General features: G+C 43.9%; 1 protein-coding gene across 8 annotated transcripts; it reads left to right on the top strand.

Annotated features, from left to right (window-relative positions):
• Positions 1-23,311: 23,311 nt before the first annotated feature.
• Positions 23,312-80,546, top strand: PLEKHA1 (pleckstrin homology domain containing A1). Of its 8 annotated transcripts, none has more exons than XM_030334645.1 (13): positions 23,312-23,383; positions 39,978-40,138; positions 45,279-45,335; positions 47,767-47,812; positions 54,432-54,529; positions 60,275-60,400; positions 64,440-64,583; positions 66,370-66,438; positions 72,997-73,061; positions 73,677-73,740; positions 75,363-75,452; positions 76,705-76,775; positions 78,063-78,361. In XM_030334645.1, the coding sequence occupies exons 2-13, from the start codon at positions 39,998-40,000 to the stop codon at positions 78,271-78,273; spliced, it is 1,182 nt and encodes a 393-aa protein (XP_030190505.1). In that variant the 5' UTR covers positions 23,312-23,383; positions 39,978-39,997; the 3' UTR covers positions 78,274-78,361. The 8 variants fall into 8 exon arrangements, with proteins under 8 accessions (XP_030190505.1, XP_030190503.1, XP_030190507.1 ...); XM_030334646.2 differs by having other exon boundaries at positions 23,342-23,383; positions 76,705-76,745; positions 78,063-80,546; XM_030334643.1 differs by lacking the exon at positions 76,705-76,775 and having other exon boundaries at positions 78,063-80,546.
• Positions 80,547-103,440: the final 22,894 nt, after the last annotated feature.

Raw genomic sequence — 103,440 nt, 5'->3', positions numbered from 1 at the left:
TGATGCCCAGTGACAAGGCAGGACACAGCGGGAGCAGGGATCATTTGCCCCATTTCTACATTCAGTAGCATCTCTACACTGCCTGGCCTGTTCTGGCCCCCAATGCCGCATCTCAAGACCATTGGCCCACATCAGCCTTGACCCGGGACAGTAGGGAAACACCACTCTTGGGACTTTGCAGGTAGCAAGTGGCACCAAGAGATTCGAGCCAAAGACCGAAAGTTTCCCCTGAAATTCCCCCAAAGAAATATGCAATAAGTCATTGTGGGGGATAAACACAAGCCACTGGTATGGGGACTAACGTGCGATGGTGCCCACCTGCCGAAGAGGCCTTGGGACCCTCAGGCCATCGCAAGGACCACCTGTGGGCATCCATCACCGTTCCTCTCGAGGACAGCTGCTCCCTACATGACCCGCTGAGCTGTTTCACAGCGGCCCCTGCACTCTGTGCAGGGTGTGACCACACCTCACCTATGGGAATGTGACCTGTTCACTGGAACTCAGGTGTGGTTCTCTCGAATTCCTCCTCCCCTGTGTCACATGTATTCTGAGTCCACCGGCCATGCTGGATGTCACAGTGCCTCTCACGCTGCAGGTGGCTCTGAGAGTTTAGTTAACCCAGCGGCACTACAGCTCGTGGCAAAGGCGCCTGTGACCTGGGAGCTGGACCAACGGGTGGGATTCCCTCTGCCTGAGGATGCGGTGGCCAGATCCCGAGCAGATGGGCCTTGGGCCTCATCCATCGCGAGTGAACACTCACCCGCTTGGCTGGACCCCTCAGCGACCAGCCCGGGCACGCGCCTTTTCTCCCTTCTGATCTGCTGCAATCCCAACTCTCCTGCCACGCCACCGCCCACGATCTACGCGGCAGGCCGATCCACCCAAACAGGGAACAAATCACACCAGGTCACCCCTCCATCGCTTTACAACCCTCCACTGCATCCCAAGTAGGACTCGGAAATAGACTCAGCAACAAAAACACTAGGTGCCCGGTTAAATTTGAATTCTGGATAAACCGGGCATAATTCTGTTAGTGTAATGTGTCCCAAAACGATCTGAAATTCAGATTGAACTGGACATCCTGTATTTTACGCAGCAACCCCTAACTGAATACAATGATTGCAATCTCAACACCTCGCCTTGATGGACAGGAGCCTGGGGAGCCCCACTTTTGCCTGCCTTGTAGACCTCAGATTACACCCTCATTTGCTCCACAGGCTTCACTACATTAGGTTTGTGGTTGCTGCTTGACTGCATTAAAGCCTTTCCCCACTCTGAGCCTTTATACGTTGTCTTGAGGCGCCTGGGTGGCTCAGTCGGTTAAGCGTCTGACTTCGCAGTTTGTGAGTTCGAGCCCTGCATCCAGCTCACTGCTGTCGGCGCAGAACCTGCTTTGGATCTTCTGTCCCCTCCCCCCACACCCCATTCTCTGCCCCTTCCCCACTTGCGCTCTAAATAAATCTTTGTACACTCTCTTCCTCTGCAGAGTCCTCCCCAGATGCTCATGCAGAAGGCCTCTGCGTATCACTCAGGTCTCAGCTCCCGGTCACCCGCTCGGGGTGGCTTCCCCGACCCCGTCCAGGGGCTCTCTTGCCTCCTACTTTCTTCCTGTCGTACACCTAAGTTCACTGCTCACTGGACTGGAAAATCTCAGAAGCTAGCCAAGTGGAAAAGGCATGGGAAGCCCATGAAGTGATTTTCCATCGGGATGGACTGAGGTCCGTGGAAAGCTTGGGAAGTCCACCTGGTTCCCCTGCTACATTCCCATCTACTCCCCTCTGAGGGTGCTGGAGAGACCGGGGTGGGAGAGGGAGGAAGGAGCCAAAGCTGCTTCACCTCTGGGGCCTGTCTCCCCCCCCCCCCCCCCCCCCCCCCCCCGCTACTTTCTCCTCCCTGGCCTTGTGTTGTAGCGTCATTAACAGACTGCGTTTTTCTGTCTTCCCCTCTGCCCTGACCGTGTTCTCTTCGTGAGCTTGGTTCCTCCGGCCAAGTGTCAAGGATACTTAGGAAAGTTCCTCCTGGTCACCTGGTGTTCAAGAAAAACCTCACAAAAGGGTCTTAGCATTGCTGTAAGCCTACCCCTGGACATCTTTCTCAGAGCAGGATGTCTCTGGGTCATTCTAGAATTTCAAAATCCGTAGCACCGTGACAGGGGAGGGGAGCCAGAGAAACTCTTTTTTTCAGCAGGGTCCTCTCCTTCTGGAAGTCAACAGACCGTCCTCAAAATCCCAAATGCCCTTGATGTCTGAGTCTCTCCAAAGCCTTCAGAGGCAATGCGTGCCTGTAGTAGAATCCGTTTTCTTTTTATGCCCCAATCCACCTTAGACTGACACTCCTATAAAATACACTAAAAAATGAAGCCCTAGAAAAACAGGCTTACAAAATACAACCTTCCTGACTCCCTGACTTTGTGTATTGCAATGTCAAAATGCTACACGCACTTCTAAACGCTGACTCTTGCTTCGGCACGTAACCCACTGAGGGCAGACAATAAACGTTGGCGCGTTGTACCGGTCCACGGAGCGCGCTCAGAGTTCGCAGTTCTGAGACGGTAAGGATGGGCCCTGTCTACCTCCCTGTCCTGGCAGGGAAGGGAAGCTGGCTGGAAGAAAGGAGTCTCCAAGCGACGTTTGCTCTGAGGCTCAGTGGGGATGATTGCTGTCACCATGACTTCGAAGTCATGACCTCCCTTATAAGAAAAGCCAGTGGGCGTAAACGTTAATTTACAAAATGGTTATTGGTAGTTAGGATGGCTCCTGTGTTTACTCTGTGGCAGGCACCTTGCAGAGAGCTCTCAAGGGCTTAGCCCCGTGACCCTATCAGGTTCTTTCCATTGGCATAACGGCCACTTTACAGAAAAGGATCTGGCTTCAAGGAGCCAGAGTGCCGTGCCCAGGAGGTGCAGCTGGTGAATGGCCCAGCTGGGATTTGAACACAGACCTTCTGGTTTCAAAGCGCCCTTACCCGCCACATCATGACACCTTCCAGATCTGTTAAAAGGGCTATTTACGACATTTTGGGAAAGGATTTCCTGGCACAGGGCTCCCCAGAGTCAAAGGCAACTTCTGTGCCTGACACTGGGATGCTAGAAGAACAGAGTTCCACAGATGACCTCATTTTGAGCAGCGGTTCTCAAACTTGAGTGTGCCCGCCTCACCACATTCACCCAGAGGCCCGCCTCTGCCACAGACTGCTGGGGCGGGACTCAGGCAGTGAGTGCCCGGGGAGAATGAGAGAATTTCCGTTTCTAACAAGCGTCAGGTGATGCTGAGGCTGCCGGTTCAGACCGCACTCTGAGAACCACTGGCTGGCGGAGAGGCAGGTAGGACTGAGTGCTGCTGAGATGGTCTCTGAACTGGGGAGTTGCTTCCTGGGTGAGGCAGACCCGAGAGCTGGGAGACTGGTGATATCTCTTGTGTCCACTCCAGGGGGCTCCTCCTCTCTTCTTGAGGACTTGCGGTTTGTTCTAAAGCAAGCACCAGGCGTTCTAATTCAGCACAGTCGTAACAGTGAACTTGGAGGCACCGTGGCTCAAGAACAGGTGGTCCCCTACCTCCTCCGACTATGGTGCCCAGCCCAGGTGTTTGCTAAAGGCCCAAGTAGATTCTCCCCAGTTAACTAATCCTGCGAATTCCAGCTTATTGCCTTGGCGGGGAGGAAGAACCCGTGATACTTTTCCCTGCTCCCCATGACCTTGCTTAAGGATCTTCAGGATTGGAGATGTACTGACCCGGCCCAGAAATGACAAGGGAAGGAAATCAGAAAATGGGATTCCAGGGGCGCCTGGGTGGCTCAGTCAGTTAAGCCTCCAACTTCAGCTCAGGTCATGATCTCACGGTGGTTCCGGTTCGTGAGTTTGAGCCCCACGTGGGGCTCTGTGCTGACCGTGGGGAGCCTGCTTTGGATTCTCTGTTCCCCTCTTCTCTCTTCCCCTCCCCCGCTCGCTCATGCACACACACACACACCCTCTCTCAAAAACAAATAAAAAAAGAAAAAGAAAATGAGATTCTAAATGGAAATGAAAATTTTGTGCAAGGAAATCGGGAAGCCGACTCGACACCCCTTCAGCTCCAAGAGGCAGTCGCTGTGCTGGAATCAGTTCTGCACAGAGTGGGTGAACACTGTGTTTTGTCCGCAGCTAACTGGGGCTAGCCCAAGATGTGACCTGCTTCTGTGGGATGATGTCAACACGCGAGGTGGGTGGGCAGGACTATTTTAAGACCGTCTTGGGCCCAGTCTCATTTTCAGAGGCTCTGCTCCCAGTCACGTCAAACATAGGAAAACTCAGCCCATTCCTCGTTCAAGAGAATCCATTTTGCTATAAATTTCGAAGGGGCCTTTGTAAGTTCTCCCGGGAAATTACTTGGCTGTACGAAATATTTAATGTCTGATAGTTGTCTATAATTTCTTAGCCATCACGTATATCTGGAGACTTTCCGTGAAATTTCAATGTCATGAAATTCGAACTGTCCATTTCACAGATAAGGGAGTTGACAAAATGTTACATTTCAGGTGGACATTTGATTAAAACGTTACTAACAATACGGTCATTTTCTTATTTTAGAGATAATAGTTTTGGGTTTTTTTTTTTTTTTTTTTTTTTGCCTGGGTTTAATCATTTTCAAAGACCCTTGGGTCCAGGTGCAGTCTTTTTAGCACCTAAAGGTTCAAAGAGGACATCACGCAGGCGCCTGGGAGGCCCTTCCCCCCAGCAACCCTGCCTGGGCGTCTCTTCCCTACAGCTCATTCATTGACCTGCTCCAAGTGCATGCACTCACACGTGACCTCCGTGAGACCAGCCCTGACCACACCCTCCCCTCCTTGGCATCACTAATCCCCTTTACTTGGTGTGACTTTGTCATCTCCAAATGTACCGTATAATTTACTCACTTATTACGTCTACTGTTCATTATCTGTCCCTCCCACCCCACCTCGACCTACCCCACCTAGATGGGACATAAACTTTAGGAGAACTAGAACTGGATCTTCGGGGGTTTTCTCGCTGATGTATCCCAGGTATCTAGAAGAGTGCCTGGCACTCAGTAAATACTTGTTGAATAAAAGTATGCCACAAATGTAGCTGGAGGTCAGGATAACGAGTTGGGGCTCTTTGTTTTAGGACTGGAAGCCTGGAAGGGGACAAGACCTCCTTTTGCATTATAATACCTCGGAGATCGGCTCGCCTAAGCTTCGCCTCCAGGGGCCGGAAAGGTCTGAATGGTAAGTTTGCCACCCTGAGTGCAGGTCTTTGTGAGGGCTCCTCCCCCTCATGCCCTGCCCCCCAGAATCCAACAAAACAGAGAGTGACCCAAGCCTGATCCGGAGGCAGGACCCGGGAGAGGGAGGGAGGGTGAGAAGGAGTCCAAGAGACTCCAGAGAGGAGACAGGAAGAGAACGCAGGAGGGAGGAGAGGGCCTCTGCCACTCAGAAGCGGCGACCTGGGCCCAAACCAAGGCCCTGTGCCCAGGACAGAGGCTAAGAGGAGTTGCGGATGCTAGAGAACCCCTCGCAAACCTGGCACCTGCGAATCCTCTGGAACGTGTCCTAGAGCCAGAGGTCAAGGGCAGAGCGGACACCTGCCAGGACTCCCAGGAGTTTGTTTGCCACGGTGACGCTCAGATCCCACGGCTGTGGACTGACCTACCTGCCTCCTCCACCATGAGAAGCTGCCAGAGCTGTGGACACCAGATTGTGACAGGAGCTCTGCCGGGCCCCAGATACTGCCGGGGGTGGCCGGTGGGGGCTGCTTGGACCTACAGGAAGGGAGGGATGGATGGACCTCCCCGACAGGAGAAGGAAGGGTAGTAGCCTCAGCCTCCTCCTTTCTGGGCATGCTCCTCGGTCGACTATTATTTGCCCACCAACATCTACAAAAACGTCCACGAATATGTGCAGCATCTCATTTGCGCAAGGTGGGACCTTGAGGCTCCAACACGCGCCAGTCAGACAAGAGGCCTGCGTCACTTCCCCGGAGTCCCTTGAGGATTACAGAGCAGGGCTTCCCGTTATGCCCTGGCTTCCTGGGCTCGAGGGTTCCAAGGAGAAGGGCAAGGGGGATTGGAAACTCAATCCTGTGCGTCAAAGTTAAAGGGGCAAGGGATTGTCAGTTTTGGGGAAGTGGGCTGAGGGGGCCGGTGCCTGTCAATACTGGATGGTTTTGTTTTGTTTTGTTTTGTTTTGTTTTGTTTAGCATGTGAAAGGTGTTAGTTTGGGGAATCAATTATCTTCCATTTCAACTCAGGACCCAGCAGACTTCCTGGAATTTAAAGACCAGTGAAAAGACTCTGAATTCGAGGCAGGAATACACTTCTTTCTGTTGTTGATCAGCAGAGCTTGCTGCTGGAAGTCAGAGCAAAAAGAAAAATTCAAAAACAACTATAGTTGACTCCGTCCCCAAAGGTGCATAGAAAGTCCTTTTCACATGATACATAGCTCACATTTTTAAAACTAGGTTGTCCTTATCAGTAAGGCCCTACAAGCACGTGAGTGTTGGAAGTTGGATCCCATGGGGGTGGGGGATGTTCCCGTTTGGTATTCAGGTACTAAGGCAAAGTATGTGGAGAACCCTCTCATTCTACTTTTTGAGAAGGCCCAGAAGTGGGCACTTTCCACATATAGGAAGCCTCTGCACCTGCAGTATTATCTGAAGCCTGCTTGCTTTTTCCTCTGAATGTCTCCATCTCAAGCAATGCAGCTGTGGAGGCCAGCCACCCCTGTGCATTTGGGGTTCAAGGTCGTCCCAGGTGATTCACCACCCCACCCAGCAGGTGTGGACACCTGAACCAGGTTGCCATGAGGAGCAAGGGGGCCTGGAAGAGGAGAAGGGGGCTTTGAAGGGGGAAAGAGGTAACTGCAGGGTTAGTGTAATCTTCAAAGGCAGTGGGAGAAGAAGACCCAGAGCTGGTCCAGGTGGGGGATATGGACCCTTTGGGCCTCGTGTCAATTCAAAATCTTTCTAAAAAAAATCGAAAGCCTTCAGAATTTGCTCACCTTTTGGTTGGTATTCCACCATGTACAATTTATTAATAGGATAAAGCACACACAAAGATATATAAATATGATTTGTCAGCAGAGCATTATTTCTTAGGAAAAGCTGGGAAATAATCAAATTGCCCATTCATGGGGGATCGCACAAGCAAATTACAGGACATCCAGTCAACAGACCCTGATGGGTTGGGTCTGCTCTTGCCATCACGGGAAAAGAGGAACAGGTGCTGTTGCTGAGTTGTAAAAGAAAACAAGGGGCGCCTGGGTGGCTCAGTCGATTGAGCTTCTGACTTCGGCTCGAGTCATGATCTCGCAGTCTGTGAGTTCGAGCCCCGCGTCGGGTTCTGTGCTGCCAGCTCAGAGCCTGGAGCCTGTTCTGGATTCTGTGTCTCCCTCTCTGACGCTCCCCATTCATGCTCTGTCTCTCTCTGTCTCAAAAATAAATAAACATTAAAAGAAAAAAATTTAAAAAAAACCAAAAGGATACAGACATGCTTCTCTGTTTCCCTCTCACTAAGCACAGAAAAGAACCCTGAATATTATATACAAAATGAACATGAGAAGACTTTGTATAGTGGAGAGAAGACAAATGGGCTAGAGTAGATCTAGCCCGACACGGGGCTAGATCTCACGAAACATAAGATCGTGACCTGAGCTGAAATGAAGAGTCAGACACTTAACTGGCTGAGAGACCCAGGAGCCCCTATTATTTTTTTTTACGTTTATTTATTTATTTATTTTGAGAGAGAGCGAGTGAGTGAAGGAAGGGCAGAGAGACAGAATCCCAAGCAGGCTCCACACTGTCAGCACAGAGCCTGATGTGAGGTTTGAACCCATGAACCATGAGACCGTGACCTGAGCTGTAGTTGCTTAACCAACTGAGCCACCCAGCGCCCCATTATTATTAGTAGTAGTAGTATTACATTATATTTTATTTTTAAATAATCTTTATACCCAACATGGGGCTCAAACTTATAACCCGGAGACAGAGAGTCACATGCTCTACCGACTGAGCCATCCAGGCACCCGGTTTTATTTGTTTGTTTTTGTTTTTTTGCCTCCCATATTCCAGTCGGCATACTGGAAAGGCTGGCAACTCAGAAACACGGATGGGCGCGGACAGAACAAGGCCTATGAGAAGCCTGTGCTGTCCACCCAAAGAACCAGGAGAGGGGGCGCAGCCCGGCAAAACAGAAACCTCGTGGACAATGGCCGCTCCCACGGCCAGGGTGGCGTCAGCTGAGACCCAGCGGACAGCTAGAGTGTCCAGCCCTGGCAATTACAAGGATGCCTCCCACTCTGGTGTCTGTGAGACTAAGTGGAGAGCCTGGAATTTCATCCCTACCCAGAAGTGACAAGGTGGCATCTTGCCACGTGCCAGAGGGTGTCACAGGAGACCTCCTAAAACACCAGAGTCAAATATACTCCAGAATCTCATCTCGTACCCGCACGTCCAGGTTTTAAATATCACTCATCCTACGGAGAACTAGGACGTCTCACTTGGAAGGAGAGAGGACAACCAACAGACAGCAACACTGCGATGACACACGTCTAGAATGATCTGACAAAGATCTGAGAGCAGCCATCATAAAAGTGCTTCAGTAGGCAATTGTGAACTTGCTCAAAGCAAGTGAAAAATGCAAATTCTCAGTAAAAACGGGTCTCAGCAAATACATTGAAGATTAAAGAAGAGGCCTGTGGAAATTTTATTATTTGTATTTTGTTAATGTTTATTTTTTGAGAGAGAGAGAGGGAGGGAGGGAGCAGGGGAGGGGCAGAAAGAGAGAGAGAGAGAATCCCAAGCAGGCTCTGTACTATCATCGACGAGCCTGACCAGGGGCTTGAACTCATGAATCCTGAGATCACAACCTGAGCCGAACTGAGTCGGACGCTTAAGCGACCATGCCACCGGGGTACCCTGAGTCCAGTGGAAATTTTAGACCTGAAAAATACAATAACCAAAATTAAAGCTCTGTGGTTGTTGGGGCTAGACACATATTGTGCCAATGTCAATGTCCTCGGTTTGATATTATACCTAATTGTGTGAATGTACCCATTGGGGAAAACCGGATAAAGGTTATAGGGGACCTCCTTGAACTATCCTTGCAACTCCCTAAGAACCTATAAGTATGTCAAAATAAAAGTTTGAAAAAAAGGTATGTTGAGCATGATGTCATCTTATAAAATTGTTTAGCTTTATCTATAGGGAAAGTATCTGTGTAGAAAGGTATCTGGAAGTATGTTCACCAAATTTGTGAGTAGTCGACTGCTTCTTGAAAGATGGCATCTGGGAGTGATTTTCACTTTGTTGTTTCTATTCTAAATATTGTGTGACTTTATTTTATTTTTAAAAATTTTTTAACATTTATTTATCTTTGAGAGACAGAGCATGAGTAGGGGAGGGGCAGAGAGAGAGGGAGAGACACAGAATCTGGAGCAGGCTCCATCCAGGCTCCCAGCTGTCAGCACAGAGTCCGACGCGGGGGCTCGAACTCACAAACCATGAGATCATGACCCGATCCGAAGTCGGACGCTCAACCGACCAAACCACCCAGGCGCCCCTGTGTGACTTATTTTTAATTTAAAGTCTAAAGTAAATTAAAGGGCACTGATGGTTGCTGGAAAGAGAAAGGGAAAGTAGAAAGGTCACATCCATTTGGCCTTGGCAATGGGTGGTTGTGGTAGAATGTCCTGTGGCTACGGGACCGATCCGTGGCCCAGGTCTTTAGCATCAGGAGGGTACTTGCCACCTTCCCTGTCATGGCAGTCCCTCTGAGGAGCTCAATACGCAGCAGTTGCCTCTCTGATCGCAAATTAGAGGCCTGGCCAATCACTCTACCTCGCTCTCCACACTTCTTTTCACCATGCCCTTGAGAATGCTTGTAACTCAGTTCATTTCAAAGTCTCACTTCAACTGGACATTTCTAACTTTCATTTTAACTCCAGGTAGAAAACAAACCATAGAGATCTTGCTGTTTCTATGAACTGATGCATATTAAATATTGAAACCAATGACAACAACGGGAATACGGTAGTCATTTTTTGAGCCCCAGTGTGCTAAAGAGTATCACTGACTCTTTTTTTTAATTATTTGTTTTTAGAGACGGGGGGTGGGAGAAGAGCAGAGAGAGAGAGAGAGAGAGAGAGAGAGAGAGAGAGAATCTCAAGTAGGCTCCATGCTCAGTGTTGAGCCTGATGCAGGGCTTGATCCAACAACCCTGAGATCATGACCTGAGCCAAAAATCAAGAGTCAGATGCTCAGCCGGTGAGCCACCCAGGTGCCCTGTCAACCCTTAATATACCCTAGAAGGTCCCGTTTCATGCAGGTAATATAGATAAGTACGTGCAGATTCCATGACATTTTTCTTGGTTCTGATGAGCAAAGCTTTTTTTTTTTTAATTTTTTTTTTTAACGTTTATTTATTTTTGAGACAGAGAGAGACAGAGCATCAACAGGGGTCAGAGAGGGAGGGAGACACAGAATCTGAAACAGGCTCCAGGCTGTGAGCTGTCAACACAGAGCCCAACGCAGGGCTCAAACTCACGGACCTCGAGATCATGACCTGAGCCGAAGTCAGACGCTTAACCGACTGAGCCTTCCCAGGCTCCCCTGATGAGCAAAGCTTTGTTTGGGTCTTTCCACTGAGGAGTTTGTGCATGCAGGGTGATGATAGGAAAATGCACTGGAGTGTGTATTTCCACGGAGCTCAGCACTCTTGTGTGTCTATTAACACAGACGTTGTTGGTGTGGCTAGAAGCACAAGGCCTTGGGTCCTGGTTCTTCTACCTCCTACGTGCATGAGCTCCAGTGCCCTCACCTGAAAAATGGGGGAAATACACGACAGGGCTGTTGCAAGCCCTAAACGCGAACATAAAACATGGGTAAAAAGGATAACGTCATAAAACAGGGTCTGGCCCACAAGGTTGTTCACTTTGATCCGCTCACCGATGTGTCCATTAGCAAAAGAGGGGTTGAAAAGTCTATGGCTTTTTCATTGCCTTAAAGAAGTGGTAAGAGGCTCCAGCCCGAAAGGTCTTGAGGGGGGAAGCGGGCAATAGGTAGACGGCCAGCTGGCAGACCTGACTGATTTTTGCAAGATATTAAATGAGATTGTTATTTTAACCGAAAGTGGGTCTCAGCTTTATACTGAAAGGCCTATAGAGAAGGGTGGGGAGTATCCAGAGACTTTGGGCTTTTTCATGCTCTGCTTTCTGCTCTTCCCACCATACCCTGGGCAAGACTCTTTCCCTATCCGGGCCTCTTTATCTGTAATGGGCTGACAGAGTCAAGCACTGCCTGGCTGCCTCCGAGCCTGGTTGCAAGAACGAGGCCAGCACTGTGAATGGTTCCTCAGTCAGGGGGCCTTTGCAGATGGGTCTTTGTTCCTCGCCCCAAGGGTGATGCTGTGACTGACGGAGCCGTCTCCTGACCCACGGGCTCACAATCCACAGGGTAGGGGCCGCGCCCCACCTCTCTCCAGATCCCCTCTTTCTGGGATTCTAACCCCCTCCCCTGGCTTGCTTATGCCAGTTGCATCATCTCTAGGGAGGCAAACCGTGTCGCCCTTTGGAGGCAGGAGGTTCGTGACGGCTGAGGACACAGCCCCACACCAGGAGAGCACCTGGCCTGAGCGTGCCCACCGGCTGCTCAGGGCGGGTACTTTCTCGAGTCCCGGATGCATTCATCCTTTCCATCCATCCCTCCATCCCTCCACCCACCTCCCCATCCACCCCTTTATTTGGTGGGTCAGTAATGAAATTAGCCAGGCAATCCGTAGACTCCCATGTCCAAACTACTATTGTGCTTTGGCAGAGCGTTAACATCCGGTGCCAGGCTACTATGCCCTAGGCACGGTGCCAACCTTTTAACATGCTTGATCTTCACATTAATCCCAGAGGCAAGTACGAAGCTCCCCACATACGGAAGAAGAGAGTAAGCCCAGGGAGATGGGGTGATCTGTCTAGAGACAATCAGTGAATAGGAGACAGACCTCACAAGTCCCATCCTGGGTCTTTCAGTCTCGGCAGCCCACACTTTTTTCCAAGTTTTTGTTTCACATTGCTGTTTAGAGTGTCTCTACATTCCCCGGATACTCACCATAATCCGGGGAGACGCATCAGACTGCCCCGTTGTGCAAATGGCAAAGTGTGGCTCAGAGGAGTTGAGTGAGAGGCCAAAGACCACAAGTTGCTAAGGACGGACTCTGAACTTGAACTCGGGCTTTCTGACCGCAAAGTTCTGTTGTTGCTACAAGATGTGTCCTCCAACAATTAGCCCCATGGGGCAGCAAGTTCTGAGTGCCTCCGGACACTGGGTATTGAGGAAAGAACCCTGGCTTCTGGGAAGGGAACAGTGAACATGTGTCCAGGGCAGAGAAGGATCTCTGCACGGGTAATAATGAAGCCAGGCCTTGAGGGATGGGGGAAATGTCACCCGGTGGAGAGCACTCCAATGTGACAAAGGTGCAGACAGTCTGTTTCAGAGTTTGGCTAGAGCAGAAAATTTGTGACAGGCCAAGGAAAGAGATGAGGCTGGAACACAGGGGTTGGGGCCTTCTCTTCCACCAAGACCCCTCAAAGAGTCCAGAGGGACTTCTCTAGCCCACAAATCTGATCACGCCCGCTCTCATTTGAAAGCCTTCAATGCTCGCTCTCCATTTCCCCCACGATCAAGCCTACACCTTGTGCCTGGCTTACAAGCCCTCTGTCCCCCATCACTCTGCCTGTGCACCCACCCTACCCCCAGCAGTCCTGCTCCCAGGGCATCCTACCTCTGACATGCCCGTCCGTGTGGGTGCTTGGATTTGCTAGCTTCTCCCAGCAATGACTCAGGGAGCAACTTTTGTTTCAAGGAACCGCATGGGCAGGCCTGCCACGCCCTGGCTGGCCTCTTGCATCCAAAACAAACAGTCTGGCGGGCAGCGTGTGGGCACCAGAATGAAGTGGGGGAGGGCATTTCAGGATAACCAGGAGAGCTTCCAGAGACAAGCCTGTTTGTTGTTAGAAAATAAAGATGATGAATCCTGGAATGGGGCTGGACGTGGGGGGAGCGTGTACCTTCTCCAATGGCCCAGCAGACGCTGTCATGAGCACCCACTCTGCACTAAGGCCCATCCTCACAATCTCTATGCAGCAGAGGGATCACTTAGCCAATGAGGAAACTGAAGCTCAGAACACTAGAGTGAGTGGTTCAAAGTTGCCCAGCCAGCAAGCAGTAGACTTGAACTCAGACCCGTCTGGCACCAACAGCATCCCCTTGCTACGGCATCATGGGTCAAAGAGCTTGAATCACAGAGATGTGATCTTTTGGGTGTTTGTGAAAGCAGCTTTTGTAAACAGTGCCGATCATCTTTCTACAACAAAGAGCCTGAACTGATAAAGGGCTGTTGATGCAGAGACTGAGCTGAGTAGGCTGTTGGTCTGCCATACTGGGTACAGAACTATATCGATTGGCATTTGATTGAGTTTCGTGAAAGAGGAGAAAGAAAGCAGAGAAAAGGAATCCTGCCACAGGAAATACAATGAATACTGCTGGCCTCCTCGGACCAGCTTCCTGGACCGATCCAAGTGCCCCAATGGAAAGGGGGTGACAACCATGAGGGATTAGGGCCATGTGGCAGTGGTCAAGATGGTAGTCTAGGCCGTGCCATAGACTCTCATAGCTGGGCCCCTTGACACCCGCCCTAATGGCTCCATTCTCCCAGGTGCCTGACCCCATTTCTACAGGTGCTATGTTGGGCTTAGCATCCGGAGCTAAGCCTGGGGGCTTGGAATCGAGTCAGTAGGAGCTGCTACCAGGAGCGAGTCCTGGACAGTTGCACACCATGCTCATGCCCCGTCTGTCCCCACTGGACTTCCCGATGCTCTCAAGGCCCTTTCCAGGCCTGGAACCTACCCTCCCTTCCCAAAGCCCCCAGGCATACCTGCCCTCCCTGGCAGGGTGCTTGCCTCCCAGAAACACTGCACTGTTTCTTGACCCTCCTTTCTCCAGGGGCTGAGACTACAGGGGTAATTAAGACATGGTCCTTGCCCTGAGGAAATCATGGTCTCCTGGTACAGACATAGCTATAATTTATTTTATTTTTTTAAAGATTTTTTTAATGTTTATTTTTGAGAGACAGAACATGAGTGGGGGAGGAGCAGAGAGAGAGGGAGACACAGAATGCAAAGCAGGCTCCATCCGGGCTCTGAGCCGTCAGCACAGAGCCCGATGTGGGGCTCGAACTCATGAACCGCGAGATCAGGACCTGAGCCAAGTCAGACACTTAACCGACTAAGCCACCCAGGCGCCCCCAGACACCCCTATAATTTAAACATGGGAATAATAGGGTCACAGAAGAGAGAGGCTCACTCCTCTCTGGAAGCCCAGGAAGATTCCAAGAGGTGATGAGTTTTTATTGGGGTATTAATGCTTGCCTCTCAGGGTAGGTAGGTTTTACCTGTGGGAGATCAGGGAGGGTGGGATGGGGCCCGAGGGAAAAGCCATTCTGGGCAGAGGAAACAACATGAGCTAAGAAACAGAAGGGGAACAAATCCAAAATGTCTATCAACAGAATAGATAAATTGTGTTTCATTCATAAAATGAAATATTACACAGCGATAAAAAGAACAAACCTATTACCGCACTCACAGACGTAGGTAAATCCCACAGATGCAATGTTGAACAAAAGAAGTTAGATGTCAAAGGGTACATGACATACTGTATAATTACAATTACATCAAGTTCAAGAATAGGGCAAACTAATCTATGGTGATAGAAATCAGACTACTGGTGATCTCCGGCTGCCATAAGAAGCCTTTTGGGGGGCGCCTGGGTGGCTCAGTCCGTTAAGCGGCCGACTTCGGCTCAGGTCATGATCTCGCGGTCCGTGAGTTCGAGCCCCGCGTCGGGCTCTGTGCTGACCGCTCAGAGCCTGGAGCCTGTTTCAGATTCTGTGTCTCCCTCTTTCTGACCCTCCCCCATTCATGCTCTGTCTCTCTCTGTCTCAAAAATAAAATAAACGTTAAAAAAAAATTAAAAAAAAAAAAGGAAAAAAAAAAAGAAGCCTTTTGGGGTGTTAGAAATGGATCTTGATCTGAGTGGTGGTTACACCATTTATTGGGCTTTAAACTTAAGAGTTGTAGATTGGGGGGCACCTGGGTGGCTCAGTCAGTTGACTGTCCAAATCTTTTTTTTTTTTTTTTTAATGTTTATTGAGAGACAGAGAGAGACCGAGCATGAGCATGGGAGGGACAGAGAGAGGAAGAGACACAGAATCAGAAGCAGGCTCCAGGCTCTGGGCTGTCAGCTCAGAGCCCGACTCGGGGCTCGAACTCACAAACCGGGAGATCCTGACCTGAGCTGAAGTTGGATGCTTAACTGGGTGAGCCACCCAGGCGCCCCTCTTTGTTCAGTGTCCAACTCTTGATTTTGGCTTGGGTCATGATCTCGAGGTTCGTGGGTTTAAGCCCCACATTGGGCTCTGCACTGACAGTGTGGAGCTTGCCCGGGATTCTCTCTCTCTCCCTCTCTCTCTGCCCCCTCCCCTGCTCGAGTGCTTGCGTTCTTTCTCTCTCTCTCTCTCAAAATAAACACTAAAATAAATTTCCCTAAAAAAAAAAAAGAGTTGTAGATTTTGCTATATGTATTAGTCAGTTTGAGCTGCTATAACAAAATACCACAGACTGGCTTAAATGGAAGTGTATTCCTCACAGTTCTGGAGGCTGGAAAGTCCAATTTTTCCGACAAGGAAATGTGATTCAGTCCCTGGTGAAGGTTCTCTTCCTGGCTGGCAGATGGCTGCCTTCTCCCCAGGTCTTCACATTGCTGGCAGGAGTGGGAACAGTGAGCTCTCTGGTGTCTCTCCTTACAGGGACACTAATCCCCTTGGGTCAGGCCCCCCCCCCCCTTAAGACCTCATTTAATTGCAATAACTTCCATAAAGGCCTATCTCCAAATACAGTCACACTGGGGGTAGGGCTTCAATATATTAATTCAGGAAGGGACGCAATTCAGCCGTAACTCCATCTTTAAGTTATACTTCAAAACAAAGCCAAAACAGAGAAGGGAAATAGTAATACCAATGGCAACTCCTCATTGGCAGAGATTCTAATCTCAGTTGGCCTGGCGTGGGGTCTCGTCCTAAGAATTTTTTTTAAAGCACTCCCAATGATCCTGCCATGGCAGCGGGGCTTGGGACTCACTGTAGGCCCCCTGAAAGACCTGTCTCCCTCGTTCCAGGACCTGAACCTGGCAGGAGAAGTCAGCCGCTGGGCTTATCCTGGAACGCACAGACTGCCGTGCCGGCTAAGGAAATCAGTGCAAAGCCCTCTTTTATCTGCAGGAAGTCGTGCATGAAGTGCGGGTGTAGAGGTGGCTGTTGAGGTCTCCAGCCTCGGGGCGGTCTGCCTCGTCGCGAGCCACTGCGCAGGCTTCTCCGCGCCGCCCCCCCCCCCACCCCCCAGCGCACACCTGCACCGGCTGCTCTTGGCGTTGGGGGGGTGGGGTGGGGGTGGGGGCGGGCTTAGCCTCCCTTTTCAGCCTCTCCGCAGCCCCGCTGGGGAGGCAGGAAAGCCGTGATTGGAATAAGCCGCGGAGGGAACTAGGTGAATAATTGTGAATGGAATTCGTGCTGGAGACTTCTGGTTCTCACAGCTGCGGGTGGGGGGGGGGGGGGTGGACCACCATGGGAATTCGGAGTATTGTTCAGCGCTGGCTGCACCTTCCATTGTTCGGCTCTAATTACAGCTTTTGTTTCAGCATAAAGTACAGTTATTAAATGCTGGCCGGAACAAAGATGTATTTACGCGCGGGGGGGGGGGGGGGGGGGGGGGGGGGAAGGCTCACTATTTTTAGAGCTACCCCTGCTGTTAGTCTGCGATGGGGGAGGGGCTGGAGAGGGGGGTAGCCTCCAGCTTTTAGGTGAAAGCGACAAGTTTCTGAGGGAGGCGGGCGGGATTGAAAATGAACAAGGAGCCATCGCCGTCCTGCTCTAGTCCGCCTAAGTCTGTTTATTTACTTTTGTAGCCAGAAGGGGTGTAGGGTACACTTGGGAAAGCAAACTCAAGTCCCCCTGTGTTATTAGTCAAGGTTTTCCAGAGAAACAGACTACTTAGGACTTACAGAGATAGATATAGAAAGATATAGGGGCGTCTGGGTGGCTCAAGCTGTTAGGCGTCCGACTTCAGCCCAGGTCATGATCTCGCAGTCCGTGAGTTCGAGCCCCGCGTAGGGTTCTGTGCCGCCAGCTCAGAGCCTGGAGCCTGCTTCCAACTCTGTCTCCCTCTCTCTCTCTCTGACCCTCCTCCATTCATGCTCTGTCTCTCTCTGTCTCAAAAATAAACATTAAAAAAAAAAAAACTTAAAACTTAAAAAAAAAGAAAGATATAGATAGACAGATGGACATAAAGATATATAGATCTATGAGAAAGGAGACTTCTGTAGTTTCCTCGGCTATGGAGGCTGAGAAGTCCCACAATCTGCTGCCTGGGCTGGTGGTGTCATCGGGTTTGGGTCCAGGAGCGCGGACGTCTGAAGGGCAGGAGAAGAGGTCTGCCTCCTCAGCTCAGGCAGCCATGAATTCACCTACCTCTGCCTTTTTGTTCTGTTCAGGCCCTAAATGGATCGGACGATGCCCATCACATTGGGGAGGGAGATCTTCACTCAGTCCACCATCTCTTCCAGAGACAGCTTCACAGACACATGCAGAAATCACGTTTTACCAGCTATCTGAGCCTCAGTCAAGCTGACACATATAGTTGGCCATCACATCCTCCTTAGGCTGGCGTCCTGGGTCCTTATGCAGGACCCCTCCCCCTCCTCTCCCCCCCCAGCACCATATCCACGCAGCCCTGCTTTCCAGCAGCACCAAACTCCCCAAGATCCTAGACCACAATTGCTTCCATCGCAGGCACCCCAGATAGGCGTGAGGTTCACAGCCATCAGAGTCGTTCTAGAACCTACCCACCGTCATCCATCTTGGTCAGGCGAGCTCGGAAATTGGGCTAAACTGAAAAATATAATCGTGGATGTTGGTGGAGCCATTAATATGTGCCAGACGCTTTGCTAAGTGTACGTATTCGCTAATATGCGTTATTTCATTTAAGACTCATCATGAGCTGTAAAGTGGGAATTACTATTGACTCCATCTTACAGATGAGGAAATGTTGAGGCTCAGAGAAGTAATGAGCCCAAGGTCATAGTAGTCAGGGCAGATGGACTTCAGAGCCCTAGCTCCTTGCTATCCTATCCTTTCCTGGGGTGGGACCTATGATGTCCACAGGGCTCCTGGTGGAAGCTGTGACTTCTTGTCTTCCTCTGGGGGTCGGAGCATGGCAGCTCTCCCAAACACCTGACACATTGGTTCTTGTTATTGAATGCACGTACACTCTTCCGACAAATGACAAGAAAGACGAGAGAAACCAGCGGCCTTTAACTCAAGGAGGAGCTTGGCCAGAGTGGGGCAGGTGAATTGCAGGGTCTGAGGAGGAATTCCCACAGGCCGAGGGATGTGTGAAGCCCAAAATGGATTCATTCCCAGATCTTCTCCCATCTCTGTCTGGGAGAAAGAGCTCTTTACTTTCTAGAATGTTCCTCCACTTAGCTCCCCAGCCGTGGTCCTGGACACACACTTTGGCTTCAGAAAATCTTCCTTTTCACATTTTCATGCTACCCTGGAGCAAGATTCCACGTTTGGATGAGAGCAGGCATTCTGTGCTCCACGACTTTAGGGCTTACCAGCATCCCAGACCTGCCACATGCGGTCAAGAGAATTAAAGTATGACCTAACTGGGGTGTGTGATGGGGCTGGAGCCTCACCAGAACCCCAGAGATCACAGTGGGTGCTGAGGACTTTTAGGGGTCCTGTGGAATTAGGCAATAAATACTCTGCATCAGGTTCCATTCCTTATTGCCTGATGATTCCAAGGCAGAACATACCTGGTTCTGCTCCCTAAAAATCCCGGAGGCAATTATCTCCCCTGATCCCCCTTTTTTTTCTTGTTGAGCCTGGAGTTTGGGTTGGTTGCTGCCCTGTTCCGAAATCCTGTTCTCGCATCTCTGCGAGCACGACTTGGTGAGCAGTCCTTCATAGTTCCTTCCTGATTGCCCTCCAGCCTTGGGACACAAGAGTGAGCTCCAGAAGGAGCATCCAGTCACCTGATCTGTATTCTGGGTAGGTCACTTAATCCGCCCCACCCTGGGTAATTACTGAGACTCATCCTTCATATCGCTTGGCTGAGGCTCAGTACGTGGGAAGGCTGGGAGGGCCGGCCTTCCGCCTCCTCAACCAGAACAGCAACCCCACTGACGGCTACAGGTCTCATTTTTATTTTTTATTTTATTTTTTTTAACTTAAAAAAATATTTATTTTTGACAGAGAGAGAGAGAGAGAGAGACTGAGCACAAGTGAGCAGGGGAAGGGCAGAGTGAGGGGGACAGAGGATCCAAAGGTGCCTCCACGATGACAGCAGAGAGTCTGATGTGGGGCTTAAACTCATGGAACTGTGAGATCATGACCTGAGCCGAAGTTGGACGCTTAATCGACTGAGCCACCCAGGCGCCACACGGGTTTCATTTTTAAACTGAAAATTAGGGAGGAGCTGTTTTTCACTCTCTGCTACTCAGTTTCTGGAGGAGACACGACAGGAACAAAGCTGGGTTCCCAGAGTGTTTGGTTCATGTTTAATTCTTGTACCACATTGGTTCTGATTTGTAGCGAGAATAAGGGTTTACTTCTGGAGTTGCCTCTTCCGTTAACTTCTGATTCTGACTGTGAAGTTGGCTGGTGGCCTTCACCATGGAACAAATATTTCTGTTCTAGGCACTGAAGATACAGTGATGAACAAAACAGCTAAAATCCTGATGAACAAAACAGATAAAAACTACAGGTCACACTCTAGTGCAAGATGCAGAAAATAAACAAGATAAGTAAAATATATAATGCATAGGAAAGGGATCATTGCTAAGGAGAAAAATATAAAGCAAGGAAGGGAGGGGCGCCTGGGTGGCTCAATGGGTTAAGTGTCCGACTTCGGCTCAGGTCATGATCTCACGGTTTGTGAGTTTGAGCCCTACATCAGGCTCTGTGCTGCTGACAGCTTAGAGCCTGGAGCCTACCTGAGGTTCTGTGTCTCCCTCTCTCTCTGCCCCTCCCCAGCTCACTCTCTGTCTCCTCTCTCTCTCAAAAATAAACATTAAAAAAAATAAAAAATAAAAATAAAGCAAGGAAGGGAGATGTGAGGTGTCTGTGAGGGGAGAGGAGGTCCAATGTTTCAGAGGCAACAAGTGCTCAGTAACTTTCTGTGTGATTTTGGATCAGCCATGTGATTTGTCTACACTGATCTTTGTGTTGTCCAAGGAGTTAATTCTATGTGGAGGATCCTGCACATAAGCGTATGGAAGGGACTCAATGGATATTTTTGAATGGAATATCAAATGCTTTACACTCTCAAGGCATAAAGAGGAGGAGAGTGATGTTTTAAAGGTAAATTGCAGATTCTTGAATTCAGACTCCTCCTCTCCCTTTTCTTCAGATGACAAGTAGCCATGGAATATTCCAGCATTCCTCACTGCTGTCTGTGGGTCCTGAATGTTCTTGGTTTGTTCTCAGACTGTAATTTCAACAGGGGAATATTCCACATACTTCTTCTTCTTTTTTTTAAATAACACTGAGAGCACTGTTATGTAATAAACCTCTCTATCCCAAAAAAAAAGGCTGGAGGAAAAGGAGAGGGAAGAATATTATTATGGTTATTATTATTACGGCCACTGCATTTACTCGCTGATCCTGAGCCTTCCATACAGAAGGGTGTTAACAGGTGTGCTAGTTACACCCCAAACTCACAGTACCCCTGGCATTACTTGGTTGTGCGTCCTTAGGTAATTGAGTCGCTTTTCCGGCTTTCCTCATTGCCTAATACACGTGGCTGTCAATATCAAACTTTGGGACTTGTTAGGCAAAAAGAACAAGGGAATAATTTAAAATCACGCAGTCAATAATGTCAAATGGTACTAACAATAAAGAGAAAGTTTCCCTCTGGGTCCTGTCCAGAGGGGGTGAGAAGCTCTCTGCTTCAGTGGTCTGATCTCTGGGCTAGGGTTTCCAGATCAAATACATGTTAAATTTGAATCTGAATTTCAAATAAACATGATTTTGTTTTATTTTGTTTTGTTTAAGGATGTCCCAAATATCCCCACTTAGAATCTTCTAAGATTCCAGAGCTATAGACCCCCTCCAGACCATCTGGCCAGGGAAGGCAATCTCAAATATCCAGAGGAATCAGAAAGGTGACATCTGGACTTTTATGTGAAATCTATTTTTATGTATTTTTTATTAAAAAAATTTTTAATGTTTATTTAAGAGAGACGAGAGAGAGCGAGAGCGAGAGCGAGAGAGAGAGAGAGAGAGAGAGAACACGAGTGGGGGAGGGGCAGAAAGAGAGGAAGATACAGAATCCGAAGCAGGCTCCAGGCTCTGAGCGGTGGTCAGCACAGAGCCCGATGTGGGGCTCGAACTCACGAACTGTGAGATCATGACCTGAGCTGAAGTTGGATGCTTAACTGGGTGAGCCACCCAGGCGCCCTGAAATCTTCTTATTTTTAAATGTTTGCCACACATTCAGTTAAAAAAACAAAAACAAAAACCCACTGCATGAACCAAAGGAAATAGTGCTCTGGCCAGTTTATAAACTATGATGATGCCAAACCCTTTCAACCATTATACAGATGAGGAAGTAAAGCCTCAAGAAGACAGGGGTCAGTGAAGCTACACAGCTAAGGTTTCTCAAAAAATAACAGAACAATCATCTTGGGACTGTTGAAGAAAGAGCCAGGACTGGAGCTTTCCATGGAAGGTGAAGTCACCTCCATCAGCTTATGGGACTCTGAGAACATTCTTCAAGTTTAGCAGTTGAAATCGCTGAGACTCAAGAAAGACCAAAGTGTCACCCTCTGCCTAAAGTCACACAGGTAGGTCTCCACAGGTGAGCTGAGGGCTGTTTTTCACTTCTCCTTTGATTTAGATGACATAATACCCAAACTCCCTTTAGGATCCTAGTAAAGATAAACTCCAAATCCAATTTTCTGCCTCATAAACAGAACGGAGTCAGGAGGCCAGGCTGAGTGCCCAGACTTTTAACCCGGCTCACAAATACAGAAGGGATGTACATCTTCACATGGGAAAGATGTTCTTAAAGGCCTGGACAAAGATTTTGAAGGGATAAGGATGTGATCTAAAGCTGTGCAGGAAGGAAAGGAAGGACACAGACATAAATATTTACGAGAGCCTAGTGTGTGCCATGCACAGCAAGAGTGTGGCACAGAACTTTTTCCCTGATCTTTGCACGTCTGAGTAATTCTCATTTTTCAGGTTTCAGCTCAAGCATCACTTCCTCAGAGAGTACCCCTCCATCTCTTTAACTTACTCCGTTTCTCCACGTAAGTAAAATCTAAAATGATGTTGCTTAAGGAGATCTCCCTTCCCAGATTGCAGGCTCCGTGAGGACAGGACGGTGTCTGTCTCGCTCTCAGACGTACGCTTAGCGTCTATCATGGGACTTGGCACATAGTAGGTGCGCAACAAATATGTTAAACATTTATGAATAGTCATGAGAATAATATTTATGCTCCATCTTTCCCGAAAGAATTTCAGTTAATCCTTCAAGTTTCTCTAAGCCTCCTGTCCTATACAGTAGGAGGTGGAACCAATAGTTCCAGGGAGAAACGGTTACGAGCAAAGAATTGGCGCGCAGAGCTGTAAAGCGTTTTTCTCCAGGTCACACAGCGGCCTGTCAATTTATGCTTCCTGGACCGATTATGGAACAGCTTGCAAACAAATTATTCGCAAACGAGCGAAGCCTATTTTTAAAGATCCCCATGCCGCGAAGCTCTAGCCGATGACATCAGAGAACCCCGAGTTTCCGCCCCGCCCACTCCGAGCCAAGCCCCTGCTCCTCGAAAACTACCAATCCCAGGAGGCACCGCGGCGCAGTGGACCAGGGCTCCACGCGCGGCCCGGCCCGACGCGCCGAGGCCGCCTCCTCTGGAATTAGGAAGACGCCCGATGCCCGGCCCGCCACGCCGCCGGGACCCGCGCGGGGCCTGCCGGGACTTGTAGTCTCCGCGGGCTGGGAGTGCCGGCTTCGGAATCTCGGCCGCCGTCTGGGGGCTGAGGCGGCGCGGGCACGCGTGCGCAGTGTGCGGACTGGCCGTCGTGGGCGCCGCTCCGGCAGCTCGGTGGCTGTGGGAGCCGGGGCCGCGGCGGCGTGGGTGCTGCGGGCGGAGGGCCGACGTGAAGTTGGGCGTGAGGAGCGCGGCCGCACCGGGGCGGGGTGGGCGGGGCCGGGCTCTGGGAGCGCCGCGCCAGCTGAGGCGATCGGGGAGGCGGCCGAGCGTCCGCCGAGGAGCCGGCGGGCGCTGGTGAGTGCGGGGCGGCGGGCGGCGGGCGGTGCAGGGTCCCGGGCTGCCCCGCGGCCCCTGTCGCCGTGTGTCCGCCCCGCGCGGCTGCACCTGGGCGAGGCCGCGGCGCAGGCTCACCTGCGCGCGGGCTCCGGGGCGGCGGGAGGGGGCGGCGTCCTCTTCCCGCGACTCCTTTATTGTTTTCCTGACCTCAGCCCTCGGCGGCGTCCGGCGGAGGAGGGCGGGGAGGCCGGCGGCGGTCGCGGTCGCCGACGAGCTAGCTAGTCGGGGGGCTGTGCTGGCGAAGGACGGTCGCGCGCTGCTCCTGGACGCCCTGCGCCGGCCAGCTGTCCGGGGATTCCCGGCGGGCGACGCCTGTCGGGGTGGCCCGACTCCAGGACTGTGCCCACGGGGGCTCAACTGCCCGGGGCATCGTTTTCTACGGTCTTAACGCGCTTTCACTTTAGGACTCTCCGAGTCTGCAGCCGACTCCGCCCTGTGCTGTGCATAGAATCACGCTTTCCCTTCGCACCTTAATGGTGCAGACGACCGGTGCGAGGGTTGAAAGTGACTTGTCCAAGGTCACGCGGGTAGGACCAGGGAGGCGACCCGAACCCAGGTCCTTAAGCCTCGATGCCAGCCGGCAGCCGCAGCGCTTTGGGGGAGGTCCTGAGTGGTTTGTGGTTTATTTCAGATGCTTTCTAATGACCCTCCTTGGATAGATCATCAGAGGGGAAAGTGTTGTCATAGTGAAAACGGTCTTGTTATTTATAGTGTTTACTGCCTTTGTTGACTTCTAGTTATGCTGAGTCCCATAGCAGAGCACCTGCCCTCGGCTGGGCACCCGATCGCTCTGGCGGGGGCGGGGGGCGGGGGGCAGATCCAAGACGAGGTTTAAGGAAGAAATGTGCACGCGATTTGTGCCCTTTTCCTCTTGTTTCACCTTCCAGTCCTGCGATCCTTCTTAATTTTACGATGGATCGTTGTCTGTTGCAGCAAGACTTTCTTTGCTTTAGTGAAGTCATTGCCCTTTGTGAATTAGTTTTCTAACTAGAAAATCTTATTTCCTGTGTGTTTAATGACTGGAACAAGTAGCGCGGTATGAGTTTTGTGACTATTGTCTCTTATCTTAGAACTGCTGATCAAGTCCGCTTTATTACCCCCCCGTCCCCCGAGCGCTCAGCTTACATACTTTCTGTTGGTTTAATGCCATTGAGACACTTTTGACAGCGAAATTTGGCCAAGCTTTAATATGATTCAGAGAAAAACTGAAAAGAGTCGTTTTGTGAAACTCCATTTTTCTTCACAATGTGAAGAACTTGAAGAACTGTTATTTCAAAAATAGTAAGACCCATTCTTACTAAAACTCCTATCGCTTTTCGTACTCGCAATTTTCATATTAATACACTTGTGGCAAAAAAATATTTCCCCAAACATAGTAGGTTTAAATACTCCTTATCTTGGCCGAATCTTCCCAAGGAAAATTACATATTAGAATAATTATGTATTTAAACATGCATGTTTAAGCTTAGCAGAATTTGGGTTAATGGTTAATTTATTTTATAGTGCCATAAACCCTAGAATGTTTCCACTGATGAATTTCGCTTGAATAGAGAGCCCTATCAAAGGATAGCAAGGGACATGGCTGTGTATTTGCTCTTTGCGGTAAGTAGTGGGTAACTTTTGTGACATTGAGAAGATGTGATTCATATGTGTTGAAACTGCTTCATATGGCACTTTATCTTGCTAATTAGTAGTTTTATGGTTGCTTTGGGGAGGAGGGAAGTAGCAGGTTTGTATCTTTTTTATTCTCCGGTTTTAGCAATGTAGCCAAATAGGAAAGAGAGGTGATGCGTAAATTTGAGTTTGTCATAGACTAGGAGAGACAGTAAAACAGGATAAGTATACAATTGTTAGGAAACTGCCATGAGTTCATAAGCCGGAAGGACCTTTTTAGAAGTGTTTAAGGGCATTAAGAATAGCATTGGGGTATTTTCTTTAGAAAGTCTCTGTGGGCAGTCCTCGCATGTTTGTTGTTAACCTATAGGATATGAGGATGTTGAAGACGCCTGAGAAAATATCTGGAAAAGATGGCAACATTTTATATGTTTATAGAGGCTTTTTCTCTAAAAATGTCTAATGCAGCTTAAAAAACAAAAAAACAAGACTTAAGCCCGAAAGTTCTTATGGTCATACTGCAAAACTTGCTGTTATTTTGACGGTATGATACTTTGTAACCCAGAATGAAATCTGTGAAATAATTTATTAGCATAATTTAAGTCAGACTTTGATTTTGAAATATTGCTTGCTGTTAAGTAGTTGTTCTTGTTTAAGTATTTCTGGTGTTTAAGAATGGGAGAGATAAATCATTTTCTGAGTAGAATATAGTAATTATTCAGATGTGACAACAGTTAACTCTGCTTTTATGAGACCCCAGACTTCAAGTACCATAGCAGTAACTGCCTCAGCCTTCAGCTTGAGCTGAAGTACTATGCAAGTGTTACTTCTCTCCATGCTTGAGCATTTTACTGTTATTAATATTAAATTTTGATTTTCAATTTCAAGATTCTCTCGTTTCTGATCTGCAGCGATATAATAAAATGGCTTCAGTAGGAAATAAATATGAAAATTGAGTTTTAATGGTTTTGACCATCGTGAGTACACAGCATTTAAAAAGGTACTGACATGATACCAGAAAAGAGTTCTTAGGGCAGAAACTTGGTGGTTTTCGATGCTTCTCTGTTATTTTTAGCAACACAGAAATATGGGATGTTTTTATTTAAAAATAAAAATTCCTGTTGCTGCTTGTTTAGCAGTAGGACTCTGTTATGCCTAATGAGTAACATGAAACCACTGAACTCTAATATTTTTCCTAATAGCGGCTGTGTAATAAAGAATATGTGAGTTTATAATGCCTAGAAGATATTTAAGCAAACGTATTTGCTGTTTATTTTGATAAGCCTTTTGATTAGTTGCATTGCTTTGATTCAGGGAAATAGTGTTCTGGGGATGTTATAGCGTAAGTTTTCTTTGAATTGGAATGTCTGTTGACCGTGAAAGAAAATGAGTGTCATTTAGGATATTTTTTAGCATTTAAAGAAATCTGAAGGTCTTAAATATTTTTTCCTACATAGAAACCTTATAATTGTCAGTCTGATAGTTTTATTTTCCAAAAAGTTGTGGTTTTATCCTTCCACGCAGCCTAGCCTTTTATAGTTTAACCATTGAACTCTGGATTCTGTATTCAGTTTACCCTCTTCCCGAAGAAAGGACAATCACAGGCACTTAGAACTGGAAGCAGTCTCAAAGGACTTCTAATGTAGCGTCTTACCCAGTACAGTAAATCCCCCATGGGAATTTTCATGTCAGGTGTTTCCTCTCATTGCTAAGGGCAGTGATGCTGTTCTGTATGTCATCAGGTTATTGAGCAGTCTGAGCTTGGTGAAGACAAACAGAAGACAGTTTTATTTTTCACGGTTTACTGCTTTCAGATATGATTTGTAGGCTCTTCCTTTTCCCCCTCTCTCTCCACCTCATAATATGGACAAATGATAGCTTTTCCATCATTGACAGCTATTAAAAGCTCATCTGTCTGTTTCAGTTTAAACCTTCAATCTCCTATTCAATTTCAAGTTCCTTACCTCTCTTACCCCAGTGTCAGGCCACTTACTGCTTGAAGTACTTGGAGTGGAGAGGGATTGTGGTATGCTCCCAGAATTCCTTTCTCTTTCCTCTTCTGGGATCTACTTGGTCAGGGACTTGTAAGAAGAAAAATGGAAAAAGACAAGTCTTACGGGGGGCTGTTAAAGCCCTCTTCTGATGAACAGTGGCAAGCCATTCATATCCACTGATAGTCACCCACACTGGAACTTTTGGTGAGATCGCACTGAGAGACTCCCCGCCGCACGTAGTTCCTGGATATGGAATTTGCTGTGGGTTAACCTTTTCCAGCCTACATGCCCACCTCCTTGTCCCTGTCGTGGTGTTAGTGTTAGTGCCACCCCTGGGTTCCTAGGAGTGTGTGGGGTGAGGCGGTTTGGGGATCTTCTCTCTACAGCCAGATGTTTTGATAGCAGCAAGACAGCTCAAGTCTAGCTAACCTTCTGCAGTTTTCGTTTAATCCACTGGAAACTCACTTCCTTGTGACGCCAAATGGTGCTATGCCAGCTGCAAAAATCTGCCCCCTTTTTTGTGCCCTTACATTTCTTTTTTTTTTTTTTTTTTTGTCCCCTGCTCAAATAGGTGCACGATCAGTCACGCGATCTACTTCGTAAGTAGGCATTGAACTGGAGAATGGGATGCCAGTCTCTCCTCATGGGCACTTCTTGGTGAATGATTGATTCTCTTGGAGGGCCCTGCCACTGTTTTTGGGTGAATACCCTCATCTTTTCCCTGTGTTCTCCCTGAAGACTCGAAAGACTTCTAATTTTTTCCCTCTGTTGTATCCCAGCCGCTCGTATTGTGTGATGCTAAAGGTTAAGGTGTTGATTAGGGTGCCAGAGCTGCCCCTGTGTGGGGGGGAAGGGGTGTCTGCGTTGGGCTCCCCAGGTGTTGATGTCCTTGTATCTTCAGCTTTGTATTTGTTAGCAAATTCGGGACGACAAGGCTAGTCTCACCCAACACTAGGTAACAAATGATAGTGAAGCCCTGTGGGCCTAACGAGGTCTCACTGTGCAGAATTAAAAAAAAATTTTTTTTGACATTTATTTATTTTTGAGAGACAGAGAGAGACCGAGCACAAGGGGGGGAGGGGCAGAGATAGAAGGAGACACAGAATCCGAAGCGAGCTCCAGGTTCCGAGCTCCGAGCTGTCAGCACAGAGCCCGATGCGGGGCTCGAACTCACGAACCGTGAGATCATGACCTGAGCCGAAGTCGGACGCTTAACCGACTGAGCCACCCAGGCGCCCCTCACTGTGCAGAATTTAATTTTTCTTTTTTTTTCCCTCTGTCTCTCACTGATTTTTGTTTTCTTTTTACTTTTTGGCTTACTTCCTGGTTCTTGACTGATGAAGTATTAACTGTGAATATGTTAAGTTATGACTGATTATATGGTCTAACTATACCTTAGACTGAAGGATACATTTGGGGGGAGGTTTTAATAATGCAGTTTTATCTGTTCTTGCCTCATTCTAGCTTTACTAAAAATATAAATACAAATAGAAATCCAGTATTTGAACCTTTTTCCTTCCATCGTCTAAGCAAACCAGTCATTTAAATCTGCTAGATGATTTCTTGTCTAATGAGGAAAAAGCAGCTTTCTATCTAGAAACTTAAACGTTAATACTCGTTGCAACAACATGGATCTAAGAGTATTATGCTAAGTGAAATAAGTCAGAGAACGACAAATACCGTATGAGTTCACTCATTTGTGGAATTTAAGATACAAATAAGTGAACAAAGAAAAAAAGAGACACCCCCCCCCCCCCTTAACCATAGAGAACAAACTGGTGGTTACTAGATGGGAGGTTGGGGAGGGGTGAAATAGGTGAAGGGGACTAAAAGTACACTTACGGAGATGAGCACTGGGTAATGTATGGAACTGTGCAATCACTATACTGTGCACCTGAAACTAATATAACACTATGTTAGTTGTATGTGAATAAAACAATTGTGGAGGGAAAAAATATTGGTTGAAGTAATTATGGGCTCCTTACTGCTTCCTTCAACAAATAGTTACTGAGTGCCTTCCATGTGTCAGCACTGTTTTAGGCATTGGAGAAACAATAGTAAATACAAAAAAAAAAAAAAAAATCACTGCTCTTCCAGTGTGGGGAAGCCTTTCCAGTGTGGGGAAACAGACAACAAACAGGTAAATAAATAAGTGATATTGTTTGTTAGCAGCAAATGCTAAGGAGCAGAGTAAAGCAGGAAAGGGAGCTGGGAAGTGGCAGTCCGGCTCACAGCATTTGCAATTTTAGATAGTGTCGAGATGGGGTGTCACTTTTTCTCTGGGAAAGTGACATTTGAGTTCAAAGGCCAAGTGGGGAGCTTGTCTGATGTAGTAGGTGCCCTCGCTGAACACTGACATCGTCTGGGGAGATTTTAAAACGTACTGATGTTGGGGTGCCTGGGTGGCTCACTTGGCTGAGGGTCTGACTCTTGATTTCGGCTCAAGTCATGATCCCAGGGTCACGGGATCAAGCCCTGCGTCGGGCCCCGCACTGAGCATGGAGCCTGCTTGGGATTCTGTCTCTCTCCCTCTGCTCTTCCCAGCTTGTGCTGTCTGTCTGTCTGTCTCTCTGTCAAAAATTTTTAAAAAGTAATGATATTCCATCTCTAGAGTTTCAGTTTTGTTATGTTTTAAAAAAATTTTTTTTTAATGTTTTATTTATTTTTGAGAGAGAGACAGAGTGTGAACAGGGGAGGGACAGAGAGAGGGAGACACAGAATCCGAAACAGGCTCCAGGCTCTGAGCTGTCAGCCCAGAGCCCGACACGGGGCCCGAACTCACAAGCCATGAGATCGTGACCTGAGCCGAAGTTGGACGCTCAACCAACTGAGCCACCCAGGCACCCCTTGTTATGTTTTTTTAAGTTTTATTTATTTAAGTAATCCCACACCCAACGTGGGGCTCGAACTTAACAACTTTCGAGATCGGGAGTCACATGCTCTTCTGACTGAGCCAGCCAGGTGGCCCCGTCTCCAGAGTTTTCTGATTTAGTTGGTTAGGGGTGTGGGGCCAGCCTTGGCCTCAGGACTTTTAACAGCTCTTAGGTAATTCTAATAAGCAGCCAAAGTTGAAGACTTTTGAGCAGGGTGACTTTACATAATATTGTACGGAAGAGCCTGGGCTCCAGGGCTAGACTCCCCTGGTTTGAATCCTAGCTGTGCCACTTCCCAAACCTAGGACAGTGGACAAGTTATTTAAAAAATTTCTCCATGCCTTTGTTTTTTCATCTGTAAAGTTGTTGTTATAAGGATTAAATGAACTCATATTTAAGTATTTGGAACAGTGCTTGGCAAGTAGTAATACGTGTTTATTGAATAAACACTTTTGAGTATATGTTTTAATGGAGAATAAAGTGAATGGGGCAAGAGCAGAAGCAAGGAAGCCCCTGCAGTAATCCAGTGGAGAGGCAGTGGTGACTTGCACCACGGAGGCAGCAGAGCAGGTGATGAGAAGTAGTGGGATTCTGGGTATGTTTACAAGAGCCAACAGGCTTTGCTGCTACGTTGGACGTGTAATGATAGAGAGAGAGAAGATTCATTCAAGTCCGACATCAGGATATTTTGCCCGAACAGCTGGAAGAAGGGAGTGGTTGGTTTTTGAGATGAGGAAGGCAGAGAGGAACAGGTTTCTAAGGGGAATATCTGGAGCAGTTTGTTAAGTTTGAGATGTCTGTTAGATAAGTAGGTAGATCTGTAGAGTGGACATTTGTACACGTGAGTCCGGAGTTCAGCTGAATGTCCAGGGCTGGAGGTAGGTATTGGAAGTCATCTGTAAGTGGACCTATGTGAGTAAGTGAGCTCACCAAGGGACTGCATATATACAGAGAAGAGGTCCGTGGGCCACCTCCTGGGTCACTCTTACGTTTAGAGGTCTGGGAGATAAGATGTTTCTTAGAGTTTCTGGTGTGCTGTAGAATAAAAGACAGTTGTAACTATTTCCTGTTTAAAAAAAATTTTTTTTTAAATGTTTACTTATTTTTGAGAGAGACACACAGAGCGTTAGCAGGGGAGGAACAGACAGAGGAGGAGACATAGAATCTGAAATAGGCTCCAGACTGATAGCTCAGAGCCCGACGTGGGGCTCAAATTCATGAGCCGCAAGATCATGACCTGAGCCTAAGTCGGATGCTTACAGGCGCCCCATCCTGTTTTTAAAAAACGGCTTTATTAGAATATAATTCACCCATTTAAAGTGTACAATTCAGTAGTTTTTAGTATATTCACAGTATATTGTGCAACTGTTACCACAGTCAATTTTAGAATATTTTTATTACTCTGGAAAGAAACTCTGTACCTTCCCATCCCTAGGTAACTCCTCAATTCCCCTCCTCCCTTCTATCCCTAGGCAAGTGCTAATCTACTTCTGCGTTTTGGGTTTGCCCACATGGAATGCCTATCAGTGGAATCCTATAATATGTGGTCTATTTAGAGAGATGTGGTATTCATTAGGAGCTAGCATCTAGATTCATTAGATAATCATTTGGTAAAGATGGGGGCTATAAGATATCTCTTGTAGAGATACATTTTTCTCTTTGTAATTAATTAGTAAGAAAACTGTGGGGTAGGTATTTTGAGGCTATATGAATATTCTGTTCTCTAACAACATATTATATAATGGTTTTAGTTTATTGAAGATCCTCGCTCCAATCCATGATTATAGTGGGAGTGCAAAGTGATGATTTTTTATTACTATCATATTTTCAAAGACCATATGTTTATAATATGTGTAGTTCAGATGTATTGTGTAGAGTTTTGCCTTTTTTATACATCTTTTAACATGAAAATCATGGTTCCTAATAACAAGTAAATAAATGTTTTATTACTTTATATTATATTGTATACATTAGTAAATGTTATCTAAGATAAATCTTAGCATCAATATGTTTATGTTATTCTATAATACACATAAAATACTACCATATAAAATAGTTTCAGAATTATAATACTGAGTAGAATTACTGGGTTATAGGATAAATGTATATGTGATTTTGTTAAATAGTGCCGTATTCTCTTCACTAGGGTTGCACCATTTTGCATTTTTATGAGTGATGTAAGAGAGTCCCTGTCTTCTTACAGCCTCATCAATATAGTGTATTGTCAAGCTTTTGACTTTTTGCCAGTCTGATAGGTGAGAAATGGTATTTCTCTGTAGAACAGAGTTTTTCCATTTTGAAGAGTTGTGAACATCCACAAAGGTAGACTGAATTGTATAACCACAGTACCCATCACTTAGCTCCAACAGCTGTCAATCCAGCCCTTGCCTCCGTCAGTCCCTTCCCCTTGGATTTGTAGGTAATATTTTATTTCTGTATCAGTAAATACCTCTACCTGGTAAGGATTCATTTTCATTCATTCATTCATTCATTCATTCATTTCATTCATTCATTTCACACTGAAAATAAAGATCTATTTTCTTAATACCATTAGGCAATATTCAAATATCTAATTTTCTTAAATGTATCAGTGTTTTGTTTTGTTTTTACTTTTTTTTTTTGTTTAATGTTTATTCATTTTTGATGGGGGTGGGGTGGGGCGCCGAGGGGCAGAGAGAGAGGGAGACACAGAATCCAAAGCAGCTCCAGGCTCTGATCTGTCAGCACAGAGCCCCATGTGGAGCTTGAACTCATGAACCCCTAGATCGTGACCTGAGCCAAAGTCAGATGCTTAACCAACTGAGCTACCCAGGCTCCCCAGTGTTTTGTTTTTTTTAAAACAGGATTTATATAAGGTCCCTATGTTGTGATTATGTCTTTTTTTTTTTTTTTTTTAATGTTTATTTACTTTTAAGGGAGAGACAGAGTACAAGCCAGAGAGGACAGAGAGAGGGAGACACAGAATCTGAAGCAGGCTCCAGGCTCTGAGTTGTCAGCACAGAGCCCGACACAGGGGCTCGAACTCACGAACCATGAGATCATGAGCTGAAGTCGGACGTCTAACCGACTGAGCCCCTTCTAGGTTCTTCCTCCTGTTCCTTTCCCTCTGCTCCCCGGAATTTGTTTTTGAAGGAACCATGTTATTTGTCCTGAGAAATTTCTTACAGTTTGGATTTTGCTATTTGAATCCCTGTGGTATGGTTTAACATGTTCTTCCTCTGTTTTCTGTATTTCCTACCCGTTGGTAGTTGGATCTAGAGGCTTGGTGAGATTCAGCCATTTGTATTATTTTTTTCAGAAGTGCTTCATAGACGTAACGTAGTGTATCACGCTCTTAGGTAGGCACGTGAAGTCTGGCTGCATTTTCTGTGGTGTCACTGGCAGTGCCTACTTTATCTTTGTATGTTATTTTGGGATTTTTCTTATTATGATTAATGTTGAGCATCTCTTCATATGTTTAAGGGCCATTTTTATATCTTTTTCTATAGAATGTCGGTTCATGCCTTTTGCCCATTTTTCTATTGAACTTTTGATATATTTCCCTTGACATTTTTTTGCAAGCTCTTTAAGTGTTAGGGAGATTAGCCGTCTGTGATGATAGAAGTTGTAAATATTTTCCACTGGTTTTTGACTTTGCTTATCAGGTTTTTGCCATGCAAAAATTAAAAAAAAGCCCTTTTTTTAATGTTTATTTTTGGGAGAGAAAAAGAGTGTGAGTGGGGGAGGGGGAGGCAGAGAGGGAGACACAGAATCGGAAGCAGGCTCCAGGATCCGAGCTGTCGGCACAGAGCCCGACACGGGGCTCGAACTCACGAACTGTGAGATCATGACCTGAGCTGAAATTAAAAGTCAAATGCTCAACCAACTGAGCCACCAGGTAGGATGGAAAAGTTTTTATAAAAAGTTATGGGTGGTCAGTTTTATCAGTGAATTTTTTGTTGCTGCTGGATATTTTTTGTTAATTTTTTAGAGTTTTAAGCTACATACAATAAACTGTATCCACTTAAAGTTTATAGTTCGATGAGTTTTGACTGTATTGTAGCATGTTCCCCTGTGAAGTGGTATTCCATTGTATAGACAAATTACATTTTATTTATCTCTTCATGTGTTGACGGACATTTGGGTTGTTTCTAGTTTGGGGCTGTTAGGAATAAAGCTGCTATAAATCTTAGTGAATGAGTCTTTACATGCATATGTGTTTTCATTTTCTTGAGTAAATACCTAGGAATGGAATGACTGGGTCATAGATTAGGTGCATGTTTGGTTTTATTGCCAGAACTTTCCCTAGAGTGGTTGTATCAATTTACATTCCCATCAGCAGTACAGAAATTCTGGACGCACCACATCTTCGACGACGTTTTGTGTTGTCAGTCTGCTTACTTTTAGTCATCTGGTGGGTGTGTATGATGTCTTTTCAGTTTCACGATTATTGCTGTATTATTTACAGTCACTTTTACTCATTTTAGGGTTCGGTTCTGTAAGTTTTGACTTGTGCATATAATTGTGTAAGTTCCACCACAGTCAAGATAAACAGCAGTTACATGATCAGAAACATTTGACTTCTGCTTCTTGGTAGTTACTCCTTTTCCTTATTTCAGGCCCTAGCAATTCTAATCTGTTTTTCTGTCATGGTTTTGTTTTGTTTTGTTTGTTTCGTTTTTAACTTGCACGCAGTAAAGTTTACTCTGGTGTGTGGGCCTGAGTTGTGGGAAGTGTGTACAAGTGTGCCCACCACAATCAAGAATGAGAACATTTCCATCGCTGCGAAGATTACCCTTTGAAACCAGCCCCTCCCTTCACACACTGATTTGTCTTCTGTCCCTGTAGCCTTTTTGATCTGGCTTCTTTCACTTGGCAAAATAGATCTGAGATTTATCTATGCTGTACGTTCATTGGTTTGTTCGTTTATACTGTCAAGTAATATTCCATTGCATTAGATGCATCCGTTCATTTATTGGTCAAAGGTTGTTTTTGCTTTTATGCCTGCTATAAATAATGTTGCTATAAATATTTGTATACAGATTTTTCGTAAGCACAGCTTTCACTTCACTTAGCTAAATACTGCCGGGTCGTAGTACATGGGTATGTTTCACTTTGTAAGAAGTTGCCAAACTGTTCTTCCAAGTTGCTGTATGATTTTGCATTCCCACCAGCAGTGTATGAGAGGGGGTTCATTTGTTCCACATGCTTGTCAGCATTCGGCATCGCCAGGGTTTTGTTGTTGTTTTTTGGGTTGTTTTTGTTTTAGCCATTCTAGTAGGTATGCTGTGGTATCTCTTGGTTTTTATTTGCAGCACCTTTCTGACTAATGATGGTGAGCATCTTTTTATGTGCTCATTTACTATTCTATATCTTCTTTGTTGACTTGTCCAGATTTTTTGGCCATTTTCCTAATTGGTTTGTCTTACTAAATTGTAATAATTTCTTGCCTGTTCTTGGATATCATGTATTTGATAGACATATATGTACTGAATATTTCTCCCATTCTGTGGCTTATCTTTTGATTTCTTAACAGTGTCTTTCAAAGAGCAGTTTTTAATTTTGATGAAGTCCAATCTAACAACTACTATATGGTGCGTGCTCTTTGTGTCTTAATTAAGAATTCTTTGTGTACCCACAGAGTCATGAACACTTTCTCCTATGGATTTTTTAAGAAGCTTTCTTGTTGTGGCTTTCAAATTAGGTCTGTGATTAATTTTGTTACATTGTTTTCCCACATGGATAGCTAATTGTCCTAGCACCATTTGTTGAGAAGACTGTCCTTTCCCGATGGAATTGCCTTGGGAACATCTTTGTTGAAAATCAATTGACAGTGTGTCTAAGAGTCTGCTTCTGGATGTACTCTGTTCCATTGATTTATTATATTAGTCTTTTTTTTTTTTAATCAACCCTACATTGTCTTTATTGCTGTAGCTTTATTGTAAGTCTTAAAATCAAATAGTGTAAATCATCCTACTCTATTCCGTGGGAAATATATTTGGCTTTTCCAGATCATTTGTATTTCAATGTATATCATAGAATATGTGTCATAGTCTCAATTTTTATAAAATACTCTGCTGGAATTTTGATTGGATTAACTGTATCAATACTTCAGGTTTTTTTTTTAATGTTTATACATTCTGAGAGAGAAAAAGCGCGTGTCCATGTGTGAATGGGGGAGGGGCAGTGAGAGAGAGAGAATCCCAAACGGGCTCCATGCTGTCAGTGCAGAGCCCAGCATGGGGCTCCACCCCACGAATGGTGAGATCATGACCTGAGCCGAAATCAAGAGTTGGATGCTTAATTGACTGAGCCAGCCAGGCGCCCCTCAGTATTTCATTCTTTTCTGTGTCTGCATAATATGCCGTTGTGTGGGATACATCTATGTTGTTTAACCATTCACCTGTTGGATGAACGAATAGGTTTATACTCTTTCGCTATTGTGAATAGTGCTGCTACGACTATTCGTGTATACGTGAGTAACTGTTTTCACTTCTTTTGGGTATATATCTAGGAGTAGAAATGCTGAGTCATATGGTAATTCTGTGTTTAACTTTAGAAGAATTACTGAACTGTTTTACACAGCTGTTACACTGTCTTACAATGTTGGAGGGTTCCAGTTTTTCCACATCTTTGCCAACACTTGTTATTTTCCTTTCTTTTAATTATCGCCATCCTAGGGGGTGTGAAGCGGTGTCTCACTGTGATTTTGATTTCCATTCTCGTGGTTACTAACGATATTGAGCATCTTTTTGTGCTCTGTTGGCCAGAACATCTTTTGGGTTCTGTTGTATATCTTCTTTGGGAGAAATGTCTTTTCATGTCCTTGCCTGTTTTTTATTTGGATTGCTTGCTATTGCGTTGTAAGAGCTGTTTATATATTCTGGGTATTAGACCCTTGTTAGGTATGTAATTTGCAAATATTTCCTTTCATTCTGTAGCTTCTCTTTTCATTTTCTTGATGTTCTTTGATGCAAAAAAGCATCTAGTTTTTATGAAGTCCAATTTAGCTTATTTTTTCTTTTGATGTTCATGCTTTTGGTGTCATATCTAAGAATTCACTGCCAAATCCAAGGTCATGAATATCAGCCTCTATGTTTTTTTTTTTTAAGTTTTATACTTTTAGCTATCCTATATTTAGATTGTTAATCCATTTTGAGTTAATTTTCATATATAGTGTGAAGAGAGGTCCAGTTTCATTCTTTAGCATGCGGATATCCACTTGTCCCAGCACCGTATTTTGAAGAGACTAGATCTTTCTTCATTTGCATGATGTTGGCATCTTTGTTGAAAATTAGTTGACCATAGATGTGTGGGTTTATCTGGGCTTTCGGTTTTATTCCTTTATGGGCACCTGGGTGGAGCAGGTGGTTAAGTGTCCGACTCTTGAGCGTGGCTCAGGTCATGACCTCACAGTTTGTGAGTTCGAGCCCCACGTTGGGTTCTACGCTGCTGGTGCGGAGCCTGCTTGGAAGTCTGTCTCTTCCTCTCTCTGCCCTTCCCTAGCTTGTGCGTGCGTTCTTTGCTCTCTCTCTCTCAAAATAAATAAAAACTTAAACATTTTTATTCCTTTGGTGTATGTCTGTCCTCATGGCAGTACCACACAAGCGGATAGTTTTTATCTATGGGATACGGGCACACCTAGGAGATGCTGTGGGTTAGGCCCCAGACTACCACGATAAGGCAACTATCGCAATAAAGCAAGTCCAGTGAAAAATTTGGTTTTCCAGTGCATATGAAAGTTATGTTCACACTATACTGTAGTCAGTATATTGTATCAGTGGGCAATAATATTACATCTAAGGAAAACAACATATATACCCTAATTTAAAACTACTTTATTAGGGCGCCTGGGTGGCGCAGTCGGTTGAGCATGCGACTTCAGCCAGGTCACGATCTCGCGGTCTGTGAGTTCGAGCCCTGCGTCGGGCTCTGGGCTGATGGCTCAGAGCCTGGAGCCTGTTTCTGATTCTGTGTCTCCCTCTCTCTCTGCCCCTCCCCCGTTCATGCTCTGTCTCTCTCTGTCCCAAAAAAAAAATAAGTAAACGTTGAAAAAAAATTAAAAAAAAAAATAAAACTACTTTATTGCTAAGAAAATGCTAACCATCACCTGAGCTTTTAGTGCGTCGTAATCACTCATCGCCATGACAAATATAATAATAATGAGAAAGTTTGCAATAGTGTGAGAATCACCCAGATGTGACACAGAGACACAAAGTGAGTGAACAGATGCTGTTGGAAAAAATGGTGCCAGTAGACTTTCCTGATGTAAGGGTTGCCACAAAACTTCAGTTTGTCAAGAACACAGTAACTGTTCGTGCAGTAAAGGGAAGGGAAGCACAATAAAATGAGGTAGGTATGCCTGTACATTAGTGTATTAATATTTCAAGTTTTGATTATATTTTAGAAATTTTTTAAAGGTTGGATAAGTTCATTAAAGAAATTATCTCCTCGGGGCGCCTGGGTGGCTCAGTCGGTTGAGCGTCCGACTTCAGCTCAGGTCATGATCTCGCGGTCCGTGAGTTCGAGCCCCGCGTCAGGCTCTGTGCTGACCGCATAGAGCCTGGAGCCTGTTTCAGATTCTGTGTCTCCCTCTCTCTCTGACCCTCCCCCGTTCATGCTCTCTCTCTGTCTCAAAAATAAATAAACGTTAAAAAAAAAAAATTAAAAAAAAAAAAGAAATTATCTCCTCTAAGTGCCAGATTTATAACAACACACATATGCAAACTTAGTGGATACTTTTGTTTAAAAAGTTGTGGTGTGTCTTAACCATTTCTCTGGCTGCATACAGAATAATGATTTAGATATGCAGTCTATTATTAGGATGTGTTCTAATTGAATTTTGACTATGGGTTAAACTTACCTTGAGCCTTTAAATGAGGAGCTAGTTACATAAATAAATTCAACCCGCCAGAAGGTGTTGGCGCTGGCTGTAGAAGAATTAGAACAGGAGCAGTTCAGTTGTGCATCCATTAGGAAAAGGAGTCACATCTATAGTTTCTAGAGGAAAAAAATGGCTGGGAACTCTGCTTTTTACTTGAGTCATGGTTTTTAAGTTTAATCCCTACAACCAAAATTTTAGTACCTGAAGAATCAGAATATGATATGCCTCTGAAGTCTCTTTTAATGTATAACTTCTCTCTTCCCGTCTTTTTTCCCCAGGGTAATTTATTTACTAAAGAAACTGGGTTGTTCTGTTGTTTCCCACAGTCTGGCTTTTGCTGATTGAATCCCTATGGGCAGGCAGTGTAATATATTCCTCTGCAGTCTTTATTTCCTGTAAATTGGTAGTTTGAGACGATAGAAACTTTTTTGTTACATGTTCACTTCATAGGTGATGTTTGTGGCTTTCATCAGGAAGTACATAAATACCTGCTTATCTCTCTTTTTATGATATTAACTAATTTTACTTTGATTCATTTTAGTTTTAGCAGTTTGAAGGGTTTGAGAGAGACAGGGTGGTGTAAGATGTTAAGATTTAAGCTCTAGAGCCCAAGAATCTGGGTTCGTGTTTTGATTTCTTATCTACTGGCTCTCTAATCTTGGAAAGTCACTTTCCCTTATGAGCATCAAGTTTCTTATCTGTGAAATGGGGATGATGATGCCTGTTCATGAGGTCGTTTTGAGCGTTCAGTGAGAAAATGCGTGAAAAAGAACCTTGCACAGAGCCTAGCATATAGTCAGTGGCCAATAAATGTTACCTATTCTGTGACTTTAAAAATATTCTAAACTAATCTGAAAGGTTATAAGTGAAATTTATAAGTGAGGAGATTAAGTTTGGATTGCTGTTTTGTGGGGAGTTTTTTGTTTTTGCTTCCCCTGTGTTTATTAAGGGAAAAAAGGAAGTCAGTTATTCAGCTGAGGTGACTCGCTCTCCTTTGCTCCCATCAATGTGTATAGTTGCATTTAGTAACCATTCATAATAAGCTTAATTTCAAAAATGATTTTTGGCCATGCTTCCTAAGGCTTCACATTATCTGGCCCTCACTTAGTTTTGGAAAACAGGCTCTTTCTTGAACAGACTGTACCATAGCACATTTTATGCATGAAGTCCACCAAGAAATACTCACTTTTAATGTTTTTATTTTGCAGTGTAATGTTCAGGCTCAGAAATGCCTTATGTGGATCGTCAGAATCGCATTTGTGGTTTTCTAGACATTGAGGAAAATGAAAACAGTGGGAAATTCCTTCGAAGGTACTTCATACTGGATACCAGAGAAGATAGTTTTGTATGGTACATGGATAATCCACAGGTTTGTAAAATCCAAACGGTCACCTTTTTTCCAAAACACACAAGAGCTTTAATTATTCAAGTATTTAACATACCATCTGGTGTGAGGATTTGTCCTACTAAATAAACAATATATGTTTAGATTTATTTCTACTGGCTGCGTTCTTTCTGTCTGCACCCTCAACTCCTGCTATCGTATTTGAATTTCAGAAGATGAAACTAAGTTTATTTAATAAAAATTTATGCATGCATATCTGGGTTTTTTTCCCTCCCTTGGGAGAGAAATGCTGTCTCTGGTAGAAAATACATAAGTCGTTTAAATTTAAGAGACTTTCTCTAGAGACTACTGTCTTTTGTTTCTTTGGTAAAGAAACTACATCACCTAGTTGACACTTCCCGTGGGTAGTCCTTTCATCCTGCAGGGTCAGATTTGAGTGTCAGTAAGTGTCATGCCATTCAGGAACTGAAATGCACTTTGATTTTATTGTTGCCTTTCAGATCATTGGGGAAATGTCATAAATTAAAACTTAGAATCCCCCTTTTAAGATCTGTGAAAGACCTTGGACTGGAGAGTATCTGTCGAGTAGTTTGTAAATTTTCTCTACCTGTGAAACTCTTCATTCAAATTGGGGTGGATGTTGCAAGGAGTCCCTAGCAGACGTCTAAGCTGGTTTGGTCTGGTGGGTGAGGGACTCTTAGAGTCGAGGGAGGAGCGGGGACTGGTGGGAGGTTCCATTCTGTTCCACAGAGAAGGAACTAGATCTCCTGACAACCAAGCTAGTATTCTTTACTGGTGCGTACTTGTTTTAGGTTAGACAAAATACTTATTTATTTGTACTTGTTTATATAGAAGTCAAGTTGTAAGAGACCTGAGTATAAATTTAACCTCCTCTTTAATGTAGGAAAACTGTCTATCCCTAATCTTCACTTTAGCTGTTGTTCGTATTACACATTATCAAAAAGTACTTACTGTATTTGAGACACTTCAATTATTATTTGCTCTGTGAGCCAAAATCTGTCTCCTTGTATTTGCTACCCATTAAACCTACTCTGTCCTCTGATTCTCTATAAACTTTAGTCCTTTTATTCAGACACAGGCCTTGAAATTTTGGAGGGTAATTTGTATTTTAATTCAGTGTAGATTATTTGAGTGCTGACTTTCAGACTTTTTTCCCTAGGAGTGGTCTACGCTCTATCCTTATTCTTAATAGAGTTTATTGATTCTGTTTTACTCTCTTATCTCTGGGTATAACCACCTTTCTTGGGTGATAGTAACCTGGCTATACAACTGTATGATTAATACCTTTATTTACTTGTCCAGAGTCAGTGGGAGAAGGAACAGGTCAGCAGAAATCAGAAGTTCATGTTTGCCTTTTTTTTTTAACATCAGATTTCTCCCCTTTATGACCCCATCTTTTTATCTGTGGCATAATCCCCTCCCAAACTCTCTTTCGCAAAGAGGAAAGTAACTTCGTTCCCCTTGACTCCCTCTAATTACTAGTTTCCAGGGAACGGTTCTCCTCTCCCTTATGAGCCGTTGCACAGTCTGCCTGTGCTCTTCCTGGTTTGTCTCTCTGCGAGATCTGATGGACCGATATGTATGGTTTCTCCTGAATTGTATTTAAAGCTCCTTGATTATTTTTCTTCCTTCATATATAATGGATTCTCTTCCTCAGAATTCCTCCTTTCATCAGCACTTCCCACTTCAAGCTAGAAGAAGGTGGGCACAAAATGGACTATGTTTATTACGCCGAAGGAAACATGAACTTGGAATTCAGAGTTAAGGTCTTCACAGAAGTAGTAGCATTCGGAATTGACCCAGAAGGGTGGGTACGATTTTGGCCAAGAGATGGAGAAGTGGGTCTTCCCACTCTTAGTGCTCTAAGAATAGCATGGACAAAGAAATCCAAACAAGGAAGCCTGTGGTGTACGTGGAGAATAGGTCACTTTGGCTATAGCAGGCAGGGTGTATGTTGAAGTCTGCACCCAGCTAGGTCTTTTGTTGTTGTTGTTGTTGTTGTTAAGTTTGTTTGTTTGTTTAAGTAGTATCTGCACCCGGCATGGGCTCGAGCTCACAACCCTGAGATCAAGAGCTGCATGCTCTTCTGACTGAGCCAGCCTGGCGCCCACATGAACTCTCTTAAAGCCAAATTTCCATGATGTAATTAACACATTTTTTTAAATTGAACGTAGTGCAGAGTTTTAAATCTGTTTTTATATTCAGTTCTTAATAATTTTAACTCTTCACTCTGATGAGAATCTTTTACCATCTTGACTCTGCAACCAGTGGATTAGCCATCAATATAATAGCTTGGTGTCACTTTATTTAAAAAAAAATTTTTTTTTAATGTTTATTTATTTTAGAGACAGAGAAACAGAGCACAAGCGGGGTCAGGGCAGAGAGAGGGAGACACAGAATCTGAAACAGGCTCCAGGCTCTGAGCTGTCAGCGTAGAGCCCAAAGCGGGGCTTGAACTCACAAACCATGAGATCATGACCTGAGCCAAATTTGGACACTCAGCCGACTGAGCCACCCAGGCGCCCATCTTGGTGTCATTTTTAAATGTAATAAGGCTTGTATCTCCTCATGAAAACTTTAGTAAAATGTCTTGCTAAGGTTATTATGTTAGGTTGAGAGCCATGTGAAATGGCCAATATACCACCGTTTTAATCTATTAAAAAATGACAGTTTCATAGGATTCAATCTAGTTGCCTATGTTATGGTGCTGTAGATTATAACGATCATAAGCCCTGATAATGAAAGAAAATCCGTTTTAGTCACCTGTCCTTAGGGAACCATTCCTCCTCCATTTTCCTTTCTTTACCACTAACCATTGGTTTAAAAATCCATTCTAGTGTATCACTAGGGATCAGTTTGGAGCTTTCTGTGTTTTGTCGAGGGTGTGGGTATGGTGGAGAATTAAATAATTGAGTAGCTGTCTCAGGAAGTGACTTTGAAGAAACTTGAAAAAGATATTTTGGCAAAAGGAGTGCAGAAACTCATAAGGACGAATGGCTTATTTTCCTTTTTATCTTAGATGTCATGAGTTGATTATTTCTTGTTCACTGTCAAGTAACAGATTTTGAAACCTACTTTTATGTAGTTGAACTTGGCAGTAATCGTACCAATCCATAGAAACTAGGTATTTTGAATATCCGTTATCTCTCAGCTACTTATATTTCTCTATACTGTGCCACTGTTCAGTCTGTGATCCTTTATGTCATGTGGCCATGACATAGTGCTCATTTCTCTTCTTCCTACAGAGGCTTAGAACTGTATTCAGTTAGTTAAAATATTATGTTTTTGGAGGACTTAACAGAAAAATAACAATTTTGAATGAAGGGTAGCAGTGTTTGAAAAAATCACGTTGACAGGAGTTAGGAGGTCTTGAAGACATTTTAACATTTCATTTCCTTATCCAAAATTAAAAAACACACACACACAAAGCAACCGCTAAACTTAATAAAACATTTTGTATAAGAACAACCATTTAAAATTCTACCTTAACAATTATAATTTTATATACATATTTATTTATGGTTTATACTTAGAAGCTTGAACATAGTATACGGTTTAAAGCAAAACATAATGCAGTTTACGTAGGAGTGAGTGTCTGAGAAGACCTGTCCCTGTCAACAGTAACCAGTTTATATTTGGGAGTCTTGAGGCTTTCGTGTGATTGTCTCCAGGAAGCTCATAGAGAGGTTCAAGAGAAGTACCTCCTAATCGTTCATGAGAACAAAGCCAAAGGTTTTCTTTTCTTTTTTTTTTTTTAATGTTTATTTATTTTTGAGAGAGAGAGAGAGACCGAGCATGAGCAGGGGAGGGGCAGAGAGAAAGGGAGACACAGAAGCCAAAGCCGGCTCCAGGCTCTGAGCTGTCAGCAAGGAGCCTGACATGGGGCTTGAACCCACAAGCCGTGAGATCGTGACCTGAGCTGAAGTCGGACGCTTAGCCGACAGAGCCACCCAGGCGCCCCAAAAGTTTTCTTTTTAATGTACATTCTTATAAAGTCAGTAAAGAAGTTGATCTTGGTTAATCTGCAGTGGAGGAAACTTTCAAAATGAAGACTGTTTTACTTTTAAAGTCTATCAGAGTTTTCCTTTATTTTATTAATTTTTTCCAGGTTCTTTACCTGGTGTTCCTGCCTCCTTCTTCCCCCTCTTTCACCCGTCCCCTTTATTATATTACAGGATATGTTAAAGCACAATTTCGACTACAGAACTGCTCACAAGCCTTCTTTAACGGTTTCAAATTCTTTAACGGTATAAATTCTTTGCCACTTTTTTATTTAGGTCTTTTTTACTTAGGTTAGATTCTTGGTTCAAGTTCCCAAACTGGTGTTTTCTACTACAACCCTGTACGATTCCATATTATGTGTAGCTTCTGGCCGCCCTCATCTGCCTGCTGTAGCTCCTCTGCTTTCTCTGCCTGGAATATTCTCTCTTCTGTTTGCATTTCACATATTTCCTTTAAAGACCAACCTAAATGCTGTTCATGTCACCACAGAGTCCTTCCTGCCAGTCTTTCCCAGACATGGTTCTCTCTTCTTAATTCTTTACCCCTAGCTCTTCCAGGACCCAAACCCTGCCTCAAACTTGTTAGGGAAGAACAAAAATATAGTGAACATGTCAGTATATACACTCCTGACATATGGCTTAAAGAGTATCAGTTAATAATTATTTTAAAAAATGGAATCAATATAAATAAAGGACGGTATAATACTAATATGTTTAAATGGAAGAAAATCAACCTTTTAGGGATATATTTGATTAATAATTTTTAATAGAACAAAGTAACATGCGTAGTATTGAAATCTCTTACAATTGTATTTACGTCTCAAGTATTTTTTCCCATTGCCTTCAGGAACAAAGTCTGATCTTGTTTATGGCTTTTAAAGCTCATGAAAAAGAAAATGAGTTTAGCTGCAATGATAAAACTAGCCTTTTAGTTATGGAATGCGTTACGGTGGAACCAAATAGAATTTGGTTTTGTTATCCATGCCGTCAACTTGATTTGTAAATACTTGAACTGAAAAAGTTGATTTGTAAAGTGTAATATTAAAAAATCTAATTTCTTAACTGCTTTTAGTATGTGTAGAACATTATAATATAAATTAATAATGCTGGATACTAATTATATATTAATGATTTGTTTCCAGAACTTACCTTCTGGATCATCACGTGTGGGAGCCATTAAACTTACCTACATTTCAAAGGTAGTTTTTCTATATCGTTTCTCAGTCATGCATGAATTAGAATTGCTTGGGATATGAGCGTGAATGAGGGGCGGTTTCCTTTCTGTGTCATTTAGTGATGATGTTTGGGGTCATATCATGAGGAAGATGGTACCTGGCCACTATGTGTAGGAAGGTCTTTGGTAAAATTAGGCAAAATATGGAGTTAACTTGTAAGATGTGGCCAATTGCAAAAGTTAACATTAACCTTTACGATTAGGTATATGAATATCAGAAGGAGAATAAACAGTTAATGATTAAGTTCGGTCTTTGGGAAATCTGGAGTTTTGTTTTGTTTTTTTAAGTTTATTTATTTTGAGAGAGAAAGTGCAAATCAGGGAGGGTCAGAGAGAGAGAGGGAGAGAGAGAATCCCAAGCAGGCTTTGCACACTGTCAGTGCGGGGCCCAGCATGGGGCTGGAACCCATGAACCGTGAGAAGTTGGACGCTTAACCAACTGAGCCCCCCAGGCTTCTCCCCTGGAGAAGGTTTTTTCTAAGTCCGTATTGTATTTATTTAAACTGTTTTCCAGCTTTTAATCCCATTACCTCTGACTTTTTATTTCTTTATGTTTTATTTTGAAGAAAGTAAGAACCATATGCATGATAAAAGAATGATTTTTTCCTCATTTCACTTTGTCTCTACTAATTTCTGTTTTCTCGTTTGTCGATTTTTCTGGAATTTTTGCAATACTATTTTTCTCTTCAAAAATTGAGATTTGGTATTTTCAGGTATTTTTTTTCCCTTTATTATATTGGGGTGGGAACTGAGATAGAGATGTTGATGAGCTAGGCCTATGGGGTTTTTATACAAAGTAATGTGCGTCGATGGCTCAAGATAGAAGGTGTGAAAAGTAGATTAAGTAATATGCACGTGTATACTATTATGCATATATTGGGATTTGTTAGCAGAGGTCTTCAAGAGAAGACCAGTTTACAAGTGTGCTTATAAAGGTAGACATTCCTAGATAAAGTACTTCATTATCAGGATCACAGCAGAGCTGTTCATTCTCACTGACCAAAAAAAAAAAAGAAAAAAAAAATCAGCCCTTGGACGACAAAGATTACATATTGAAAGGGAAACCTTTTTTTTTTTTATTATTATTTATTTAATTAAAACCATATTATTTAATCTGCAGAAGACAAATATTGTTTAAGTATACCTTAAGTGTCCCTGTAAATCAAAACATTTAATAAGTGCTTCAGGGTAGCTCGCAGCTTCAATTCTAGAGTGCTTATTACTAGGAAGCATAGTGTGTCTTCGTAAAGTTAAGTGTTAGAGCCCTGGTCTGCCGGCCGGCCGGTAGGGTGTCGCGCTGTAATGTGAATTTGTTGCCAAGCGCTTTTGCCTCTCCGGGCGGTGATGAGGAATAGGCAGTTGAGGGAGAGATCGCCCACATGCTCCTATGTTTTCAATCGTTTGTTGCCTGGTCTTTTCAAAAATGAAGCACTGACTGAGCAAGTGGCCCTGACTGACCAGCTGCTTCCTGAATCTTCCTCGGCTCCTCTTTTAAAATATAACCTTTTCTGTGCAGCCCTGTTGACTTTCATCTCTGTCCCGAAGTTTCACTTGTACAGTTTGTACTCTGCTTTAGACATGCCTCTTTTTTTCCAGAATTTATTCTTGGAACAAATTCCAGTGTGACTCAGAGCTGTGAATTTGTAGTTGGGATCAGTCAGGAGCCCCAGACTTAGAATTCCTTTTGAAGGTACAAAACAGACGCTACAATTACATGTTCTGACACCGGCACTAGGGTCGTAATAGTCAGGAATAGGCTTCTGAGAGGGCTACGTTATTTGAGGGAATAACAGTAACCAGGTGCCAGTTGCTTCCCTTCTGAAAGGAACCACGTGCTGCGTTTAGCAAAGGGACCCCGTGATCCCAGGGTATTCTGCTGCACACGAGGGCATCCGGTGCCGTTTTGGGTTCCTCATTGCACATTAATGCCTTTTGGATTTTTGGACGTTGTTAAATACACAATCTCCCCCTTGCCCACCATCATTTTCTCTTCAGGTACACAGCTAATTTAGAAATATGCAATCTGGGAAGAATTCAGAGTTTCTGTAGTGTATTACGAGGGTATTTTGAAAGTTACGTTATACTACAAAATGTCCTATGTGTTACATAAAACTTAAGGGTTTACTTTCAACTTCTTCACATTTCCTTAGAATAAATGCAAGTTTGTTCAAAGAGAACAGGGAAGTATCGTTTGTTTTGAACATCTTACAGTTGGGACCCATGTTCTGTGTTCAATTTGCAGTTCTTTTTCAGTAGCCTTTAAAGTGTAATTTCAGGCCCGAGTGCTAAATGTGTGGGATTACTGGGAGATCGTACTTGTGGGAGTTGGTGCAGCATTTAAGGTTGGTTACAGTCACATATGAAGAAGTCAGTGACTCGTCTCTCTGTTTTGTTAGGTCAGCGATGCAACTAAGCTAAGGCCAAAGGCTGAGTTCTGTTTTGGTAAGTAGCCATATTTTATATGTTAATTGATTTAAGTTTGGCTAACATAATTACATCATAATTGTAAAAGGAAACAGTCCTGGAAAACCACATGACACAAACCTGTGGGTTAATGATTATTCTGAGGCAAATTCCCTTGAAGCCACCATCCAGGTGAAGAAATAAAACTTCTCCCCTACCCTCGAAGCCTCTTTCCTGTGTCCATCACGGTCACGGCCGCCTCCCTCGGCCCACATATAGTCCTTACCTAGGCGTTTATAGTGATGACCGCCAGTGAGATCTCAGGTAATTTCTAACTTTCTACCTTGTATTATTCTATATTACATGCATTTATAAATAACGGAAAGGATTTGGTCTTCGGCTCGTGGGTCGTGAGAAGTGTACAGCTTGGGGGTAGAGGTAGTTGAGGGTGTCTGATTCACTTGTTCGGCAAACATTTAGTGAATGTCTAGTGTGTGCACCCTGTGCTTGGCATTGGGCTGTAAGAGTATTAAGAGGCGGTTGTCGCCCTTAAGAATCTCACAGGCTGCTTGTCTCTCAGACACTGGACCTGGTGAGATCCTTGCATTTCTTACAGTCAGTGCATGACGGAGTGTACAATCTATTAAAGAAACACAAAGGAAGAGCTTCAGATCCTTACTGGGGATCCTTACCAGGGGGAGCCACACTGGGTGAAGAGGCACTTGAGTCGGTGGCCAGCTCAACCTTGGTCATCCTCCAGCGTTGGGAAGAGAAGGGGGAGGGATCACAGGACCAGAGACACGTGGGAGAGAAGAGCGAGGTGTGTGTGGACATCTGAAAACTCAGGGAGGCTGGCAGGAATGGTGAGAGACCAAAAAGTAAAAGGCCGGGCAGAAGTCCGGGCGTAACATGTGGACAAGTGGTGTATGTGTATGTATGTGTGGGAACGAGAGGCGAGAAACTAGCATCTAGCAAGCTGACATAGGTGAAGGATGTGCTTTGTGTGGATAGGAGAGTTTTGACGCAGGCGGATTGGCTCAGTGGCTTCCGAACTACTCTCCTTATCTAAGGGCCCGCGTCTGGGTCGTGGCAGTGGGAGAGGAGGGACAGACAACACTGGAAGGAAATGTGCAGGGCCTTGGTGACTGGATGTGTGGGAAGAGAGAGCTATCAGGTAGGTTCGCTTCAAGTAAAGAAATGAGGACCTAAGAGCTGGATTGGGTAAAGTGTTTGATAAGGAGTTTGAAGTGGTGAGGAAACATCCAAATGGAAATGTTCCGGTGACGGTAATTGAAGATGGATGGAGCCTGAAGATCAAGAATGGAGAAATTTGGAACTTGTGAAAATAGTTGGGTGGTAGTTGAAGCCGGGAGAGTTGATGTGCTCTCAGAGTCTGTCAAGGGACATCAGTGATGGAAAGGACAAAATTCAGAGTGGCCAACTGGCATCAAAAAGGACCATTTTACATTAATGTAAAATACTTCTTGAGGTAGAAATGATATCAGCGTTCTTTGTTCTCTTTTTTTTTAAGGTTTTTTTTTTTTTTTTTAATTTTTTAAATTTATTTTTGAGACAGAGAGAGACAGAGCATGAGCAGGGGAGTGACAGAGAGAGGGAGACACAGAATCCAAAGCAGGCTTCAGGCTCTGAGATGTCAGCACACAGCCCGACGCGGGGCTCAAACTCACGGACTGCGAGATCATGACCTGAGCCGAAGTCGGACGCTTCACTGACTGAGCCACTCAGGCGCCCCTGTTCTCTTTTGCTTGAAAAGGGCGGGTTTCTTCTTTAGGCATTGTGTTGGGGATAACATCTGTGGCAGTCATATACGTCCAGTAAGCGACTAGGGTGTGGGCAGGATGTAATGCAGCTGTTCAGAGAATCCTCTATAAGGCTTTTATCACCTCTAAGAAACCAAAAGAAAAATTTATGTGCTTATTACAAATTTATAAACAGGAAAATGCTTCAGAGCCTTGTGAGTGAAAAGCCAGTGGGGGCAACAGAGAACTTTGTTTTAGAATGTATAATGCATATTCTCTTGACAAGTCTTTTTAATGTAAAACCTCAAACCTACAGCTTGAAGGAATAGTGGTATATAACATACATAACATTCAGTCATTGGAGTATGCAGAATGGGTGATTTTAGTTGGAGTCAAAGATTAAGGTTATTTGTTGGTCTGTCAGTAGTTTGTTAGTCCATACTATAGAGGGCATAGAGAAGAGATTCATAAAATGCTTGTCTTCAGAGAGGGCGGCACAGGTTCCTAAAACGGAACTACGACTTCCATTCAGAATGGCAACATAAAGATTCTTCCACCTTTATTTCATCTCCCGATTGTTCAAAAACCAGTGAGAACAAGAAACACTCAAACCATCGTTGCAGACGTCTGTAACCCACAGTGTATACAGGTGGGAAGTGGATGGGGGGAATGGAAAATAACTTAGCAGAGTAGAGAAGAAGCCAGTGAGGAGCTGGCCTGTCAGCATCCTGCCCCCACCCCGACTCCAGAGAGACTTAGGTCCTGGGTACCGTCTGGGGAGGCAGCAGAGAGGAGGACCCAAAACGGACTACATTTGGATGTCTGTGTCAGGGACAGCCTCCAGTCCCTGCTTCCATGCAGCTTAGTTGGGCAGCTGTCCTTCCACCATCCCAGCAAGAAATAGCATGTGTAGTACCTTTAGAAATAGAATCAGTGAGGGGCGCCTGGCTGGCTCAGTTGGAGGAGCATGTGACTCTTGATCTCAGGTTCGTGAGCTCCAGCCCCATGATGGTTGTAGACATTACTTAAATAAATAAAAACGAAAGAAAGAAAGAAAGAAGAGAAGAGAGAAGAGAAGAGAAGAGAAGAGAAGAGAAGAGAAGAGAAGAGAAGAGAAGAGAAGAGAAGAGAAAGAAAATCAGGCTCTGTGCTCGGGAAGAAGGGGAGAGATGAAGCGTGAAACTGAAAATAGGACTAAGTGAAAATATGTGCATGGAATGCACCTCTTTTCCTGTGTCCAGTTCCAGAACACTGGGCAGCCAGGTGTAGTGGGGTGGGTCTGCATACTCTAGAGAAGAGAGCCAGCCATAGGTGCTGACATCTGGGCATTTCTACTAGAAGACTTTGCCATGCAGTGAAGTCCAGCGGTTAGTAACCCTACATATCTTTCAGGGAGCTTCCAGTTAGTTTTTTTAGTACCTTGCTTTTAAATATGAATGGGCAGCCCAGGATTACATGACATTTGAGGAGAGAGCACTATCAAATAGGAAAAGGAACACAAGACAATGCAAAACTCAGAAGAAAAAGTCAAAAAATCTGAAAGAACAAAGACAGACTGATGAGAGGAGAGAAATAAGAAAATTAGTGGTTCCTTTTAGAAAGTCTGCCATCTGATTGAGAGAACGAGAGGATGGAGAAAGAATAGAGGGAACTGAGAAAACTGGCAAATAATGTGAGAAAGTGTCTCACAACCATTTGGTCCCTACCCGTACCCGAACTGTAACCAGTTGATCTTAGGTGTCAGATGATTTTTGTTTGCAGTCAAGCTAGTGTTTGTGCTTCAGGCTTTATCCGTTTGATACATTCACTCTGATGGTAAAGATTTGAAGTAAAGAAGTACTCAAGTGAAAAGATAGTAGAACACAACCTCTGGGATGGAGTCATCATACGCTGCGGAACCCTAGATTCAAAAGCATGGCAACTGGCAGGTTTTGTACACTTTGTTTTCATTCGAATATTTTTTCTTTCTTTCTCTGTCCCCCCCCCCCACCCCCACCAACATGGGTTGTTAGTATGCACTTCCCAATAATTTGCTTTACATTTTCCACAATGCTTCCTTACTTGGAAGTCTCCAGATGATGATGAAGATGATGTTGTCTATTCTTTCCCAGGCGCTGTGCTACTTCCTTTACATAAATCACCTCCAACTCTTCGAGGAACGGATGGGTTGCATCCATTTCCTTGATGAAGAAAATGGAGCTCAGGTTACCTGGGTTTTGCAGAATGTTATTGCTAGTTAAGTGCATGAGCTGGTCAGGTCTGAGTGATTCCAGGCTCGGATTCCAACCCCCTCCTGCCCCCACCGTATCCTTATGCCTCTTCCTACCATGAAATAATACAGTACATGAGTTTTTATTTGGACTGCAAGGTGTGCTAAGACCCGTTTTAGAGGTATATTTGCCTCTTTTTTCTTTTTTAAAAGAAGTCCTTATATAAATGCTATTCATTCAAAGATAGGTGTATTAAGTACTCACTTTGTAGCAGATGTAGTGTAGTACTAAGTGCTTAGATTTTCAGACTCTTCAGCTGGTCTTGGCAGATGCCCAGAACAGCGCTGAGGGGAGAAGCCATTGGGAGGGGGCCCAACCTCAGCCCGAGCTGGAACAAGGTTGTGAAAAGAGTCTTTACCAATTGTTAGAAATTAAAAATAAAAGCCATGTGTTGATATATGTCCTACTGTGCTACTCATCTTAACTTATGCTTATGGCATGGATCATTTCTCCAGTCTCTAGTAAGATATAAGAGAATTGATTTATAGTGTTTTAAGTTTCTTTAGTTTCCATACTAGTTGTCTGACAGCACTTCACAAGGTACTATTTGACTTCCTTGCTCAGATCCTCATCTCCATTCAAGGAAGCTCTGCCTTAGTGTCTTGGTCTCAGTTCCAATTTCAAGTCCTGTGCATTTGAGAAATAACTTTTTCCTTTGAGGGTTTTCATTTCCCCCTTAGTCACCCAACTGAGTGGTAGTATGTCAGTTGATACATACATACATACATACATACATACATACGTATATATACACACACACACACACACACATATATGTATATATGTATATATGTATATATATTTTAAGTTTATTTATTTTGAGAGTGAGAGAGAGCAAGCAGGAAAGGGGCAGAGAGAGAGAGAGAGAGAGAGAGAGAGAGAGAATCCCAAGTGAGCTCCATGCCCAAAGTGGGATCTCTTGAACTGTGACATCGTGACCCGAGCCAGAATCAAGAGTTGGATGCTCAACCAGCTGAGCCTGCCAGGCACCCCCTAAAGGTGTTTATTTTTATGATCTTGGGTTGGGGAGATTCTCTGCATCTATGAAAGCTCAAGTCATTACAGGAAAAGGAAAAGATTGACAGAATATTTTTCTCTTTGTTGAAAGATACCATGGACAAATTTGATGAGGCAAATGACAGGCTGAGAAAAGTACTTGAAATAAAACAAACGATTAATATAAAAGCTCTTAGAAGACAATACAACATAAATGGACACTCAGGAGAAATATGGACAAATAAAGCTCACAAAACAAATTCTGATGGCCAAGAAACATAGAAACTAATTTGTCTCAATGATCAGATAAATTCACATTTAAACAAGATATAATTATTCACCATTTAGGAGGTCAGAGATTGCTGTATCTGTCGGGGTCCAGTCGGGAAAACAGTCTGCACTAGGTATTTCGAACCTGGGGTATTTGTTAGGAGGAATTGCTTACCCAAATATTGGAAGGCTGAAAGAGTGCAGAGGGGATGCCGAGGAAACCCAGAAATTAGAAATTGCATAAAGCAGCTACCACCTAGACGCTGGAGAGACGAAAGGGGAAGAAGCGGTGTTACCAGAAGCTGGGACTTCGGAGGGTTGGAAGAGGGGCCCTGAGGGAGCTAGTGATGGGTGTCTGAGGAGACTGCAGGGCTGGTGTGGGGAGTGGCCGCAGAGCCGGGAGCAGTAGTAGCTAGTGGTATGCTTCTGCAGGGGGAGGGAGGTCAGCAGTAGTGGGAACCTGTAGGAGCGTGGCCTCTCCCAGTCTCCCGTCAACACCTCCCATTAGCAGAACATGGCTCGAGCTGGCAAAGGGTTTCTAGGGAATATTGTTCGCAGACTCCGGCTCCAATGTCAACAGTCTCGGGGCTGAAGACAAGGTCCCTATCTAGCACAGGTGCTAATAACCAGGACGGGTGCTGAGCACTGGATAAAACAGGCCTTCACTGTTGATAGGAATGTACATGGGTTCGACCTTATAGGAAGACAAGTTGTCAGTATCTGTAAAAATTTTAAGGGTGAATTCCCTCTGACCCAACACATTTATCTTATAGAACTGGTAGCCCAAGTATGGAGAGATATTATGTATATGATGTTTCATTGGGATATTTTATTTTTTTTTTTTTTAATTTTTTTTTTTTTTTCAACGTTTATTTATTTTTGGGACAGAGAGAGACAGAGCATGAACGGGCGAGGGGCAGAGAGAGAGGGAGACACAGAATCGGAAACAGGCTCCAGGCTCTGAGCCATCAGCTCAGAGCCCGACGCGGGGCTGGAACTCACGAACCATGAGATCGTGACCTGGCTGAAGTCGGACGCTTAACCGACTGCGCCACCCAGGCGCCCCTCATTGGGATATTTTATATAATTTCAAAAATTGGAAACAGCCTAAATGCTCATCATTAGGGGATTAGCTAAATATATTCTGGTATTTCCATTTAATGAAAAACATAGGCATTAAAAATAAGAATGTTACCTATGTTACAGAGTGGTAAAAGCATTATTTCATATGATCTAACGTTTTGTCAAATCTGAGAGTCACAGTATTGAACGTAGCCTGGTTTTGCAGAAGGCAGGTGCAAACATAAATTTAGATGCAACAAGTGCAAAATTTCATGTACTGTTTACTTTTTCTCTCAACAGTTATGAATGCAGGGATGAGGAAATACTTCCTACAAGCTAATGATCAGCAAGACCTAGTAGAATGGGTAAACGTGTTGAACAAAGCTATAAAAATTACAGTAAGTGTTTGTTGTGTTTTTAATTTTTAACGTCTGGAGGTCATCTTTACATTTTGAAAATATGCCTGCTGAGTCTCCAGTTTACCAGCAGGTTGCATCCTCAAAGTTTATTATTTAAAAGGCCGGTGTTTATAATGGGAATACATTTTCTTGTACCAGGTGATTATCAGCCCTTAAAATCAGCCCGTAAATACCATTTTAGCCCATTATGTACCTACCACGGCATACGCTAGTGTGCATTTTACCCACTGCACAAGAATGTTTCTAGGGGAAAATACACATCGAGGATGTTTTCTCTTCCCGAGTAGGATGAGGGGCTTCCTGCCGCCACCCCTGCTACTAGGCGTTGGCCTTCCTGTCTTCCAGGCCCTGACTGGGATCACTGCTGGGTAGGGTAGAATTTGAAGATAGGAGCAGGAAGCGGAGGTGAGGCCATGGAAGTGAGGCACGGGGTTAGGGAGTGGATCTGGAGAGCTGTGGCGGCCAGAGGGTCCTGCCCACGTGGCCCCCTCGGGAGTTTGTCTTCAGGCTCTAAACTTGCCGCACCCACTTTTCCTCCTTGAGTTCGGGCCGGCTACCCTTGCAACTCTGATGTCCCCAGGCTACAGCTACCTCCTTGCAACCTGGGTTTCTTTTTTTGGTTTTCTGATCCTGAGGGGTTTACCTCAATTATCTGGAAAAGTGATAATCCTCGGGATTAAGTAACTTTTACTGGTTTCATCGCTGGTAAATCGTGGAACCGTTGAGCCAAACCCAGGCTGTTTGACTCTGGAGCTCAACCCTGGAGCACAGGGTCCTGAAAAAAGAGCCCTTTCCCACTCTTTCATTTGTAAAGCAAAACCCACACTTTTCCGAGAAAGTTTACTACTGATGAGGACAGGCAGGTAGATAGGTTCTGCGCCCTGATTCTAGCTCTCCTTGCTTTTTTTTCCTCCTTACACACTTGTAGAGAGACACAGAGAGAGGCTCTGGAAGGAGTTCCTGTGTGAGGTTTGTGTGAGCTCAAGTGTGTTTTACTAAAGTACAGTTGTTTACTGACCCTAAACGACTTACTCTCGAAAAACATATGCTCTGAAAGTCAGCATATGTTGTCACTTGTTAGTTTCCATCTAAAATGAACGATTCCATATTTATATCACAACACAGTAAAGAGTTAATATAACTAAAGCTGTTCTCGGAGTGAGGTCGGGTTTTTTGTCTTGCACCAGAACAGCTTGTTGCCACATGACAGAAAACACCCACGCAGTGCCTCTGATCTGTACATGAAGCAGAAGTTATTTTAGGTACGTGCAGTTTCAGGAAAGCAATTTTTTGAACTGATTCAGAAGTGCATGTTCTTAAAAGGTCTTAACTAACAGTTTTTAACTCAATATATATATTTCTTAGGTGAAATTTTCTTTAGGAAGACAGTATCTAGTAACTTTACCAAATTGGTTCATTTCTTACAATTTGCAGTAATTAGTAGCACTGGGTTCTTAGTGCTTTAAGAGAAAAAGGAGTGAATAGTCTCAGGCCTTTTACCATTTGGGGGGTTCTTGAATTGCTAGACCTAATTTATTAATGGTGTGAAACCATCTTACACAGATGACACTGTTAAGCTTATTCAAATGCACGAGAAGCTGATTAGGGTTGGGTGATGTTCCAAAGCATAAAGACTTTTAAATACCAGCGTTTGTGGTCTTACGGTTTTATTTTACACGTTGAAATTCATAGTTTTTAGGCTAAATAAGTTGGTATTCATGCTTTTATAATTCATTTTTTGTAATTCACATTTAGAAAATATGAATACGTAAAAAATCTAGAAATCCTTAGCTTGTTAACAAAGTGAATGTAACTGTATGAAAGTGAATGTAGAATTGCAGAATTGATAGCACTTACTAAACATCAATTTTATATAAACGTTTAACTTATCGGATAGCAATGAAAGAATTTCCCATGCCTACGTAAGATTTATTTAATTTTTTTCTTTAAAGGGCCTTGCCAGTTTTCATATCATGTGCATTTTACACGTGTAAATGTATTCGGGTGTGGAATCTCTAATTTGTCATACATTCCTATGGAAATCGCTGATGAGTAATGCAGATTTCTTTGCAAAATAGAAGTTTATGTTTTAGTGCATGTGTGGTTTACAATTCTATGGAACTGCTCCAAATGACAAGTTGGTCAGCTGTGTAACTTAGTGGTCTGCTGAGTACAATGTGATTATGTAAACTTAAAATTTTTAGAAATTCATAATTAGGGTTTGGAAGCACATGGTTTCAGAATAGGGGGTGGTAGGGAGTAGTGGTAAGGGAATGGTGATTATTTAACTACTTCCTAATTATAGTACCTTGTCATCTTAGTGGACTGTCCTCTGATACCATGGTCTGTGGCTTTTCGAACTTGCCTAACGTCCATGTGAATGTTTATTGGTGGCAGCCGTTTAAAAAAGTTTCCCCTTATTTGAAAAGACAGAGAGCTGGTAGTGGAGGAACCGACCCTGAAGAGAGTATCCGTGAATAGGGTTGGGAAAATCAGATTGATTTTAAAGTATACTTTCAACTAACTTTTTATAGGAAGTAATAACAGTACAAATACGGTGGCCTCTGGTCCCTTATCGATGAAGGAATGTCCAGGATGTATATGGTGTATTCCTAAACAGAAACCCACTGTTTTTTAAAATAGTGTCTTTTCCCCACCATAGGTTGTAATTCAAAAATCAATACTAGATTTTAATCTACAAGTAGTGTTTTTGACATTGTGGCCAAAATTCCACTTTTTTTTTTGGACAGCTGGGAGCAAGTAGAGGAAGCTGAATATAGGACTTTGGTCCTAGCAAAATGGTAAATTTGCCCAAAGGTACAAGGCTTTCTACTTGGTACTAGTGTTTTTCAGGTCATGGGTAGAGCCCTCAAAAGGCTCCTGAATACCCAGGAGTTTGTGTTGGAACGTTTTAGGCTTTCGTCTGCAAGCCCTGTCGTTTTTCTCCATTTTGTTTATCTCTTCATTCTCTGACTGCCTTTTCTTTTTCTACTGTTAGGACCACAGGCAAACACCTCCTAAAGATACATGCAGATTTCTCACAGAATACAGCTCCAATAAAGAAGGGTAGAAAGCAAGAGAGAGCAGGGAAAAGTCAGGGGCAAGGAAACCAATCATGTTCAGTGTCTTTGACACTTGCTGTCTGCCTGATGAGATCAGTTTTCTGATTCTCATTAAATAGTTGGCTGATTTTTTTTTTTTTTCTGTTCCTGAAAGTATGTTTATTTTAATGGCTGAATTTAGACTTTCATTCAAAGTTTTTAAGACAATTACTGTATTCATGGGTATTTTGCTTGCACTTTTCTTATTCTTGGGGAATGTTTACAGCTTAGATTATTTTTTTATTGATAAAATGTTAATATTAGTTTCAGGTGTATAACATATCGATTTGAAAATTCTACACATTGCACAGTTCTCACCACACAATTTAGATAAGTTTTATTGTAAAGTGCAATTCTAAGTTAATTATTGAACTCTAACATTAGAATTATGCCATACTTAGTATTTTATTTTATTATAAGGACACATTAGAAGCAGTGAGCTTAACAGCAGAGAGAAGGATTTTTAATATACTATCATTTCTGGAAGAAAAGTGGAAAAAGTATAAATATCACTGTATTTTTGGGGTGGTATAAAAGATTTTTCTTAGGAAATGCCCATGTATGACTAAACTGTAAACTTCTTAAAAGAAGGACTGACTTCATATGGGTCACCTCTTCGTACATTTCAGCTAACACAGATGAACAGATAATTTTCTCTCTGGCTTAAAATTCTCTCAATGCTGTGTTTCTGTTCTTAATGGGGTAACTTGGCCCCGTTTTCTCGGTCATATTTCGAATACATGATGCTGTTCATTCAGAACATCGTGGGCTTCCTCGGCAGACTGTTTCTGGGTAGAGTGTCCTCAGTCGTAGTCCTTTCACCGCACTGTCATTGTGTGGATCTTGTCAGGTAAAATTCTAGCTAGTACCTGTTGCCTTTAAAAAGCTCTCCAAAAAGTGTAGCCTCTTAGAAGATTTCAGGGGGCATTCCTTAGCAGGATTCATTTGCCTTCCTTTCCTGTTTTCCTGCATTGTAGTGTAAATATGGATGAGAGGGCCTGAAGCCTAGAGAAAAAGCCTTGCGGGGAAGCATTTCCTGGGGAGAGAGGGAGGGAAAGGTGGAGAGGAGTTGCAGAAAGTCACCTGAGAGACAACTTGTGTATATTCCTAAATTATGTGGATTGGGATCTACTACAGCCCGGCTTAGACACACATAGACCGCATTTGCCCGGTATTTCATAAAGCCTTGTCTGAAGACACCACTGTCTACCTGCTTTTCCCCAGACCTGGTGGGAGAGCACAGGCCTGGCAGCAGTGTTTCTCAGGGTGGTTTCTGCAGCAACTACCTCAAAAACCACTGGTGTTTCTGCTGACCGTGTGGCCTTGTGCACAACACTGTGGCTCGAGCAAGTCAGAATTTCTGGGAGGTGCAACCTGGAAATCTGAAGCTTTTAATAATGTTCCTGGCTGATGCTTCATGAGTGTTAAAGCTTGAGAAACCACACTGCTTCGGAATCCTATTAATAAATGGTTTGGGTCTTTGACTGCAACGTGAATGGTGTCCCCTGGAGCTGTGCCAGTTCCCTGTTAACATGGATTAACTGTGAGGCAAGCAAGTTACTTGATTTTAAATGTTTTTACACCACCACTATCGTGCTGGTTAGAAGTACTTGTCACAATGTTTCTGAAACACTGCAGGATCCTCACATGCCCTTTAAAGTCATTGGAGAGAGATTAACTGTCATGCTCAACATTACATCAGTGCCGAGCATATTTTATTACATTTTTTATCTACGGTCAAAAGAAATCTGCAATCCAAAGGCAGACTACATGCAGCAGTCTGTTGGCAGAAATATTGCACCTTGTTTCCTGAGTGGGCCGGATCAGAAAAGCTAAAATGTATGTTAAACGTTTGTGATCCCTTCGATTCTCTGATTCCACTTCAGTGACGTTTGTGAGTGATTTATCGTTGATACCAGTGTTGGAATACCTTCTCAAAATTTCCAATAAGCTTTAAGTTATTTTGAACATTTTAAGTTTTAATTTGTGTTGAGTATCTTATTCTTTTTTTCCTGATGATTTTGGATTCATCCACTGAGTCCGTCTCTCAGCATTTAGTGAACACCGTGTTTTCAGTAGTAGACTCTGTCCTGGCACCAGTAATGATGAGTTTGCCACGGTCTTTGTCCTCGGGTGCTACCAGAATCATGGGCAGCGGCGGAGGATGGGGAGCGAGAACGGCATGGAGCTGTGCTCTGGTGTCAGGTGCTCTAATAAATGGGGGACATAGAATAGTGGTTGAGTGTAGGGGGAGAGTTACACAGACTTCGGTAGAACGTAGTACAATCAGGACCTAAACCTATGTTTCTTCACACCTCTGAGCCTCCGTTTTCTCACTGCTATCACGAAGGTACAGGCCCTAAGCATAGGGTTCATCAGAGGATGAAGTAGAAAAATGTATGAAATAGTACCTGCCCAAGTAAACACTCAGGAAATGATGGCTGTATTATAAAGTATGACTGTAACAGAACAGTGTGAGAACTTAAAGGGCACATACCTATTATACATAATTTTTATAAATGTCAGATATATATAAATGGACAATTAGTTGGATATTCTGTGATAAAAGAGGGTCCCCTATAAAATGCTGGTTGCAAAATGATTCATTTACACATTATTTTAGGTACCAAAGCAGTCAGACTCACAGCCTCATTCTGATAACCTAAGTCGCCAGAGTGAATGTGGGAAGAAGCAAGTGTCTTACAGAACTGACATTGTTGGGGGCGTGCCCATCATTACCCCAACTCAGGTAATACATCAGTTATTCTGTTGTGTGGTGGATTACCAACTGCGTAGTAATTTTTATGTTGTTATAAAATAGAACATCTTTACTGAATAAATATAGTAATCAGTTAATTAAAAATGCTTCGTATCTGTTTATTTCAAAAGTATGTGTTTATTAAAATGTTTGGCAACCACAGACCACACTTCACACTTTTCATGTTTTCTCTGAGCCTTTCTAATTCTTTTTTTTTTTTTTTAATTTTTTAATGTGTTTATTTTTGAGAGAGAGAGAGAGAGAGAATGAGCACCAGCAGGGGAGGGGCAGAGAGAGAGGGAGACCCAGAATCCGAAGCAGGCTCCAGGCTCTGAGCTGTCAGCACAGAGCCCGACATGGGGCTCAAACCCACAAACTGTGAGATCGTGACCTGAGCTGAAGTCAGATGCTTAACCAACTGAGCCACCCAGGCGCCCCTCTCTGAGCCTTTCTTCTGTATACTTTTGTCCCAAGAAATGGAGACCCTCTGTAAATAACTTTTTTCATTCACATCTCAAACATTTTCCAAGTCACTAAAAATTATTCTACATCAATTAAAATGACTGGGTAGTCATTTTGACTTGAATTTAGCATAGTTTACAAATGGTCTGTTGTTGGACAGAGTTCCTTTTCCTTTTGTAAACAATATGAGTAGGAAAAACCCACTCTTCCTCTCACATGACTGCCACACTCACAATGCTGCTGACATCAGAGGTGTGGGGATCTCCCCACACCAAACAGTTCTGTGACACTGGCTGGGTGTCCTGCAGTTTAACTCAATTCTGACAGTCAGCCTGGATCCCACAGGTTAAGGGCTCCGTCCTCCCAAGACTGCTCCCACCCCAATCCTTTCAGATGTCGGTGGAAAGTCCAGGTTGTTACCTCTGCTTCTGACCGATGGGCTGTAAATTGAAGGTTTCCATGACCTTGTCCCCAGATTTGATTAATTTGCTAGAGCTGTTCACAGAACAGGAGCAGTTTATTTACTGTTTACCTGTTTATCATAAAAGGATATGATGAAGAATGCAGACGAACACCCTGATGGAAGAGATGGGAAGGGCATGAAGCTTCTGGGACTCTCTCAGCATCTCCACATGTTCAGCAACCCAGAAGCTCTGTGAACTCTCAACTTTTGGGATTTTTTTTTTAAGTTTATTTATTTTGAGAGACGGAGACAGAGCACATGTGAACGGAGTTGTGGCAGAGAGAGAGGAGGAGAGAGAGAGAGTCCCAACAGGCTCTGCATTATAGTGGGACACTTAACCTACTGAGCCACCCAGGTGCCCTTCTGGCTGCTTTCATTTTGTACAGAATTAAGATTTTGTTGTGTTTTAGTTTTAGTGTAGATTATTCAGTAGGTTGTAAGATTGCATAGCAGCTGCCGTATTAAAAAGATCCCAAAGAAATTTTTTTTTACTGTGTCATTTTGTAATGTAGCTTTTTAAAGAAGTATTTACTCATTATAAAAGCATTTAATTGCTATATATTTGTCAAGAAAATGACAAATCTCATTTGGTTGATTAATTTATTCAGTATTGGGTTAGTGGCAGTTAAGTGCTGGGATTACAAAGTTTAAGTACATAATTAGTGCTGTTGATCTGTCTAAATGTATAACAGGTTGAAAATTCCTCAAGATAAGACTCAAGTGTTCATTTTTCTCTTGAAAATTAGGAGTTCTTGAAAAAAAAAATACACATTTGGTTGATTAGTGGGATTCTAGATTATAACATGTTGCATGTAAGCCAGTGCTTTGGGGAGCATGAAAACATGAGTATAGTTAGATCTTTTTTAAAAAGCCTGGACTTGGCGTGTGAAAAAACAAAGAACAAAACCCTGCAGAATTCTTAGATTCTAAGAGCAAGGAGAAAATCGTCTGGAGCAAAAGAGTTTTTAGACTTGCCATCAAAAGCACAGCCCATAATGGGGCGCCTGGGTGGCTCAGTTGGTTAAGCTACCGACTTCGGCTCAGGTCACGATCTCACAGTTTGTGAGTTTGAGCCCCGCGTCAGGCTCTGTGCTGACAGCTCGGAGCCTGGAGCGCACTTCAGATTCTGTGTCTCCCCCTCTCTCTACCCCTCCCCTGCTCACACTCTGTGTCTCTCTGTCTCTCAATAATAAATAAACGTTAAAAAAAATTAAAAAAGGGGCGCCTGGGTGGCGCAGTCGGTTAAGCGTCCGACTTCAGCCAGGTCACGATCTCGCGGTCCGTGAGTTCGAGCCCCGCGTCGGGCTCTGTGCTGACGGCTCAGAGCCTGGAGCCTGTTTCTGATTCTGTGTCTCCCTCTCTCTCTGCCCCTCCCCCGTTCATGCTCTGTCTCTCTCTGTCCCAAAAATAAATAAATGTTGAAAAAAAAAAAATTAAAAAAAAAAAATTAAAAAAAAAAAGCACAGTCCATAAAAGGATACATTGATCCTCATCGAAATTGTAAATGTTTGCTCTGTGAAAAACCCTGTTAAGATGATGAAAGGGAAAGCCGCACATGGGGAGGATGTATCTGCAAACCATGTATCCAACAAAGACTTGTATCCAGAACATACAGAGAAAGAATTGGAGCGCCTGGGTGGCTCAGTTGGTTAAACATCTGACTTTGGCTCAGGTCTCGATCTCACGGTCTGGGAGTTCAAGCCCCGCATCGGGCTCTGTGTGGACAGCTCAGAGCCCGAGGCCTACTTCAGATTCTGTGTCTCCCTCTCTCTCTGCCCCTCCCCTGCTCATGCTCTCTCTCTTTCTCTCAAAAATACATAAACATTAAAAAAAAAAAAAAAGAAAGAACTATCAGAACTCAGCAGTTAAAAAATTATCCAATTAGAAAAGGGGCAGAATTCACGAACAGAGATTTCACCAAAAGATGAAAGATACACACGTGGCAAAGGAGCACTAGAAGGGCTGCTCGCCGATATTCGTAAGAAATGCCAAGAGCGCAGTGAGTATCCCCCGCACACCTATCAGAACGACTCCGATAATTAATAACACACGTGTTGGCAAGGCCGAGGAGAAACTGCCTCGCTCGTACGTTGCTGGTGGGAATGCAAAACAGTACGGCCCCTCTGAAGACCGGTACGGAAGTGTTTTGTTAAAGCGCACTTGCGATTACTCTCCAGCCCGGCACATGCACTCCTGGGCTTTGCTCCTAGAGAGATGGAGACTTAACGTTTACACGGGTCTGTATGGGAATGTTCGTGGCAGGTTTATTCCCAATGGCCCCCAACTGGGAACGACTCAGCAATGCCCTTTAACAGGTGAAGAGTTAAACAGCCGATGGTACGTCCAGACCATGAGCGCTACTCAGGGACAGGCTAGTGATAGGGGAACAGCCTGCGTGAGCCTGCAGGGAATTATGCCGAGGGAAAAAAAGCTGATCTCCAAAGGTCACCTACTGTAGGATCCATTTCCATTACATTGTCTAAAGGCCAAAATAATAAAGACGGAGAACCAGGTTAGGGTTGCCAAGGGATTGGGCACAGGGATTCTAAAGGGGTCGCCCAACCGAGCCTCATAATGGTGCTGTATGTGGTTGTGGAGGTGGTTTTACACAAAGCTGCATGTGACAGAAATGCACAGAATGATCCATACACGAAGACAAATGAATGCGTGTAAAACTGATGACATCTGAATAAGGCTTGTGGGATGTGCCAGTGTCAGTTTTGAAATGTACTCTAGTGACTATAGTTACACAGTTTCCCTGTTGGGGGAACCGGTTGAAGGGTACATAGGAAGGATTTCCTGTATTTTTTTTTTTTTTTTACAGCTTCCTGTATATTATTATAATTACTTCAAAATAAGAAGTTAATCCCCTCCACCCTCTACCCACCCCCCACAAGAGAAATAGAAATGTGTGGTTTTATCAGTGATGTGACTGTTTATGATTAAGTATCTCAAATTATTTAGAAAACTTCACTTCAAAATCTGTGTTCCTAACCGAACTAAGGTTAGAATTTAAGGTTTTCTGTTAGAATTACAACAGGAAATACAACTGTGCTTTGAAGCTAAACAAGCAAGGAAAGAATTTCTTTATTTGCTTCATTTTAGAAAGAAGAAGTAAACGAATGTGGTGAAAGTATTGACAGAAATAATTTGAAACGGTCACAGAGCCATCTTCCCTACTTTGCTCCCAAGCCACCTCCAGACAGCGCAGTCATCAAAGCTGGGTATTGTGTAAAGCAGGGGGCAGTGGTGAGTACCTTACGAGAGTATGTGTAATAATGAAAAAATGAGTCTCTGTTAGCAAACTGTCAGCACACGAATCATTTGCTCTGTTTTTCGAGAGACCCAAAGGGAGCCATGAACGTGCTGAGGAGTCAGGAGGTAGAATAGGGGTGATTCTGTGTTATTTTCTTGGTCTGTGGGTGGCTGGGTAAGTTAGTGCTGATTACCACTGACCTTCAATTTTAGATGAACTTTCCTAACACTTCAAATTTATTCCAGAAGGCTTTCCTATTGATTTTTCTCTCCCTTGGGAGTGGGTCAGAGAAAGAGAAGTCTAGCAGGGAGATATCAGGAAAAGAGGGGGCAAGGGAGTGGGGTATGGAAGGCCTGCTTACTCCATTTGGTGTTGGGCTGACCTCAGTCGAATTCTCTGTGACCTTGGGCTTCTCATTTACCCTCTCAGGCTCTCTGTTCCTTTTTAAGGAAAATTAGATTATAAAACCTACCATTTGGAGATACTTTGAAAGATGCAAATTAAGAGAGTATCTTAGCAGCACCTGGTCCTTCCTAAGAGCTGTTAAGGGTTAGCTGGGTATTTTTCATCCAGCCAGACCCACAGCGGGAAATTGTAGGAAGGGCAAGTACGTTTACCAGTGTTTCCAAGGTTCTTTCTTTTTTCTTTTCTTTTCTTTTTTTTTTTTTTTTGAGAAAGAGAGAAACAGAGTGTGAGTGGGGGAGGGGCAGAGAGAGGGGGAGACACAGGATCCCAAGCAAGCTCCAGGCTCTGAGCTGTGAGCACAGAGCCCGACGCGGGGCTCGAACTCAGGAACGGTGAGATCACGACCTGAGTCCAAGTCAGACGCTCAACTGACTGAGCCACCCAGGCGCCCCCAGAGTACCTTTCTAAAATTTGTCATTCTTTACGTGAACCAAATCGTTAGCATTTTGTGAGAAGATAAACTTTGAAGTTTGAAAATAAAAGTAAAAAAGTTTCTGTGAGTAAGGAAATACTTAAAACTCTGCCCGCAGTTCTGTTTGACTTCACGTCCCTTTCTGGCAACGCTAATTAGTGTAGGTCAGCCGTGGACAAGTTCTTTTATCTCTAAGCTCCTGACCTTGAAGTGGAGGGAAGTGAAGGGGGGCCGAGACTCACCCCTTGTAGCAGGTCTGCAAGGAACCTCAGAAGTTCCTCAGGCTGTGGCTCACTTGTGCTAATGAGGGCTTTTAGGGAGGGAGACCTTTCTTTCCTTCTGTTTCATTCCCAAGTCTAAAATAGCAACCCTTGGAGATACTGAAGTGCTTTCACAAAAACTGTATTTCAGTGACAAAACAAATATTTTTGTACAAAGTAGGTTCATTTTATTAAATATTTGTTGCTTTACTACTAAGCACAAAGTACCTGCAGAAAGATTCTTGCATTTTACAGATTTTACAGAACTTAATGTGGTTTAATAACATTTCCTGTGCTCACTCTTGAACTCTTGATGACATTTACTTTGTGGGGTTGGGGGATGGGGAAGTGCTTTTTTTTTTTTTTCTTTCCTAACTTTTAGAGCATTAAAAATAATGAAACCATATTCTGAAATTGTATGATACAACAAACTAAAGACTGGCCACCAAAGTTGAATTAGGAGTTTAAGGCCTGAGCAGTGGAAGAGATGATGTTTCGTGTATTTCCTCACTAAGGGAGGGTAATGAGGTTTTTTAGGGCTTGACATTTCTGATTATGGGTTCATATCAGAATATGTAAGTGGCTATTAACATTTGACATTCTTAGAAACAGAAGTCTTATGTCTGTGTTCATCTCTGGTAGATGAAAAACTGGAAGAGAAGATATTTTCAATTGGATGAAAACACAATAGGCTACTTCAAATCTGAACTGGTATGTTGCTGTGTCATAAATGTTGCTTTAAAATGTTTGAGAAGTATTATTCTGGTGATTGTGTGTGTGTGTAGTTTCTTGTCCTGTTTTCTATTTCTAAAATAATTCTGGTTTTGAGAAGCGTATACAATTCAGTTTATTTGGTTGTGATGTCTTAATGGTAATTTTGTAAATATATCTTAAATAAAAAGATCATACCTTCAAAGGCGTTCCACCTTGAAAGAATTAAAAACATCAGAACTCCTTCACCTACCGATGTCCTCTGAAGGGCAGCTGGAGGAGATTGTAGGAAGAATTAAATCTCTAAAAGTCAACATTTTAACTCTGCATTTCTACCTTCTTTTCTCTGCCCTCTCTTGATAAATTTTTTTTTTTCCTATTGCAGATTGACTTTTCAAGTTTTTTCGTATAAGACCTTTTTGTCTTGTGGGGTAGAATCAAGATTGAAATTCCCTCTTTCACTTGTTCGAGTAACATCCTTATTTAAAATATTCTTGTCACATAACCTGAGTTCTGCCGCAGATTGCTGGATAATTTGAATGCTTTTTTATTCCTTACATGTCTGTCCTACCTCCTTTTGTTTTATGGGACCTTTGAGTGGGGATCATATTCTTTATTTGAATGAAGACACCAGAACAGCACTATCTGGTAGAACTTTCTACACTGATGGAAATGGTCCATATCTTCACTGACCAGGTTTACTGGCTACATGTGGCTGTTGAATGCTAGAAATATGGCTAGTATGACTGGGGAACCTGCCTTTATTTCATTTTAAAATTAAAACTGATTGTTCTTTAGTATTTTTTAATTTAAATAGTTATACATAGCTATTGGAACTATACTGGACAGCAGAGTACTTAGAGAACAGGAAAGGACTATTTTGCGATTCATCTCAGGTGTCTGTTCTTCTGGGAAGCTTTTGAACTCTGCCTTCTCCTTACACACCACGGTTCCTGAAGTCCACTTCTATCATAATACTTCCGGCTGCGTTTTGTCATTGTATGCATACTTGTCTTTAGCAGTTGACTCTATGAGCTTCTTGAAGGCAAAGATCTCTTTTATACCCTTTTATGAACACAGCACCTGATACTTGGTAGATAATCAAGAAGTCTTTTTGAATGAAAGAAAAAATGGCATAGCACAGCAAGAATAGCCATTTTAGCACAGGGACCTTTCTCAGACGTCCAATTCGAAGAGCCTCAACGGGAAGTAGTAGTTACGTGGCTCAAAAAGTGTCAGACGTGGTGTCTCAGAAGGCTGCACGTTTGCTTGGTTAGTAGGTTGATTCATTGCTTTAATTAATGATCGTACTCTTGGGGAGAGTCATTAATGCAATAGACATTCATTGAGCCCTCCGTGGCTCTGGCACACTGTTCCGGGAACTGGGAATAGAGAGAACAGCAGCGATGTTCTGGCCTTTTTCAGGAGTTCAGTTGTGCCAGAGAAATTGACATGCCCCCCTGTCACCCACAGTAATTATGAGACAAGAACTATTACGGAAATACTTGCTAAATTTTGAAAACCTGCATGTAGACGTTATGCTGTAAAATTTGAGATGAGAGAATACTGAACTAACAAAGGAAGCAGGGAGATTATGCCATGTGTATTTAGGAATGTGTTAAGCACTTAGAAAACTCAGATACAGCTGGAAACTTTAAACATACTATAATTACTTACCTTTATCAATAACTCAGGTGTACATTCCCCCCACATGTAACATTTCTGAACGGCTGTCTTAGCTGCGGGGGAGGGGCAGTCAGGCAGCAGCTGTGGGGTAGTTGTCTTTGCTTCGTGCGCACAGCACCTCTGGGTAAGATCGGAAAACACCGGCACCAAAACCCGCAGAAGAGGGTGCTGGCAGCTTGCAAGAGAATCTCAGGGACACGGTAGAACGTTCTTAAGAAATGCTTCATCCCCTTCACTCTTTTTGACACAGAGAATGGTATGGAGTGAAAAACATTAACATTGATGGCTCTGAGTCAAAAGTGATTCAGAAGAGGTGGAATCCGAATGTGAAGTTTTAAAAAAACCTTAGTCACTTTACTTTTGCTTATGTACCTATATATGCTCAAGAACGATAAATGATAGAAGTTGATGTTTAGAGTACAAACGGGCTCTTTTATGAAACGTTTTGATCGTTAGAAGTTTAAACATACAGTAGATAGAATAGTATTCTGAACCCCTCTTATCAACATATGGCTGGTTTTCTTAGGTACCACCACCCACTTCCCCTTTATATTTTGAAGTAAGTCCTAGACATATTATTTCATCTGTAATTACTTTAGTTTGTTTTTCTAAGAGATATGGAGTTAAAAACTTTTTCAGTAGGTATGAAGGATTTAAGTATTTACCTGAAAACCTGGAGAAAGTATTTGCAATATGTATCAAGGATAAAACATTGATATCCCTAAAGAACGTTAAAAATTGAGGGATTCTTCCTTACCCTCTGCCCTCTTTCCTCCCAAACAATTAAGACCTAAAATTTTTAGGTGAGGCAGATCAGTGTAGGCGTTCATGTGGTGGGACAGGGGCGCAAGGAGCTACAGTAGCCTGGGTGTGGGCAAGGAACCCAAGAAGGATGAGGAGGCTGTCCTCTTGGAGGATTAGCCCAACATGGAGTAGGGGGAAGAGGGTATTCAGATTGGGAAGAGGGTGGTGGCAGAGACGGGCGGATGTTTACATATACACTTGATAAAATAAGTAAATATGTTAGGGATCATAGAAGCCTAGTTTCTCACTGTCCAAAAAGGGAGTAACAAATAAGGAAAAGGAGAAGACTTTTTGTATTAGGTTGGAATTCAATGTATTGATGTGAGCACTTAACATATACAGGTCGATGTAGAATTAAATAGAGCTGTAAACGTATTCATGGGTTTACATATATATGCATATAATATACTTCCTAGCTCCGTGCAACTGGAAAAAAACCCCACCATTTTCCGTGGAAAGAAACCTGGGCTCTTGGAGAAATGGCAAGACTCCAAAGCTGAAACAGTAGAAATAAATTAAAAATAAGCCTGGAATGTCTCGTATCGGAAAACAAAGTGCTCACAGAATGCTAGGGACATGACGGAAGGACCCAGAATCCAACTTGAAAACAGCCACCCTTGCCAAATTTGGGGGATTATTTTAGGCATCAAAATAAGTAATGATGGTAACAGATTATTGCCCTTTGAATAAAGTGGAAATCCATGAACCCACACGGGAGAAATGGGTGGATGCATGAGTATACACGTGTGTGTGATGAGGAACCAGAGGGCACATAGTTTCAAAGTCCCCATCCGCAGAATGCACATTAAGTACAAAAAGGGAAATGGTAACTTTATAGCGATAAAGATACCACTGGTAGATACCACTCTAAACAGGTGACCAGATGATTAAAGTGGACTTCGTCAGTGATGAGATGAATTAAAATTACTTACCGTCTGACAGGATAGCTCGAGAAGGTTGCTGCCTCATTTCTGTGATGTTCCTGCCAAAGATGCCTGACCTGAATCTAATCCTGATGAAGGATCAGACACACCCAAGTCAGGGACTTTCTCCAGAATGACTGCCTTGGAGCCTTCAGGAGAGTCAAGACTGTGGGAGTTAGGGACAGAATGACTGAAGGAAAGAAAGATATGACAAGTACATGCAGTCAGCGATTCTGAACTGAATTATTTTGCTTTAATAAAAGACACTTGGGGGACACCTTCCTGATTTTGATGGTTGTATTGTGATAACATAGAAGGATGTCTTTGCGGGAAATACACACTAAAGGGCATTGGGGGCCAGGTCAGCAACTCACTTTGAAATGGTTCCGGAAAGTCAGGTCTTTGTGCTATGTTTTCAACCTTTGTCTAAGTTTGTGGTTGGTTCAAAGTTTACAGAGAGAGTAAACCAAGGGGAAAGTATCCAGTAGAAAAATGAGGAAAAGACATGAATAGACAGTTCCTTTATAAAGAAATTAAAATGGTCTTTAAACATATAAAAGATACTCAGTATCACTCGTAATTAGAGAAGCACACATTAAAACCTCACAGGAGTATTACTTCTCATGTATCGTGAGAAAGCCGTGGCGGAGTGAAGAGATGAGTGGTCTTCTTCCCCCAAAAGCAAGTATAAACGCTATTCTTCAACAGGAACCGGGAACATTGGAGAGATGGCTGATGTCAGAGGTGGGGCAGGCACAGGAAGAGCTGGGCCCGGAAGATCCAGTTGTGACAGAAGATAAGGAAGTGGCTCAGCGAATGATGGGGACGTGACAGAAGGACACAACCAGCTTGAAGGGGCTCCCAGTACCCAAAACTCATATAGTTTGAGCACCAGAGTAAAAAATGATAGTAATGGATTACAACCCAGAGAATAAAACAAGCCAAATAAGTAAACGGAGAAAGAAAAGCACTTCCGTAGAGTAAAATTCCAACTAATACATGAATTGATGGGGCTGGAGACAAATCACCATTTGGCAGCTACCACAGTAATGATGGTTTTGGGCAAGAATTTTCGAAGCTTGGTAAAATTGGTGGGCAAAATGATGGGAAAAGTGGGTATTCCATAGGCTTCGAGTGTCTCCCCACAAGATGTTTAATAATGGCAAAGGAGAAAAGGGTAACTTTCTAGTGACTGCATACACGGCCTTACGAGATGAGGTGTAACACCCTAGTAATGGGACACACCCCTCTCACGCGCTCCCTGAGAATGATGCCCCGAGAAGAACGAAGTGCATCTGTAGTTTCCCCGCCAAACTGCATAGCCTGAATCCAAGCATGGTTAACATCATACAGAGCCAAATTAAGGGACGTTCTACAAAACAACTGGCCTGGACTCTTGAAAACTCTAAAGGTTGTGAAGGGGTGGGGGGGGGGGGGGAGGCCTGCAGAACTATTCCACAATAAAGGACGCGAAGAGATAGGACCACTAAATACAAGGTCTGATTCCAGATTGAACTCTGGAGCAGCAAATCTATAGTTTTCCCTTTTATGTTAAGGATACTGCTGGGCAATTAATGAGATGTGAATATGGTTTTTAGATAACAGGATTGCGTCAGTGTGGAGTTTTTGGGTTCTGTGATTGTACTGTAGTTACATAAGAAACATCCTCGTTTTAGGAAGTATACACTAACATATTTAGTAGTAAAGCACATATCTATGATTTGCCTTCAGACATTTCAGGAAAAATGTATACACACATACCATAGTCACATACATGAACACAACAAGCAGAATGATTTAACAAACGTGAAATTTTAACATCTTGGAAAATGGGGTGCGATGTACAGAAATTATTTGTGCTATTTTTGTAAGTCTTTTATAGTCTGAAATTATTTTAATTTTTTTATTCTTGAGAGAAAAACAGAGCATGAGTGGGGAGGGGCAGAGAGAGAGGAAGACCCCGAATCCAAAGCCGGCTTCAGACTCTGAGCTGTCAGCACAGAGCCTGATGCGGGGCTTGAACCCACAAACGGTGAGATCATGACCTGAGCCAAAGTCAGACACTTAACCACCTGAGCCACGCAGGCGCCCCTATAGTTTGAAATTATTTTATTTTATTATTTTTTTTTTAATTTTTTTTTTGTAACTTTTTTTTAATTTATTTTTGAGACGAGAGAGAGCATGAACAGGGGAGGGTCAGCGAGAGGGAGACACAGAATCTGAAACAGGCTCCAGGCTCTGAGCTGTCAGCACAGAGCGCGACGCGGGGCTCAAACTCACGGACCGCGAGATCATGACCTGAGCCGAAGTCGGCCACTTAACCGACTGAGCCACCCAGGCGCCCCAGTCTGAAATTATTTTAAAAATGAACCATTTTGTAAAACTTAAAGACTGGTGATTTTTTAAAGTGTTCAGCCATGCTTTAATTTTTTCTTAGGGCTGCATCAAATAATGGCACTTTTTAATCTTACAGTGTGATACTTGGTGAAATATGGCATATAGTATTTCATGGCACGTGTAGTATAAACAGGCTTTTGGGAACTAGTTGTGCCTTGTGTCTAGTTTTGTGACCTTGGGGTGAGGTACTTAATTAACGTGTGAGGCTCCGTTTCCTCAGGTGGATAGGAGTGCGTGTACTGTGGGGTTGTAGAAAGTTGAAGTGAGCTAACATGCTTAAAAGCTAGCGGATGTCCTGGACTTAGTAAAAGTTCAGTAAATTGTGCTTGTTAAAATAATGTATTCATATAAAAGTGATATACCTAAAATGACAAATTTAACTCCGAGAAGCTGGGTATTTGCTACTCTGGTGCCTTCTACCTCAAAATAACATTCCAGAAGAGGAAGTCTTCTACTTACGGGGTCTGGAAGGGTCCACTGGGGGAAAGTCTGATGATTTCATGGCTTTTAATAAGCTACGCTGTCATTAAGGCCAGAAATAATGTGAATACGGGTTATATGCCAGTTTCCGTGTTTCAGACCACAGTGTGCATAAGGTTATTCAGTATTTGAGCTGTTCTGATGCTGGATGGCTCAGGAAGGTAGATTTACGTCTCAGATGTGCTTCATAGAGATCTCCAAGTAAGACAACTAATCCTTAAAAGGACTTTAAGAATATACATCATGTGTCCGTGTGTTTTTTTGCCAGGAAAAGGAACCTCTCCGCGTAATACCACTTAAAGAGGTTCATAAAGTCCAGGAATGTAAACAGAGGTAAGTAAGCACCCGCTGTCACTTAGTGCCTGCTGCAGCACTCTAGCACTCAGCAGGGCTTTAGTTTGGTTGGTGTGTACAGGTGATGTTTTCCTGGGTTATTTGTAGCATTACTTTTAACTCTTCCTAGTTGGGATATGCCAGGACTTACAAAATCCTCAAAGTATTGAGATATTTTTTTGTTTCATTTGAAAACTAAAAATTAGGCTTATTAACGGAAAGGAAAAATTTTAACGTGAACAACTTCTATCATATTTGACAGATTGATGTATTAGTAATTTAAGTATTTTGAAGTTGCTGCAGAATAGAGCTTTATAAGAAAATGTGGTAACTGTGCAGTGTTTCTTTGAGAAAACTGATTTATTCACAGCTGAAAACTTTGGATTTTAAACTTCTTTTATGAACCTCTTCTAAAAATATATATAACATATAAAATATGTAAAATTAATGCAAAAATAAATTGGAAAAGATGATTTGGTTTTGCTAAATTACATCAACATTTTATCTCTGTTTATTTTCTTATTGACATATATTTGGTACTAGATGAATGAGTGAAAGAAAAACTATCAAACAACTGCTATTTAAGTGCAATTGGACGTTTGTTTTTGTTAACAGTGACATAATGATGAGAGACAATCTCTTTGAAATTGTAACATCGTCTCGAACTTTCTATGTGCAGGTGAGAGTCTTCTTTGGAGATTATAGATCCTCCTAACAAGAGATTAATAATTTTAGAGGTGACATGAACATAAATAAATTTACTGCTTATGAGGATAAGGAAAAATATGACAACTGTAATTCACAACTTAAAAAAATGTTATACATAAAATTATCGCTAGGTCATAGGTTCAGCAGATAGGGGTACTCTTGGCTATGAATTCGTAGAATAGAATTAGGTAGTATTTATGGGAAGGGAAATGCTGTTTTAACGTAGATGCTAACTTTCAATTTGGATTATTTTTGCACGTGTTGTAGAATTTGGCTGCATCATTTTTGGTAATTTTAGAAATGGGACTGAAAATACCCACAATAAAAGGAGACCGTAGATCTCACCAGTGGTAGATAGGCATCTTGTATTTAAGTTTAAAATACTCTTTTTAGTGTATTATTTAGATTGGAAGTTTTTCTTTTTTTTAAAGAACATTTGTTTTTGTTTTATAAAAGCTACATATAATTATTGCAGAAAACTTGGAAAATATAGAAAGATATGAAGAAAGGGGTAGTTTATAAAACACACAGAATCCCACATTCAGGAAACCATTCTTATTATAGTGCCTTTTTTAAAGGCGTATATTTTTATAGCAAGTGGGGTCATACAAAGCACACGCAGTTATATTCTATTTAATATATTATAGTCATTTTTTTCCACATCATTAAAAATTCTGTAAAAACTTTTTAGAACTGCACCATACTCTATTATATGAATGCTCCACAGTTAAACTCTTTCCCTGCTACTCTGTTACTGATTATTTTTGTAGTTTTGTGTATTTACTATTATAAACAATGTGAGGATGAACATTTTTGTGCTTAACTTTGCCTGGATTTCTTCTATAGGTTAAGTTTCTAGATCAAGAATAACCATCAGAACATAAAACCTTTTTAAACCCCCTCTTTTGCCAGATTGATTTCTAGATTTTTGCTTTACCTTTGCCTGCTCTGGGTTTTTCCTTTTAAAAGTCCTTATTAAAATCATTGGTTTGCAAGTATTCTTCTGTAGCTTAAAAGTTTTGAACAGAAGTAAAGGGAGGTATCTCTACACCCCTCTTAGGTTTTGTTTGGTTGGATTTAAAGTCATAATAAAGTTTTAATTCACGTTGGAAAGCAAGGTCCTGTCAAGGAATATGATACTTTGGAATATGACCACCAAAACTACTTTCAGTAGTTAGTGTAGTACTAGAAATGATCTCTAGAAAAATAATACATAAACTTACATCAAATGGCTTTTTAACTCCGCAGTTACATAAATACTCTTGTAGCAGAGTCAGACGATATAGCAGTAGATAGAGCAAAATGAGAAGCTTTGTCTTTGACTTCTTCCTCTCGTTTTCTCTCCAGAAGTATTCATATTGACTTTCTGATGTGTCTGATCTTAAAGCATCAAGTGCCCAACTTATGTCTCTGTAATAACTTACCCGGCAAAACCTGACTTAAAAAAGTGACTCTAAAAGTTTTTGGAAACCATTGCCTTGGAATGATTTTGTTGTTGACACTGTAATTTACCAACATGAATACGTTGGATTTGTAGATGTAGGAGCTGATTTGGGGGACGAATTGACTGAATGAGTCCTTTCTTTCCCTTAGGCTGATAGCCCTGAAGAGATGCACAGTTGGATTAAAGCAGTCTCTGGTGCCATTGTAGCACAGCGGGGACCTGGCCGATCAGCATCTTCTGTATGTTTCCTGTTCTCTGGGGTGATACTCCCTAGGGTCCCCCCCATCCTGTCGAGTTATTTTCCTTCCTCTCCCCCTAATCCTTCTGGTTTCTTTCTGTATTGAGATTTATTTGCATGTTGACTTTCGTACCAATTGGACTTGCAAAAAAATAATGCATTTCTAATTTAATGCTTCCTTGTAGTGTTATGTATATATAACTTTCTGTGCATTGTATTGTCTTAAATGCACAAGCAGGGCAACTAAAGAATGAACGTTTCCTTGCTTTGTTTTAGGAGTTCTTACTTGTCAGTAGGTCTGGATTTGTTACAACTTGACAAATTCTTAGTACGGGATGTGGCCTAATCCTGTAAAGCGCCTTGAATTGTAGCATAACACAGTTTGGTGAAAGTCTCCATTTCTCCTCTACTGCCTCGAATTTCAGTTAAGGTGTTTTTGGCTTACTAGCACCATAAGGCCGTTGAATGGAGCAGCTGGAACCCGAAATACAACTTCGTGTTCTCCGTCACTATTTTCCATTGCGTGTCCTCGTTCTCATTTTCTGGTAGAGTAATTTAGAAGCCCGCTGCTTTTCACTATCATAATTGTCTCTGTGGTGATATGAGAGTAAAACTGAAATGTTAAACATTCTCAGAAATAACAAGAAAAATGTTTTTAATTTTTAATTTATCATGTTCAGGTACATCATAGGATAAGATTTGGCTGTAGGGCACTTTGGTCACTGCTTTCATCTGAAAACACAAATATTCTACTGAGGAATAGAAAAAAACATTTTAAGTGTCCTGAAATGTAGCACTTCTGTCCACAGAATGTAGTCTAACATGTAGCATGAAAGCCTTATATTACCTTTTACGGGTTCATTGTAAATGCCAGATATTCTGCGCTTTTGGTATTTTTCTGGTAGTTTCCTGGTAGTGATAAACTACAGATCGGTAAAAACAAATCCAGGTTTCTCATTTCTTAAATGAGTCTCCTTGTATCCTTTCTGGAATATCTTAGAAGTCACTTTCATACCTGTTAATTTTGTAACTGCCTGTGTTTTATGTGACCTTTTCAGCAGCCCAATATGAGACTCTCTGCAAAAACACTGTCTGTGGGGAAACAGGGAAACTTGGAGAAGGGCACTTGTGTTTCGTGCTTTGTGGTGGGGGCGAAGTGGACTCTCTAGCTGTAACTGTCGGCAGAACTTTCTCTTTTCCTCCCTCTCCTCAGTATAGGTTAACTCTAATCTTAGCTTTGCACTGTGTTCCAGATGCGGCAGGCCAGAAGGCTGTCGAATCCTTGTATACAGAGGTATACATCAAGAACTGGTGAATGCAGCACGTATGTGGGCTCTCACGCAAACGTGCCTTCTTACTAGAGGGCCCGGACTTACTCACTACTCACAACTGATCGTAGAAAGTTGAGTTAACCAAACTGCCTTTTGCAGTTATCGTAACTGACTTTGTCAACACTAACGCAAACTATTTCCCTCTGGTCATCCGGTTGGATACGGATATTTAAACAACAAGAAAAGATAAATCATGAAAGAGCAATAGAACCTTACTAATTGAACAAGTCGCATTAAGCTGTCCTAAAAATTAATTTACCGAATTGCCACAAGTTTCAACTTCTGTATTTTATGTATTTTGAGATTTTTGATGCTACACCACTGCACTGCACCCTTGTTCTAATAATCTATGCAAACTCATGCACGCTTATGCATTGGATAAACTCCACGTTACTGTAGTTTGCATGGCATTTTCAAGCTCAGGCGAAATTTAGCCAGCTCGTGGGAATCTAGAGTGTTTTGTGAACTTGTAGCGCTTTGTTTTCAAAGCCACGAGTGTCATACATGAGCACAGCACACCGGGAACTACATGGCAATGCATTTGGAACGGTCCTATTTAAGGATATCTTAAGTTAGAAGCGAGTGGGAATTAAGAGTCACAACTGACCGTTATTTCGCCACAGATTTAATGAATGATTAAATATGTACCCTTTGCTGCCATTAAAATCTCAAGCCATGAGAATCAAGGACATGTTCAAAACTGAATAAATACAGTTAAGAGGAAGTGGGAAGGCGGCACAATTACCCGCTGCCGTGAAACTCAGGGCAGAAAAAAGAAGGTTGGTCAGACTGCCAGACAGAATCGTAGGCTTGAAAAATAGTGAGTTCTGCTTATTAAAAAAATAGGGCCTTTCATTTTTATATCCTGCATTTTTATTTTTTATCTTTCTAAAATACGTGGGACGATCCCTAGTGTTGATCGAGAGACTAGAACACACTCTTACGTGACCCGACGCCACAGGGCCCTCTCACACACCCGCTCAGCCGCGGCTGCAGCGCCGCATTCCGGTGCAGGCTGACCGAGGCTTCGAGTGGCAGAGCTTTGGTGACAGGACTGGTTTCTTAGTGGAAATGGTTGTGGACTGTCCTTGCTTTAACCTCACTCCTAAAAATGCATTGCTTTGGGAAGGAACGTGCACACGTTTGCTGCATGGCTCATGCTTCTGCTCCGTGTGTGTGTGTGTGTGTTTTGTTTGTTTTTCAGAGAGTAAAGTCTCACGCTGAGTTACTAACTCCGTCGTTAATGTTTGACTGTGTCTGACGGCCTGTCCTCTTTCCAGGAGCATCCCAGCTGTCCTCCAGACCCCAAGCACGCTTTCCGCTCTGCCAGCGCCGCAGCCGCCGCCTCCCTTTGCACGGCCTCTCGCAGCAACTCTTTGGTCTCAAGCTTTACCGTGGAGAAGCGAGGATTTTACGAATCTCTTGCCAAGGTCAAGCCAGGGAACTTCAAGGTCCAGACTGTCTCTCCAAGAGAACCAGCTTCCAAAGTGACTGAACGCGCTCCACTCAAACCTCCAAGTAAAACTGGCCCTCAGGATAAAGATTGTGACCCGGTGGACTTGGATGATGCAAGCCTTCCGGTCAGTGACGTGTAAGACGAAGCACGCGGCCCCCCCGCCCCGCCCCCGCCCCCCTCCGCCTCCCCAGCCCCTGTTTCCTCTCACGAGGCTTCTAGCCAAAGATGATAAAGGGTGAAATGGTTTTTAATACATAGATTATACTGCCTCTTAGATGTACTCTTCATAAGCTGGTAAACCAAGGATCTCGGGAGTGGCCAAACGAAATGTAATTTCCTTAAAACAAAACAAAACAAAACAAAACACAATGAACGAACGAAAGAAAAAAACCTAAGTGTTTCAGTATCAACTGTCTGAAGCTTCGTGTGCTCTTGCTTGGGTGATGAAAATGTGTGCGTGGTATTTTTTTTCCTAGGGAATTTGACAATTTAAATGTTTCACCACGTAAAACATTAAAAATGCTTATTAATTATTTTGGTTGTTTTTAAAATGCTACTTTGACTTCCTATTAGATGCTTGATATTTACACATTCTTACTGGTTAATATTATTGAATGAAATATGGTCGGACTAAGATAACTGAAATCATGATGTCTGTGGTGCTGTAAAATATTTACTACGACGTGGACAGTTTGGAAATGATCACCACTTTTGATGCTCTGGTTATCAAGGTGAGTAGCAAGTTTTGCCGCAGAGATTATCACCGGACCGTTTAGCGAGGGTTGGAGGTTGCCTGGGGGGGTCGGGGGTGGAGGGGAAACTAATTCAGACAACTGTATCTTGGACATGTGTTTGAAAAAGCTTAGGACCTTAAGCAGTCATTGCTTTATGAAATGGTGAAAATGACTTGGTGTGAAATTTCTGGGAGATCTGATTTTCTTATCAAGATTTTATAAATAGTTCTTCTTTCTATATTTGGATCAGTGAAAGACTGTGAGTTTGTATGTGAAGACATAACTGCCCTTAGTCATGCCTCTCCTTTTTGTCACTAATCACATTCAAGTGCCTGTGTTTTCTCATCTTGCTTGAGAACGTTGTCAGATGAACGTGCTCAAAAGTCCTATGTGATTGGTTTTAAACATTGAGATAAAATTAATTGTCAGTAGCATAGTTTTTTGTGTTAAGTAAGATATCATCTTATGTTTGAGATGCCAGAATGCTTTTATTCTACTGCCTGTGCAATATTCGTGTTTTAAAACACACATCTGAGTATACATTTAATCACGGGGACGTCATCAGTGTAAGCACCGCTCTGAGAAATCCTTAGTTTCAAGTGTTGAATAATAGACGAGTTTGAGGTATCGTCTTTATGGTTGATTCTTAAACGTTTGCTTTAAGAAAATAGTCTTGAATCTCACATGCTGCTGTTTTTATGATACTTTGCCATCTTACTGTGCTGTTTTGTTTTGGAATTCATACGTGTCACTGTTTCCCCTTTTCATTTTCTAAGATGACTCTTGTTTGAGAAAGAGAGGGAGAGATTTCCTGCTCCAGCAGTGGGGTCCAGAGTTTACTATTTATTGCATTGGAATTGTCATAGAATCAGTTTAAAAATCCAAATGCGTCAAGTGCGCCACTCAACTTTTTTTACTCATAAGCTAATATTTTGAAAAGGCACATTTCGATTGTTTCCTTTTTTGCAGCTATATTCGAAAATGGTAGAATGGAAAGGTTTTAAGTAGTTGTCACTTTTTCTGATGATATGCCCATTTCAGTGGCTCTTTTGAAGGTTACTCTTTCATGAACATACCTAAGAAATCTTGTGTAGACAGTTTGCAATATTCAGGAGCCTAACGCTTTTTTCTTTGGTACAGCTTCTACGTTGCATGTTTATTTTAGCATATTTTGGTATTGGTAATTTGATATATTTCATAGTGGCAAAATATTAGCTCTATTTTGGGACTTTTTATAGAACTACCCCTCATATTCAGTAGCGTAGGAAAATGTTCTTGTGATTGTCAGGGTCTCCTAATATTTATCTCAATACTTTTATAATTCTATGAAAATTATTTAATTATTTTAAAACTTATACTTTTCTTGTAAATATGTCACATCTGAATTGTCAGAAAATTACTTTGAATACCTTAATATTTGCTGCATTTTTTTTTTCTGTATATAGAACACGTCTTCTTTCAGAATGGGAATATACACGTGCTTCCCAGTGTTTACTTTTACGTCTGCTACTTTATAATGTCAAACTGGTATGAACACTGTAATGATTTGAAAATAAACTTCAAATTCTAACTTACTTCTCGTTCGGTTTGGTTCAGTTTCTGATGTGAACAGGCAACCAGAACCAGTACAAAATCCGTTTGGTTAGTCGACTTGAATTTCCACGGAGTAACTATTTGGTGGCCTTTGGAAGGCACAGCTGGAACGAAAGTTGCACGAGAAAAGATGATTGTTTTTGGGGAAAAAGAGCCTGATTATTTTGCTTACCTCAAACAAAAGAAAAACACGTTCTCAAAAGCAGTACTAGATATGTTGGCTTCAGAGCATAGTTTGAATCGTCCAAGCTGCTTTTGCAGCGCGTGGTTATCGGTTAGACTGGACCCGGCCTGAGCGCGGCTGGGTGCAGAGGGCATTTTGATCCCCAGACAGGCCGTTGACATGTACTCATGAAACTGCTTGTCGGGTGTTAAAGGCTGCTTTTTGCAGACCCGCTGTTGGTAACAAATCGTCCGCGTCTGCTCCTGCATCCAGCATCTAATAGCGATGGAATTGGAGAAAGTCTGTCTGTCTTAGTAATTCTTGTTAACTGGTGCAATTTAATTTTCTTTCCCTGGAAAGATTTTACATGTTTTTATTTTTAAAAAGCCCAAAATGAGAAAGTTCGAAACTTCGTGGCTTTCACAGAAAAAGAGATTCCTTTCTCAGCTTTTCTCTTACCCTAGTTGCTGTTCAGAAGTCTTCAAGTCGTTCCCATATCTTTGTCAAAACGTTAACAGTTGGTGAGGCAGGAGATACTTGTATTAAAAAGTGCAGCGATAGAACAGCTTCATACCAGACTGGGTAAGAATCTTCCTGGTCTCTGGACGGGTTTGCCAGTCTACACAGGACATGATGAAAATACACGTAGTTAGATGGCTTTGTATTTTCCATTTGCCACCTTCCATGTTATGCAGACCCAAAATTGATTGTTTTATATGTTGTTTATTTTTTAATGATTTATGAAAATTGTACTTTTTCAAATCTCATCTAAGACTCATTGAAAATATTACTGAATTGGGGTTAGCGTTTACAGTTTTGATTGGTAAAACCTTAGTATTCCGTTTTCATGATGTTTAAGTGACAGTCCCTTACCGTGGTCTAGGGATGTGGGAACAGTGCCACCTTCTGGTTAGGTCATTGCTAAATTTAAAATAAAGTAATTTGTAGTCTGTTTGACTTTGTGTATTTCACTCATCATAGAAGTTAGAAAAGAAATGTAATTGCATAGGATAGTTTTGAAATTACAATTTAAGTTAACATTTGCAAAAGACCAATTAAACTTTCTATTTGGAGATAATTACAAATTCACATGTAGTTGTTAAGGAATAATACAGAGTTCTTGGATATCCTTTATTCAGTTTTCCCCAGTGATAACATACTGAAACACTATAGTAAAATATTATAACCAGGATTTTGACCCAAATTCAGTCAAGATACAAAACAAGGATCCCTTCTTACTGCTGTTATAGTCACGCTCGCCTCCCATTTTTCAGGTTTGGAAGTACACTTAGTCATAGTAGATGTAAAATCCAACTATTTTGGTAACAGGGTTTGGGCTCTTAACTAGTATGGTATTACTGTCTCCGCAGAAGTCTTGAAAACTATTCTTTGCTTAATTGTACTATCTCCAGATTATTAAATTAGTTGACTTTTCATTAAATCTATTTTTAACATTTCCCAGAACCATAGTATTTCAAATGTTAGAAATTGGAAAATAATACTTTCTTTATACATTTAAAGTTAACATTAGAGAACCAATAGTACATAAGTATCCTGATCGTAACCTCCTTGAGAGATGTTAAGCCCTGCCGTTTATATATACACTTAGTAAGATTACTAGAAGAAGGACTATTAAATAAAATAGTTTCCAGATGCCAAATTCTTGCATTGGAACTAGTTGTGGAGACTGGTGATAATCACTTGTAGGGTAGGAGTGAGGTGTTCTTCCATGTGAAGGAGCTTTTGACCTTCTAGTGTAAGATCTTGGGTCAAATCGGTGTCTTCGGTGTATGATATGCCCACGACAGGGATCTCGGAAGATGACGAAGACCATCCACAAGGAATCTGCGGAAAGAAATATACGGTACGTGATCAAATCAAGCGTGGAAAACCACACGTGGAGAGACTGAGGTGGTCAGTGAGTGACTGAGCGGGTGACAGAAGCTTTGTGCCAGAGGGGCCCTCCAAAGGTCCCAGAAGAGGAGAAGGTACCCAGTGAGTAAAAACTAGGTGACATGACAATACATTTGCAGATGTTGATTTGGAATTTGAAGGGTCCAAAATGGTGCAAAAACTTAAATCTTCTCTTAGAGGCTCGTTGCCTCTTTCTCCCTTTCAAACTACAATACTCGTACCAGTCACACTAGTTTTCGTCAGCAGTGTGTTTGGCCCGGCGAGGGGTCGACGGGGAAGGAGTGGATGGGAAACGTGGAGAACTTTCCATGATGTAGAAGATAACCGTGTCAAAGCCTGTTTTGGCCTCTGCCTTTGCTGCCTTCGTAATGGGAACATCTATTGCCCGTGGAACCTTATTTACTGTTTCCAAATAGGTGCTGTTAGTCCCAGTGACCTGCGTTCCTTTGTGACTTTCACATACCTCACGTTCACTGTCTCAGTTCATGTCACTGCTCGTGTTGTCCTTTCTCCTCCCACTCTGGCCTGTCTAAAGAGAGTTGAGATTATTACTCTACAGAGTTGGTGCTATACTTAGGGTCCCCTCTGGACCCCTTTTGGGAGGGTGTATCTGACGACTTCCTCATTTCCTCTAGAAAATTGATGTGCTTAGGTTTTCTGTCTCTTCTAGAACCAGTTCTGTTAAATCATATACCTTGAAAATTACATCCCAAGTTTTCAAATGTATTTGCATGGAGTTGAGCAAAGTATATGGTGCAAGAACTCCTTTTGTCTTCAACTCAAAATATATGAACAAATGTGAAGACGTTGTTTATGTGGCAGATGATGATATCCTCTGTATTTTACCTGGCACCGAGGTGATTACAAACACAAACGTGGACACCAAAATAAAGCGGTAGTATTCAGGTATAAGGAGGCCATGTAAGTCCAACTTATGAGTCTTTTAAAAATTAAAATTCAAGTGTGAAATGCATTATTTCTCATAAAGCACCTGTGATCCCTGGAGAACAAGTCTGAGTTCCCCGTTTATGAAACACTCTTCTTGTGAAGCAGTGTTTAAACTTAGCTTAATTTCAGGGCCCTCCCACCTTCTCACATGTTGCTGCTGCTTTTTTTGTTTGTTTGTTTTATAATGTTTATTTTTGAGAGAGACAGAGAGACCATGAGTAGAGGAGGGGCAGAGAGAGAGGGAGACACAGAATCCGAAGCAGGCTGCAGGCTCCGAGCTGACAGCACAGAGCCTGATGAGGGGCTCGAACCCATGAACCATGAGACCATGACCTGAGCCAAAGTTGGAAGCTTAGCCAACTGAGCCCCCCAGGCGCCCCTCACACGTTGCTTCTTGTATATCCCATGTTCCAGTTCAACCGAACCATTCTTCGTTTCCTGGTTTCCCCACCTCTCTGCCTTAATTCTTGCTGCCCCTCATTGGACGCCACTGTCCCGGTCATCTTTGCCTTGTGACTCCACTCGCCCTTCAGTTCTTGCTAAGATGCAGCTTTCTCCTTGAGGCATTACAATCACTTTCTCAACTTTCCCACAACATAAGCCAGGATGACCCCAAAATACCCGATTGCCTCTCCCTTCGTAAGCCAACATTCAACTCTGTTCATTGGAAATGGAATTCAATGTAAGCTTCTGCTCTCAGACTCTGGGCTGACTAAAGAGCTTTTCTCTCTCCCCTACAGTTCCTTTTAAAAACCAATGACTTCAAAATTTGGAAGAGATTAGAAAGTGGAAAGAGCCCAAATCGAGCTCTTTGTTGATTAGATTGGCCCAGAAGAGCAGTCAACGAGACAGGAAGCAAAATTCAGACATGCTGGTAGGCCTGGCAGTTCTGTAAAAGCCCTTCACCAATGCAGCGGCTTCAACAGTTGCCCACAGCTGTTGGGAAGGTCATGGGCCCCTTTCACACACTTGCACGTTCAATTTTACATTTGAGTAGAAGCCGCCTGACACGCCCCAGACAGAAGAATAAAAGTAGAAAGCACCTGACAGTCCAGCGCTTGGTTCTGGGTGCACCTTCGTGCTCATTTACATGCGTACACGGGCACACTTAACGACTTTGGGACCATGTTCTACAGGCTTTTTTGTAGCCTTTTTTCCATGCCATAGGATATTGTGGACACCATCATCTGGCAATAAATATGGATCAACACTCCTACTTCTAGAGGCTTCAACCTTTGGTCTTGTGTGTTTCTATGCAAAAGTCTCTACCTGTTCTGTTACTGGACCTTTTGATTGTTTCCAACTATGCAATTCTTTAAAGCAAATTGATTTTTAATGTTTATTTATTTTTGAGAGAGAGAGAGAGAGAGGAGAACGTGATTGGGGGGAGGGGCAGAGAAAGAGGGAGACACAGAATCTGAAGCAGGCTCCGGGCTCCGAGCTGTCAGCACAGAGCCCGACACGGGGCTCGAACTCACGGACCGCGAGATCATGACCTGAGCCGAAGTCATTTGCTCAACCCACTGAGCCATCCAGGTGCCCCCCCCACCCCCACCCCCGCAACTTTGCAATTCTAACAACACTGCAAGCTGCGTCTTTGCCTCCAGGGGCCGCGCGTCCCTCCACGTGGGTCTGTGGGTCTCGTGGGTGTGCGACCTTCACATCTCTCGATATGGCCAAACCACCTTGTAGGAAGGGCGCATTCTTTCCCGCTCCCGCCGATAGTGCATGAGAGTGCCCATCTCCTCGCATCCTGGACAGCACTGGGTTTCATCATTTTGGGGCATTCTGACTGGAAAAAAGGGTGTCTTGTTGAGATCTTAATTTATGCTCGCTTGAAAACTATTGGGAGTTCACTTTTTTAAATGTTAACTGACCACTTCCATTCGCCCTTTTTGTGGATGGCTGTTTTTGTCCCTATCTATTTTTCTGAGTGCTGCTTGAATTTTTCCTGTTGCCAAGAATTCTGTGTGTCGGAACTACCAACCTTCGTCCTCTATTCATCTTCTATATTTAAATATCCTTGTTTACCACTTGTCTTTCATTTACGTGCGTCTGTTTATGAGTGTCTTTTTCTTTATGGATTTTGCCTTTGCCGTCATACCTGGAGAGTAATTTTCCACACACATAGGAATATATATACCTCCGACATCTCTCAATACATTTATTGTAACTTTTTACTCCTCAAAGCTGATTCCATCTGGAGTTAATTCTGGCAAATAGTAATAAGGAAAGATCTGATAGCCTCCATCAACCGACCCCAGTGCAGATGCTCAGCAGTGTCTCCGTGATTTTAGTTTAAATCTATTTCTTGGGGAGTTTTAAAAATCTGTTTCTTCCCACTGATTTGAAATACTACTTGTATCAGTGTCTTAGCCAGAGTGGGCTGTTATTAACAGAATGCCATAGACTCGGTGGCTTAGAAACAGCAGAAATTTATGTCTCACAGTTCTGGAAGCTGGAAGGCTCGGACTGAGGCACCAACAGGTTTGGTGTCTGATGAGGGTCCGCTTCCTGGTTAAGAGATGACTGTCTTGTCACTGGGTCCTCACATGGCGGAGGGGGCAAGGGAGCTCTCAGGGGTCTGTCTTACAAGGGTGACAACGGTGCCTTCATGACCTGTCACCTCCCAAAGGCCCTTCTCTCCTAGTACCATAACCTTGGGGGTTAGGTTTCAACACATTAATTGGAGGGGGCCACCCACCTTCAGTCTCTAGCACTCAGGCAGTAATTGTTTACATTGGAGTCCGTTTCTGAACTTTCTAGAACACGGATATGACTATTTCTCTGCCGGGAGCATACAGCATTAGTAATTGCAGCTTACAATACATTTTAATATCAAAGATGTTTTTCTGTTCTATTTTTGAACCTCCAAATCCTCATTTTTGACTTCCAAAAAAATCCCACTTTTTAAAAACCTGCAATTAGGTTAAATTTATAACATCGTCAGGGTGCTTGTTCCTGTGACAGCAGAGATGAAACTCCGGGTCTCTGCCGTGTTTGGTGGCTCTGTGGACAGGTGGTTCTCCTGACTCCCGGCTCTTCCTGGGAGCGTTTGCATTTGTGGGGAGGGGATGTGCAGAGAAGACGCTGTGTGCCTGAAGGCAGTGGAGACTCTGGGTCCTCTGAACACAGCTGCGTTGTGGAGCTAGGAGTGACCAGAAGGACCACGGAGGCAGGGTGGGCATAGAGAAGGGTGTTCTCCCCATTTCTGTGGGATGTGGTGTGGACACAGGCCGGAGGGCTGACATCTCAGCCCTCCCATTGGTCACTCCAGGTCGGGGGTGGTGCTGGGACTGGCTTGTAAGTCAACTGCTGAGTGTGGGGGAATTTTGCACGCTTGTTGTCACACACACCCATGATTAAGATTAGACTATCAAAACCTACCGTCAAATAAGTTACATCAGGGTAACTGGGTGGCTCAGTCGGTTAAGCGTCCGACTCTTGATTTGGGCTCAGGTCATGATCCAGAGACCATCCAGAGATCTCACCAAGGTCTGGTGAGATCCAGCTCCGTGTCGGGCTCTGTGCTGAGTATGGAGCCTGCTTGGGATTCTCTCTCCCTGTCTCAATAAACATTTAAAAAATAAAAAATAGATAAGTTACATCTGGAAGAAAGGTACTAAGTGCAAGTCCTCACGTCCTAGTTATGTTACTGCACCTTATTATTATCTGTACCCTGGCAGTTATTCACGCTGTGTACCTGCAAGGCTGAAACACTACATAATGCTGTGCTTGGTGCCTCTCTCCCTGCTCTGAATTCAGCAACGCCACACTGGTAACCGGCCACAGTGGGAATGTTTTCCCTGGAAACTGGCAGGTGCTACAACGGAGGGCTTGACTTAGTCTTCTGTTGATCGTCTAGGCGAGGGGTTGGCACCTCTTCTTGTCAAGGGCAAGATAGTAAATGTTTTAGGCTTTGCAAGCCATAGGCCTCTATCACAACTACTCACTCTGCCGTTGCACAGGGAAAGCAGCCACGGACGACACAGAATTGAGTCAGGCAGTGTTCCAATACAACTTTATTTGTGGAACTTGTGCCACTTGAATTTCATATAATTTTCTGGTGCCACAAAATACGATTCTTTTTGATTTTTTTCAGCCATTCAAGAATGTAAAAGCTATTGTTAGTTTGCAGGTTGTAGGAAACCAGGAGGTGGACTGATTTGGCCTGCGGGCCAGTTTGCTAACCCCTGGTTGATAATTAAGAAAGCATTCTGGGGGCGCCTGGGTGGTTCAGTCGGTTGAGCGTCCGACTTCGGCTCGGGTCATGATCTCGGGGTTTGCGAGTTTGAGCCCCGCATCAGGCTCTGTGCTGACAGCTCAGAGCCTGGAGCCCGCTTCGGATTCTGTGTCTTCTCTTTCTGCCCCTCTCCTGCTCATGCTCTGTCTCCCTCTGCCTCTTAATAATAAATAAACGTTTAAAAAAATTTTTTTTAAAAAAGCATTCTGTGAAAACCAGTTGCCTATATGGAATTCACAATAAAGAGTATTGTATATTGTATTACTATTTGTAAATCATGTGCTATATATCTCTCAAATCAGTAAAATTTGTAGTAAATTCCCCCCCCCCAAAGAACTCATGGTTAATATTGAATTGCCCTGAACATCTAGTGCTTGGCACCCTCGTTTTAGTCCAGATATTAATAGGATTGTCTCTGGTGTTTTATTATTATATATGATGCTGGCTGTTGACTTAAGGTATTCTTCATCATATTAAAGAAGTTCCTTATTTTTTAGACACCAAAAAAAAAAAAATCCTCTCAGGAATGGATATGGAATTTCATGAGATACTTTTTGGGGTTTGGGATGATATGAAAAATTATATTAATACAATTCGGAATAACACAGCATTCGTGCATGCTTGTTCCATTCTTTAATGCAGTGCAGAATGATTTGCTTGTTTTTAGTGGCCCCATACCTGTACCCATAAGTAATATTGACTTGTATATTTTTTTCAGGGGGAGAAGGGGTGCTTTCTTTTAGAAGTTTTAGTATCGGCGTGTGTCTGCTTTGTAAAATGAATTGGGAAGTTTTTCATTTCTCCCCCCCAACCTTCTCTCTCAAAGAAAATGAGATTATCTGTTTACTTAAAGTTCCCAGGAATTCAACCATGAAACTGTTGGCCTCAAGAATTTTTTCAGAGGTGATTTTTATTTGTTTGTTTTGACAGACATTTCATTTGCTCCGTAGATGCTGGCTTACTTAAGATTTTTAAAAATTCTGTCAAAAAAGCAATTTGTAATTTCTTTAAAAAATATTTTTCAGTGTTTATTGCGTTTTTAAAAATATTTTATTTTGAAGTAATCTCTACACCCAAAGTGGGGCTTGAATGTAGAACCCTGAGGTCAAGAGTTTCACACTCTACCAGCTGAGCCAGCCAGGCGCCCCTGATTTGTGATTTCTGAGAAAATTTCTATTCCATCCCTGTTTCCCTTGTTTCCCTACAATCTCTTCCCCCAGTTCAAATATCAGATTGTTCACTCATTGGGTGAAGGCCTTTGATACTTTCCCATTGTTCTTCGACAATGACTATATCCCATGGTCTACAAAGACCCTTCATGGTCTAGTCCTAGCTTCTACTTCTCCTGCCTTGGGTATGGTGTCAGCGCTATAGGAGGCATCGCATTCCCCTACCTAGAGTAACGGGCAGCCCAGAAAGAGGAGCTAACAGATACATGCTGACAACTGCATTTCGTTCTGATTCTGGAAACCGTTCTGTTTCAGCCTTCAAGGGGCCTTAATTGTTCTGGAATGTTTGCTGACGTAATAGAGCTTGGCTCCTGACGGCTTCTTGTCCTTAGGCTTAAAGGTAGAGCAGGCATTAATAAATGTTACAAAACGTCTTTGGTTGTGCTCAGCCAGTTTTTTTCCATCAGAAGAAAGACTGTGCTTGATTAAACACTATCATCCTTTCCCAAGGGTTTCCCGGGGACAAGACATTTTGCCGCCAACTCTGGAGCGTAAGAAGGAAGAGGGATGGGGCGCCCGGGTGGCTCGGTCAGTTGGGTGTCTTGACGCTTGACTTCGGCTCCGGTCATGATCTCACAGTTGGTGAGTTCGAGCCCTGAGTCAGGCTCATCGCTGATAGTGCGAAGCCTGCTTGGGATTCTCTCTCCCTCTCTCTACCCGCCCCTCCCCCATTTGTGTGAGAGCTCGTGCTCTCGCTCTCTCTCAAAATAAATAAACCGTAAAAAAAAGAAACGTGAGGGAGGGAGACACACAGAAGTTACCCCTATTACATGGCAGACTGTCTCATGGAATGTACTAGGTTTTGCTGCTGCAGCAAATACCTCAGAGGCTTATAACCATACAGGCTTATTGATCCTGCTGTGTGTCCGCCACGGCTTGGCCACAGCTCTGCTCTTCACCAGGTGGCTCAGTCAGCGAAGCGTCTGACTTGAGTTCAGGGCATGATCTCGTGGTTCACGGGTTCGAGCCCCGCATCGGGCAACCTCTATCTGGAAAATGGAGAAAGAGGGAAAATCACGGAAGAGGGAAAAGATACGCAGTCATGTAACCCCTCCTAAGACTTAAGTGACATATGCCATTAATGCCCGCGTTTCATTGGTCAGAGAAAATGATATGATCCAGCCTGACGTCAAAAGGGCAGCGAAGTATGAGGTTGAACCATATAAGATTGCCACTTTAGTAAGTCAAAAAATGACCAAATATCAGCAATGTTATTTGATTCGACCTGCTATAATCCTCCTATCGGGAGGGCAAGGAATATTTGAATCTACCCCGTAGATGTACCAGCAAAGTTGCAAATAGTAAAAAAAAATTGTCTTTTAAATTCAGATGAGGATATGCAAAGAATTAAAATTCAAAAATCCTGTATTTCACTTGAGTTGCACACATACAACCAACCCTTCCATGTCTCAATAAGGAATTTAAAATCTGCTGAGCCCTTGCAATGTGTCGGGTTCTATGAGAGATGGCAGGATAGAGGCATCTGTCCCCAGGGAGCTGACATTCTGGCTTCTGCCCCGGGAACCAACATGGATGATATGTAGATAGGAGGCAGGGGCATGGGGAGCTGTGGCAACTTGTGGTCCTTCTCTAAGCCCAGTGTTGTGGCCAAATTCATTTCTGTGCAGCCGCAGAACTCACGGTGGCTCCTTCAAGGGCAGCTGGAGAATCCCTAAGCTTGGCGCATGCCTCATCAGGTCAGGCCTACCAGGGTCTCCTCCTGCTGATTAACTCAAGGTTAGAGTGATTACTTTTAACATCTGCAAAATCCCTCTGTCTTTGGCATTTTTAAAAAAGTTTAATTTATTTAGGGAGAGAGAGACAGAGAGAGCATGAGCAGGAGAGGGGCAGAGAGAGAATCCCAAGCAGGCTCTGCACGTCAGCGCAGAGCCCCACGTGAGGCTTGAACTCATGAACCACAAGATCATGACCTGAGCCGAAATCAAGGGTCAGATGCTCAACCAACTGGGCCACCCAGGCGCCCCTGACTTTGGCATTTAATACAACCTAATCGCAGCAGCATATCCATGGTCCTACCTATATTTCAGGGGAGGGGATTTTCCGGGGGTGCATACCAGGGGCCGGAAAGCTTGGAGGCCACCCTAGAATTCCTCCTGGCTTGGGGTTGTTAGCCTTTTTAATTTTAGCCATTCTTGTAGGCGTGTGTCATTGTTTTACTCTGTATTTTCCTGACATCATTGGCTATTCGTAGATCATCTTTTGTGAAGTCTTTGTCTCAGATTTTTTTTTCTCTTCATTTGTCTTTCTTTTTGTGGAGTTGTATATTCCGAGTATGGGTCCTTGTTTAGATACAGTATTGTAAGTATCTTCTCCCAGTGGATGATTTTCATTTTGGATGAACAGAAATTACTTATTTTAATTATGTCATACTTGTCAGTTTTTTAAATAGTTAGTGATTTCTGTGTCCTGTTTATGAAATCTCTGCCTACCCTGGGGTCGTAAAGATATTTTCCTATCGGGAACCTTTCTCCTGAACTCTGCATTGTTTTTACTTTTCAAATTTAGGTCTATGATCCACTTTGAAAAATTTTAATTTTGACATGGGACCTAGCTCATTTTTCTTCCATATCAATAGCCAAATGGTTCAGTGCCATTTATTGAGAAGACCCTACTTCAGTTATGCTTTTGTTTTTTTATTTTTTTTTTAGTTATGCTTTTGTTAAATCAAAATGTTTTGATGTCTGAGTCTGATCTGGGCTCCCTCCTATTCCAGTGAGTTATATGTTTGTCTGTATGCCCGGACCAAACTGTCCTGATTGTTATATTCATTTTTAATTTTTAAGATTTTTAATTTTTATAATTTAAGAGATTTTTTTTTTTAATTTTTTTTTTCAACATTTATTTATTTTTGGGACAGAGAGAGACAGAGCATGAACGGGCGAGGGGCAGAGAGAGAGGGAGACACAGAATCGGAAACAGGCTCCAGGCTCTGAGCCATCAGCCCAGAGCCCGACGCAGGGCTCGAACTCCCAGACCGCGAGATCGTGACCTGGCTGAAGTCGGACACTTAACCGACTGCGCCACCCAGGCGCCCCAAGAGATTTTTTTGTTTACTTATTTATTTGCATTTATTTATTTTGAGAGAGAAAGAAAGCATGAGCCGGGAGTGGCAGAGAGAGAGGGGGAGAGAAAGAATCCCAAGAAAGGGGCTCGAACTCACAAACCATGAGATCATGACCTGAGCCAAAGTCAGACGCTTAACTGACTAAGCCCCTGTCCTGATTAGTTTTAAATTACGCTGTGATGTTTAAACACCACCTTTAAAGGTATCCTGGGAGTCGTGACCTCTATAGCGTTCGCACGGCTATTTCCTTGTGCCAGGGAGCAGGGCACAGGCCGCTAGAAATGGGGACACAGAAAGGGGGAAGTAGGGAGTGAATAGGTCATGTCCAGACAGAGCTCCACTGAAGACTTCAAAAAGATGTATGGATGTCTTGGATTTAAAAACTCGAAAAAGCATCCTCGTTTTAAAATGTCAGAAAACTGGGGCGCCTGGGTGGCTCAGTTAAGCATCTGACTTCAGCTCAGGTCACGATCTCGCGGTCTGTGAGTTCGAGCCCGCGTCAGGCTCTGGGCTGATGGCTCGGAGCCTGGAGCCTGTTTCCGATTCTGTGTCTCCCTCTCTCTCTGCCCCTGCCCCGTTCATGCTCTGTCTCTCTCTGTCCCAAAAATAAATAAACGTTGAAAAAAAAATTTATTAAAATGTCAGAAAACATAGGGGCGCCTGGGTGGCTCAGTTGGTTGAGCGTCCCACTTGGGCTCAGGTTGCTCTCTCTGTTTGTGAGTTCAAGCCCCGAGTCGGGCTTTGCGCTGATAGAGCGGAGCCTCTCTCTCTCTGCCTCTCCCCACCTCCCTCAAAAATAAACGTTAACAAACTTTCTTTTAACGTCAGAAAATACAGATTTGGAACAATCTATAAATTTGGGGCATTATTCAGGGCTCAGCACTCGTGCACACTCAACTGTTTGCTGGCCATGTAAAAGGCAGGCATGGCCGCGTCCACAAAGGATCAGGAGCAGGTGCTGAGCTCAGTGGTGGGACAGGGTGGGTTTGAAGGGCCTGAGGGACAAGGAGTGACCACAGGCTGGAGCATGGGCCAGTGTCGGGGGTCCTCAGACGGGGAGCCCCCGCTGCAGGGAGAGCATGCCCGGGAACTTGGCTTTCACTGATGGCAAAGGCCTCCGGCTTTCTGACCTTCTCTTCCTTTACTTTTGCCTATCTCCTCCAGAATGGCTGCTCAGTACAGAAAATATCACCAATCAGTCTCCACCCCCCCACCCCTCCACCCCTCCACCCCTCCACCCAGAATTAGCCTCAGGCTTTGTTCTGCCCACGTTGGAGCCTGACAGTCAGTTTCTTAACAATCAGGGGCGGGGCGAGCCCCACGCACACTTTTGTTTGTATCCTGCATTTCTTGCTTGGTGTATTAGCATCTCTCTGGGTCACTACCCTGCTTCCTCTGGAATCTCAAACTAGGGAAGCTGGGCCATTAGTGAGGATTTCCTGAATCCCCTTTGAAGGATCAGGGTGGTTGGGCTGGGTCTTCCTGTAGCTGAGGGGTCGGGTTATCTCTCCCTCCCCTCTCTCCAGCCACAGGTCTTCAGGACGGGGAACGCTGGTGCCCCTTTCAGGCCTGATCTCTAAAGTGGCGGCTCTTCTTTTTTAAGCGACAGTGAAGTCATTTAATGACTGGGTGCCAGGAACTAGGCTAGGCTTGAGCGCCCAGACGCCGCCTACAAGAGGTGGAGGCCATCGGGAAAGAGGGACACAGGTCTCCACAATGCGAGGTGACAGGGCTTTAAGAAAGGATGGGGGGGGGCAGTGGAAAAGTACCTCGGCTGTGATTCATCGGGGATAATGCTCTGCTGGTGTCACGCCATCCAGGAGTGCCGACAGCTGACGGCTGGAGGACACATCAAAAATAGAACCAATTTTGGGCGAAATGGGTGAAGGGATTAAGAGATTCCAAAAAAATTTTAAAAAATAAGAGGAATCCGTTTAAGGGAAGAAAGTCGATGAAAATCAACACAAAATGTATTACTCCTGTGCCATACCTGGCCTCTGCTGCAAGCTGTCTGTTGAACTCAACAACCTGAGACCATTGTGGCTGGCACTGTCTGGTCCAATGGGCAGGTCAGGCTTCCCGTTCCAGACAACTCCCAGCCTGCTGGCGGAGGGCAATGCGGTGGCCCATCTGAACACAGACCGCTGATTAAACTACAGGCTGTGAATTAGACGAATAGAATTCCCAGAGTCGCGGAATTTTGGATCCCGAAGGACATCACCCTGGCTGTGAGACAACAGGATGGTTTAAACACGTATTCACATAGCCTCAACACAGAGTAACGGTCCGCCTGTGGTTCCCAGCCTGACTGCTTCCTGGAGTCCCTGGGAGGGCTCTGAAAACTCAGCATCAGGGATGCTCAATCACACCCCCTAGAGGATTCATTTCTAACAGTCCTATCGAGGTAGCATTCAAATACCATACAACCCACCGTTTCAAAAGGTCCAGGCCAATGGTGTTTAGCGTGTTCCGAGGGGTGCAACCATCACCACAATTTTAAAACATTTTAATCACCTCAAAAAGAAGCCCCTTTCTTTTTGCTGTTACCTCTCTATCCCACCATCCTCCCCCCAGCCCTAAGCAACCACTAATCTATTTCCTGTCTCTGTAGATTTCCCAGATGTTGTCGACATTTCATTCCAAAGGAATCGTACGATATGCGGCCTTTTGTGACTGGTTTCTTTCATCTGGCAATAATGTACTCAGGGTTCATCTATTTTGTACCATGTGTCAGGATTCCACTCTTTCACGGCTGAGGACGATTCCATGGCATGGATACGGCACGCCGACTGGACACGTGGGGGTATTTCCACCTTTTGGCTGTTGTGAATAACGCTGCTGCAAACATTCGTGTACCAGCCTCTGGGTGGACATATGCTTTTGTCTCTCTTGGGTGTGTACCAAGGCATGGAATTGCTGGGCCACATGGTAACTCTGTGTTTAATTATTCGAGGAACCCCTAGACTGGTTTTCAAAGTGGCTGCACCATTTTCCATTCCCATCAGCAGCGTTGGAGGGTTGGTTCCCTTTTCTCAACATTTCTGCCTTCTCCCGTTATCATCTGATTTTTTTTATACAAGCCATTCTAGTGGGTGTGGTGTCTCCATGTGGTTTTGATCCATTGATGACTAATGATGTTGAGCATCTTTTCATTATTGGTGCCTCTAGAGGATTTTCTTTTATGTTTATTTATTTTGAGAGAGAGAGATTGCACCCGCGTGTGCAACTGTGAGTGGGGGAGGGGCAGAGAGAGGTGGGGGGAGAGAGCTGCAAGCAGGCTTCGCGCTGTCAGTGCAGAGCCTGACTTGGGGCTCGATCTCACTGAGATCAAGACCTGAGCTGACACCAAGAGTCGGTCGCTTGGCCACCTGAGCCACCCAGGCGCCCCGGTGCCTCTAGAGTTTTTGATTCCATTGATCTGGGTGATTTATTTTCAAGAAACTTTTTTATTTTGAAATAATTTTTGGTTTAGATAAAAGTCGTAACAATCGTATAAAACTCTCATTTACCCTGCACCCAGCTTCCCAAACCCAGCTTCCCCACATGTCGATCACACTTGCTCATTCTGCACTCCTGAGACATTTAAGAGTGAGTTGTAGACAGCAAGGCCCTATACCTCTAAATGCTTTAGTGTGTATTTTCTTTTCTTCTTTAATTTGTTATTATTATTTTTAATATTTATCTGTTTTTCAGAGAGAGAGAGACAGAGCACAAGTAGAGGAGGGGCACAGAGAGAGGGAGACACAATACGAAGCAGGCTCCAGGCTCTGAGCTGTCAGCACAGAGCCCGACTTGGGGCTCGAACCCATGAACCGTGAGATCATGACCTGAGCTGAAGTCGAACGCTTAACTGACTAAGCCCCAGGCTTAGTCCAGGCACCCCATGTGTTTAAAAAAATTTTTTTTAATGTTTATTTATTTTTGAGAGAGAGAAACCCGGGGAGGGGCACAGAGAGGGAGATACAGAATTGGAAGCAGGCTCCAGGCTCTGAGCTGTCAGCACAGAGCCCGACGAGGGGCTGGAACTCAAGAACCACAAGACCATGACCTGAGCTGAAGTTGGACGCTTAACCGACTGAGCCACCCAGGGGCCCCTCCATGTATCTTTCTTAAAAAACAAAATTAAAAACCAACTTGCTCTTATGCAACCATAGTAAAATGATCAAGATCAGAAAATCGACACTGATTCAATACTACTATTTACTGAATTTGATCAAATTTTGCCAAATTCCAGGATGTCAGCATTTTAAAATAGCTCCACAGGTGATTCCAATAGACACCAGGGGCGTCTGTCTCCTCCTCTTGTGGAGAAGGACCGTAGAAACGAGAATGCCCTCCCTGAGGTCACCGGCAACTTAGGGCAGGGTTTTTAGGGTGTCCCGCCCTTGAGGCATCTTCTATGACTTAGGAAAAGAGGCCTTTCCTAGAGCTGAACCAGATGGGCAATTGCATGGCGAAGGGACAGTGCCTTTGTTGTCGTGTCAGGCCTCTGTACCCTAGCACCAGGCACATTCTCTACGTAGGGCTGACGATAGTTGAGAAAGGGGAGGGGAGAGGCAGAGCTCCTGAGGGCCTGGAACTGTCAGTCTGTCCTGCATCGTGGGACACGTGCCCTTCATGTCTGCCCTTGGAGAGTCTGTGCTTGACACTGAGTGGGAAGGAGAGGAGCTGGTTATAGGCTGAGGGGCAAACTGTTTCTTTGTTGTATTCCATGATCTGAGCTGCCAAAATCGGGAGTCTTCTCTCCTGCTAAAACCTGTCTCCAGACTCTCCCTCCTTCCACGCCCCCATCCCTCAAACCAGATTTCACCCTGGTCCTGGTGGTCTTTCCAACCCACAAATCTGACCACATCCCTTTCCTGATTAAAACCACTAGATGAAGCCAGAGTTCCTCCATATGCAATAAATGGGAAGAGCGGCTGTCTCTGCTGGGCCCTTCCCCGCCCCCTGGTCTCTAACTCCTACTCTTAAGACTTACTCTGGCGTCTCTCTGCAGAAGCCCCTCTGAGGCTGGTTATCTGTTCCCGCAAATGATGCCATGCGTCTCTCCCACAATACGACCCAGCGTGCGTATGCGGAGATGTGTCAGTGGAGCAGGGATGGGCGGTGGACAAGGGACGGGAGGGGGACACACGTTATTTGCCTAGTGCCTTGTTACCCCAAGCGGAGTCTCCAGGCCAACGGGCATCACGTCACCTGAAACTTGTTAGCAATGCACATCCTCAGGCTCCGCCCCAGACCCACTGGATCAGAAATTCGGGGCGGAGCTCAGCCACCTGCCTGGCAGCTGGCCAGCCCTCCAGGTGTTCCTGATGCTGGCTCAGGCTTGAGAACCACTGGCCTCGCAGCCGGAATCAGGGGCAATTCAGCCCTTCCCTGGGTTCAAGTAATTCAAGGTGGATATTCTCCACGGCTGGGAAGTCAAGAATGTCAACCAATATTTCCAGTGCACCTAGTATGGGCCGGACAAAGGACACAGGAAGATGCACTGGGTGGGAGAGTGGGAGCGGGTGGGGGAAACCCAAAGCCCGTAGAAGGCCATCTGGGTGGCCCCTCCAGCTGCTGGGCTGGGTTTGGAGTTACACTGATGGAAGCGGAGACCTCAGCCCTCAGGGACCTCTGGCCAAGGCTTCTAGAGTAGCCATTAGGTAAGGGGCACCACCTGTATATTCCCACGGCTTCACGTTTCTCATGGTCCCATTAGTATAGGGATTTCAAAGGAAACCACATTTGGCTGTAAATGTAAGAAGATAACAACGCAAGTCTGTAGAGAAAGAATCTGGGCCTTCTAGGTCACGTTCGTTTAAAATGTTGACATCCTGGGGTGCCTGGGTGGCTCAGTCGGTTAAGCGGCCGACTTCGGCTCAGGTCATGATCTCGTGGTCCGTGAGTTCGAGCCCCGTGTCGGGCTCTGTGCTGACAGCTCAGAGCCCAGAGCCTGTTTCGGATTCTGTGTCTCCCTCTCTCTGAACCTCTCCCGTTCATGCTCTGTCTCTCTCTGTCTCAAAAATAAATAAACGGTAAAAAAACAAAAAAAAAAAAAACAAAAAAATAAAATGTTGACATCCAGGGGCACCTGGGTGGCTCAGTCGGTTAAGCGTCCAACTTTGGCTCAGGCCATGATCTCATGGTTCATGAGTTTGAGCCCCGTGTTGGGCTCTGTGCCGACAGCTCAGAGCCTGGAGCCTGCTTCAGATTCCGTGCCTCCCTCTGTTTCTGCCCCTCCCCTGCTTGTGCTGTCTCCCAAAAGTAAATAAACGTTAATTTTTTTTTAAATGTTGACATCCAAGCACCCCCCTACTGATAAATACATTCAGTGAATAGTTTTTAATACTCTAGACCTTTGGCCCTTTGTGTGTAACTTAGTGCCTATATAACTAGATGATGAAATACTTCTAAGACTGAACACCCTCCTCCATTTAAAAACTTTTTTTTTTTTTTACGAGCACCTTTAAAATTCTGGTTCAGAATTTCTTTTATTCAAACTCAAACATTCTTGCCTAAAAGGCAGTCTGTTCTGTAAGTGACCTTGTTCTATTTTCATGCTGCTCCTAACAAAATTGACAAGTTGTCACTCATTGCACTTTGGCGGTTGCCTGTGGCTCTGTTTGAACTTGTGTCTGTCAGATATTCGGTCAATGAGAGTGGAAAAATCCAGTCATATGGCATGCATGCACTTTTAATTTCTTAGAGCAAATATGTTGGAAAGAGCCGATTAATGCGAACACAGACCATTGGTCTTCTGCAAATGACAGGGGACATATTAGGGTAAATTAATGAAAGATCTGAATTATAGATCTTGAAGGCTTGAAAGGAAACACAGAACAGCAGGCAGGCCAGGGACTGGTTTCTATGGGTCCTCCTTTGATTAAGAGACATGAATGTTTGGTGATTTGATATTAGAAATGCTAGTGTTTCTTCTTTTTATTATTTTAGAGGGAGAGAGGGGTAGAGATTTCAGGAGGGGGGGAGGGACATGGGGGGGAGAGAGAGAGAGAGAGAGAGAGAGAGAGAGAATCCTCTAGGATCCCCTAGAATCCCCTAGGATCATGACCTGGGCCAAAATCAAGAGTTGGAGGCTCAACTGACTGAGCCACCCAGACCCCCGAGAAATGCTAGTATTTCTTTTTTTTTTTTAATTTTTTTTTAACGTTTTATTTATTTTTGAGACAGGGAGAGACAGAGCATGAACAGGGGAGGGTCAGAGAGAGGGAGACACAGAATCTGAAACAGGCTCCAGGCTCTGAGCTGTCAGCACAGAGCCCGACACGGGGCTCGAACTCACGGACCGCGAGATCATGACCTGAGCCGAAGTCGGCCGCTCAACCGACTGAGCCACCCAGGCGCCCCGAGAAATGCTAGGATTTCTAAAGTGCCTCTGAAGTTCTCAAACATATTTTAAACATCCTCGCCATTTGCATGATTTCTGAAGGAGGGGCTCGCGTGGAAGAGGTCATGCTGAAATGAATTGTCACAAAGCTATTGGAATCTCTCTGCCTCTTATCTTACTGGGTTACGTTAACTGCATCTTCAGTGTAGTTCAAAGTGCTTCTTAGCCTAGACTCTAATAATGTGTCTGTATTTAAAAATGTATGTTGCTGAATCCATTTTCTTTTTCAAGCCACCGTCCTTACTGCGGTAAGGTGATTCTGCCAAAACCCAGCTCCTTCAAAGCCCACTGGAGTTCCACATCAGCACCAGGGTAAAGCCCAAATTCCTTAGGAGGACAACAGGAGCCCTTCAGAACCTGGCCCTGCCCTCCAGCTGCCTCTCCTGACCACGGGGCCCCTCTCCTGCCAGACATACACTGGACAGCTTGGAATTTCCCCAACTGAGTGGACTCATAGGGTGCCCCGTGTGCTGCCTGCTCCTGTCCGCCTGGTGACTTCCTCCCCATCCCTCGAGATGCGGCCCAGTTAGCATCTCTAAAGTCCTAATTCCTCCCCCTCATAGAGTTCCCTCCCGTCACCCTGTGCTTGCCTTCTTATTGCTGTCTCCGGTGTGATAGGCACCAGTCTCATACCGCTAAGGGGGTGCCCTCGTGTGGTTACGCTCAAAGAATTGAAATGAAACACAAAGTCTCTTGGCTGCACTTGCCACATTGATGACGCTCAGCAGTTAGTTACACATAGTTAGTGGCTATCATCTTAGGTAGAGAACGTTTCCATCACTGCAGAAAATTCTAGACTTTGAGCTGCGTCTAATGCTGCATCTCCAGTGTCTAGCAGAGTGTCCAGCACTTGGCAGATGCTCAAGAAATTCCTCTAAGTGAAACTGAACTGATGTGGGACCATCTTCAGAGAGGCAGGAAGGAGCAGATGTGTCTTTCGTCAAAGGAGGTCATGACTTTCCGATGGACATAATGGGAGCGTGCTTGGTTCTCAGAGGGAAGGGAATCGAAACTGGCTCAGAAGTCACCTTTTACCTGGGCAGCCTGTCCCCAGCCAAGGCTGTTACTATGGAGAGGGCGGGACTAGATGCTAGGGGCAACTTGGGGATTCTGCCACCCTATAGCAGCAGAGAACAACCTGGCTTGAGGGGCACTTTGGGTGACAGCATGGAGCATTCTGGATGTCAGGTGAAGAAGTTTGGACTTTCTTTTACTAAGATTTCGAGCCCCTGAAAATGACTGAGTAGGGCAATTGCAAGATTGTAGGAAAAGTCAAAATGATTGCTACAGCTCCTTAGGCTTTAGGTCCCGTGGATTAGGAAAGGCACTTCGAGTCCCCAATCATTCTGGGTCCTTCGTACTTTTGGGAGGCCCCCAAAGTGGGAGATCTTTCTCTTTGGGGGCAGCACAGACATGGTTGCTCTGTGCCCGTTCAGAAACCTCATTTCCTAATGGAGGCTTTGTCAGCCATGGTGTTTTATTTGTTCATTATTCATGAATACACTTGACTCTGTTCAACATTAAGGTTTAATGGCTGCAAATTTGGGCCGCAGAGAAGATAGCAGGGCCTACGTAGCTTCCAAACGACTCCCTTTTCCCTGGAAAAATCTTCTCTAGGAATCCGTGCCAAGCCCCGGTGAGAAATGAGTTTTCATGATGTATTTGAAACACGCATCTTGTAAGAAACTGTCATTATACATGGCATCAGGGTGGGGAGACAAAGAAAAGAAAGAGTAGTCCTTTCGGACCAAAAGCATTAGTTTTAGATCCAGAAATGCTAGGAGTAAGGGAATACCTGGTTTCAATTGTATTATTCCGTGTCCTTCAGCTCATGCACACTCATGGACACACGCAGGGGCACATACACACAGGGCACCCTCCTGAGTGGACGGTGCAAAAAATCTCCATAATCCATCCAGTGGATCTTTAATTTCTCGAACTCAGAGTCGAAGGTCTTGGGCGAGGGCCCTCCTATGAGCTGTCTTCTCAGCGATCCCCATTAACGCAAGAGCAGGTGAGTGAACTGTAGTCACACCGGGGGGGAGATGGTATGATGTGATCACGGTCTTTCCAGAACCTTGGGCATTGTCAGTTCTGCTTGTCGGGCGCTGTTCAGCCCTCCACTCCTTGGCTTGCGTTTCCCGATCGCCGCCGTTGCGAACATCACTTCCGGGTTGTGAACCATTACAGGAGCGGTTTCCTTGCCACAAATACCATTTTTTTAGCCACTGGATGCGTAGTCACCCCCATTTTCCCGGTGAAGGTCTCGAGGTTCTTAAATAACTTGCCCAAAGTCACAGAATTAAGGGCCAGAAGCGGGACTTTGACTCCCAAACTCATCAGACGACACGGCTCCTGCCAGCTTCACTAGGTCACATTTAACTCACCCTGGCGAGGAGGAAGGGCATTGCAGGAGGAGGGAAGAGCATGGGCAGAGACACAAAGACTTTCAACAGGAGAAGGTATGTTCCAGAAAATGCAAGTTATTCAGCACTGGGGGAGTCAGGTGTGTGTGGCGGGGCAAAGGGGTGGAGAATGGAGTGAGGGGGAAGGGGTGATGGGGACTCATTGAAACTGGCAGGGACTTGGCCTCTGATAGGGAAAAGGCCAGGACCCATTCCCAGCATGCAGTTTTATTTTTAATCAGTTATTTCACTCCCGCAGCTTGGCTGGAGGGTGGAGGATGGGGTCCTGGCTGTATCACTCTTGTAGTGTGACCCTGGGGGAGTCACACTACCCTTTCTGGCTCTCAGTTTTCTCGCTCATCTGCAAAGCGAGAGTATTGGACGAAAAGAAGTCACTACCGCAGGCCAAAGTTTATCGTATCTGCCCACTGGGCTGCAGTGGGGAGACGCTTTATTGGCTGATCCACTTTGCTAATTATTCCCCTCACCCCCCCATCCCCCTTTTTGGGTAATCACAGCTAGCCAGGGGCTCAGCACCCCTAATCAGAATGCTGTGCCCCTCTCCAGTATCCAGGGACTGAGTGAATTCTGGCTCAAGGTCTCCCTTTAAACAAGGATGAAGATTGTGGCTTTAGGAAATCCTGTGCTAATGTCCTTCTAGAAGTCCAGGCTGCTGGACCTCCTGTTTCCCAACTCTTGGTCCCAGGTACCCCTCTGGATCCTGGATGCTATTGGCTCACATTTGGGAGGTGCTTTGGGCGGGGGCGGTTATAAATATTTGGATTTTGCTTTTTAAAACTATTTTTATTGGAAAAACATCCCGTGCACAAGGGAACCACCCAAATACAAAAAGAAAAAAAAAAAAAGTGCAAAATCCCTAAGCCTCCTGTGCCCCTTCCCACACCTACTCCACCCCAAGGTCGGAGCTCCCAGCCCGCCCGTCCTTCCTTCGGCATCTCTGCCTGGGCGGGGCGTGTGCGAACCGGTCTCCTCCCTTGGCCTCAGGTGTAAGCTTTGTCCATCTGCTGAGTATCGACCCGGAGGCCGACGCCCGAGGGCCTGGCGCCACCGGGACGCGCGGATCCACCTCCGGAGTCGCCCCTGCCCCTCCAGGTGATGCCTTGACTTGCATCTGTCCCAAAGGAAGCACCGAAGACTCTCAGGTGGAAGATCAAAGATGAACTCCTTTAGGTAATAACAACGTTTTGAGATAATCATGCACGTGGTGAGAAACTCAGGCGCTACAAAGCCCCTCTCTCACCCAGGACTCCCACACACCCCCCGCCCCGGTGCTACCAGCTTCTCGCGTCTACGCTCCGGAGCTATTCCGTACATGTACAAGCACGCCTCCCACCCGTTAACAACTTTCCAAAGGAATCTGACGCGAGCGATTGTATTCTAATTACTTCGGCTCTTTGCTTTTTTCACGTAACCGTGGGGTCTGGCCGCGGGCTTTCCGCCAGCTCCGCCTTCCTCGCAAGGCTGCACCGGTCGCGCG

Source organism: Lynx canadensis, chromosome D2, assembly GCF_007474595.2.
Source record: "Lynx canadensis isolate LIC74 chromosome D2, mLynCan4.pri.v2, whole genome shotgun sequence".
NCBI classification, from domain to species: domain Eukaryota; kingdom Metazoa; phylum Chordata; class Mammalia; order Carnivora; family Felidae; genus Lynx; species Lynx canadensis.
Note: the sequence above shows the minus strand (reverse complement) of the source record. Positions and strands in the feature narration are given on the sequence as shown.

What these genes read in the sequence shown, in the direction of transcription:
- PLEKHA1 (XM_030334643.1), top strand. Translation starts at nt 39,998, where the DNA reads ATGCCTTATGTGGATCGTCAGAATCGCATTTGTGGTTTTCTAGACATT. An exon ending in CCATCATTACCCCAACTCAG is followed by an intron (nt 60,401 to 64,439) that starts GTAATACATCAG and finishes GCTTCATTTTAG; the next exon opens with AAAGAAGAAGTAAACGAATG. An exon ending in GTCCAGGAATGTAAACAGAG is followed by an intron (nt 73,062 to 73,676) that starts GTAAGTAAGCAC and finishes TTTTGTTAACAG; the next exon opens with TGACATAATGATGAGAGACA.